Source organism: Podarcis tiliguerta (genome assembly GCF_965153285.1).
Source record: "Podarcis tiliguerta genome assembly, chromosome: 3".
NCBI lineage: Eukaryota > Metazoa > Chordata > Lepidosauria > Squamata > Lacertidae > Podarcis > Podarcis tiliguerta.
This window is the reverse complement of record NC_139536.1, coordinates 32,068,441-32,212,619: the sequence shown is the minus strand read 5'-3', so window position 1 is coordinate 32,212,619 and position 144,179 is coordinate 32,068,441. Positions and strand designations below refer to the sequence as shown.

Genomic DNA, 144,179 nt, shown 5'->3' with positions numbered 1-144,179 from the left:
CTATGGGCAAAACATGTGAACATTTCCTGAGCAACCATTTAGAAATACGATGGACTGATTCAACACCTACAGAACAAGAGGTGTCTTGCTCTGCCCCTTCAACACCCAGAAAAGCCAGCCCGCACCCCCGTACTCAAATTCTATACTAGACCAGTAGCACAAGTCTCTTAATGGGAAAGATGGCACTTTCTACTTCCTCCATTTTAGCCCTCGCTTCTCCCCATATGGTATTGGCTAATGACTCAGATACTGGCAAACCATATGGAAAGCTACCGCATAGTAAAACACAAAAAATGTATATGACCAGAAGACAGATCAGAGTAATCCGTGTACTTCAGAAATTAATTTTTATAATAACATTTATTTTTAAAAATGCTACCTCCAAATAAATAAAAAGAGGGAATGACGCATTGTGCAACCTAGTAACGGCTACCGAAAGCCACTGACATTTCAAATGTGTTCATACTAGGAGTTAAGAGCCCTGAAGGATTTCTCCTATGAAACTTCCCCACGTTGGGGGGGGGGGGGAAGAACCTTCAAAATGCATAGCAGATCCGCATGACCCTCTCTTGGTAATTCCTACAGCCATCTCAACTCAAGAGCCACTTCACTAAATTCAACATCATTTCAGTCCCAAGGGATTAGCTGTGAATATATCTCAGTGTGTGTAGTTATTCAAAGACATTTAGACTGGCTTATATCAAGTTCAACATGGCACTGGTAATTTAAACCATCTTGACGACTCACTGCTTGAAGCCTGTTTTGAGAGACAGTGAAGAGGGCCAACAATATATGGCTGTGGCATTTCAATGCCGTTCTCAGCCTTCAGTTATTCCCCCTCCACTCCATGGTGTTTTCTGAAGCAGGTTGGGGTGTTTTAGTTTAGAGAAGAGGTGAGTGAGAGTGACACGATAGAAGTTTATAAAAATTATGCATGTCAAAGCGAAAGTGGATAGAGAAAACTTTTTGTTCCTGTCTCATATCATTAGAATGAATGAATAAAACTTTATTTGCGTCGGCCATTGGCCATAGCAATAAAACAACAATACGATATGCAAAGAATAGAAATAAAAAGTCAATTATATAAAATACATTTTAGGGTTTTGAATCAATAGTCAAATAGTGGATCTTATTCTGATTGCCCCAGTTAAAAACCTTGCAACCTTAATAACACTGGAGCTCAGGCCCAGGGGGTGTGCAAAAATCATGTCTCTTCACTCTGGCTCTGAGCGGCTAAGAGCCCACCTGCCTGTCCATGTCATCCCCAGGCCACTCCTCTGTGTCAGGGCCTGGACTGAGGGGGACGAGACTGAATCTTCCAGTAAAGAGGAAGGCAGTATTGAATTACAGCAGTGGTTTGAGGAAGGTCACAGCTCAGAGACAGGCAAACAGAAGATGTGGAAGGTGTAGGGAGAAGAGAAGGGAGAGACAGAGACAGAGCAGCCAGCCGAGACGTTATCACTGGAGAGCGTTTCTGACCCTCCCCCTTCTCCCAGAACCCAACGTGCATTGAAAGTGGAAGAGCAGAGGACTCAGAGACAATTAGCCCCTAGCAGCCACCATAAGGGGAAGTGCTTTTGCTAGGAAGGGAGGAGGGAGGAGCTCAGTTGGAGCAACGCCATTAACCTAAGAGGCAGCGTACAGAGGCCTCTTGCTGTGAATATTGAAGACTCGGTAAGAGCTTCCTGTCTACTTCCTTAGCTGTCTGCCGTGAGAGGGGGGAGGATTGGAATTCACTGAAACTAGACACTCTGCTGCTTTGGACACCCAACATCTCCTTGTCAAGGGACGGGGGACACAATGATACAGCTCTTTGCCAGGGAAACAAGGGAGCTTCTGGGTAAGATTTACTATGTTTCTATTTAATTTGTCACAACGATTTCTAACCTTACACCTCTGCATATATACTAGCCCATGCCGTTTCTATGCCAATCTGTGTCCCCTCTTGTCTTTTTTTTTTTTTTTTTTTTTGTGATGTGTATGTGGCCGTCCTACAGAATGAAGGCCCACCTTGACAAAGGTGTCAAACCTTTTGCATTACACAGCAAAGTGACCCCGTTCTAGCCTGGTCCGTGCTGCCCAGCATGTTTATGCAATGGGACACAACTCAGTGCAACAGAATAAAAATAACAAACAAGTGTCATTTATGAATTAATAACAGAAGAAAAACTCTGCTGGAGCTAGTCCAACATCCTGCTTCCCACAGCAGTCAACCCTTTGGAAAGACCGCAGGCAAGGACTGATGCCAACAGCCTGCTTTGCCCCCCACCCACCCAATCTACTGGGATTCTGTGGCATGCGGCCTATAAGCATCAAGTTTCCAGCTCCCCACAGGCTGGTGTCTTCCAGATGTTGTTGGACTTGCACAGCCAAGGGCTAGGGATGATGGGAATTTCAGCCAGCAGCATCGCAAGGACCACATACCCACCCCCACCTCCACCCCGATGTAAGGCCTAATCCATGGACTCAGTAAGAGTCCTTTCATTGATCTCTGACAATGTTGTTGTTGATCATTTATTAAATGATCAACAACAACACGCTCTCCTGTGATAATGTCGCAGCTGGCTGCTCTGTCTCTGTCTCTCCCTTCTCTTCTCCCAACACCTTCCACATTGATCTCTGACAATGTTGTTGTTGTTGTTGATCATTTATTAAATTTGTATACCGCCCTTTGTCCACAGAAGAGTAGCTCAGTCACCCAGGAGGTAAAAGCGGCGGTGTTAAGGGGGAAAGTGGCCCAGATTATTTTAAAAGTGGTTGTGGTGGCAGAGAAAGTGGAGAGGTTAGGTGAGGGTAGTGGGGGGAGGGGAAAATGGCTGGCAAGTGTGGAGGAAGGGAAAGAGAGCTGGGAAAGGAGGGGAGAATGACCAGCAAGTGCGGGGATGGGAGTGCCTCTAAGTGGTTGTGTGAAACAGCAGTTCTGTGAACAGAGCAGTTGTTCATACCTAGATCCATTTTAGCCAATGGGAGCGTGTGACAAGTTTATCACTTGAGCAGCATGGAAGACAAGGCCAGGGAGCATATTGCCTCCACTCCTGACAGATCCATTGATGGCTTGAGGGAACAGTCAGGGCAGCAACCTCTGGTTTCCCTGGAGCTACTGAAGGGCGGACATGCCCTGAGGGGAGGCAGAAGCCAGGAAGCCCAGGCCAGGTCTCTTGTATATAATCAGCCTGAGGGCACTCTGTCACTCTCCATTTTAATATCATTTATTGGTTTTAGCTTTTTAAAATAATAAAATGCCTTGTGTGGGCCTTGGCAGAGCAGCAGTATACGAATGCAGAACACAAGCAAACAAAACAAGCATCTCCTTTATTTTCTCCAGGATATTTTTCTCCAGACAGTTTGAAAAGGAGAGTGGCCTAAGTGCTGGAGAAAATGGCACTGCTAGTTTTGTTCGGCATCCTCAGTGGCATCAGCCGGGCAATAAGGCTAAACAGGGTCCTCTTACCCTGGTTTAATCCTGCACCAAAATGAAGTCTGGGGTGATGTGGCAGAGTAGAAATGGGATGCACCTCACCATGGCAATGAAAGGAAAGCCAAGAGTAAACAATAACAACGTGCCGGACCTCCTGTAGGCTTGTTATTTCTCAGAGAACCTCATTTATTTGGAGCAAAGATCTTTCATTTTCTTTGCAGAGTTCTCTGGGTCCCTTTTTTGCCGCCATTTCTCTCCCTGGAGAAGCGAGCCGTCGCACAGAGCCTGCTTCTCCGTCTCACTCTCCACCCCTTTCCCACTGCCTTCATTCTTTCCCAGCATGAAATTGCAAAGACTGTTTCTTCCCGGCTCTGCCTGATGAAATTGCTTTTTATTTTTGTACACCGAGATACAAAAGATCCCCCTTTATCGCTCGCCTACAGCTCCCCGTCTCCTGATTAAGCGACTCTGCTCATCAAGCGCGCCTGACAGGCGACGAGTCATAGGAAGTAGCCTCCCTATGAATAGGCAGCTGAGCCTCGGGTTTTATTCTCCAGCAGGAGGCGGCGAAGGGGGAAAGGTCTCCTCCATTAGTGGGCATCTGTCTTCCTGAGCAAACAACAGCGCCCCTCCTGTTCCATTTCATTATAAAGAAGTTGGGAGGAGGGAGGCTGCTTTCACCCAAGCCCGGCGACAACTGGAAGAGTTTATCCTAGGATAAAGAAAATTTGAAAAATGCAGCCTCTCTGCTGATTTCACCTGATGTTTACACTCCGAGTCATACAGTGTCAAGTTCTGACCCAAGTTAGCCCTCCAAAAAAGAGAGAGTATGTACAGTTGTGTGTGGCCATCACAATGTCAATGATGTCAATATGTCCTTCAGTGATATGTTCGTCATTGATGATCCACATGATCTTTCAGTATTTTATTTTTGTGTTTTTATATCGTAAACCACACGCTGATCCTCAGCTGAAGGGGAATATAGAAATAACAACCACAACTATGATGATGGAATAGCTCACTACTAAATTCGGTCCAGCTTATCACGTACTTCCTGCCGGTGACTGACTGATTCATAGAATCATGGGACAGAGTTGGAAGGGACCATAAGGGTCATTTGGTCGAAACCCCTGCAAGTGCAGGAACCTTGTGCCAATGTGGGGCCTCAAGGCCACAGCCATGAGATTAACTAAATTGACTGGAAAGCTATTAAATCACTCTTATGCAGTCCTTTCCCCCCTAAAAAAATTGTTTAGGGGTACTCTCATTTCACCTGCTCGCTCTCGCTCTCGCCCTCGCCCCCTTTCTCCCCCCAACTGCCTCCCAACAAGGGAATCGAGGTGGCAGTGGCGCTGAGAGGACGGGAAGGGCGATGGCGGGGTTGGCTTGAGTGAGAAGGGGCGAGTGCTCGCCGGCTGGCTGTAGCCTGGCAAGAGAAGGAGGAGCACTATTGCCTCCACTGAGGCCGCCCTAGACTTCCCTCCCTGGGCACTGGAGGGGAGAATGACAGAGTTCCAGTCTGCGCTGCTACTGCGGAGACAGCTGGCATGTTGGTCCATCTGTTGGTTGGGGCAACACAAAATGTTTAGGGTTACACATACCCCTGCACCCCCTCCCCCAGAAAAAAGCACTGTTCTTATGAATGGAATCATAAGCCACTTAGTGCCCCCCCCGAGTTGGAGAAATGGAACTGGATGTGAGCCAATCTGCAGCAGCACTGGGCAGATGATTGTGTATTGCACCCTAGTCTTGAACAGGAAGCAACTTTATGATTCTATGATTCTATGAAATTTATAAAGTCCAACCCCCTGCAATGGGGGAATCTCAACTAAAGCATCCATGACAGATGGCCATCCAACCTCTGCTTAAAAACCTCTAAGGAAGGAGAGTCCACCACCTTCTGAGGGAGTCCATACCAAAGCAGCTTACTTCCACATAAGAAATATATTTAGGATTGCAGCCTTTTAATTCTTGTGTACCAAACACTTTGGTAACGTAAATAAAACATAATTTCCCTTATGTGTTTCACCTACTGCCCTACTGCATTGTTTCCCAAGGTGATACTTACTACTCCTCACATGAAAATAATACTAGTTTTAATAAAACTATTTTATCTATGAGAAAGCAAAATAAAAGTTACTGGTGTGTGCCCTTTGAAACCCCACTGTATGCATTTGAGACATTTGCATTAGCCAATGACAGCTTCGTGAATAGAAATTCAGGGGTTTGTGTGTGTGTGTTACAGTCATGAGGAACCCAAAAGGGTAATGTGCACTGGGTGAAGGCATCCCTGCCCCATATCTGATGCGCACAACACCATGCAAATGTGGCCTGGGACACAGCAGGGCAGGAGGCTGATCTCACCACATTTTAAGTCACCAGTGTGAACATCCTACGAGCGTTTGCCTCTACATCTTTGTGACTTCTTCTCAGTCAATCAGCAAAAGCACAAAGACTCCTGCACTGTCTCCTTCAGAGGAAACTTTCCATACAAAGGTCACCACGGAACCCTCATTTTTCAGCAAAGGTCAAATGAACATATTCTGCGCAGTGAATATTGTACAAACCTTGGGTGATGCTGGGCAAGGCACAGACAACTTCTCCACCTACATCTGTTCCTGTCCCCTTTTGATAATGCTTTGATGAATGAATATTGAAATTGATAGATCAAAGAAGGGAACGTACTAAAATTCAATTGAAAGAGATGAAAATAACATTATGCATCATTTGAGGCAGCCAGAGATGTCACAACAGAAAATGAATGTAGAAAAATAAGGCTATTTCCCCCCTCCTCCTAAGGAGCCTGCATTAGAGTGTGCCAGGCTTATTATTCAGTAGAAATGTATTGATTTTGCTTGACTAATTGGGCTGCTCATATTAAATATAATCTCAGAAATGCAATCTTTGCCATTCCGTTAAATGTCAACCTCGTTTGGTTGCCTATGCTTGCTAGGATGGCCACTCTGAAAGGAAGATGAAAGAGCCGTTTTCTAGCAGCCGTGTTGGCCCATGAACTCTCAGAAAGCCCAAGGACGCAACCACGTGGCTGTGTAAGGAGGCAGGCAGGCATCCACTTGATCTCTGTGCCTACAGAGCCAGTGTGGTGTAGTGGTTAAGAGCGGTAGTCTCGTAATCCGGGAAACCAGGTTCGAGTCTCTGCTCCTCCACATGCAGCTGCTGGGTGACCTTGGGCCAGTCACACTTCTCTGAAGTCTCTCAGCCCCACTCACCTCACAGAGTGTTTGTTGTGGGGGAGGAAGGGAAAGGAGAATGTTAGCCGCTTTGAGACTCCTTAAAGGGAGTGAAAGGCGGGATATCAAATCCAAACTCTTCTTCTTCTTCTACTGTCATCTTGGGTCTGTTCTGGCTCCCAACATTGTCTACCCTGCAGGTGGCAGTACTTGTGGTACCACCACCACTAGAGAAGCGCAGTGGTGGGATTTGGACTTGGAGCCTGTTAAAATGAAGAAGTGTGTTCTGGAAAGGAAATATCTGCTTCTTCAAGATGCTTCCACTTGAACTGTGGATTTGGAAAACAAGTGCCAAACCCACATACTGCTGACATGTTTTGAACAAAGGGTCACAAATTTAATGGACATATTTGTTTCCATAAATAGTGGCTGCCTCTTCATGAAGGTTATTCCAGGAAGTTGTAAATGGAGAAGAGCAACAAGTTGGGAACCATGTTAGGAATAAAGGAAACTGTCGAGTCAGAGGTCACGTGTCCCTCACATATTGCTGGAAGAACAGTCTAGAAATCAAGGATGGCTTTGCGGCAGAATCAATAACTGTCTTGGCAGACTGAACACTGTGCATCGTAGACAAACAAGGCAAAGATTTGTTCAACAGGTGGTAGAAGGTGTTTGCTGCACACACTGCAACTAACTCTGTTTTGTTCTTTTTCTGCTTTGTTTTGAAAAAACAAACATTAATGAAAATGATTAACATAATTTTCCAGTGAATCAGACAGTGTCCACACATTCACAGAGTGACTGTACTGTTGTGGTCAATTGTACTCCTTGGAAGCAATAAATATAACACATTTTGCAACTATCTGCCAGGGGAGAGTTCTCCCCCCCCCCCTCACTGCCATCTGTATGGATATTTTTCCAAGCCTTCTGAGCTCTAATGGAGCTCCTCCTCCCACAAGTCGCTGGCTTTGTTGCCCTTTGAAGCACTTGCAGCCCCATCCCAGATGTGCTTCTTTGGCAAAGACACAGTCACAAATCTCCTCTTGGGACCCATTGAGCATACTGGGACTTCAATCCTGGTAAATATGTGCCGGAATGCAACCTTGGGAGGTCAGAGGGCTATGACCATCTTGACAACATTTTCTCTTTTCCCCCAAAGTAGAGAAACATTTCTTTTTGCTTCCCTGCTGGGTGGTACCAGTTTGGGTGGTCCATGGTTGTTGTGTTTAGTTTCGGGGCTGATGTAACTGGAATTTTCTGCTGCTGCTTAAGATTAAAAACTTTGGTATTTGGGCAGTGTTCAGACCCATCCCACTCTCTATCCTGCTGTCTTTGGGTTATGGTCCAACTAGTCCAGCATCCTGTTCTGAAACTAGCCAACCAGATGCCCATGGAAAGTTCAAAAGCAGGACCAACACTATCCTCACTTGTGATTCCCAGCAACTGGCATTCAGAGGCATCCTGCCTCCAACTGGCATTCAGAGGCATCCTGCCTCCAGTGGAGGTAGAGTATAGCCATCATGGCTAGGAGCCATCAGAGGCAGATTTAGGCCAGTACAACCAGTTTTGCCACACTGGGCACTGAGCCTAGGGGGCGCTGCAGGGCATCACAACTATTGCATAGTGAATTGAGCAGAACAGAAGGCAAGGGGTTGCTGAATTTTGACCTCTCACAGGTCGCTGCTGAAATTTGAAAGACCAAAGTCCGCCCCTGTATCCATTGATAGGCATATTCTCCATGAAACAAATGCAGTGGTACCTCTGGATGCGAATGGGATCCGTTCCGGAGCCCCGTTTGCATCATGAGCAGAAGGCAACCCATGTCTGTGCGTCTGCGCATGCACAGGACGTGATTCGCCGTGTCTGCACATGCATGTGATGTCATTCTGAGCATCTGCGTGAGCAGTGAAACCCGGAAGTAATCCGTTCCATTACTTCCGGGTCACCATGGGACGCAACCTGAAAACATTCAACCTGAAGCAACTTTAACCCGAGGTATGACTGTGGTTGCAATCTTTCTCCCAGATATACAAAGCAGGTGGTAGAGAAACTAAAGCAGCAACTGTTTTGTAAGCCCAGCCTTTTTTTCGTGGTGGTGGTGGTGGTGGGGAACAGACTGCAAAAGAGAAATAAATATAGATAGAATATGTGCTTGCGAAGCTTTTATGTAATGCCAGCAATTTCCCCTTCCTGTTCTGGAAAAAAAAAGAGGAGGCCAGACTTTGTGATGCAGGCTGGGCTTTGCTCTTTCAATCGACTGAGTCAAATGCCATCAAATTACAAAGAGCCGCACAGAGATCTAAAGGACACATAATGACAGTGTTCTATCCTTCTCTGGTGGTGGGAAAGAGAGGCAAAATTGTACCAGGGTTTAGATGGGACTTTGATAGCAGTTATTAATGGAGATTTAAGGGATATTTTTAAACCACAAAGCACAGGTGCAACACTAAACATGCATCCACTGGCAAGGGCTAGCATGTTTTCACTTCCTCCCCCGCCCCCAGCCCACCGCCACTCTGGCTCCTCTGAGACAATACCTGCTAGGTAGACAAATGGGTTTATGAGCAAAAATAAATAAAAATCAGTGAAGTTTCTTCTTGCAGATAATGTCATGTTAAATAAATATTCCAACAGCATCACTCTTACAAAATGTAAAACTGAAAAAGAGCCGCTTGCTACAAAGGGAGAGAGACAGAAAGACAGACAAAGAAAGAAAGAAAGAAAGAAAGAAAGAAAGAAAGAAAGAAAGAAAGAAAGATGTGAGGGAAGGGTGTCTCTGTTTTGAAGACCCAGAAGACTTGGGGACATCTGCCCTATTGCTTGGTATCAGGAACAGTGGACATAGGCAACTGCTTCCCATTGCTCCACGCAGCAGTGGTCCTTATTGTGCTGTGAAACATGGCTCACCACATGGATCAGTCATTTTTCTATAGCTTCACAAGTGGGCCAGGGCTGGTGGTGTTCAAGGGTAGCTCAGGCAGAAGAATGTGGGCACCCTTTTACACCCAGGTGTCTATTTCCTGGGCCTGGTAAGCTAAGTCGTCGGCTCTGTTCATTGGCAGCAGTGGTGCTGATGAGCACCCACTCCTCCTTTGACAAGCATTCACTGCGCACAGAAAATAAGCCAACTTGGTTCTCCCTTCCAGAGTCCCTGATTTGAGACTCTTGATGCTTTACCAGATGGCTCTAAAAGAAAGTTCTGTGGTGGCATGGAGCTAATCACCCAATCGGCATGGCAAACCATTCCATACAATTGTGTTGTAATACTTCGTGATCTATTTTACTGTTTGTTGCTCTTCTCACTAATGGTGCTCACAGGTTTCTTGGCCACTGTGAGGATGACTCGGCTGGACTAGGTGGACCTTTGGCCTGGTCCAGCAGAGCTTTCCTCGTATCCTTATGTGTGGTGCCCAAGTAGGTAAATAAGATCAGGTTGAAGCTGAAGCCCAGAAAGAAGAAAAAAGGCCTCAAACAACAACCGCCTCACCGGCTTGTATTCAAAGCATTTGCCAGCAGAAACACAAATGAGCAGCAGACTGAGTACCTTCCCATCTTCTGTCATCCAAAACAGCCATGAGGGGGCTAAGGTTCCCTTTGCTCCTTTGGCCTAAACGAGCTTCTGTGACCCAGAGGAACCTGTTGCCATTTGCCTGCCTTTTTCTATCACTTCCTTCTTGTGTGCTTCTCAGGTCTGTGCACTGAATGGTGATGAACTGTCATCGCCATAGCAACAGCTGTTGATTTCCCAGTCCCCTTAACAACCCAATGCAGGGTGATGCAAAGTGTTTGTTTGTTTGCCTGCTTGCTTGCTTGTCGTCTCTGATGTGTCTGTAGAATCAGGGCTGTTGAGAACTCCTTTCCAATCTCCTGACTGTGCCTTGACATCAGAGGTGACTGTTGTTTGTTGGAACTTGTTCAGAGTAGAGGGTTGCACTACAAGAGGGACACATTATGTTCTATTCAACTTACTTTTGAGTTGTTCCACTGTTAAGGAGAACTAACAGGGTCACACTCCCCTGTCTCTCACCTGACAAGAGGTCAACAGTCAGGACAACCAAGGATGCTTCAGTGCCAAAACCAAGTCTGAAACCAGACCAGAATGGATTTAGATAATCTGCTCCTTCTAGGCATACCTGCAGCTGCTTTGCCAGCCCTCTCTGAAACACCTTGCCCAGGATGGGAATATTAGAGACTGGACAGTAGATTTCATAAACCTCTGGATCCAAGGACCTCTTCAAGAGGGGTTGCATCCCCACCTTTTTCAAGGCAGTGGGCATCAGTCGCTCCTGTAGCGAGGCATTGAGCACAGCCTGGCCCCCTCCAGCCATTCATTCCCCTTTGCCCAGATTTTACCAGCCATGATGGATAGGGACCAAGAGGACATGGAGTCAGCCTCACTGCTACACAATCCTGTCCTGTCCACATTCTTGGGCTGCAACAACTGAGACCAATCCCATGACCTGTAATTCGACTGTGCTCCAGGGACATCCAACACTCCTAAACCCATTTTGGAATCAAGTACAGCACAGAACTGAGTAATCCCCCCCCTCCAAAAAAAGGTGATTTGTAAATCTCTCACAGTAGGCTATTGAGTGGTCCATGGTCACTGATGCTACACTGATCAGGATCAGCTGGTTTACCAGCTGGAATGATGGTTATGAAAATGGTTTCCCTAAATAAGTGAAGGAGGTCAAATCCATTGTTTCCACTAAAAGGTGAAGGAGGCTTTGAGGATACAGTGATGCAGACTGGAAGACACTCTTACCTAAAAGTTCCCTTCCACACACACAGTAGAAAAGCATCAACTCCAAGTATGGAGTGAAGACTAGATAGAAGCGAGAATGATGAATATGGTTCTTTCTCAAAAGCTTTGAGTTGTTTTCCTCTGTTCATCCTTCTGTGGAAGGTCTCAGCCAAACCCCATCCAGAGAGAATCTGTGGGTGAAGCCCCTCTTATTGAAAGCAATAAATCCATTCATTTGTAGCTTCAGATCTAGGCCACGCAAAGTTACAATGCATAACTGATCTCTTCCTTGTAGTGAATTGATCCATTGCATTTCAATAGATTGGCTTATCACCAAGACTTCATTTTCTGAGAATTTCCAAGGTATATTAAAGGGAGTACAAAACAGCTAAGAGTTCAACAAGCAGAAGCTTGTGCACGGTGAAACCTTTGTTTAGCAGGCTTAGCTTGGTTGCTTTCTGCTCCATTCCCCAATATAGTAAAAGGCAAATTGCTCTAAAAATAGCAAACAAGTGTTCATGTTTTCCTTCCAAGTTACATGCCCAACAAACATTGAGTCCATCCGGCACCTATTTGGCAGGGGAGCAAAGTTGGCATAGAGGCCAGGCAGGGCTTGGTTCAAGTTAGTGATGTGACTCAACCCTTGGCTGCGATGTTGAGGATGACCATGATACTTAAATTTGTATGGCACTTTCAAATTTCTGACGAGCTATCGTTCTCTCATTACAGTTCCTAACAAAAGCCATGTAAGGTACAGCAAGTATTATTATCCCCCATATTGGAGATGTGGGGTCTGAGGCTTGAGAAAGTGGCCACGTCGTGAGTTTATGGCAGAGCTAAGATTCAAACCAGGGACTTCCTGATTCACAATTTCTAAGTCACAGTACTGTAGCATCCCTCCTAAAGAAAGATCCTCAGGTTGGGAAGCAGGTTTTGCAACACACCCGCAAAAGCTGTCAGCTTTATAAAAGTGTAAAAAATAGTGTCTTGAGTTGTTGGGAAGAGGGAAGGTCTCTGGACTTATTTCTCTGACTAAGAAGTATTAAGCAAGATGCTGGCACAGTGTCTATTGGATGAACTGTTTGCCTCCACAATTGCAGGTTGGCTATTCTACATGGGTGGCGCTGTGGGTAAAACCTCAGTGCCTAGGACTTGCCGATCATATGGTCAGCGGTTCGAATCCCCGCGACGGGGTGAGCTCCTGTCTTTTGGTGTCAGCTCCTGCCCACCTAGCAGTTCGAAAGCACCCCTAAGTGCAAGTAGATAAATAGGTACCGCTTTATAGCGGGAAGGTAAACTGTGTTTCCGTGTGCTGCGCTGGTGCTGGCTGGTGCTGGCTCGCCAGAGCAGCTTCATCACGCTGGCCACGTGACCCGGAAGTGTCTTCGGACAGCACTGGCTCCCAGCCTCTTAAGTGAGATGAGCGCACAACCCTAGAGTCGGACACGACTGGCCCGTACGGGCAGGGGTACCTTTACTTTATTCTACATGTAAGTGTCTGGGGTTGATTTTACACTTCATGGACTGGGCTTCTTGTGGATCCAATCAAGTGGAGCTTCCTAGCTGCCTGAGTGCTATGAAATTCATGGCATTTAGTCTTATTATTATACAGGCACCCAAATCTCAGTGGCTGCTTCCCAAGAGGGTCCCTTTTGTCTCTAATTATACAGGCAGTATTATGTACACATGAATCACTGACTTTGCAATGCTTCTCAAAATAGATAAATGCCTGCAAAAGTCAGGAATGAAACCCAGTTGTTTACAGCAGGCAGGGCAGGTATTTTGGGATGAATGGTTTCATTCTTTCCCGTCTAATTGCTTTCCTCTCCAACTCATTCACAGAATGCCAGGGGTGAGACCATTTTCCCATTGCGAGTGACAATGGATTGGCTGGGGACAGACAGAAACCAAGTACCGGCTCTGATATTTTTAGGAGGGAGCTGGATTTTGCCGCTGTTTTTATAAGGATGGTGGAGTGGGGAACTATTCTGCCTCTGAATTGCCTCCTTTGTTTCTGCCTGATTGATTTCCTGGAATTCTTACATAACTGGGTTGCCACTTAGAAGAAAAAAAAAGAATAAGCAGCACCTGTGTAATTGAAGTCAGCAGTGCCGGCAAAGGAAGATCTGCAAACAGGAGGCTGCTTTCTTAGAAACCCATCAGTTTCCAGTTTATGTGTAGTTAAAGCCATTAAACTTTACCATCTGGCAGCCTGAATTGCTCCCATTATTATTTTTACTTTTTACTCTTTTTTTGGAAAAATGTTTATTGTTTACTTTTTTGCAGTTTCGCTGGGCAACAGAACCTGAGAACCATCCAAGTCCCATGAAATACAGATCCATTACTTGCTGATGTTATAAAAACAATGCTGGGGAGGAGAATGGAAGGCTGCCCTCTGTGGAGTTAGACCATTGGTCAGTTTAGACCTGTATCAACTGCAGTGTCTGGTAGAAGTTCTCCAGGCATTCAGAGAGAGGTTCTTTCCAACCCTACCTGGAAATGCCAGGGATTGAACTGCCTCATACTATATAGATGGGAAGGGCTGTAGCTCAGTTGTACTACCTCTACTTTGAATGCAGATGTTTCCAGGCTCAGTCCCCAGCATATCCTGGTAGGGCTAGGAGAGGACCTTGTCTGAAATCTTGGAGACTTGCTGTTTGTCACTGTAGACAATAGTAAGCTAGATGAACCAATGCTTTGATGTAGTATAAGTCAACTTCCTATGTTCCTGCTTTCAGATTTGGAGGCACTATGCCTTTCTGGCTACCAATTGTCAGGGAACAACACTGAGAGGCGGCCTATTGGTCTGATGTTCTGCTTATGGGTATCCCCTAGGTATCTGATTGGCCAGTGTGGGAAGCAGGCTGCTGAAACAGATGGGCCTTTGGTCTGACCCGACAGGACTCCTCTTATGTCTCTCAAAGGCAGAGAGGTCCACCTTCTGTAATGGTATGATTAACAGAGCTTAGGCTGAGAAAATACATTCTGGATGACTGCAAGGCAGCCTTCTGATTCAGCCACAGTGTGGAGAGTGCACATGGCTGCATCTTTCTTCCTCGCTTAAGATGTTTGCATGCCATTTCCAGCATTGGTGCTGTTGTTTGTTTACCAGTTTTGTACATACATATATAAATATACAAACGAAAGGGTATATTTAAAGTTGAATTTTGCATTGATTGGCTTGATTTCATTGCTTGATGTAACACTGATTGGGCAATTAGAGAGCTGAAAGGATAATCACTTGTTCACTCAAGAATGAGGAAGCAGCTGTTATTCCATTTCTTAAACTTCAGCAGAAGAGATGGGGAAGAATGATGCAGTGCTTTCCTTTCCTGGTCTCATTCACAAATGAGAAATGGAGTGGGTGGTTCTAGTTATTCATCCCAATCCAACACACACAGAGGGAGGGGAGAGAGAGAGAGAGAGAGAGAGAGAGAGAGAGAGAGAAATTGAAATCCTGTGGCCATTTCTGAGCAGGAGAAGGGTGCTGGATTCCCTGGATTCCCACTGAATACTGGCAATAACCTCATTGGATCAGTATGCCTGCTATTACAGTCGTGGTATGGCGCTTTCAGTAGTGGGAAGGGATGGGCCAATCAGACCATTTTTATTTCTCCAGGCTTCTCATTTTTCCAATCTGAAGTTCAGTCCTACACATTTCTACATCCGTTTACACTCATTTTTATTTTTTTAAAAAGAAGTCATTATGAAAATCCATCAGCATTTTAATGCAAATTTATCCTAATATGCCCATTTCTAGGTGCAATTTTGCTTAATGTACACATCTCTGCAAAAATAAAAAGAGTCCTTCTGGATCAGACCAGCAGGCTATCTTCAGTTCTCACAGTGGCCAGTCAGATGCCTATGAGAAGTCTGCCGGCAGGACCAGTGTGCAACAAACCAGTGTTCCAGCTACCAGGAGGAGTGAGCATAGGAAAGTACCATTGCCCATCGAGCACAGTATTGTCAACACAGACTGGCAGCAACTCTCCAAGGTTTCAGATGAGGGCCATTCCCAGCCCTATCCGGAGCGGCTGGAGATTGAACATGGGACCTTCTGCACACAAAGCAGAGGCTCGGCCACTAAACTACAACCCTTCCATGTTTCTCACACCCTCCCCAGAGCTACCTGAAAAGCGAAGGTTTTCCTCACCTACCCCACAAGTCCAGCCTGTCATAATGAAGGGAGCTTCTGTAGGTCATACCTACCAAAAGATGTACTACAGTGGTACCTCGGATTACATACACTTCAGGTTACATATGCTTCAAGTTACAGACTCCGCTAACCCAGGAATAGTACCTCAGGTTAAGAACTTTGCTTCAGGATGAGAACAGAAATCGTGCTCCAGCAGCGTGGTGGCAGCGGGAGGCCCCATTAGCTAAAGTGGTGCTTCAGGTTAAGAACAGTTTCAGGTTGAGAACAGACCTCCGGAACTAATTAAGTACTTAACCCGAGGTACCACTGTATTCTAAGACTGTAGTTGCCTGCTGTATTCCACAGCTTCACCAAGGCTGTGTGTACTGTAAACAACCTTTTAATCTCTCCTCAGACCCAGGAGACCAATCAGAATTTCCAAGATGGTGGAGAAATCCTCCGCCTAGTTGTCGGAGTCACCAGTCCTCAACACAAAAGCACCCACCTTCTTTGGTCCGATTCACTTTCTCATCTGTTCACTCATAAATCTGTCCCAGCCTATTTCTGCATTTAAAAGAGAATTTAAAAAAATCTGTGTGTATCTTAAATGTTCTCCTAAAATACAGGTCTAAATGTATATTATCTCAAAATACACATCTTAAAAATAGATTTGAATGTGTGTGTGTGTATTTGAGATGTGAACTGTGTTGAAATTTGATGTTCTGATCCATACATTCTTCTCGGAGGTGTGGAGCAGATCAGTTCATTTCAGAACCCACAAAGATCAAACATGTAGAAATTTGAATGAGTTCCATGGTTTTAACTGTGCTGCATGAAGAAGTATTTTCTTTTATCCTTCCTGATTCTTTCAACTTGCAACTTCCTGGAACGCCCATGAGTTCTCATGCTAGCAGAGAGGGAGAGAACTTTTTTTCCTGTCTCCTCTCTCTGAGCCATGTATAACTTTATAAACTTCTATTTTGTCACCTCTTACACTCGCCGTTTCTCTAAACAAAGAAGTCCCAGTTGCTGAGAATTACTTCTGAAGTTACCCATTCAACAGGGTTGTTGTTTGCACCCTCCTGTCTCAAGAGACAATGGAGGAGTGTGCCTTTGGAGGTGAAGTCAAATATTATAGCGGCAGAGAGGATATTTTTATACAGAAGACATTCTACTTCCCTCCTTTCAAATGGTAACTCTTTCCTTCAAAAAAATCAATGTTTTTTCTTTCCATCCCTTGCTCTGTGTGCCATATATATATCTATTCCTACCAGTCACTTTTCCCTCAGCAGAAGGACTGGATTGCTCTAATTGGTTTCTGCTTTGTTCCAAGATATACACCTCACTGACCCGGCTTACCCTCGGGAAACATTTCGTTCTAGCTAACCAGGTGTGTATGAAACTCGGCCTTCTCAATCCATAACTCTGATGTATCAAAATAGCCCAGTGCTTGTTTAATACAACACATAGGTGATCACAGAGCCAGCAAGTCCTATTCTCACAGGGTCACCATTTTGTAGTGCCTGTCTTACAGATGAATGCCTCAGTTCTGCCAGCTGCAGTGTTGCTGGTCACTTTCCCCCAAGACTGCTGTAATTGCTCTTTTGTTGTTGTTGTCCGTTTAGTTGTAGTCGTTTAGTTGTGTCCGACTCTTTATGACTCCATGAACCAGAGCACGCCAGGCTCTCATGTCTTCCACTGCCTCCCGCAGTTTGGTCAAACTCATGTTGGTAGCTTCGAGAACACTGTCTAACCATCTCGTCCTCTGTCGTCCCCTTCTCCTTGTGCCCTCCATCTTTCCCAACATCAGGGTCTTTTCCAGGGAGTCTTCTCTTCTCATGAGGTGGCCAAAGTATTGGAGCCTCAGCTTCAGGATCTGTACTTCCAGTGAGCACTCAGGGCTGATTTCCTTAAGAATGGATGCGTTTGATCTTCTTGCAGTCCATGGGACTCTCAAGAGTCTCCTCCAGCACCATAAGTCAAAAGCGTCAGTTCTTTGGTGATCAGCCTTCTTTTGCTCTTTTAGCTCTTTTAATTGTTATACTTTTTAATAGGCTTGTTTTATTGTATATTTTAATCCTGTGTGCTTTTAATGTTGGAATGATGGAATTGCATTATAGTGTGTCTTTTGATTACACATGGATATTTTAGAACTGATTTGATATTTGTAAACAGCTTAGAAGACATTTTGGCACGCAAGCAGTGTATAAAATGTTGGAATATTCTAGAAGAAACTTGAAAATGGTCCTGAAGAAGTTGCTAGGCAACAGAAAATTTCCCCAGCAACAGGTGCCTTTATTAACGCATGTGATCAACTAAGTCTGGGCCAGTGTAAATGAGCATGGGAATGAGTCAGCATTAGGTCTCTGGCTGGATGGCTAAAAGTGAAAAAGATTATGTTGTGTTCTTTGTTTTTGACCAGTGTAAAGTTTTGTAAATAATAAAATACACTGAAAAAGAGAACCAAAGAGTGTTTATTACTGTAATGGGGATTTCACTAAGAGCTGGGGTGCTGCTGCTGTAAAGAAGTAAAAGATGCAGGAAAACTCTGTAAAAGGAACTCTACTGCAGAAAGAAATGAAAACCCAAGAGTAGATGCTCACACACCAACATAAAATAATTAAGTAATATTATTGCTTGTAAAAAAATTGTACCTGTTGCCCCACCAATTGTTCCTATGCTTGGTCGGCATCCTGGGTTCATACATCTTGGTTGGTTTTCTGCTTGTTGTTTTGTGCAGGTAGGTGACCCCTAGGTGTGGCTTTCATTTGGTATGTTGACCCATTTTTCAACACAAGCTTTATCAATACATGTTTGGTCCTTCAAATTGTTCATTTTGTTTTGAAATATATCTGGGATGCCTTTCTGGACCTTACGCATCCTAGATGGCTTGCAGCTACCAACAACACAAAAAGAGGACATGAACAATATAAAAGGTAAAACTTTTTTTACACAAAAATAAGAACCAATAGAAAAGGTAAAACCTTTTTTTTTACACAAAAATAAGAACCAATAAGACATACGCACCCAACCAATAAAGTATTTTTCTCTCACACAGCAATAGTAATCATAACAGTAATCTGGCCAATAAAAATAACAATTATGAAAAATCACAAGAAACCAGCTGGAAAATAAGTGCCTTTAAAACCTCCCTAGATCCCTGAAGAAAGACAGTTTACCACAGGTCCAGTGGTAGAGAGAGCCAAAGCTTTGGGTAATTCCAGGGCAACTGACCAGCCCTTTTCATTTGAAATCAGTTGTTGGAATAGAAACATGGTGCAATCTTCCATTCAGCTCATAAAGCCATGATTTCTCCTTTGTGGTCAGCTGAGCTCAATTCCTTCTGAAGATTCAGTGGGTGGGAGAAGTGCACCAAAAATGGTTTCAGAGAAGGCCAAGCTTCACTTCTTCTTTGGTTGGATTTTTATTTTTGTGCAGATCTCTTTTCCTTATCTGCAGAATCTGCCGATCTGTTTGCTTCACTTCTGCATGAAAATCCTTCTTGAAATAGTATTTCAACAGGCATTTAAAAAAAAAAAAATTCCCACAAAACACACATTTCTAACCTTATTACCAAGTCAAGGTCAAGATGTTTGCTATTAAGCCCTTAACCGCTTGGGAACCAGTTTAAAGGTAAAGGTAAAGGTAAAGGTACCCCTGCCCGTACGGGCCAGTCTTGACAGACTCTAGGGTTGTGCGCCCATCTCACTCAAGAGGCCGGGGGCCAGCGCTGTCCGGAGACACTTCCAGGTCACGTGGCCAGCGTGACATCGCTGCTCTGGCGAGCCAGAGCTGCACACGGAAACGCCGTTTACCTTCCCGAGGGACCGAGCAACGGGAGCACACCCCGCCGCGGGGATTAGAACCGCCAACCTTTCGATTGGCAAGCCCTAGGCACTGAGACTTTTACCAACAGCGCCACCCGTGTCCCTGGGAACCAGTTTACTTGACCCCAAACATTTGCACACTCAATCCTTTACATCTGTGGACCTGAGATTGTTACAGGCGCCACGTATTACTTGCCCTGTACATGTGAGATCTTGACTCTTTAGTGTTGCAGCACCTAAACTTTGGAACTCCCTGCCTACTGACATCCAGCAAGTGCCTTCACTGTACAAAACATTTCTGGTTAGAAAAACCTATCCAGACATGTAGAAGTTACAAGTGTTTTATGTAGCTGCTCCTGATTTTAATAACCCTTTGAATATTTTTAAAAATATTTGTTTTTATCGAGAATCTAAATGTTTTCAGAAATTGCACAGAGGTTGTAAAATTTGTTAAGTAAAATTAAATAAAATATTTGGATATGATTATTGAGCCAAGGGTGTAACATGGAAGCATGAAAGACTATGGATAAATTGGATTCTCATCTGCACTTCCGTCTGGGAAAGAGGAAGTAGATCAGTTCATTAATGGACTTTGTAAATATCAAGTTATTCCTGTATCCCCAGATGGAGCATCCATATATGATGACCAAAAATGTCTGTAACCACCCAGTCGTGTGCGTCTTGTAAAGTGGGTCTATTCAAGGGAAAAGGAGAGCCTGCAGTCGCCAAACAATTCAAGTGAACTACATGTGTCATTCACTCTGAGCACGATAATTTCCTGAACAAGGTACCACATACAAACTAATTCATGGCTTTTCTCTGCTGCTTAGGATCTTCACAAATAGACTCAAATCAGCAGAGATATTTATGTATTTGTTATTAACATTTAACTGTGGATTTTACATAATAATAAATAAACACAGTGATTAAGCAATTCAAAATGCACCCATCAGATCTTTTACATAATAGAAGTGATACAACTCAAGCAGGTGGTCTTATTCAACTAACTGTTGAATGTAGTCGTGTATCTCCATAAGCTCACAATGTCATGATCCCCTGGAGAAAGCAACTGTGATTAGGCAGGTTAATCAGGTTATAATTAGATAATTATATCTGCAGGGGGGAAAATAAGCAGTCTAGATTAGTGTTAATTCAAGCAGCATATAGTGGGGAAAAGGAAGAGGAAGGAATCTAAGGTGAGTTAAGGAAGGTATGTTTTTAACAACCTCAAAGGACTCAATACATTTACGTTTCAATGTACAGGTAGTTATCACTTTGAGATTTAAAGTTTCAGCGACTTGGCATAGCAAAGGTTGAAGCTGCATACCAACTTAAAGTCCAAAGGCTGCCATAATCTAGGTGGTGCTTCCAGACTGCCACTGTTTTCAGGTGGGGGTTCAAATGTTTATCAGGAAGTTCAGGTTGTGCAAAGAAAGTTGATTGGAAGCTCCTGTGCAACAAAACTGCTTCTTCCCAAGACTGGACTTCTTGTGATAAGATAAGTGATGGGAGAATGCACAAGACAGTGTGGGATAACATTTGGTGTGACATCGTCTAACCTCCCTGTAATCAGGGTGAATGCTCAATAGACAGGTTGCCTAGAAACGACCTAAGTTCCATTGAACTTGCAAAAAGTCAAAACTGCTTCCTTCTGAGTAGATATGTATAGGATTGCACCCTAAGTGCCTTCTAAAAATGATAATCCCCATGTTTCACCAGTGTGTACAACTGGACTGGTAACATACTACACAAAAAGTTCTTTATGTATTCATATGTACAATTCCATCAACTTTGTCTTTTCATGGGTGATCAGATCCCATGGGGTGCTAAAGCAATCATTCTGCCAGCACAGAGTGTTATCTGCTGATACAACAGAAACTTCTCTCTCTCTCTCTTTCTCCTCCCCTTGTGCACTTCCCAGATCTGTTCTAGGGGTGCTCCCAACCCCCTAGAGCAGATTTGGGGAGGGCGCAGGAATAGTGCAGGGGAAGGTGAGCAGGGGAAAGTCCTATTGTGCAAGCAGAAAACCTTGCAGTGACAGGACTCACTAGAATATCACCTTATGTGTTTTATCATTGCTCACATGCACAGAATAAATTAGGGCATTTCCAGAAGAAACGCTCGTCCTGATTAATTTGGGGTGAGGTTAGAATAAGTTGTCTCAGGTAAATATTATCCCATGCTAGGAAAAATTTGTCAATTTTGACATTTTAATCTTTATTTTTAATCTTTGTTGGAGGCTGCCCAGAGTGGCTGGGGAGACCCAGCCAGATGGGCAGGGTACAAATAATGAATTATTATTATTATTATTATTATTATTATTATTATTATTTGGTTCTCTTGGTTTCTCATTTTTCCCATCTTAAATTCAGTTCTCCATATTTTGCAGCAATTTACTATTTTTTTCTTTTTAAAAAAAGCTCATGAAAATTCATCAGCATTTTTGTGTGAATTTCTCTGAATAAATACACTTTTATGTGCAGTTTTGACTAATGTGCACATTTTTGCAAGTTGTTTCCCCATATGCGATGCATTTCTGTGTGCTATTTCCACTGATGCGTTCATTTTTATGCACACTTTCCCAAATATACATTGGTTGGAGAACTATGTCACAAAGTTCAGATAAGTGCAAATTTCAAAGGATCGCTGTTTGGTTCACCTATTGTTCCGTAAAGTGCAAATTTGATGGTTTCCATTTTGCATGAACCCTGATTCTAATTTCTCTTCTATCCCTATCCCATACTTTGCCGTGCATCTTCCTGTCACTTTATTTGTTGCATTGAAGGCTGATCTTTTCAGGAAGCAGGTTTGTTGCATAAAGCTTCCATATGTGCAACCTGAATTTGCTGGTATGCGATTGAACCCCACTAGAAAAAGCAACAGTCTAGAAATGCCCTTAGAGGGAAAAGAGATGTAAATGAACCCAAAGGAACTGAAAACTGCAGCAAACTATGCTGAATGTGCAGTGCTCTGTGCAGGACCCAGTACTAAATAATGGAATAATGGAAAATTCCTCTCCAACTCCTAACCAGTGCTCTCTAGAGATTTTGGACTACAACTCCCATAATTCCTAGCTGCTACACACTGACCAGGGCTGATGGAAGTTGTAATCCCAAACTCCAAACCTGCCCCAGGTTGGGGGAGGCTGCCTTAATGTACAAGTTGCACTACATAAACAAGACCAGGTAATTTAATTTCCAAATTCCAGGGAGACATTCCGAGGAGGATGTGATGTGATCTCAGAACCACTGGCAGTCATCTTTGAGAATTCCTGGAGAACAGGCGAGGTCCCGGCAGACTGGAGGAGGGCAAATGTTGTCCCTATTTTCAAAAAGGGGAAAAGAGAGGACCCAAATAATTACCGCCCAGTCAGTCTAACATCAATACCAGGGAAGATTCTGGAGCAGATCATTAAGCAAACAATCTGTGAGCACCTAGAAAGGAATGCTGTGATCACCAATAGTCAGCATGGATTTCTGAAAAATAAGTCATGTCAGACTAACCTGATCTCATTTTTTTGACAGAATTACAAGCCTGGTAGATGAAGGGAACGCAGTGGATGTAGTCTACCTTGATTTCAGCAAGGCATTTGACAAGGTGCCCCATGATATTCTTGTAAAGAAGCTGGTAAAATGCGGTCTTGACTATGCTACCACTCAGTGGATTTGTAACTGGCTGACTGACCGGACCCAAAGGGTGCTCATCAATGGTTCCTCTTCATCCTGGAGAAGAGTGACTAGTGGGGTGCCACAGGGTTCTGTCTTGGGCCCGGTCTTATTCAACATCTTTATCAACGACTTGGATGATGGACTCAAGGGCATCCTGATCAAATTTGCAGATGACACCAAACTGGGAGGGGTGGCTAACACCCCAGAAGACAGGATCACACTTCAAAACGACCTTGACAGATTAGAGAACTGGGCCAAAACAAACAAGATGAATTTTAACAGGGAGAAATGTAAAGTATTGCACTTGGGCAAAAAAAATGAGAGGCACAAATACAAGATGGGTGACACCTGGCTTGAGAGCAGTACATGTGAAAAGGATCTAGGAGTCTTGGTTGACCACAAACTTAACATGAGCCAACAGTGTGACGCGGCAGCTAAAAAAGCCAATGCAATTCTGGGCTGCATCAATAGGAGTATAGCATCTAGATCAAGGGAAGTTATAGTGCCACTGTATTCTGCTCTGGTCAGACCTCACCTGGAGTACTGTGTCCAGTTCTGGGCACCACAGTTCAAGAAGGACACTGACAAACTAGAACGTGTACAGAGGAGGGCAACCAAAATGGTCAAAGGCCTGGAAACAATGCCTTATGAGGATCGGCTAAGGGAGCTGGGCATGTTTAGCCTGGAGAAGAGGAGGTTAAGGGGTGATATGATAGCCATGTTCAAATATATAAAAGGATGTCACATAGAGGAGGGAGAAAGGTTGTTTTCTGCTGCTCCAGAGAAGCGGACACGGAGCAATGGATACAAACTACAAGAAAGAAGATTCCACCTAAACATTAGGAAGAACTTCCTGACAGTAAGAGCTGTTCGACAGTGGAATTTGCTGCCAAGGAGTGTGGTGGAGTCTCCTTCTTTGGAGGTCTTTAAGCAGAGGCTTGACAACCATATGTCAGGAGTGCTCTGATGGTGTTTCCTGCTTGGCAGGGGGTTGGACTCGATGACCCTTGTGGTCTCTTCCAACTCTATGATTCTATGATTCTATGATTCTAGGAGAATCATAGAAGCATTCCCAGACTTGTTTTGAAAGTGATGCTAAATATAGACTTCTATAAATGCCCATTAAACACGGTGTAATCATTCAGATGCTGCTGGATGGCTTTGAAATCTTTTGTCATTTGCCTTTCCTGAAGCATCACCTTCCTGTACATTAATAAGTGTTTGTTGCATGTGGGTTGAATACACAATTTCTGAAATGTGTTTTGGAGCTGAAATGAATGACGAATTGTTCTTAGGGTTGTTCCCCATTTCACGTGACAGCTGGAATCAACACAACCTGTTGCCTAGTTCACTTATTTTTTATTTTAGATATTGAAAAGCTTGCTTAGTTAGTTCACAGTACCATTTATGGCGCACTCACTGCATTTCCAATACCGGATTCTTAATCTGTGTTCACATGACGTTGCCCAAAATGCATATGTATTCTATGCCTTGGTGGTACTGTTCCACAGGTTCTTTCTCAAACCGACTTCACACCAACTGAAGTCCTCCAGCCTTTTCTTATTAGTAGGGGTGCCGTGTTTGGAAGAGCAAAAAAGAGGACACATTTGCTGACTTTTAACTATGGATCTGAATGGGATGCAGGTGGCACTGTGGGTTAAACCACTGAGCCTAGGACTTGCCGATCAGAAAGTTGGCGGTTTGAATCCCCACAACGGGGTGAGCTCCCGTTGCTTGGTCCCTGCTCCTGCCAACCTAGCAGTTAGAAAGCACCTCAAAGTGCAAGTAGATAAATAGGTACTGCTCAGGTGGGAAGGTAAACGGCGTTTCGGTGCGCTGCTCTGGTTCTCCAGAAGCGGCTTAGTCATGCTGGCCACATGACCCGGAAGCTGTACGCCGGCTCCCTCGGCCAATAAAGCGAGATGAGCGTCACAACCCCAGAGTTGGCCACAACTTGACCTAATGGTCAGGGATCCCTTTACCTTTAACTATGGATCACTATGATGACTCTCATTTTACATACGCACAGAAAAGAGGATGCGTGCTGGAAAAGAGGACATAGCCAAAGTTTGAAGACATCTGCATCCCATCAACACCACCTAGGGTGCTCACAAACAGAAAATAATATGGCACTATTAAAACTGCGCTGGTGTGAACGGCTGGAGGGTGGTCAGAACTGTGAAATGAACAAAGAAAGAAAGAAACAAAAACCCAACACTGTGCTCTAAGGCAGTAATGACCAGCCCAGGGGGGCATGGGCATAGCCTAGATTTTTGTTACGGGCCGGGCAGGCTTTTGTTAGGGGGCACAGAACCTATTTTTCGCTCTGTATGATGCCCCCGACCATAAGATGCACCTAGTTTTTAGAGGAGGAAAACAAGAAAAAAAAATATTCTGAATCAAATGTTGTACAGCGGTACCTCGGGTTAAGTACTTACTTCATTCTGGAGGTTCGTTCTTAACCTGAAACTGTTCTTAACCTGAAGCACCCCTTTAGCTAATGGGGCCTCCTGCTGCTGCCGCGCCACCGCCTTGCGATTTCTGTTCTCATCCTGAAGCAAAGTTCTTAACCCGAGGTAATATTTCTGGGTTAGTGGAGTCTGTAACCTGAAGCGCATGTAACCTGAAGCATATGTAACCCAAGGTACCACTATACTAAACTATTTAATAAACAACCGGTATATCAGAATCATATTACAACCATGTAAAGTGAACAGCAGTCAACAGTGGCATTAAGAACCACCATCACTGTCCTTAACAAATGAAGAGAGACTTTAAGGTTTGAGTACTCTTCTAGTCTTCTGTGAACCCCAAGAACTCATGAGTCCCTCCTCCCACCTAGCGGTAAAGCCAGCAAGAGCCGCAGACCCGCTGGGCAGATCCTGTCAGCAGCAACAGCTCTTGCTGGCTTTACAATGAGCCGGAAGGAGGGATAGAGGGCAGCCTGTCAGTCCCTCCTGCATTCACTCCATAAGATGCACACACATTTCCCCTTACTTTTTAGGAGGGGAAAAGGTGCGTCTTATGGAGCGAAAAATACAGTAAGTATTTTTATTGATTTTCATTGATTATTGGGGGGGGGCAGCTGTCCCATGCCCACCCAACTACGCCCATGCTTCCTCCTTATTCTAAGGGTTGCCCTTTGTAGAATTCAGCAAGGAGGAAAATGAGAGCAAAGCTTGAATCATTCGGTGCTTTCTGTCATTTGCTCTCTCCCAATGGGCACCAACCAGTGCTGGAATTTGCAGATACAGGCTACATATACACTACACTTTGAGGCAAATTTGAAGGGGGTTGAACTTGACCCTTGTGGTCCCTTCCAGCTCTACAATTCTATGATTCAAATGCTCGAACCTCAACTTAAAGTATCCATGACATTCTTTTCCTCAAAGAATTCTGGGCCCTGGAATTTAACCCCACAGAGTTACATTTCCCAGCAACCCTTGACAGCTTTCAATACCCAGAATTCTTTGAAGCAAAGAAGGTGCTTTGAACATGCTTTAAAGGTATAGCCATGACTTAATGGAAAAGGAAGCATTGAGCAAGATCAGGTCAGGATAGGGAGCCTTAGCTTTCGTCCTTTGCCTAAAATATAACAAACGGGTTCCTGGCAATCATTCCCCAGCTCTAGGCTGCCATCTGCAGGACATACCTACTTTACAAGGGAATTATACAGTTTACTGTGTTGAGTCTGGCTGCATCTCAAAGGAAATCTCTTTCAGGGCTTTTGAAAAGAACATAAGAGCCTGCTGGATGAGGCCAATTTATTACTTACACCCCACCCATCTGCCCAGGCCTCCCCAGCCACTCCGGGCAGCTCTCAACAGAATATTAAAACATCAAACATTAAAAACTTCCCATAGCAGGGCTGCCTTCAGATGTTTTCTAAAAGTCAGGTAGTTGTTTATTTCCTTGACATCTGATGGGAGGGCCTTCCACAGGGCGGGTGCCACTACCAAGAAGGCCCTCTGCCTGGTTCCCTATAACCTCACTTCTCTCAGTGAGGGAACAACCAGAAGGCCCTTGGAGCTGGACCTCAGTGTCCGGGCTGTACGATTGGGGGGGGGGGGAGATGCTCCCTCAGGGATACTGGGCCGAAGCCTCTCTCCTCTCCTGTGGTTTCCAGCAACTGGATTTCAGAAGCATTGCTGCCTCTGACTGTGGAGACAGAGCCTAGCCATCATGGCTAGGCCCTGTCCATCCAGTTTGGTAGCCATCGCCGCCTCCTGTGGAAGCAGGTTCCATAATTTTATTAATTTCTATCATGTCACCCTTTTCTTGCCTTTTCCCTACAGCTGGCATCTTGACAACAGGATTTAGGAGAGAGCTTGATCCTGGCCATATTGGCTCCACTATTAGAATGACCTTTTAAAAAATCCCTTTCTGTAGTTTGACGAAGAATAAGAATAACAAAACAATTTTGAAAATATATATCAGGCTGCTGAAATACTTGGATACTCATTCTGGATATAGGATACCAAAGCTAGGACACTGATGTTCCAGTTTCTGATTGCTCCAGAAGCTGTAGCTTCGGTGGTAGACCGATGAACCACGATTTATACAGAGAGGGAATCCCCAGGTATGCCCGCCTCCCATCATCTGACTGGACACCTCACTGGTAAACTGATTGCAAGGAGAGTCAAGCTGCTCTCAATATATTTTGATCCACTTTGCCCTGGCACTGAAATTTGTAGATGTCCTGTGTTGGGATACTGCCAGGGAGATGAAGGCATCAGGCAGGCCTCCAGTTGTCTCCGGACGATCACCGGTCTCCCGTGGAACAGCATCAGTCAATTAGCGACACAAGCCTCAGAGACGTTCCAAGACCCATGCACACCCTTTCAGCAGAGTGTGCAAGTCTCCACAATGAAAGATGCAGACAGAGAGAGAGCATATTTACAGCTTTATTCAACGTAGTTCAGAACAAAGGAAAAACATGACTGCTTGCCTCCGTGTCCAGGAAAACAGCCACAATACAAAAGCTATATACAAAAAGGCATGTGACACACAACAGCCTTTTCCCTTTTAAGGTGGTACGGAACTATATCCTAACACCCTGCCCCTTCTTGGGGATTTTTGTGGGTGCTCGGGCACCTAGGGTCCGAGAGAGTTGGCACCTGAAGCTGCTTGTTTACCAATGATTTATTCTGTAGTACTCAAATTTATTTAGTTAATATGTTTATTTGGAGTACTTGTACCCCACTTTTTATCCAAGTAGGCTCCCAGAGGGGCTGACATACAGTCCATTAAATCAAGGCTAAGTCTGTCCCCACCGATGAGGCATGGTGAGGCAACCGACTCCAGAGGCAGGATCCGGCCTCCAAAGATTGCATCACCTACTGCCATGGGGCCAACAGCAGCTGCAGTACACTCCTTGGAGGCCAATCTGCCACCTCCTTGGCAACGTCCCCAAAACGCTACCTCCACAGCAGCAGCATCTGGTTGAATAGATGTCAGGGATTGGACTGAAGAGGAGTGGTCCCCCCCCCCACTTCTCCTGCACCTTCCTCAGAACAGGAGGACAGTATAGATTTAGAACAGTGGTTTGCAGAAGGGTCTGCAGAAGGTAGAAGCTGGGAAATGCTGGAAGGGGAACAGCAGGAAGAGGAGGAGAGACAGCTGACAGTGTCCATGGAAAGCATTCCTGACCCCCCCCCCCCCAAGACCAGGGTATTAGAACAGAGAGCTCAGAGGCAGAAAGCTCAGATTAACCAAGGCAGGAGTGACGTTGAATAAGGGAGACGTAGGGCGGTGCAACTTTACTTGGAGCAATGCCATCAAGGCTGCATTCCTTCGTCATTCTCTGCAAATTATTGAATAAATTGTTTGGTAAGAACTTTTATCCTTTCTCTGATTCTGGGCTGCCACCATGGGAGGGATCTGATTCCCCGAACCTGACAACAGGAGGCACTGCTCGTCTCCTCCCATCCCCTGTTCTAGAAGTTGATATTTATCCCTCCCCCCTTTTTTCTTCCTGGTGTAGATCTTCTTCCCAGGGGTGGATGGGTGGAGACATACCATTTTGTGATTTGCCTCAGGTGCCAGAATGTCTTGGGCTGCCCCTGAGCAAGTGAGTCCTTGCCCGCGGGCTTACAATCTAAGAAAAATATGACACACATGGGAAAGAGGACAGGGAGTGAAATGTCGGGAGGGAATCAAACTCGGGCCTCAATTCTTAAACTGTTGTTCTTACAATGACCAGCTTCCACAGTTCAGAGGTAGGAGGTGCCAGATCGGGCTGGCTTTGGGCAAAGTGGATGTGGTTACATTGCTTTCTTTAGGCATATGCCAGGATGAATTAAAAAGCAGTGTTGTCAAAGTGTGTGCAAACACCTTTCCCGCTTCCCTCTCTTCCCTCTGCATAGCTCAGTCTGTTAGAGAGTGGTGCTGATAATGCCAAGGTTGCAGGTTCGATTCCCGTACGGGACAGCTGTGTATTCCTGCACTGCAGGGGGTTGGACTAGATGACCCTCAAGGTCCTTTCCGACTCTTCTACAATTCTGTGATACCTAATCAGCACCTGCCACATAAAGCTATGGCCTGGGCTTGGTCTCTTATGTGTGCTTGTATTGAGCGTATTTGGGTGGATTAGTTTAAACTGCTTTAGTGACATCTGCTAAGCTACCAGGAGATTCCCACCAACATTTCACAGCTGGGACATTGGGTTACAGTAAGAAGAAGAAGCTCACCGTGAACCGTGAGTAAAACAATTGAGTAGAGTTCAAAGTGGGCTTGATGGATGCCTCAAAGAGAATGCTGGGAATATTCACTTCAAAACACAACTAGAAAGCATAGGGTGCGAATACCTTTACTTGGGTTATACGTTACTTCACTCCCCCCCCACCCTCTTGTTCCAAACTCTTATTGTCATCCCTTCGACAGAGCTGGCAAACCTATGGCCCTGCTTATGTTGTTTGACACCAACACCACAGCTTTCACATCCTTGATTTAAATTCTGTTATGGGAACTTTATCCCTTCCAGGTCTTGAAATCCCAAACAATAGAGAAGCCAGGAAATGCTTCCACAATTTGAATTTGGTGTCGGTTCTGTCCATGGTGGAGCCACTGCAAGGATCTCTGGAAGCGCGGCACTCCCGGAGGTAAGCTTCATCGTGATTCACTAGGTTGTAGCTGGGCATCCTTTGCCTGTGTAGAATGTGACCATGTCACTGTAAAAGGGCACATAGCACCAACACAATGAGACCTACTATGAAAACAGAGCCTTGGAGACACCTGCAAACTGCAAGATTAATGGGAAACCTGGTCCCAGAATTGATGGGTTAATATGGCATTCAGCATAGTTTTAGTTTTCACTGTTTTTAGGCAGGTGCAGCTGACAGGGTGGGGTGAGTCCGGGCGGCTCCACAGTGCCAGTCCACTGTTCCATCCAATCCTGGCATTCCAAAAATAGCAAAGGCTGTTTTTGACAGGAAAATCAGCAAGCAACAACTGTGGTTGGCACAAAATTCACTAGATGTCACTGTCACACCACACAAGCACTGGGTAACTCAGAGACAGACAGAGAGAGAGAGAGAGAGAGAGAGATTTGCCTCACTTCCCCATTTGTGTGTTTTTATTTTTTTTTAAAATGTGTGTAGAGAGGTAGCAAAGAGAGAGTAGTGAGGTGCCCCTTTGGCAAGGTCATAAAATACACATGCAAATATAAGATGCATGAACTCTCGCAAAGGTCCACAGAGCTTTGCAAAACGAGTACAATGGTAATTGCTGCTGACTGTTTGGAAGTACACAAAACCCTGTTTTGCACAGTGTGGAGCCATGAACACAGGGAGAGGAAAATAAGATTTTGCTGGTGTCCTGGCCTCTGACCTCTGTGTACTTAATGATTCTGTGCATGAAGCCTACAAGCTGTGCAGCCCTGTATGTGTAGTCTTGGATCTTGTAAAAACTGGCATCCCTGACCATGTAAAGAGAGCTTATGCATGCACTGTTTGTACATGCGCAGCTTCTGTGTATAAAGTGGTAGTGAATGAATGCAGTTGTGGATTGGGATATTAGGTGCAATACTGTCCACCTTCCAGACATTCATTGAACGGGATTTCAAACCACATGTAAAAGGCAAACAGCACATGAAACCTGCAGTGTTATTGGCTGCTTCTCTAAACCCATTCCAGCAAGACACTCCCATGAAAATATATCCTGACTCTGTTGCTATAGACAGCCAATGTAGTGCAGTGGTTAGAGTGTTGGACTTAAGAGCAGGGAGACCAGGGTTCAAATCCCTGCTCCACCATGAAACTCACTGGGTGACCTTGGGCCAGTCACTGCCTCTCAGCCTAGCCTACCTCACAGGGTTCTCTGAGGATAAAATGGAGCAGAAGAGAGCCATGCAGGCCACATTAAGCTCCATGGAGGAAAGGTATATAAATGTAATAAGCAGGTTGTGTTTCCGTACATATATGGATGCACTAGGGCAGGCTTCCTCAATCTCGGCTCTCCAGATGTTTTGAGACTACAATTCCCAGCATCCCTGACCGCTAGTCCTGCTAGCTAGGGATCATGGGAGTTGTAGGCCAAAAACATATGGAGGGCCAAGGTTGAGGAAGCCTGCATTAGGGGCTGCCGTCCCTGTTCACCAACCCTGCCTACTCACCAACCACCTTCCCTCACACCTGGCCAATCCCTCTTCCCTTTATCCCACTCACCTAGCCTCTCATAGCTCACCCAAACCTCCCCTCCCCTCCCCAGCCCATTCCCCTCCCCCCCCCCAGTTCACCCCAACCCCCTTTAAAAGAGGGGGGACTTCAGATAGTGCTTGCTCACTCACCTGTTGTTCTGTTGCAATACTGCAGTTGGCAGGGCCACCTATTGGCAGCCACACAAACTGCAGTGTGACAACAGCCTTACATTATTTATGCGTATAGGAAGACGTGCTTATGAAAGCATTAAGCTTCTATCCATTGTTTTTTTAAAACACAGACACAATCATTGGTATGTTCTACACTCCCATCTTAGCAGCTTTCATTATTGACCTGGGTTTTCCTCCCCAAGCTACTGAACACCTTTGACTTTGCTTGGGGATGGTTGATCAACAAAGCTGTCACAATGATGGATTCCCCTTGAATTATTGCTTAATTAGCTAAGCTGGAGGTATAAATCAAGTGCACTGCCAATTGTCTTATTCTGCACACAGGCGGCCATGCTCAGCCTGGCTCTAATGAATTATTAGCTCCTGCCACTGAGAAATTGCAATATGCAATCTCAGGTCTGTAATGGGAAAAGAAATCCAAATTCACATGTAGGGGCCAGAACCTGGAATAGCTTTACCACAGATATTAAGCGATATGAATGTGAGCAGTGCCACTGACCTCAACTGGAATATACGACCCCTAACTATGTTACTTTCTAGCTAGCCCACCACAGAAATACAGAAATGAGAAAGGGCAAAAGAGCTGTATCAACGACTGCCTCCTACAACATCTTCATTCTATTGAATTGCAGCGTGGACAGCCCAATTTATTATTAGGTCACAGGGAATGGCTCAAGTAGATAAGAACTTGGTGATATGGTTCTGAGCCTCTGAAACTTTAGGGAGCAGTGGAATTTGTGGAAAGGTTTTTTTCTCTGTGTGTGAACTCTTTGGCAGAAAGTGGTGGTGATTTATTATTTTTCTACACCACTTGGGCACAAAGAAACAAAGTGAGTTTCCCTGAAAACTTCCAAAGAATTTGCACACCCTTGGAAAACTAAGGAGGAGCCCCTTCCCACCTGCACATCCTCTGCCTGTAATGTGGTGTTGAATCAGAGGTGATTTTAGGGTGGCGTGACCAGTGCGGTTCCACTGCTGCCATGCTGTAAAGGTAAAGGTAAAGGGACCCCTGACCATTAGGTCCAGTTGCAGATGACTCTGGGGTTGGGGCGCTCATCTTGCTTTATTGGCCGAGGGAGTCGGCGTACAGCTTCCGGGTCATGTGGCCAGCATGACTAAGCCACTTCTGGCGAACCAGAGCAGCGCACGGAAACACCATTTACCTTCCCGCCGGAGCGGTACCTATTTATCTACTTGCACTACGTGCTTTCGAACTGCTAGGTTGGCAGGAGCAGGGACTAAACAACGGGCGCTCACCCCATCATGGGGATTTGAACCGCCAACCTTCTGATCGGCAAGCCCTAGACTGTGATTTGGACCACAGCGCCACCCGCGTCCCACCATCATGCTGTAGAGAACACCAAAACTATGCTGTAGAATGGAGTGTGAGAAGTGGGACACGTGTCACACAGAGCCCAAAGCCAGCCACTAAATTTGGGTTGGGGATTTCATCTTAGCTTTATACTGTGATGCTGCTGTTGCAATGTCCCAAGTCTTGTGGGGTGGGAGAGAGGCCTTGCTCAGTGTCTTCTAGGAGCACCTCTTCCTTCTCACAACAGCTTGTGGTGCTCAGAAGCTGATTCTGAGCTCTGTTGCCACTTGAGCTTACCTTATAATCAGTTCCGGGTACCATTTAAGGACCCTCAATTTCTGCACTTTGGTGTTGTCACTATTAGAGGCATGTCCACTCTGTTGGGATAAGAACATATGCAGAGCATGTTGGATCAGGCCAAAGGGCCATCTAGCACCCTGTTCTTACAGTGGCCACTCAGGTGTGTATGGGAAGCCTACAAGCAGCACCTGAGTGCCAGAGCACTCGCCCCACCAGCAATTCCCTGGAACTGGATAGGGTTTAAGGCACGAGAGTGCCTTGATCTAACAGGGTTGGAGACAGAGGGATGTACCACATCGTCATGCATGTTTTCAGTCTCCACTTTGTGACCCATAGCAGCCCACCTGTTTCCTTCTGCAGCAAAAGAGGGATGTGCAGCCAAAGCCCCAAAATCACAGACTGAGTTGTTAAATATTGGAACCAGGTGAATCTCCGCGAATGTCTATGCATTGCTGCTTTAATGGAATTTTAATGAAATGCTATAGAATTTTCTGTTTATTTGCTTTCAAAGTAAGCTCGCCATGGATTATTGAGTGCAAATTACACAGGCAGCCTGTGGAACTGCATTCTGCACCGATTAGCTGGTATGCAATGCAGCAGGTTATGAAGTATTAAAAAATCAACCACCTCTTACTGTATGCATGCATGTGCAGGCGCACACAAACACATACACACCTTTAAATGAAAGGGTTCCCAGAGCAGCCTACAGATCAATATAAAAAGGAGAGACAACCTCTGCCCCCAGGCTTACAATCTTAAAGACATGACACACAAGCAACAAGGGAATGGGGAGGGCAGAGAAGAGGAAAACAAGAAAATTGACTCTTGAAGCTATGCAGTTGGAGAATAACTCCTAATGGGATGAAAACGGCTTCAGGGTGTGGGGCAGGGTGGCAGGGAGGCCAAGGCTTCATGGGCACATCCCAAAGAGCACCTGATTGGCTTTGCCAGAGTACCCATAATTCCCTGAGCTTGAAGCCACACTGCCCCATCCCAGTAAAGAGCAGGAAAACTACCAGAGATGGAAGTAAAGAGAAGTGCCAACAAGAGAAGAATGGCAGACAAAACTGATGGGAGTATGCAGAGATGGCGAAACTGACGGGGAACATCAGAAACCAGGAAGATCAAGTATTTTCAAAAGATTGGAGTAAATTCCTAATTTATTGAAAAGACCACTGTAAACAGTTAAAAACATTGGCAGGGATGTAACGACACTTGTAATGTGGAATTAATTATGGTAACTATAGATATATAACAGATGGATTATGGTAAAAGATGCAGAAATTTTCATTTTAAATATGGAACCCATGGAGGGAGGGAAGGAGGTCCGAAGGTTTGAAAGAACCTTTTATTTTAATGTTTGAAATGGTTAAAGTTAAAATGTATAAAACCAATAGAAAAACTTTATTTTAAAAAAGAGCAGGAAAACTACACCCCTTATCAGCTGGACAAATCTAGCAGTTTAACCACTGCACTACATTTGGATGTGCTCCATAGTTTCAGCAGTGGCTACTCCCTCTGCCGCCCTGCCATCGTAGAGAGGCTGCAGTGATGACACAGCCACTTCACTTGTCATTCTTCATTTGTCATTCTTCACACCTCTTCAGCTTGAAAAAAGAAAAAGAACAATATATAAACACCAGAGTCCCTCCTGATTTTCATTCTCAATGAAAGGATCGGGCCGCATTATGGATAGGGTTCATTAATGGTGGGTAGCACAGTCATAGGCATGTTTGTTTGGAAATATATGTATTCCATTTCATTCAGTAGCACTTATTCCTGGGTAAGTGTGCACAGGATGGCAACTTGAATCAAGTAGCACTGCTGAGTAGGGATCTCGGAGGAATCTGTTGAGAATGGCCTATCCAGCAGATTTCCTTCCATCCGCCCATTTGACTCCCATCATAGAGTAGAATCTTGCTATGAATGCTCTGCACCTTAATTGTCTACAACAATGGCAACTTATTTACATGTGCATATTCTACGTGCCTCGCCATTGCTCCAAGTGTATTGGGATGGCACCTTGTCCGGGGAGGGGAAATGGTGGCAACAACCTTGGCCTCTGATCTGGGGCTTCTGTCAAAGTGGTAAGAACATATTAAGTGAGCTTCTTGTTGGTGGAGGATGCGGTGAAGGTGGTGATTTATATTTTCAGCAACTTGTAGCATGCATTTTGAACAGCCAACCAAAGAAAGTGAGCAGGGACCATCAGAAAATGCACTTTCCATGCTAGGACTTCTTATTTAACAGATTGAATTCTGCAAAAAGTGTCCTTCCCCAATACACTGTTTGATATTAAAGCCTTTGAGAAAGAGGTTTTGGAAGAGAAACTTTATATATAACAGCATTTGTTTAAATGCTTACCAGCATTTATAGAGCATTGTCACTTGCTTAGCAGTACATTGTCATCGTCATCCACTAGGAGAAAGGGAAGGACAAAAGAGAGGGGAAAATCAATGCATTTATAAATTCACAGTAAAATGTAGCAAGAAAAATAGGGCTGCATAAAATGTCAACATATTTTTATTCTAAAGCAGAAATTGATTTTTCAAAAGTGGTGGTGGAAACTGTTCCCCTCAGTCCTGTTATTTGTGAGACCATTTCCCTCTTCAGTCTTACTTTTCTGCCATTATCTGATTTTCCCCCTCATAACTGCTGACTTGATTTCCTGTAATAATTCTAGATGACCACATCTCGCACCAACAGAGCTTTAAGCTCTGTTGATTAAAGGCAATATTGTATTTCCCTCTGCTCAAGCAGGTCTATCAAAAACAGGCATTAAGAAATTATAGGTAGCAATACCAAATGGAGACCAATCTCTAGTATTATGCAGCTAGCGAGGGACCTTTTTTTGGACAAGGTTCCTGAAATGTCAATGGTGGCGGCAACATACAATGAGCTGTCACATGTTGCATTTTAACTTTGTGGACAAATTCACATGTATTGTCAAATATCACACAGCAGGGATGGGGAACCTGTGGATCTCGAGGGTTTCCTCTTCTCCCCTTCCCCTCTTCCACCATGTACACCTCACAAATCATCTGTAGGATCAGGGGAACCCCCAGAATGGGGGTGGGGGGAGAGTGTTTTCTTTGGCAAGCAGAAATGCATGTACTGGTGAAACCATCTTCTTAGTGCTACATTACATTTCACCAGTGGTGTGGCTGTGACCTTACTCTTGTTTAAGTCCCATTGAAATGCATCCATTCTCAATGTCTCAGTCTTATGAGTATTGCTATTATATGGCCATGAAACTCAGACTTTGTACACAGTTGCTTTGGATGCTCGATTTATTGCATTAAAAAAAATCAATGAAAATTAAAAGGTGTTTTTTTTTTAAAAAAAAATGACTAGTCTCATGGACTGCAAGAAGATCAAACCTCTCCATTCTTAAGGAGCCCTGAGTGCTCACTGGAAGGACAGACCCTGAAGCTGAGGCTCCAATACTTTGGCCACCTCATGAGATGAGAAGACTCCCTGGAAAAGACCCTGATGTTGGGAAAGATGAAGGGCACAAGGAGAAGGGGATGACAGAGGATGAGATGGTTGAACAGTGTTCTCGAAGCTACCAACAAGAGTCTGACCAAACCACGGTAGGCAGTGGAAGACAGGAGTGCCTGGCGTGCTCTGGTCCATGGGGTCACGAAGAGTCGGACACAACTAAACAACAACAACAATTTTGTGATTGAGGGAACCAAAGTGCTTCTTAACACCCTTGAGGTTAATTGCAGGAAATAAATCTCTGCCAAGGTTAAGAGGGCATTTTGGGGCAACATGAAACTCTGCAGGTATACAGCACGTACCAAAAGTTACATGTGAAGCAGGCAGTTGCACACAGGAACCTGTTTTCCCAAGTAACAGCCCAACTGTAGCTCAGTAAATGGTGCATTTCTTAAGTAATGAAAGTAGATTGAATCAGGTGGCATAGAGACTGCTGAGCCAGCACCCAACGTTAGTTCAATAGCCTGTGACTTTCCTGAGGCTGTCATTGAAACCTTAATGATGCACATTTTCCCCTCCTTGCCACGCTTGAGATGGTTTTCCTCCACACTCAAAATGGTCACGTCTAGCACTGCAATCACATGCGCTTGTGGACTGGACCGGCTGCTACAGGGGAGACTAGAAGTTGCCTGTACCAGGTCAGTGAGCCTAAATATATATTACAGTAATGGCAATGTGATTAGCAATTGCATTGTGAGTTTTTGAAACACAAAATAAATAAAAGGCATGGGTGCTGAGGAGGAGAGCTTTAACGTAAAACAAACAAATGAACAAAATGAAGTTAACAGACTTAAATAAGCTTAATAATCAGACTCTGCATACTCAAAAAATAGTATCTGTGCTGCCCATAAATGTGTTAACACAATCTTATTATATAAAAATGGAGCTGAACCTTATAGTAAAAAAGATGGGAAGAAACAAAAATCCAGAATATAAGAACTCTGTAATGCAATAACTAAAACAGATAAGTCTATAAACAAAACCTATGTCAAAATAATATTTCCACAACATATAAAGAACCATAGAATAATCTGGATCCAAATAAACAGTGTGTGATTTATGATTCTTCAACACTATTCTTCAGACAGCTAAAATGTCAGTAGAGGGTGTTCTAAATGGATTAATACATCTATTTAAGTCTGTTGGACGTGACCTTTTCAGTTTTATTTTGCTGTTTAATGAGCCAGACCTTCTTTCTGATTCTTAAGGTGAAGTTTAAGCCTCCCCTCCCCAGCTGTGAGATCAGGGCAGTGCTGAAGTTGGAGCTGTGTGGATATCCTGGCAGAGCCAATCGAGTGCTTCTGTTGGTGCATCCACAGAACCTCAACTCGTTTCCACTCTGACCCATTCTAGCCCCATCCAGGAAAGTCACAGTGGCTGGCATTGGAAGGTAAACTCTGCCCCACCACACTGGCCACCTCTAGCCAAAGACTTAGGGGCTTTTGTTTGTTTATTGACAGTGAATTGCATTGACATGTCTTTGTAGAACATCTTGGGTGGCTTGTAAGATGTAACATTCGCACTGAAAATGCAATTTTCTTCCTCAATGCTGAATTAACCAGATATGGTGATTTTTAAAATTTATTTTAAATCTTACTTCTACTTTTACTTCTACTTCTTTTATTATTTTATTATTTGTACTCAGCCCATCTGGCTGGGTTTCCCCAGCCACTCTGGGTGGCTTCCGAGATTAAAAATACATTAAATCTCTCTCATTTGTTCCTTAAAGTATAAACGTACAGAGATCTCTAGAGGTATTACTGGAGATACTTTGGAGTGAGAATTCCACTCTTGAGCAACCTCATCAAAGCATCATGTTCTGCATTTGAAAAACCTCAATTCTGAAGTATTAAGTACCGAAGAGAGAATAAAAATCTGTTGCTAAGCCCCCTTTTGCCTTCATTTAATGGACTTGCTGATATGAATAGTTCTTTCTAAATTGGCAAATCCTGAAATGTGAATCCATACCTCCAGACACAATGAAATATGCATTCAAAATCTGCTATGAATGCCTATTCCAGTTTAGGTTTTGTGTTCTCTCCCCCCTCCGTTTTATTTTTTAATAAACCTGTTTCAATCTCATTTGAGAAGGAAAGGCATTTGGTTTCCAAGGATAAAAACAAGCTACTACGAACAATAACGGAAAAGAGGGAAATGGAATTAAGCACCACTTGCCTGATCTTCAGTGAAATAGATTCCTTTCCCATCTGCAGATAAATTGCGAAATGCCTCTAGAGAGAACAAAACAAAGCTTCAACTTGCAAGAAAATAGAATAGTTTGTAAAACTATAGGGGGGGGGAGTGGTGGCTTCTAGCATATATAAAACCATAATAAAACATTTGAAAAACTTCACTATCTAGGGCTGCCTTCAGATGTCTTCTAAAGGTTGTATAATTACTATGTCCTTGGCTATGCGGTTGCATAACTCCATACCCTCCAACATTTCTCCGATGAAAACAGGGATGTCCTCAGGAAAAGCAGGACATTCTGGGATCAAATCAGAAACTGGGACGGCTTCTGTAAAACCGGGACTGTCTCTGGAAAATAGGGGCACTTGGAGAGTCTGTTATTGTGGGAGCTTTTTTTCAGCTGCACCATATGGTTTATGTGCTTATTTTGCTTACTGGTTAATCCAGCCCTGTCTTTCTCAGACATTCTTTCTCTCCTTCTCATTTAGGTGGACCCGCTGTGCTATGAAGGCTCCCATCATGCCTGTCTCCACCATCTGTCTCTTCAGGTACTTGCTTTTTGTGGGAAGAGGGGCAGCGGCTGGCTGTAGGGCCCTGGAGTTGGGCCCTGGACTCCGACCCTAATGGAGCCACAGGTGTGTTCAAGCACCACCGAAATGAACAGAAACCGCCTAAGAGGACAGCTGTTTCTCATTGACTTTGGCCAAGTTCATGCATGATGCTAAATCATAGTTTAGTGGCAAATGAGTCTTGGCAAGCCATGAAAGCATAAGAAGAGCCTACTGAATCGCACATCTAGTCCAGCATTTTGCTCCCTCAGTGGCAGCCAGAAGCCTATGAGAAACCTACTATCAGGACCCAGAGTGCACCAGCACTCTCACTACCCAGAACTGGGATTCATACCAGCATTGGGCTTGTGTGTGTCTCCTTCCCTTTTCTCAAGTTCATCCACGAGGAGGAGAATGGAAACATGTTGTTTTTTTTAAAAGCAGAGTTTGATGTTATGTCCAAACCAGAATGTGTCATTAGTTTAAATTATGGCTTATTGAAGAAAGCTAGGATCCGAAACCATGGCTTGATTTTGATTTCATTTCAATAAATCATCGTTTAAACCGATGTCTGAACCGGGCCACTGTGTCAAAGGAGATGGACAAATGCGCGTGTTGTGCAAAGTACCCAGTATCTCAAAAAAAACAAAACAAAAGACTGCTCTGTATGAATGCCACATGCTCTTTTTGCTAGCGTTTTGTGTAAAGTAATGTCCACTTATGCACGCTGCAGAAATAAATTCTGCTTGCAACATCCTTTGTGAGAAAGGGGGTGGGGAGCGTAGAAAAAGGAGCAGCTGGCCTTGTTTGTGGCTTTCTACTAGTCATAGTGAGCTAGAAGGTGATACGGAAGATGGACTCAAAAAGGGATATTCAGCCGTTGCAGTAATATAGTAAGCATCCTTCTCCTGCCTCTAGCTAAACTGCAGGCTTAGGAGACCTAGTATTCTCAGAGTAAAACGGTACATTAATGTTATGGTCTTAACTGCGATTTAATCTCCACCTCCATTTTACAGCAAGTTATAAAGGGGGAGATGCATTTGATTTAGGTGTTATTACGGTGGATTTCCAGGGACCATGAGTAATGGTCTAACGAGCCTCTTTATTTATTTAACTATCTGTCCTCAATTCGTATTATCGATGTGCTGCCCTTTATTTCCATTTATCAGTAATCATCTCCTGAGTAAATCCCACTGGCAGCGCTTTCAAGTGTTTGAAGAAATGCACAATGTGTTTTTAAACTTTCAGTAAAATAAAAATAGAAAGATTATCGGTGGATTTTCCCCACCCCCAACCCCCCACAGGTTCTTATTCTTAGAATTTTGATTTTTCTTCCAATAACTTTTAAAGAAGTAATTATTATTATTATTATTATTATTATTATTATTATTATTATTATTTATTATTTATACCCCAGCCACTCTGGGTGGCTTCCAATGAAACACTAAAATACAATAACCTATTAAACATTAAAAGCTTCCCTAAACAGGGCTGCCTTTAGATGTCTTCTAAAAGTTTGGTAGTTATTTTTCTCTTTGACATCTGGTGGGAGGGCGTTCCACAGGGTGGGTGCCACTACCCAGAAGGCCCTCTGCCTGGTTCCCTGTAACTTGGCTTCTCGCAGTGAAGGAACCGCCAGAAGGCCCTCGGCACTGAACTTCAGTGTCCAGGCAGAACGATGGAGGTGGAGACGCTCCTTTAGGTATACTGGACCGAGGCCATTTCGGGCTTTAAAGGTCAGCACCAACACTTTGAATTGTTATATTTTATTCCTCCACTGACAATGCAAGATGCTTTTATCAAACGTGTATAATTTAAGTTGGGATTGTATTAAATTTTAGCATCTTCTATCTTGGAAATGTCCTGTGTCCTGGCAGGGAAGGGGAAATCTCCCAGGATGAGAGGCTGAGGGAAGAGGCAAATGTTCCCAGGTGAGTGATTAGAGGGTGCATCTTTCTCTGTATGGGATAAAAGTTAGGCTATATCTGTGAGAGAGGACCCTGTACTCTTCTAGCACTTTTCTTTTTCTTCTTTTCTCTTTTCTACTGCCTTTTGCTAAGATTGGGGGGGGGGGGGTTAATTGCAATGTGAAAAGTTTTAATAAAACTTTTTAAAAGAAAAAAAGAGAAAATGAGCAGTGTCCTGCAGTTTGATTTCTTATTTTTAAATGTTTCTGCCAATAAAGCTTTGAGATTTTTCTCATTGGATTTCCAGAGGTATCTGGTAAGATCCAGTCAAAGGCAAAGATCACTCACACAGCTTGAGCATTTGCTTTGCTCCTGCATGTTCCCTTTCCAGAGAGACAAGCCGCTTTCCAGACAGTGGCTTGTTTCTTTAGCAATATGAAAATTGCCCATGTGAGTTTCCCTAGGCACCTTCCAACCTCACACTTCAGACTAAGAGAACCTTTTAATATAGGTCTTTGTGCAGCTTTCATATGTCTTCATGTCACCATCTCCCCTTATTTTGCCTCTTTATTGGAAGAGTCCACTTTTGAAGGAAGGAAAGGAGAGTTTTGTGTTTGGTAATTGCAAACCAGCTAAGAAGCTCCAGGTGTATAAGAAGGCATACATGATACTTCCTTTGTTTGAAATTGTTGGCATATGCGCTGTTCAGATGTGCATTCAAGTGACAGCCATAAAGCATTTGTGCTGTGTCCCTTTGAACTAGATGTGCAATCAAATGCACATCTCATCAACATCCTTACACAAATGTCACACTTAGCATATTGTTTATGCATGCCTAGAGCTGGGTCAAAGCTAGAAAACAAATGGGTGAAGGTCACTCTCTGCATTGGATGTCTCCATCCTTGGATTTATTCCTACTTTAAAAATAAATAAATAAATAAATAAATAAATAAATAAATAAATAAAATAATAGAAATAGCTGATTTGAAGTCAGACATTCAAGTGCTTTGCCTATCCATTGCAGGCAGGCAAACCAACAAACCATGAGGCTGTTCCTCAAAACACACACACATTCACACAAATAATAAGAGCTTATACTTCACAACATGTTTTAGGGAATGGAGTTGGATTGGATGGAATATTCAATTGCTTGAATTATGCTCTATTTTACAACAGTAATATTTTGCGTCATTGCTCTGTTTAAATCTACATTCCAATTGTTGTTGGACTCCACCTGCCCTCAGCCCCAGGCAGCATGACTGATGGTCAGACTATAGGCCAAAGTGCACTTTCTGATCCTCAGAACATTCAGTCAGTGAGCCACTTCTCCAACAATGGATGCCAAACTACTGCATCAAGTGAAAATCATTAAAACGTATTAGCAACTAAGGAAATGTTTTTACGAACATCCGATGTGTGTAACTTACTTGCCATGGTCTTAAGACGAACCATGCAGCACACAAAATCAGGAAAGTTTATCCTCATCAAGGAGTCACCATATCGCACGGTCATCAGCTGGAGGGTTGTGTCATTGATGAACAGACCTGCAAACAGCAACAGGAGAAGGCAAAGGAAGAGATGATAATATATTGAAAAAGGAAACATTGTCCAGTAATGTTCACCAACTGCAGAGAATGGAGTGTTGTCGACTTCCTCAAACATTCCAATCAGGGCCACTTCCTTTATATATATATAAGAAAAAAGTTTATATAAGAGCCCAGAATCTGGAAAGAGCATTGTGTGGGTGAACAAGAGTCACAGCTTAACAGCACACTTGCAGGAATGTCTTCTCTGCCTCATTGATTTCCAGGTAACCAGGAATAGGATGGAGCCTTAGGCAACTCAAACACTAAACTCATGGCAAGGGGCAGTCAAGTAGCCAATGCAATTCTGGGCTGCATCAATAGGAGTATAGCATCTAGATCAAGGGAAGTAATAGTGCCACTGTATTCTGCTCTGGTCAGACCTCACCTGGAGTACTGTGTCCAGTTCTGGGCACCACAGTTCAAGAAGGACACTGACAAACTGGAACGTGTCCAGAGGAGGGCAACCAAAATGGTCAAAGGCCTGGAAACGATGCCTTATGAGGAACGGCTAAGGGAGCTGGGCATGTTTAGCCTGGAGAAGAGGAGGTTAAGGGGGGATATGATAGCCATGTTCAAATATATAAAAGGATGTCACATAGAGGAGGGAGAAAGGTTGTTTTCTGCTGCTCCAGAGAAGCGGACACGGAGCAATGGATCCAAACTACAAGAAAGAAGATTCCACCTAAACATTAGGAAGAACTTCCTGACAGTAAGAGCTGTTTGACAGTGGAATTTGCTGCCAAGGAGTGTGGTGGAGTCTCCTCCTTTGGAGGTCTTTAAGCAGAGGCTTGACAACCATATGTCAGGAGTGCTCTGATGGTGTTTCCTGCTTGGCAGGGGGTTGGACTCGATGGCCCTTGTGGTCTCTTCCAACTCTATGATTCTATGATAGGTCCCTGGCTGAAGGAACAGGACCTTAGGAGGGCTTACAGTGGCAACAGGAATCCCTGGGGTGCTAAACTGCTGCTTAGTATTTTCTTTCCTGTCTGCTTAGAAGGCAAAGGGGAAGAGAGAGAAATGAATGACATAATCCTGGGCCCGGAAACAAATGTTTGCAATTCATTTGACTTCGGCATATCAGTAATTAGATGCAGGATTTATCGGGTTGAAGGAACCTCTTCAAAGGAACCTAGAATCTACTGACTTGTAAAGTGCAGGAAGAAGCAGCACATCTTAAAGAGGGCTGTGCTTTCCCCCGAATTCTGCTCTTGGGGCAAAAGAAGCTGACTTTGCCATATTTATATTCATACTACTTACAAAGACACACACACCTCCCTTTCTTCTGTTCAGTGCCTGTACTGTTTGCTGTTTGCCTTCAAGGACTGCACAGCATGCAATTTTCCTCCCTGTGTTACACTTTATTGTCTTTATTATCACCATACCTTCCTCGCACCTTCCTTTATGCGGCACATTAGTGATAAATTCCAGATAGCGGCATTGAGAGCATCTGCCCCCACTCCAATTGCACACCAGGAATCATAACAGTCTCTAGAAGCCACCTAACTCCCCCTCTCCTCTCCTCTCCTCTTTCTCCTTCTGAGCAATCTCACTTAAGTTTGCGTCTGTCATTTGATCACACTTTCTTTTTCACTCCCCACCCAGGGGAGGGGGAAAAGAATTAACATGTTAAGGGCATAATGCAGCTTAAGCAGCTATCTAAAAATCTAAATGCTCGTCACTAAGGCAGTGTTATTGGATCGTAGCTTCCTCTGTGCAGTGTGATGGATTGCATATATCAAGGTTACCAGACTTTTTTCAATGAATCTGGGGGCACTTTAATTAATTAATTATCCAACCTGAAGCATATGTAACCCGAGGTACCACTGTAATTAATTAATTACAGTGGTACTTCGGGTTACATATGCTTCAGGTTACATACGCTTCAGGTTACAGACTCCGCTAACCCAGAAATAGTACCTCGGGTTAAGAACTTTGCTTCAGGATGAGAACAGAAATCGTGCTCCAGCGGTGCAGCGGCAGCAGGAGGCCCCATTAGCTAAAGTGGTGCTTCAGGTTAAGGACAGTTTCAGGTTAAGAACGGACCTCCAGAATGAATTAAGCACTTAACAGGTACCACTGTACTATGTTCGGGACGTTGATGCTGCAGTGATGGCGGTGGCAGAGGGGCGGCCGCCGCCTTGACCTCAACCGCCACGTTCCCTCTTCCTCCGAGGCTTCTATCTCCTTTTTCCATGAGCCTGGGCAGCCCCTGACTTGTTGGTTCTTTGGTGGTGGTGGTGAAGCGGTGACCTGTGGGTCAGGCATGGAAGGCGGAGAAGGAGGGCCGAGAGCAGCAGCGGTGGTGAGGCTTGGGCAGCGCGATTCCTCCTTTCTCATTGCAGCAGCCCCAATCCCATTCCTACTTGTGTGCAAGCAGGAGAGGGCCGGGATCCCTCAGCTGGGAAGTGAGGCTTCACACTGCCTTTTGGAGCAGCCCCATCCAAACTGCTACTTGCATGCAAGCAGGAGGGGACGGGGATCTCTTAGGCAGCGCAATGCCTCCCTTCCCATCGGAGCAGCCCCAATCCCATTCCTACTTGCGTGCAAGCAGGAGGGGGCGGGGATCCCTCAGCTGGGAAGGGAGGCTTCCTGTTGCCTAACTGAGAGATCCCTGTCCCCTTCTGCTTGCACGCCAGCTCTGATAGGCAGCGTGAAGCCTCCCTTCACAGCTTAGTTGCTGGGGTCAGGGAAGGTGGAGGCAGCCCGGAAGCTGCATCTTAGAGCCCCTGCACCACCATCATATGGGGACTTCCAAGCAGCTCCTGAAGCCAGCCAGAGCCAACAGCTCTGGGCTGCTGAGACTGCCGCTGCTGCATTTCCTGGGGACATTAGATGAAATCTGGGGACATTCCACGGATGGAATTTGTCCGGGGACTTATTCGCAAATCCGGGGACTGTCCTCAGGAAACGGGGACATCTGGTAACCCTGGCATATATAAATCTACCTACCAAAGGACTCTGCTGCAAAACATCAGGAACTGGGGAAGCTAAGGGTTAAGGTTGGAGGCTTGGTTGCAATTCCAGGATTGTTCAGCAGATGTCATTGCGAACTCAATGGATTCTGACTTCATGAAAGAAACAATCTTCAACATTCTGCATAAGGCGCCAGAATTGGAATTCATGATAGTAAGGTCTCTAGCCTATCTCCCCCATTCTTGTCTCTTCCAGGGCTTGTGACCAGGGTTTGTTTGCTATTTTTTAAAAAATAAATAAATGAACTACACCTGTCACGGCAACCTGACACACACACCCCAATTTAGTAGGTGAAACGTTTTCCATTCCTAATCTCCATATCAGGAGAAAAGCTTCACTTGCTATATTTCTGTTTTGGAAACGTTTCCACAAAGATGTATCAGATTTCAAAACTTAAATTGGCCTTAACTGAAAATACATCCAGAGTTTGTCAGCATACCTTCTTGCTCTGTTACTCTTCTCAAATTGGAAATATATAGGAATCCAGAATTATTTTCATCTTCTCTTTCAAAAATGTCCTGGAAAATATTTAAACCCAAGATAATATTTTAGGACATGGCTAGCATATCGATTCAGTCACTGGCATATGAATTATCATAGCTAGGGATGAAATTTTCTGAAAATCTTGATGTTGAGTTTATACACATAGGGTCCTCCCCCCCCCCCAATTTTCATCTCATTTCTTAATCCTTATCAGATGTGAGTTTCTGCCTGCCCCTCTTCAGTTAAAGCTATGAGAAAGTATCACATATTATATCCATTATTACACAAAATATCTTATGTATAATATTACACATGTATGCATTATACATTTCCCAGTAGTGATGTACAGAAGTGAGAGCTGGACCATAAAGAAGGCTGTTTGCCGAAGAATTGATGCTTTTTAATTATGGTGCTGGAGGAGACTCTTGAGAGTCCCATGGACTGCAAGAAGATCAAACCTCTCCATTCTTAAGGAGCCCTGAGTGCTCACTGGAAGGACAGATCCTGAAGCTAATGCTCCAATACTTTGGCCACCTCATGAGAAGAGAAGACTCCCTGGAAAAGACCCTGATGCTGGGAAAGATGGAGGGTACAAGGAGAAGGGGACGACAGAGGACAATATGGTTGGACAGTGTTCTCGAAGCTACCAGCATGAGTTTGACTAAACTGCAGGAGGCAGTGGAAGACAGAAGTGCCTGGCGTGCTCTGGTCCATGGGGTCACAAAGAGTCTGACACGACTAAACGACTAAGCAACAACAATGCATTATACACAGATTCTATATGCATATACAAAGTTCACAAGAGTAACCAGCACATAAACTGATACATACAAAATGCTCATATATACTAATATAAAACTATGTTGCACAAATATAGTACAACATGGACCTTGGCTCTTTTATAAATATGTGTTGTTGTTTTATAATATAATTTTGTATATTACACATAGTGATTTGGGCATTTAAAAAAATTAAAGAAACCCAACAGAACATAAGCGGTTTGGGCATAAGTGAATCTCAGTACTAGAGGCAACTCAGTTGTATGTAAAGTTTGATAAGGTCAGAACTACAAAAATTGTTTGTAAATCCATTTAGAACAGCGTGGCACAGTGCAGTGAGGGTTTCACGCTATTATAAGGTGAAAATCTCTCTTCTCAGGAAAATGAGATCATTAACTATTTAAAAAGTACGAAAAGGAAGAAAACAGGAAAAGGCCAAAGAAGAACAGGGAAGCAGCTGAGAGTTTGGATTCATACAGTTCAGTCATACCTTATACTTATAGAGATTTCGCCAAAGCTTTTCAAACTCTTGCAACGTGAGTCTTCCATTATTACTGGCCTGTAGATGTGGTCAAGTTTTAAATACATTTTGATTGTGTTGCATATTAACAGATCAACTTGCGCACTGGCTGGTAGCCCAGAGTGGGGAAACAATCAAAACATTAGTATCTATGATTTGCCTCTCTAAGCTTCACGTCTTGCCTGGATTGAGCAGAAATATGGTGCTGTAGTGCACTTTCGGAATTGTCCCAAATCAGATGACAGGTGGGGTGATGGTGGCATATTTGAGAGTTTCCTATATTAAAAAATGAGAAATCCTCCCCGCACACAGACATAGGACACATCAGGAAAAGGCAGTATTAGAACCTGTTTGGCATTCTCAATTTGCATTTGCAGGCTGCTGAGAAATGTCACAAGTACTTCATGACTAAAATCCATTAAATTTCAAAACCTGCAAAGACTAAGAAACTACAGTCCCACTTCATCCGATGTATAAAGTGCTATCCTGAGTTATAGGTATATACCCTAATGTTTTGTTCTTTGCAAGATGTAAAGATTGAGGTTAGAGGGAAAAGGATAGCAGAAAAGTACAATGGTACCTCGGTTTACAAACTTAATCCGTTCCTGAAGTCCATTCTTAAAACAAAACCATTCTTAAACCAAGGCACACTTTCCTTAATGAGACCTCTCGCCACCGGCGCCCTTCCACCTTTCGGATTCTGTTCTTAGACCGAGGGACACTACTTCTGGTTTTGCCAAATTCGTAAAACAACTCATTTGTAAACAGAACTGTTCTTAAACTGAGGTACCACTGTACCTAAATTTTGTGGTAGTTCACAAAACAGTTTTTGATGACACAGGTATCCTGGCATTGGTAAGCCAATTCACATATATGATTCATTGTAATTCACATGATGATTTCATTTGAAGTTTGAGGTTCCTTTGCTTCACAATGGCCACTTTAAAGTCACTTAAAAAATATTGTAGAAGCCTTTGTTCCCCGATTTGCTTTGGAATATTGTCATTTCTGAAGTAAGATGGTGCCAAATCTTCTGTCTATTATTTTGCACAGAGACTATTCTGGATTCACCTTTTGCAATCCCTCAAATCATGCATACTCCCCTATAACTCAGGCTAAAACTTCATGTAACTGATGAGGTGGAATGTGTTTCACAAAAGCTTATACCAGATTACGTTTGTTAGTCTTTAAGGTGCCACAAGATGCTGTATTGTTTTTGCTGACAAAATCTAGAACAAGCATTTTTTTTAAAAAAAAAAAAAGTTGCTACAATAAATTTTGTTTCCTGAATGTGAAAGACCTGCTTTGCTTAGGGAGTAAATGCATTCATTTCCTATGGTTGAATCTCCTTCTAAATTTTAACAATAACGGGAACATATATTTAGCTTGTATCTCCATATATATTTCACACACCATTAAAAAATGTGTAAGATCTTCCACTGCTAATTAAATACATAAACAGACCTTAGCATTCCAAGTCTGGTCTATCAAGGGAGGCAGATTCAAACAAGTTTGTTTAAAGGCAATCTTTAGTTCTCTATGCATCAAGCGTTCAAAATATTAAGGGACCTGGAAATGAATGATGGTGGAATATTAAAAATGATTTACAGAAATAAATAATTGTTGCAATTACTTTGGAACAGAACATCTTTCAAACACTGCAATAATGCCCTTTGGGCCTTGTCATAGCCCAAGAGATAGAAATGGGAAATTGAAAACCACAAATTTAGAAACACAAAAAGGGCACAGTCCCTTGATTATTTGGATTTCTCTCCCCCAAAACCCCTCTCAGGTTCCACAGAAAAGACTTCCATCATTGTCTAGGGATGGAGGAGAAATTTGGTCCCATTTGCATCTTAATGCAAAAGTATCTAATTAGCACTTCTCAAAACAATATATCAATTGAATTTTGCCCTTCCTTTAGAATGCACATCTGTCTGAATTTTGCAATGCAGTTCTCCAACTGAAAAATGTTTACAAAAATGCATATACAAAATTGCAATATATTAGGCAAATATGGGGACCAAAAAATGTGTTTATTAGAAGAAATTTACACCCAAAGTATGACAAATTGCTCACTGCACTCAGAAATCTAGCACATCTGGAAAAGACTGGATTAGATTCTGTCTGGCATGTTTGCTTTCCATTTGCAGGTTGTTGCTTTTTTTTAACACGGGAGAATGTTCAAGCCTGCAAGTTCCCTTCTTCTGATTCATACGTAGAAGTGCAACAGTCTGGAAAGGGCTGTCTTACCCAATATTTGAACTGGTACTTTGGCTGTAAGAGCCCACACTAGATTAACAGTGTGCTTTATTGCATACTCCTCGTCCCAAAAGGAAATAAGCAGCTATGGTGACCAGTTCTAATAGGCAACATATTCAAAGTCAGGCAAATATAAAAGAGAAACACGCTTCACAGTTTTTTGTTTGGTTTTTCAGGGGATGGTTGTGCTGGTATTGACAATCTGGTGAACTATTATTCATCCTGTGTTACCTGCGTCTTCTATTTAGATAGTTCACGCAGTGATTTTACTGTTAACAAGACAACATTGAAAATGTAGAACAAAAGGGATCTTTGGCGTGAGCATAAATTCTATCACATTTGCCTTCCCTTTCTCCTAGACATCGGAACAAGTCTGGGCATGAAATGTAGTCAGATAGTTAGGCTTTTCTACGCAACATAAAGTCTTCTTGGATGGAAGATTGGACTGTATCTAGGTTCTGATAGGAAGTGATTTACAGAAGTAGGCAACATTTCAGGTGTTTCAGGAGAGGGTTGTTTTGATCTTGTCTTTCCTACCTGACATTTAATCAAAAAGGGGACCTTAGAGGGAAGAGTTTGGCCACTTATAGATTCCCTGCATATGCAGTGGGCAGATCTCATGGCAAATATTTACTTGCGGGGCTCCTGCAGTGGGAAGCACAGCCATAACTCAAAGCAGGGAAGGGCAGCGTAAGGAAGGTTTATTGCATTTGTTGAAAAGATACATCCATCAGAGCTAAAAGGCTCCTGCACGAATCGAAGCTGAATCCATCTCCGCTTCCCCGACTGGCCATTAGATCTATAAACGGATAAATCAGAAAGCAACAGGGACAAAGAATAAGGAGGTTAGGGGAGGAGGCAGGCATGAAACGGTCCACTTGTAACCCGTTGAATTTGGAGTCAAAGTGCCACTACTGCATGCTGTTTCACAAGTCACATTTTGCAAAATATACCAGAGGGGCAATTGGAAAAGGACTAGGCCTTGGAGTGTTTAAGGTTGATTTAAACTCTGTTGCAGCATTCGAGGAACTTAGAATCATAGAATCATAGAGTCATACAATTGGAAGAGACCACAAGGGCCATCGAGTCCAACCCCCTGCCAAGCAGGAAACACCATCAGAGCACTCCTGACATATGGTTGTCAAGCCTCTGCTTAAAGACCTCCAAAGAAGAAGAAAGTTCAAGAAGGACACAGACAAACTGGAACGTGTCCAGAGGAGGGCAACCAAAACTTCAGTAATATTAACTTCAGTAATAGTTGCAAGGAATATATAAGAATTAAGAAAAAGTTTAATTAAAGTGTGTATTGGCAATAAGTAATATGAAATTGAAATATGGGATAGATGGGAGATTGGGTCTTTAGTGTTAAGACCAATTTATGTTTTATCATTTGTTAAGAAAATTATGTGTCTATGGTTATTCCTGTATGTAAAAAAAAGGGGGTGGGGAGGTTGATTGAAGAACAGGTGTGTTTGGACTACTGCCTCTCCAATGGCCTCCTTCTCCCTCCAAACAGAGAATGTTTGCAAGTTATCCTATACTATGCACATCCGACACCACAGTTTTTAACCCAATCAACAAACTAATGCCTGAATGCCATAATTTGAACTTAAAGGTTGGAAAAAAAATGAGAAACTACAGGAGACTGAAGTAAACAGATTTCTTCATCCTTACACATTACAGGATAGGACAGACTTTCACACAATAACCATGACTTCTTGTTTAGATCTGTGACTCAGCTCTCATGGCAGAGAGTGGCAGACCTAAAGGTTGCTGCCCTGTGACTTCAAAATATGCACATTCACATTCCCGCGCATTCAAAATATGCCCCTCTTTGTGTGTGTTTTAGCAACTGTTCAGGATACAAGACAGAAGAAAAAAGAACTTGAAGAAATTAGTTGGCTACCAGCAATAAACTTTACCTTTCTGGACTATTTCATTCAGAATTCCTTGCAGCTGTGAGGCATCCAAGTAGGAGGCCTAATAAAGAACATAAGAGAAAGGCTTACAAATGCTACAAAAGTTGTATATTTTTTTTAAAACAACAACAACAAACTGTTTCTTCATAGATTTAGAACTGAGAGGTTTTTCTGGGCAACCTGACCTTTCCTTGGTAGTGATTCTTCATTCCCGAGGCTGCTGAGCACTTATATTACTTCTACCAAAATTGGCTTGATTCTGCTTTAATTTTTATTCTTAGATAATTCCCAGCAGCTTCTGAGATTTGGGGAGTGGGGTGGAGGTGGGAAGTATTATTATTTATTTCATTTATGAATAACTTCCCAGGAGACATTCCATGAAAGCAAGTTAGAACAACCTATTTAAAGCAGTTGCATTTATAAAAAAACAATTTTAAACAACAGCACACACACAAACTGGATTCAAATCCAAGACAGATACCAAATATTTTCAATGTTTTAGATTTGTTGAAAGATAAATGGCAAGAGATAAGGCACTTGCTTGTCTGATATACAACAGGAAGGAGTTCCAATGGGTTGGGTTGCCAGCACACCAAGCGCCTGATTCCACTATTGTATAGGATGGTCTCTGCAGGATTTACTCCCTTGCAGAATGTAGGGAATGAAGCAATCTTTTAGGTGTCCTAACCCTAAGCTGTATAGGGCTTTGTACACCAATACCAGCAACCTGAACCTAGTCTAGTAACTAATGGGATGCCAGTGAAATTCTTTTCAGAAGTACTGTAATACGATGGCAATATACCAGCCCAAAGCAAACAATTAAGCTGTCACATTTTGCACTAGCTGCAGGCAGCTTCTGGGATTGTGGAGATCAAGATGTTCATTGGACTACAACGCCCATTTGCGTATTGCCTATTTATCTTGTGGACTGCCCTGAGATCTTTCGACAAAGGACGGTATAGAAATCTAATAAATAATACAAAGTAAATAATATTGGCCATACTGGGACACTGAGAGATCAATACAAGCTATGAGAGGCTGCAGGTTCTCCATCCCTGTTCTAAGAAAATATAATGCTTTGCACTGTTCTTTTGGTATCCGTAGACGAGATTGTGCCTTTGCAACGCTGCCATAACACCATGGCGTAAAAAGAGCTGAGAATCTGGCCTATTGCCCCTGCAGCTTGGAGTTGCTTGACTCACGAACCATGGAGAAACTTCCTTCATTGCCCTCGCTGCTCCCCGGAGACAAACCTTGCGCATTATTCGCAGCAGGCAGTGTCATTTTCACCTTTTATGCATTGATATAACTATTAGCTGTGAGAGGTCTATTGTGCAGAGGCTTTTGGCAGCAAATTTTTCTCTTGACTAAGTCAAGGAGTCCTTTATAACAGTTTATTAAGCCATTAAGAGCATCTCCTGTGAACACATGCAGCTCAGCTCAGAAAGAATGGGAATCAATTACCCCAACATTGACTGATGTCTGCTTTCCAAACGCAGCAAGTGCAAACTGGAAGTAATTCTGATCACAGTAAAATATGATATACATACCCACATATATTTGTAGCCAAGGGTTACTGCTAATTGCTTGTTTAAGGAACACCTTTCTCCCCTCAAGCAATCAGCCCTCAGCCATCTATTATGTTTTAGCTGGGTTCCTTGCCCTATTTGTTACAGCAGCTGGCAAATCAATAGAGTTTTGAGAAACCCACCTGAGATCTGCATTTGCTAAAGCTGAATAAAGAGCAAGACGGGAGACTTTTATTTCCCAATTCTACATGCCATGTTGATGCAGACAATTTTTTTCCTTCCCCATTCAACGTACCTGATTAGCATATCTTAGGAAGATGTTTTCATAGGAGTTGTCTTGATTCCGCTTGGGCACAACCTGGATCAAAGGGAAGTATGTGCGTACAAAATCAGTCACAAAAATCAGTCGGCATGAGACAGCATCTTATTTTTATTCAAACGACCCACAGATGTTTCAGGCAATTTAGAGTTAGCAACATTTGCACAAAAGGACATTCAGTCACCTCCTGAAAAGTACGAAAGCGGGAAGAAATGTGATACAACAGAACTCTGTTCTCGGATTGTCAATTATCCCTCCTTAATTATCTGAATTCACTAAATTCCCCCCCTGCGACCCCATGTTAATTCTGGCAAATGTAAACTACTTCCCTCTTATATCTAAACTCAGATTAACCACAAATAATTTGGATGTGCAAGCTCTGGGGTGGGCAGAGGACAGAGAAGGTTGCTCTGTAGTATTAATCAGGCAGGGAGTAGAGAAAGAGAAATCGGTGTTATTTTATTAAGGTTTTGCGCAACAGCAAGGATTCAGAAACGAAAGCCCCAAGGATGACTACAATTGGCAGTCTTTCACTGGCAGAATGTGCCAGGTTTATGGAGCAAAACAAAAGGCGAAATGAGACAAAAAGGATAAGATTGGGAACTAGCAAAGCTGGGAGACTTAGGGCAGAATGCTTTCCACTGGCTGAGGGGATGTAGGGTTTGATGGAAGCCCTGCAGTGCCTGTGAAACACGAGACAAATGCTGTTATCACACACACAAAAAATACACCGTTTCAACACCTCACTGGCATATTGACTCAGCACAGTTTTGGGCGTTTTATGGGTGGTACAGGGGAGGGGCCTACTTATGCTATATCCTGTGCCCCTTCAAGGCCATGCCCCCATTGACAGTGGAACACTCTTGCTTCCCAGCCTGTGCCAGCCTTCACCAATCTAGTATCTTTCAGACATTTTGGACCACAACTCCCTTTGGCCATGCTGGATAAGGCTGATGGGAATTGTACTCCAAAGCATCTGCAGGGCACCACAATGGCAAAGTCAGCAAGCCACTGGAGGCTGCTGCTGCCAATGTGTTTTTTGACTTCCCTTGCTGCGTGCCCTGGGCTGCTGGGCAGAAGAGTCTTTCCCCTTCCTCGGGTTGTCCTGAACCCTCATCCTAGAAGGACTGTGTGTTCTCCGCAGCCATCCTGCCAAACAGTTGTGTGGGTGCCATGTTGTGTAAGTTCCCTTTCCTCCCCATTGTGCTCATAAAAAGGGAGTGTAAGGGGCTTTGAAGCCAGGCCATGGGGATGGCTGAGGACTTCCAGTGGTGGGTCATTACAATTTGAGGGCTTGGTGGAGTGGGACATTTTGGTGCCATCTCCCTGCACAAAGATGCCCAGATGGAGCCAGTTGCTTGATTCAGTATACGGTAGTTTCCTTTGCTTCACCTAAATTAGATTAATCATCCAGCTTACCCAATGTAAATAAGTTAATTGGCATGTTGAGAACATGAGTTGAGTGGACTCACTGAGAGTTCAGCATATTGTGAACCAGACATGTGATTGCTTAGTAGCCATGTTTGTGACTGTCTCTCCACATGCCCAGTTCACAACATGTGGACTGTATTTGTTGTGCCACATTTCTTCCCCTCTTTAGATGCTTTAGATTACAATCTTATACCCACTGACCTGGCTGTAAGTTCCAGCTTCCTTATTGGGACCTACTTCTGAGTACATAGGACTGTGCTGCAAAAGGAATTTAAATATTTTTATCTTAAACAGCCTGTCATAGAGATCTGCAGAACAGCACATTCAACTAAGAATTAGTACGCCGAGAACCTGAAAACAGTTTAAGTGATCATCCTTTGAGGGTCATTTTGCTTTGCTTCAAGACAGATAAGGGAGCTGTAAGGCAATGAGAACAATTTTGGTGGTATGGTTCCCCGAGGTGCCCTCAATAGCTAAATTATAGGCATGATGTACCCAAAGTTAAGCACACGAGACCCTGTGATTTCAACTGAAGGAATCTGAGCATGTTTCTCCCACTGAAATCAAAGGGACTTAAAGGCCATCCATGTTCAGAGGATCATGTATTGACTTATTAAATAATTCCGAGTTTAAAGAACTGTGGCCTTGACTTAATATTCCGGCGTGTTCCAAAGCTGTTAACCATTGTTCTATGGTTCCATGGTTTGGATGAAATGGGACACTACATTTAACTGAAGACTTCTTGGTTTGCATGAAGGAAAGAGGTGAAGGGGCTGCATGCACACCCAAAAGGCTCACTTATACCCCAGCTCTCTAAGCCAAGATACTATTGTCCAAACACAGACATCATATCCTTGTCTTTCGCTACATTCTGCTCTTTGGAAGAGTCTTGCTCCACTTCTAGTGCGAATCCTCCCTGTAAAGCAGTTTAAACAGGTACCAAATCACAGTTTGAACTTTCTTCTGTTGATCTTAAATCAGCTCTTTAACCAATTTCTCTCTCAGGGGGGGGGGGGGTGTAAATGCTTCCAAAGATGGGAGGGAGGAGATTTGGATATACTTGACACAAATTTGGAGCACGTCCCTTGACATTAGCAAGATCCAGACACTGTGTTTTTCAGGGCAGGTTGATCTAGGGCTCTCTTGAACTGAACTATCCAAACTGGGCCAGATTGAGTCAATTCAGTTCTGGATCCAGGCATCCAATAAGTAGAAGGCACACGGCGTATGTCACTGCTTCACATTTAAAGGCAACACCACTTTCTACACCTACATACCTCTGTTACCACTGGACTCAGCTCAGTATTTGGTGCCCTAATAAACAAAAGGAAGAAGAAAAAGAGAGGACTGCATTAGGATAGAACAAGATGTCTGTGTTGCTAGTTAAACACTGAATACTGAATTCAGGTTCCCTGGCAGGCCTGCAGCAGAGATACTTTTTTCTATGGGAAAAGAAGGCTGGAGTAGTCTGGAAATTGTGTTGTATGGTGCATAGTTAACTTACCATGCCAGAATGCAGCACAGGTAGACCTACAAATTAAACCCATGGTTACTGTATATACCTGAGTATAAGCCGACTTTTTCAGCACATTTTTTATGCTGAAAAAGCCCCTCTCGGCTTATACTCAAGTGAGGGTTCTTTCGGGCTGCTCCTTCCTCCTCCGCCGCCTTTGCCGCTGTCGGCGGCGGAGGAATGAGCAGCCCGAAAGCAGCCCTTTTGGGCTGCTTGTTCTTCCTCCGCTGCTGCTGCCACCACCAGGTTTGTGATGTGGTGAACCGGCTTATACTCAATAAGTTTCCCCAGTTTTTTGTGGTAAAATTAGATGCCTCGGCTTATATTCGGGTCGGCTTATACTCGAGTATATACGGTATTTCATCAAGGGCATTCTTTTTCAGATAAAGCACATGCAGAGGACCAGTGAGGGGGGTAGATCTAAGAGAGGGTCCTCCTTCCTTCCCAGCCATTTGGTGGCTCAAAATCACACACACACACACACACACACAGAGAGAGAGAGAGAGAGAGAGAGCTGCTTTTCTCCCCAGGAGCATAAAGATTCAGGGTGAGTGTATATTTTCTCTTGGAAATAAAGCAGTTGGGATGGATGGGTTTGGGGCAGACAAATGGCTGGGATGGAAAGTGTTAAAACAACCAGCTCTCTTCCAACAGTCTTCTGCTCAGTTTGAAGTTACTGTCACATTCTTGGGTCACAATCCACAACCTAGCGAGAGGATTCAGAGAAAGAGAGCTAGGGAGCTATCATCTCCCACTCCTGGGGGAGATCTGGTCTGGCCTACTCCTATGGCTCAGAGCACCCTTCACCACCCCCATAAAAAATAAGACAAGAGTCCTTTAAACATTAGATACTGTTAATGAGCTCAGTTTCGGGGACATATCTGCATGCATGGTGAAAGTGATCACCCATAAACTGAGGAATGGAATATAAGAAAACATTGGTAAAGAGATGCTGGCTTATGACAAGGACAGGCCTGAATGCCTGTCTACATACCTGTAGTTGTTTTGGTTCTTTAGAAAGATTCGTAGAATGAACTCTGACTCTTGCTCTCCTTGTGATATTTCTGGAATAATGATGTAGGTCCCAGGTCTCAACTGAAATATCATAGTGACATCTCGTTGTTTTATGAATCCCTTGTTGTAAACGGTGGTTCTGTCCTGAGAAGCAATATAACGTGAGAAGAAATGAGCAGGAATTCTGGAGAAACTATCACAGAATGTCATCCTCTAATTTTTAAAATACATTATGCAGGTCAATCAAGGGTAGAAATGAGTTGGAGAAGGGATAACAACTTGCTGATGATAGTACAAACTGTTAGACAGAAGAACAAACTGCCTCAGAAAGGGGAGGATTTTAAATGGAGTTTGGATGGCCTCTTATCAAAGATATTGAAACAGAGAGGATTTCCTGCGTTGGCACAGAACTACACTAGATGACCTTCAAGGTACATTTCAACTCTGTTTTTCTAATCTTCTGCAAGATCAGAGGCACCTAACTTAGTTGTTCTTCCTCCAAAAGTAAACAGCAGGAGTGCTGGTGAACTGAATTCATGGTCCCATAGGGAAAACACTCAACTAGGGATAGAATCATAGAATCATAGAGTTGGAAAAGACCACAAGGGCCATCGAGTCCAACCCCCTGCCAAGCAGGAACCACCATCAGACCACTCCTGACATATGGTTGTCAAGCCTCTGCTTAAAGACCTCCAAAGAAGGAGACTTCACCACACTCCTTGGCAGCAAATTCCACTGTCGAACAGCTCTTACTGTCAGGATGGATGATTCAGTCTTGATTTCTCTCAGTTTCTCATTTTTCCGGTTTAAATTCAGTTGGCCACATTTCAATATCCCTTTGTGTACTTGGTTGTTGTTTTTTAAGTCCTCAGAAATGTACCATAATTTTGATGGGCATTCCTCCAGAAATTCACAATTCCGCAAGCCATTTTTTCTAATTTGGGTTTGTTATTTCACAATGCATACTTTTCCCTAATATGTGTATTTTTGTACTTGTTGGGGAGGTGAATTTCACTGCAAAATTCAGACAAGCGTGGATTTCAAAGGGTGGCTACGTTTTTAGGTGTGCATTGCTTTCGGAAGTGTGAATTAGGCAGATTTGCATTAACATGAGAAGCAACCTGAATTCTTCTTCCATTGCTGAACTCAGGAAATCTTTGGTGAACCTCCATATATAGAACCCACACAAACACAGATTCCATGACCATATGCTTGCTACAGCTCTGGCACAGACTATGAACCTGATATCCATTCTCATAAGAAAATGTCGTATCCTGTCACATTTGTTGCTGTTCCAATATTTTCATCAAGCTGGAGCAATAAATAAAATGCAACAGCTATTATTGTGATGACACATAAAGACAGCATAATAAAAACCCTTACTAAACATATTCTTACAAATACACTGGAGTGTATAAATCCCATTTAGAGTGGTTTCACAGTGTGGCACAATAATTTATGAGCCATGCCTTTGGAAAGGGTGGGGGAGAATATAAACTGCTGTCTTGCAAAGAGAAAGCGGGGGGAGCCTTTTTTTTTTTAGGGGAGCATGGCAGGCATTTGGACTTCGAGGCACGATGGATTAAAACTTCAGCAAACCTAAATGAAGACACTTCTTTTGGACCTAATGGAGTCATTTATATTTAAGAATTTCTTTTGTCATTGAGACATTCAGAGTGCCTTTATAATGATGTTTATAACAATGTTTTCAACCAATCGTCCCATGTCTTTGTAACACAGGCTGAGGAATCATTGCTACAAGCAGAAAATCTTTTCTCCAAGTCCCCTGCACTGAGCAACTGACAGTACATGCATCACCACACCTTTGTACTTCCCCCACTAACCAAATCTGCCATGTCTTAGATCTTTTAGACAATTGGAAAGATCAAGATCTTTGTCTAGGATGACATGTGAAATAATTATTCATTGGACACAGTGTCCAATGTCATCCATTGTGTTATTGTCATCCATAACATTGTGGAGAAAGGCGATCTTTACAGCAACCACATCATGCCATTAGTTAGGGACTAATCCAGAATGCAGCAGCTAGACTGGTGACTAGGAGTGGCCTCCAGGACCATATAACACTGGTCCTGACAGATCTGCATTGGATCCCAGTACGTTTCCGAGCACAATTCAAAGTGTTGGTGCTGACCTTTAAATTCCTAAATGGTCTCAGTCCTGTACACCTGAAGGAGCATCTCCACCCCCATCGTTCAGCCCTGATGCTGAGATCCAGTGCTGAGCGCCTTCTGGCGGTTCCCTCCTTACAAGAAGTTTCAGGGAACCAGACAGAGGGCCTTCTCGGTAGTGGCACCCGCCCTGTGGAACGCCCTCCCATCAGATGTCAAGGAAATAAGCAGCTACCCTATTTTTAAAAGACATCTGAAGGCAGCCCTATTTGGGGAAGGTTTTAATATTTAATGCTGTAATGTTTTTAACACTCAATTGGGAGCTGCCCATAGTGGCTAGGTATGGGCGGGGTATAAATAATAAATTATTATTATTATTATTATTATTATTATTATTATTATTATTATTATTACCACTCCTTCCAGCCCAGTTCTTAAAGGAGTCTTATTCTCACATATACTGGCCATTGTGCTACCAAAAGCATTGTATGCATTATGTACAAGAAGGGGTGGAGAAAGCTTTTCAGCACAAGGGATGCAACCTCTTGCGGGAGCCACAAACAAGGGCTAGGCCAGATGATAAGAGGGCAGAGCAATGGATGCAAGTCTCACCTTCTTGCAGGGAGTTATATTCCAGCCATGCAAGAAGGTCAGAGGTTTCTACTCACAGACATGCCACACGCCTCTCCATTCTCCTTCCAGGCAAGCAAGAGGCATCAGACAGGGACACAAAAGTGCTTAAAGAGGGCAGGTGGCCTGAGGAGAATCCCAGTGGACAGAAAGGGCTGGTGAAGGACCATCTGAAGGACAGCCTCTCCCCATATAAACCGTCCCAGACTCTGCACTCATCATTTGAGGCCCTTCTATGTGCGCCTCCTCCATGAGAGGTCCGGAGGGTGGCAACATGAGAACGGGCCTTCTCTATAGTGGCTTCCTTTTAAATGTGTATGTGGGAAGGGAGGGGTATTGTTTTGCTGCTTCCCCCTGTCCACCCACATTGATTCTAGCCAGATTGGGCACATCAACCGGGTCATGTGTTCTCATAACATAGCACTGAGACCCAGTGTGGTGTAGTGGTTAAGAGCGGTAGTCTCGTTATCTGGGGAACCGGGTTCGCGTCTCCGCTCCTCCACATGCAGCTGCTGGGTGACCTTGGGCCAGTCACATTTCTTTGAAGTCTCTCAGCCCCACTCACCTCACAGAGTGTTTGTTGTGGGGGAGGAAGGGAAAGGAGAATGTTAGCCGCTTTGAGACTCCTTAAAGGGAGTGAAAGGCGGGATATCAAATCCAAACTCTTCTTCTTCTTCACTTGCCTCTTTGGTAAGAGTGAACTCTAAGGCAGCAGGGGTCTTACTATGGTTCGGGAGGGGGAGAAACTAAATCTACGGTAAAATGCTCCTGAGACCCCCAGACATGGAACATTTACAAGAATGCTATTAGCACTAAATATCCTTCTCGGGGATAGTCCAGTTAAAATCTAATTAAAACCCCACATTTTTAATCTGTGCTTAATGAATAAGTTAACGAAATTGATTACTCAATTAATTATTTTAGTGCTAATTATACCTCTCTTGGATCAGATAACATTTCCTGTTTACTCTGTGCCGGGTCTTGCTGTTTCCTCCCCATGACTAGCATCAAGCAGACATGTTTAATATACAAACCTAAAAAAATTATAGGCAGCTTAAGGATTATAGAATTGTAGAGTTGGAAGGAACCCTGAGGGTCATCTAGTCCAACCCCCGGCAATGCAGGAATTCTCAACTAAAGCCTCCAAGACAGATGGACAAGGACTTTTGCGCAGAGATCTTAAGCTACCTCTTGGGTTCTTGAACTCATTTTGGCATGCTGGAGACTCTCCTCAACCTTTCTTGTCCAAGCCCCTCTTCTTATGGCAGAGGATACTTCCAAGGTCCCCTCACATTTTGGAAGCACCTTATCAGACACTGCAAGGGGCTACTTTCAAAGCAGGCCATAAGTAGGAATGAAACTGAGTTGTTCACAAACAAAGAACCTGTATTGATCCTTGACATACCAACCCTCATGGGCTATGTCTGGAGGGTAGACTGCCCACTGGAGCAGGAACAATGGCAAGCTGCTCCCTCTCATCTCCATGTGTGCCCCACATTTCCTCCCCAAATCTGCTACTTAGGGTTAAGGGAACTTCCAGAACAGATCTGGGGGGGAGTACAGGGAGAAGAAGGAGGAGAACTTCCATGGTGCAGCCATGGTTCTTTCACTAACAGTCCTTTCACTAACAGAATTGCCTCATGGGGTACCACCCCTGGAAACTACTTGCATAGATTAGGCCTCAGTAAATCCAGTTGAGAGTGCAACTGCCTGAAGGCAAGATTAACATTTTCTAAGTGAAAATAAATACTGACAATGAAAAGTAGGAGATGTTGGAGATGCACAACAGGAGAGACATAATTATTCTGAAAAAGATACCCCAAGAGCACTGTCAGAGGCTGATATCTAATATGATCTCAAAGAAAAGCTACAAACAGGCTATTTTAGTGTAATCCCAATGAGACGTGTGAGGAAAACATGCCTTTAACGGCCTTTTGAAGTCCAGCTTTGTGGAAATGTGTAGTTCAATGTCTCATGCTTGTAACCCACCATTATAGGCATGTTTTAGATTGGTTGCATATTCTATCCCCCCCCCCCCAACATCCTGAGTCTAGGGATGCTTACTTGGAAGCAAGCCCCACCAGTGGCCAATGAGGCCTAGTATTACAGACAAAATAAATTAGAACATCCCTATTGATTATGCTTACTGGCTCTTTAAAATATTGGAAACAGGGAGTGTCAAAAAAAGCCTTTCTTCTGCTTCTGCCTTGACCAAAGTTTGATTTCTGCAGGCCTCCAGGCAGCAGAGAAAATTGGTTTCTGGCTCTTAGTAATGAGAATGAGAACATGGATTGAGTGCAACTGTGTTATCTGGCAGTGACTAGTAGCTCAAGGTCAATATGGCGGCCTGCTTAATTAACAGCAACTGTGCAACTCTGAGAATGCAAATATTCAACTACTGGAAAGTTCCAGCCAGTTGAGCTTCTGACTGGTTGGGAAATTCTGGCCTGGTTGCTCGGCCATTCCCTACAAGATTGGGTTATTACTTTCCTCTATGCTTCACACATTCTTCCTAATGCCTGAGCACACAAATGTGCTGTTCGTTCTTGTGCTGTGGGGTCAAGTACCTTGTAGATTAGACTAGGTCAATCTACTTAATTCCAATGTGTTGCCCTTTTGGTCAATTCAAGAAAGGTGGACACATTTTACTCCTATTAGCAAACTCAGGTGGTGAGTTCAGGCACCATTTTCGTCAAAACCAGGACACTGGGAAGCAAGAGCCCTATGGTTTTCAGGACTTCAAACGTTCATAAACCAGGCTGTTGATTGTCTACATGCTGGCTATATCCTGTATTTATAACAGTTTTGAATGCTTTAAAACAGGGGTCAGCAATTTTTTTCAGCAGGGGGCCGGTCCACTGTCCCTCAGACCTTGTGGGGGTGCCAGACTATATTTTGGGGGGGAAATGAATGCATTCCTATGCTCCACAAATAACTCAGAGATGCATTTTAAATAAAAGGACACATTCTACTCATGTAAAAACACACTGATTCCCTGTCTGCCCGCAGGCCGGATTTAGAAGGTGATTGGGCCGGATCCAGGCCCCTGGGCCTTAGTTTGCCTACCCATGCTTTAAAATGTTTTAAATTTTGTTTTGTGGTGCTTTTAGGGGCTGTTCAATGTTACGCTTTGTGTGTCACTTTCTGAAGTCTTTTATTCTATAATGTGCCACAGGTTCCACTTGCAACTTCACTTTACAATTTTCAACTTTTTTCAAACCAACAGAAATCAGAACCTCCAGCCAAATGGCTAAGGAAAGATTCTGCTCTTGCCTTGCAGCTGCACTCAAGAGCAGTATATTCCTGAATTAACATTCTTAAGTGTGGAATGAAGTGCCCACCTGAGGCTGTGTAAGCATCTTTATTTGTAGGGAGAGAAATTACCTAACCTGAAGCTTCATCCACACTAAATATTTAAAGCACTCTTGAACTATTTCAGCAGCCATAGCTGAGAGAGCCAGTGTGGTGTAGTGGTTAAGAGCGGTAGATTCGTAATCTGGGGAACCGGGTTCGCGTCTCCGCTCCTCCACATGCAGCTGCTGGGTGACCTTGGGCTAGTCACACTTCTCTGAAGTCTCTCAGCCCCACTCACCTCACAGAGTGTTTGTTGTGGGGGAGGAAGGGAAAGGAGATTGTTAGCCGCTTTGAGACTCCTTAGGGTAGTGATAAAGCGGGATATCAAATCCAAACTCTTCTTCTTCTTCCCCCAAAGAATCCTTGGAACTGTAGTTTGTCAGGAGTGCTGGGAATTGTAGTTCTATGAGGAGTAACTTCATTTCCCAGGATTCTAAGGGGCAAACCATGACTGCTAAAGTGGTATAAATGTGCTTTAAATGTGTAGTGTGAGCACCACTACTTCAAGAAAACTCCTCTCCCGAGGCAATGGTATACATTATTACTTCTGAATTCTTTAAAACTCAAGTATATATTGAACCTTCTCATGGCTGCAGAAGGGAACGGAAAGAGATAGGATGTTTGTAGCTAAGGGAAAAGGGGACTAGATCAATGGCACCATAATTTTTCAGCGGTGGGGTGAGATGTGTTATATTTCACACTAAAACTACCATCCTAAATATTTTCCCTCCTGAAACAAGTCCTATATTGATTAATTTAGGTAATTTCTTTTCTATAGCATGTTTGAACCATATCCAAACTACGTAAGTAAGTCACTACACATTGTGCGGTGGCTTGAATCCATGCAAGTTATTCTGAGGATGGAAGCTGGGGGTGTGGTGGTGGTGGTGGTTATTCTAGATTAATTAATGCAGAGTAAATGACGCTAATCTTATCTACATCTCCTGCCAAAATATCCAGGAGTTCTGCAGTGGGTGTTGAATGGGAGAGACAGAGCCAACAAAACAGTTCTCGTTCCAGCCTCTGAAGGACCCGGAAATGCAAAAATAGGTTTCGTTACATTTCAGAGACAGTGCTTAAACTATCACTTGAAAATAATTGGGAAAAGGCAAAGCTATTCTCAAGGGGGGAAAGCAAAGAGATGTGGGCAGAGCTGGGCGTGTGGCACATAGCTGTCAACTTTTCCCTTTTCTTGTGATAAATCCTATTCGGAATAAGGGAATTTCCCTTAAAAAAAAGAAAAGTTGACAGCTATGGTGTGGTGCTCGTCATTTGGGAGGAAGGATGGTTTAGGGCACTGGGTAGGAGGCAGCAATGTTCATCTCTTTCCCTGCCATTGCAACCTGGAATTTCCCAGCCATCTTGAGACAAAACATGGCTGGTTTTCAGCTGAATCCAGCACATGAGGGTAGAACAATTTATACAGATGGCCAGGCTCAAGCATGAGCAGAACACCAGTTCTTGTCTAGTGTTATTTACCTTGAGTATTACGAAACGAATGCCTGGAGGTTCTGGAGGTTGTGGACCCCTTGTATCATTTACAAGTTTCTGTGTCAGTGATACCACAACATTGGAATTTTTCATGTCTGGCTCCTGCACCTGGATTAAATAACGAGGATTTCTGGAAAAGGCACCTGTTGCGAAAAACAATGATTTCTGTTATCAGACACATGCAGCAGAGTAGTGTGGATCAAGTGAGACCTCCCTCCTTTATCTCTTCCTTTTACATCTGCCTGCTGCATGAATGCCTTCATAGGCTCGTGGTCCTGTGGGAAAGGCAATTCCTTTAGCCTGTCAATGCCTCTAGCAGGCACTTTTCCTGCCCTGTTGCAGGAAGCCAGACATTCAATTTAAAAAGGTAAAGGATGCCTGACAGTTAAGTCTAGTCGCAGACAACTCTGAGGTTGCGGTGCTCATCTTGCTTTACTGGCCAAGGGAGCTGGCGTTTGTCCGCAGTTTTTCCGGGTCATGTGGCCAGCATGACTAAACCACTTCTGGCGCAATGGAACACTGAAACCAGAGCAGTGCACAGAAACGCCGTTTACCTTCCCGCTGGAGTGGTACCTATTTATCTACTTGCACTTTGACGTGCTTTCGAACTGCTAGGTTAGCAGGAGCAGGAACCGAGCGACGGGAGCTCACCCCGTTGCAGGGATTCTAACCGCCGACCTTCTGATCGGCAAGCCCAAGAGGCCCAATGGTTTAGACCACAGCGCCACCCGCATCCCTTAGACATTCAATTAGTGGTTACTTTATAAGAAGCCCTGATCCTCAGGTCTACCAAATACAGGAAGGCAATACATTTTCTGCATGCAGCCAGAGATCCCTGCTAAACAGAGATTCCTGAAGCAGTAGCATTGTTGCAGGCTGCAATCCTTATCTATCAGGTGGAGGCAATCTGCATCTCTTGGCCTAATTCATGCAGGTGACAAAGGGGAAGAATGGGTAGGATAAGACAACGGACTGGCAGAAAGGTGTGAGAGAAACCAGAACATGGACCCTAGCAGATTACGCCACAAGCTTGCACAGCATTATCTTCCACTCCTCCCCACCCTGCCGCCACCAAGTGCTTGCAAGATCTCCTCTGAAGGACCTCCAACTACCTCACAGCATATTTTGAAGCAGTAGGGGGCTCTGTGGGGCAGGGAGAGAAGCAAAGTCTTATTGTGCAATTGAATGTCTAGTCCACTTGCACAAAGACAACTTAGAATATAATTCTAAACAATTACTATATAAAAATAACAAGTTGCTGGATTCTTGCAAATCCGGTGGTGGTATAAAACAATGCTAAATTTCTGGATAGAGGAGGAACTGCAAGTAAGAAAAGTGGAAACATCTTATGCTTTACACCACAAGTAGTAGAACTTTATTTTTTAATTTTAAAGAAGCACAACAGTACAAAATAAAACACGTTATGGATAAAATATAAGCCCCAATGTATTTCTTACAAGACTGAAAATAGTACATAAAGGTTGTAAAGCATGAACATAAATATATATATATACTTGGTGAGAAAACAGGAATTTGTTAGCAAGCCATAAAATTATGTTAGCAAAGAACTGAGGAAATTCTAAAGCAACACTGATTGAAGAGAAGTGTAAAGTTTCCATGGTTATGATTATGTGCAAATTAGCTGTACTGATTAAAGTGTGGTCTTTCTGAAGAACAGCGAAAATGGTTCAGATTCCACAACAGAATGCATACACCAATTTTAGAAATGGCTGTTATGTTATATAAATTGTGAAGACATTTGCTGTTTGTATGTTTTCACATGCTGTATTTTAATTTTTGTTTTCATATGGTGAATAATAACAAGTTTAACAAATCTAGACTTCAGATAGAAACCCTTTCGCACAATGCATAGACAACATGCCCAGGCTGCAATCCTAAATTCACTTTCATGGAAATAAGCCACATAGAGTTATTCCCAAATATCCTAAAGCAAAACTTGAAGAGAATCCATGGGCTCTCATCAAATACAATTCAAAATGCGGTCAGTCTCCAGACTTGCCATGTACAGCAGCAGAGCAAACCAATTGGGCGCCTGGGGCGGCGCATGTGCCCTACACCCGGGGGCGGGGCCAGCTGCCCACAGGGACATCGCTGGGTCTCCAAGGAGTCTGCCTGCCTCCTCCCACTCAGCCGCCCTACAACTGAGGGGGAGACAACAGGCAGACTGTTTGGGGCAGGCGCGGAGCCTGTGGACGCTCAAGGCACCGCGTCACTCCCAGGGGAGATGCGTAGCTCAGGTGCGCTACAGGCCCTGCAGTGAGTGCCACCCACCATTTTGTCACCTCCCTCACTGGTGACACCAGGGGCGGGCTGCACCCACTGCACTCCCCCTTGCTACACCCCTGGCCATATAACCAGGACATCCATAAATAAACAGTTGACACTGCTTACAGAAAGTGGCTGGAGATACTAGATCCCCACCAAATTAAGTACTGGGACAACTAAGCAGAAAAAGGATAGGAATATGTAAATAATAGCATAGGAGGTTGATTTCAGTGGGCTTAAGCATGCCTAATTCTGTGCATAATTCTTATGTGATGTGTATATTTCAGATTTGAGATCTCGCAAAGAAAACAAGGTCTGGGATTGAAGCTGTAGGTTCTGTTGCTGAACAGCAACTGCCCTGCAACACTGGACATTATTTGGGAATCCAATGCGAAAGAGGAAATTGTAGCAGAACCTTGGGAATTGCAGTTAGTTAATTTCACAAACATGGATCAAAAACTCAATTAAACAAACTGGGTTTATTGCCAGATCAAGGGTTCTGCTGAGGCTTGATGGACCTCATGATTATAGCAAGACAGAGGTCATAGGCAATTGCCATCTACAGATGTCTGTCTCCAGTGTGTAAAATTCAAGATTTATATGTTACCACCCACTATGAGCATGTAATATTGTGCTACGTCTTTATAATCAAGCCTGTGTTAATTAAATATTGGTGCAATATGGAAATATAAAACATTACTATGTTTAAAATTTTGCTTTTTCAGTTCAGGTCCAGATAAGAAATTACTATTTTGAAACGTACTGTTTGAAAAAAAGAATAGGGAAATAATTAAGGAAGGATACTTATTTTTACCTTCTGGGGAGAGCCCTTGAACCCATCTGTCGACATGCGTTTGCACAGACCACATGTTGCTCCTCTGCACTCCAAAGTCTAGGAAGGTTGGCACATTATTGCAAACATGCAAAAATAAAAAATGTTCTTGGAAATCTTCATATGACATCCTGACGGAAGAGAAAATGAATTTTCAGGCAGGCTTTGCATACTTCTACAACTACAAATACATTTTCAATCCTGGTTTTGCAGCCCTGAGGACTTGAAATATTTTTGAAATGGAGAAGTGGAATTTGCATGGTGCTAGAAAACGAATGGCAAAAACAGTTGGCAGTTGCTTGTGGTGAACAGCCTATAGATTGACGGTCCTTTTCTTAGAAAAAAACTTTACCGATTGTAGTCTGGGGTTGCATTCATCAACCTATCGCTAAATAGAACTTTGCAAGAGCGGAACAACTTCTGCATGTGCAGTTGTACTTTCCTTCCTCTCCTCCCCAATCTGCAATCTGTTCTAAGGTTTCCCCCGGCTCTCTGGAGCATTTTTGGGGATGGCATGGGTCATGTGCCGTGGAAGGAAGGGCAAAGTCCCCTTGCACAAGTTGAAATTGTTCCACACAGATATTTATTGAGTTGAATACAGCCTCTCATCTTAAAATAAGTGTAGCAGGACCCTGAAAATAAGAGTGGCTCACTGCAAGAAGATTATTTATTATTAATTCAATTTTTATCCTACACTTTCTCCCGAAGAAGCCCAGATGGCAACATATGGAGATTATTATAGCTTGGGGGCCTTAAATCTAGAGCACAGAGAATCACAGAAAGACAAATTGTGAAAATACCAGAACTCGCCGTTATCCTTGTCTTCATACAGAGATTTCTTGTATTGCTTCGGGACTCGATCCCATTCCATGGAACTACAAAAGAGGACAAGGCCGTATGAAATTAAAAATTAGGTTCCTAATTTGCCCAAATGAGTGACATGGGTGTGACCAAGCAGGGCCTGACAAGCTGGAATCCCTTTGGAAAGGTTCATTGTAAATACACCAGCAGAAGAGCAGTGAACACATTTCGGTTTATGAAACACAGAATCATAGAACCAAAGAGTTGGAAGGGGCCCTGAGGTTCATTTAGTCCAACCCCCTGCAATGCAGGAATATGCAGCTGTCCCATACAGGGATCGAACCTGCAGCCTTGGTGTTATCAGCACATTCTAACCAACTGAGCTCTCCACACCCTTATACGAGCATAATAGAAATCAAGAGCACATAGACAAATAAGGGTTACATGGAAAACAAAATAGAATATGAATATGCAGCTTAACTTTTAAACATTGCTCTAAACAATAAACAGCTAAAGAATAAACAGCTTAACCATTAAGTCCTACATCGGCTCACCTAAATCCCACAAGGCCTCTAGTTAAAGCTTACTACATTTCCCCAGCTGTCTTAACTACAGGTTGACTCAGTTTAAGAGAAAACGTTACTACAGTCCTGCTTTAAAATTCCAAGAAGCAGGCTCCTGTAGTCTAAAACACATCTTACTAAAGAACAGTTCACAATCTTTCAGTTTGCGATTGAATCAGTTCATTTTTTTATTTTTATTTTTTTAAAAGAAAACTTCACAAGAACTTGCCATCCTTTTAAGGCATTTTTCTCCTAATATACACATTTTTTGTGTATTCAATTCTCCCTAATGCAATGCATCCTTTTTGCTATTTTCACCAAGATGTGCCTTTTTATGCACACGTTTTCCTAACAGGCACATATTATTATTTTTTTGGCACATTGCTTGATTGGAGAACTGTAGCGCAAAATTTAGAGAAGTGCAAATTGCAAAAAGATCGTTGTGTTTTGGTTCACACGTTGCTTCAAAAAGTGTGACTGGCAAAAGCCAACAAGCTGTATGTAAATTATAAATGTCTGGATCTGTATTACTGAAGCCTAATCTTCTATAGCAGTAAACCATTTTGGACCTTAAGCTGCCTCCGTGCGGTGACTGAAACTGGGGTCAACTTCCACTGCGTGGGTGTGTCACCCAGCGCTGTCTTTAGCATATGCACCGCTGGGGTGCAAAGATCTGCCCAGCGCACCCAAATTTAGTTTAGCCCCCAAATTAACACCACCACACTTAAACTTCTAAGTATTGTTTAGGCACCTACTTAGAAGAAACATCAGTTGTGTCAAAGGTGCTGCTGACCCCACTGCCACATAGCAGCTCAATACAATAAGTAGCATAATAATTTGATGTAAGAGTTAATTTCGCGTGCACGGCGCTGTTGAGAATGACAAACGCCGTCGTTGAGTCTGACAGGCGCCGCCATTGTGAATGACAAGCGCCAGCACCAGCGTGGCACGTCTTTGGTAAATGAGCCCACAAAGTCGGAAGTCCTTTAGTGAAACAGTAGGTATACATTTTGGTAATACTTAGGTACAGTGGTACTTCGGGTTACATATGCTTCAGGTTACATACGCTTCAGGTTACAGACTCCCCTAACCCAGAAATAGAACCTCGGGTTAAGAACTTTGCTTCAGGATGAGAACAGAAATCGTGAAGCGGTGGGAGTCCCCATTAGCTAAAGTGGTACCTCAGGTTAAGAACAGTTTCAGCTTAAGAACAGACCTCCGGAACAAATTAAGTATGTAACCAGAGGTATCACCGTATATATGTACAGTATTTTGTTTTTCTAGCTTGATCAAAATTATTTATTATTTCATAACAGGAGATAGTTAAGAGCCAGTGTGGTGTAGTGGTTAAGAGCGGTAGTCTCGTAATCTGGGGAACCGGGTTCGCGTCTCCGCTCCTCCACATGCAGCTGCTGGGTGACCTTGGGCCAGTCACACTTCTCTGAAGTCTCTCAGCCCCACTCACCTCACAGAGTGTTTGTTGTGGGGGAGGAAGGGAAAGGAGAATGTTAGCCGCTTTGAGACTCCTGAAGGGGAGTGAAAGGCGGGATATCAAATCCAAACTCTTCTCTTCTTCTTCTTCTTTAGCAGCGGGCGCCGGGCACCCCCCAGAATTCAGCACCCGGGTGTCCTGCACCCCTTGCACCCCCAGGTAAAGACGGTCCTGGTCTCACCTCACATCCCCAACATGCTTCTCTCTGCCACTCCATTTTATCCTCACAAACAGGTAAGTCAGGTTAAGACCTTAATAGAAGAGTGAAGATTTGAACTCTGGTCTCCCAGGTCCAAGCAAATTAGATTGACAGACTTGCATTGGTTTGCTATGTGTCATGCATTTGCTGTTCTTTTCGAATGTGTGATTCTATTTTGGATTAAAACTTGGCACAGATCACTTTGAATGTTCTGAATGTGCCAAAGCTGCTTGATGGCAGGTTGCTAAAATACAGTAAACAAATCTGAATCTGATGCACTGATAAAATGCTACCAAAAAAAGAGAAGCTTGATAGAAATGCTCAATCACATGAAGACTGCAATATGTACATTACCATATGTATGATATTGTGATTGCTTTGGGGCAGCATTTTATCAATGTGCATATGTGTATCAGTACTGGGGGCAGGGAAAATCTAATGGGGGAGGGGGGAATAAATTCATTAGCTTGTCTCCCACCCCTGGTTCCGCTATGCATGAACGGATTGATAAAACACTGCCCAAAAAACAGTCATGTAGCTGAAAGCTGCAGTGTATGAACAGAGCTCATTATAAAATTCAGAAATTAAAAAAAGAAAGAGAGAGTGATGGATGAGTACATATGCATCACTTCTACTTTGGAAAGAAGACCAGAAATACAAATTCCAAGGAGAAATTCAGATGGGGTGAATTTCAGAAGCATCACTCGTTTCTTTCAATGCTTAGTTCTTCCCCCAAAGCTTAGCATTCAGCCACGAGTGGGCACTGAACAAATTGCCAGGAGTAAGAAGCTACACACTTCATTCTTATGTCCTGATCATGCAACTTTGTTGTTCTGGTGCTTAGAATGCCATACAATGAAGAGAATGAAACAGTTTCTGTTGGTTTCAATAGTCCTGGGTGGCACTTTGCTGCGAAAGTCAAAGCAGCACACACCACGTGCACACACACTCAGGTGCAAGTGCTCTCTCTCTCTCTCGCTCTCTCTCTTACACACACACACACACACACACACACACACACACACACACTGCCCCTACGTTAAGGTGCACAGTAGCCAAGACCTGCCAAACCATTTTGGTGCCTGAGGCAGAAACTCCTACAAGCACCTCTCTCCCTCTGCGAGAATAAAAATGCAACAATAATAAATAACTCAAAATGTACTGACTTTTCAGGATACCCGAAACCAGCTGCCTGAGGTGACCATCTGACTATGCCTAATGGTACGGCTGACCCTGGACGTACTTTAATAAAGAAATAATTCTTTGCATCCTTAGCTGCTGATATTACCTCTCAGCAATACCACCACACAGACATTGCAATAGCTATCCAGCTGTGTTAATTCTCAAGCTTCAGTTTTATAATTAAGTGATAATTGTGTTGTGTGCATAGCATTAACCAAGCAGAACTCAAGAATTGTATTGATCCATGCAGTTTAAGCCTGCTCCACCCAAATTTCAACTGTATTGAGATTAGAATTAAACTTTGCAAAACCTGGGAAATTACTTTACTATACTATACTATACTATACTATACTATACTATACTATACTATACTTCTTAGCTCAGCTTCAGTCACACCAGCATGTAGATACTAAAGAACACTTTTCAGGAAAGATTATTTTAGAAGCCCAGAGGAAAAGAAGATGGCTATATAAAATCGTAAAGCAACAAGTATACTGTTGCACGTATACTGCTCTTGTTTTTCAGTTTTCATTTGCAAATTCAACAAAGAGAAAAAAATGAAAAATAAAGGATTATGAATACTGTACAGGAGCATATTTTCCAAATTTTTAGCTCTGTGGTAGTGGGTGAGGGCAAAATCATGGGACACCGCCCAACCACTGGTAATTTCCTTTAAGTCTTATTGATCTCAACCATTTCATGCTTAAATCACTCGTAGTGGAATCAATGAGACATAAAAGTGCTTAATTTTGATAGACTGCACCTAGGGTAATTCTAGGGAATTGTTCTTAGGTGTGAGGAAAGAAGAAAAAGGAAATAGCATACCCAAAACGAGAGCCAGTTGGGAAGGGCCATGGCTCAGTTGAACAGCGATTGATTTTGCATACAGAAGGTTACAAGTTCCCTGGCATCTCCAGGTAGATCTGAGAGAGAACCCTGTCTGAAATTTTTGAGAGCTTTGGCTAGGGTAGGCAATACTGAGAGAGACAGTCGGATGGCTTAATTCAGGATAAGGCAGCTTCTTATGTTCCTATGACCAGGACATATGATTCCTATGTTCCTATGATTCAGGACAGATAAATGAAAGAATTTATTGGCACAGTGCATAGCGAGCCTGTGTGGTGTCGTGGTTAAGAGCGGTAGTCTCGTAATCTGGTGAACCGGGTTCGCATCTCCGCTCCTCCACATGCAGCTGCTGGGTGACCTTGGGCCAGTCACACTTCTCTGAAGTCTCTCAGCCCCGCTCACCTCACAGAGTGTTTGTTGTGGGGGAGGAAGGGAAAGGAGAATGTTAGCTGCTTTGAGACTCCTTAAAGGGAGTGAAAGGCGGGATATCAAATCCAAACTCTTCTGCTTCTGCTTCTTCTTCTTCTTCTTCTTCTTCTTCTTCTTCTTCTTCTTCTTCTTCTTCTTCCTCTTCTTCAGAACATAACGTGCAGAAGATGAACTTTGGAAGTGTTGACCAGGGCCAATGGGGGTCCCCCAAAATGGAAAGGAAATTTGGTGGCAGGGAGCTGAAATGGTTTTGGGCAGTAGAGGCACAATAATATTACTTTGATGGCAGCCAGCAGAGGCAGCTTTACTCCCGCTCCCTTGTTCATCTTAAAAAATAATAGCTTGGCCACTGCCTGTGGTGGTAGCAACAGCAGCAATGAAGTCTTTCTTGATGGCAAGCGAGCAGGTAGAGTACAACTCAGGTGAGATCCAGCAACCATCTTGCTCTGCTGCTACTGCCTACCTCACATGGATGCCGCCATTTTGGCCAAGGAAGGAAGCTGCAGCAGAGCAGAAGAGTCGCTGGGGAGCTGCCCTAGTCTGTCCTGCCTGTTCCTCCGAGGCTTGTCTGGGTCACAATCTGGGCAATCAGCAAAGAAAGAGGGTGCACAGTTTGGATGCGCTTTAAGGCGAACGGGGAGGGGTTGGCGAGCAAAAGCAGCAGGGGCAGCAGCCCCTAATGAAATAAAACTTTTGAAACCATACCGATCGCTCCATGCTCCAATCCACTCCTTATGGCCATAAGGATTCCAAAGTCTAATTAAACGTTCCTTCATACCCATATAGGGAACCTATTAAGAAGAAAGAAAAAGTCAACAGTGGCATCTTGTATATTGGGTGTTTTGTGGGGGAAAGAGACGTGTAAAAGCTTCTTCTATTGTATTTTAGGAGGCTCACTTTAGTTTCTAACTTTGTCTGCATCTAAGGAACAAAGGATGTGAACGGCCACACAGTGAAGTTGCTTAAATCCCATTGCCTTCAATAATAAGCCTTACTATGCACAAGATGGTAGGCAATGCAGCTTGTTTTTTTAATTATGTGGAAAATGCATTATTTTTGCAATACACAAAACAAAAACTGCCTAGTAAAACATGGGAGCGAAATAAAAATAAGTCCTGGAGCACTTATTAAGCACTAAGTAAGTCCTGTACACTGCTGTAGCATGATTGAAACTACCTTATTCACACTTATGGAAACAATATGTGAAATGAAACACAACTATCCTTAGAAATCTGCACTTCTCAAAATTTTGTGATGCAGTATTTGAACCAAATGTGTGTATATTAGGAGAAATGTGTGTACAATAATGTGTATATTAAGAGAATTTATTGGTGAAAACAGCATATAAAAATGTGTATATTAGGTAAAATGTGCACCAAAATAATGGTAAATTCTGTTTGTTTGTTTGTTTTTGTTTGTTTGTTTGTTTTAAATTGCAAACTGATACAGAAATCAGGAGAACTGACACTAAGAGAGAAACTAAAATTGACAGATTCATTCATCTTTAACTGCAATTTACCTCCTTGTTAACATGGAGCATAAAGCTATTAATGACTACTTGCCATGATGGATATGTTCTGCCTCCAGAGGCAATAGGCCTCTGAATGCCAGTTACTAGGACTCAAATGTGTGGCAAGTGCTGTTGCACTCTGGTGCCGCTTGCAGTCTTCCCATGGCATCTGGCTGGCCACTGTGAGAACACACTGCTGGACCAGATGGGCCATTGGCCTGAATCAGCAGGCTCTTCTTATGTTCTGATGATGCCCTGGATGGGAGCACTACTTTAATACACGTGGAACAGGAGTCAGCGAGTTTGGCCAGGTTCACAAAAGCATTTACAGTGGTACCTCTGGTTACATCCGCTTCATGTTACGTTCTTTCAGGTTGCGTCCTGCGGCGACCCGGAAGTACTGGAAAGAGTTACTTCTGGGTTTCGCCGCTCACGCATGCGCAGGCACACAAAAATGACATCACACGCATGCGCAGAAGCAGCGAATCGCAACTTGTGTATGCGCCAGGTCCAAGAGCTTTCAGATTAATGGTCTTCAAGTTTCCCCCTATAGGGCATTAAAGGTAAAGGGACCCCTGACCGTTAGGTCCAGTCACGGATGACTCTGGGGTTGTGGCGCTCATCTTGCTTTATTGGCCGAGGGAGCCAGCGTACAGCTTCCGGGTCATGTGGCCAGCATAACCAAGCCACTTCTGGTGACCCAGAGCAGCACACGGAAACATCGTTTACCTTTCCGCCGGAGCGGTTCCTATTTATCTACTTGCACTTTGACGTGCTTTCGAACTGCTAGGTTGGCAAGAGCAGGGACCGAGCAATGGGAGCTCACCCCGTGGTGGAGATTGACCCAGCCATCTGGTCATGGTGTGCCAGCTGCTACCACCATTCCCTTCCTCCCTGCAGTTAAGCCCACAAGTGTAGGAAGGGGCCTGGCACAGATCATTTAGTTGAGCGCCCTGCAAAGAGAGGTATCTATATAGTAATGCAGATGCTTAACAACGCACAAAGGTCTCTTGTTCAAAATAATGATCTCCAGTTTAGCTCTGCATAGGTATTCCATCACACAGCCCTTCTCTGTTTTGCAGAATGTTGTCATTCTCGGAAGAACTACACGCCATGTTAGTGAGCATTTTTACTGCTGCAGAAGGAAGGCAAGCCAGAGGATTAGTCAAGGTCATTGTCCGCTTTGGCCACTTCCTTTGTCCTTGTTGATATGAGCATCGTAAGTGATGATTCTGGGGGATGAGCACTGCACTCACCTTGAAGGGAGACCCACTTACTGCAGTAAATCCTTTGCTTTCTTTTGCCATTGCTGGATTATTACTTTCTGCCAAATTGATCTCCTTCCCCAGAAGATGATATTAAAATTTGGGGCAAGGGAAGGGTGTACGCTCGGGAAAGATAAACCTCACAGGTGAAGAAAATGACTTCTTCATCCAGCTGTGAACTCTTGACCCTGCACTTTAGCATATTCTGAGCAATGTCTCTTTCACAGGGCACTTTCCCAAAGAAAGTGTTTTGTGGACTTGAGGTTGCTCATGCATTTAAGTTTTGCACAACGCCACATTACACTTTCCGTATTAAAACACTGCCCCATATTTCCTTCCTTATTTAACCTGGATTTTCCATTTCCTTTTTAAAAACTATGTGTTTTTTAAACATATTGGATTATCTGCAGAAATGGCAAACTGTGTTTAATGCTATCGGGTGGTGCTCTTGCATCAATACTTTATACCTCAGAATTAAATTAACTCCATGGATTCAGCCAAGTGTCCGTTCATTTAATTTGTTTCGGCCTCTTAAAACTTGCCTGAGGCCCTTTTTCTGGTAAGTGGGTTATCTTCTGCCACATCACTGGCTGAACCAATGAGTGTTAATTATGGGCTCAGTGTTTCATCATTCTTGATAGTTCCCTTAAAAACGACTAACTGGCTGTGTCACCTTGCTAACTTTATCATTTCTTTACTTCTACATAAAGCCACCGGGTTTCAGACATTTCAGGAAGGCAGGAATGAAATTATGTGATCTCAGTGACGCATGGAGGTCTAGATTAGATCAACGGAATGTTACCTTCTGGTCCTAAAAGCAATGAATTATGAACATGGGGATAGAGAACAGCGGGCCAGCTGCCAATTAGGAGAGAGGGCTGTGGGAAGAAGACAATTAAGAAGGACAGAAAGAAATGTTTTCTCTCTCACCTTTGCAGTCTCCACAACAGTGTAGGCATGACCTTGAACAATTCCATTCTTCTCGTATATGTTATTTTCCTGAATGGAGAAAGGACAGCTATAACCTCTCTAAAAGCATTAGCAAACATATTTTCATTTGATCCAATCGATGTGGTTTGTTTGATGACGGGAGAACCAGGGCCAGGGCCAGCCAAAGACATTTTGCTGCCTGATGGCAAAGGACACGATGGTGCCCCTCACCCATTCCCATGTACAAAAGTTGACGGGGGTGACGGTTGACTTTTCTTTTATTTCTTTCAACACTATGTCCTCCTCTGCACTTGAGGGCATCAGGCTAGTTTAGGCAGGCTGTGTGGTACATATAGCTTTGTCCTCCAATCAAAGGAAACATTTGGGGGGGGGGGAGGCTCAGGAGAAACAGTAATGTTCCAAACCACAGCCCTCCCAACATCTGCCACCTGAAGCATTTGCCTCACTCTGCCAAATGGTAGGACCGCCCCTGACGGAATCTCCTTTAATGGAAGGAGCTCAGTCACTACTGTTTTAGAGATGCTGCTGCTACATAACAGCCTGCACAACTTGTGACTGACAGTTACTCAGCTAAATGCAGACCAGTGGTCTTTTGTTGCCAGATGCTTGACAGCCTCCTGGCTTTGTTGTCAAAGGCAGCAAAAACAAGAGGTGTACTGAGTTCTTATTTTGCAGGGTCCAAGCATGGGCAGGGGTTAATGGGCATACTTTACTGAGGCCAAAGGGGTCCTGCAGATCCAGGGGGAAAATGTGGCTGGACTGTAGCTCACACTTGAGGATGCCTATTTCTCTGTATCTTAATGGTGCGTCTAGATCCCAAACAACTCAGGCCCCAATTACCTGAAAGAACGCCTGCTTCCCTTGGGCGCTCAGATCGGCAGAAAGGGACCCTCTAGCTTGTTCAACCTCCCTCAGAAGTTGGTGGGTTGGGGTGGAACAGGAAAGGGCATTCTCTGTGGCACTCCTAGGTTGTGGAACTGCTGGGTACTTTCATTATATAGCTTTCGGCAAATGTTGAAGACACACCTCTTTTGACACTTGAGAGATGTTTATTTTTAGGACCTACCTTATTTCTTCAATTTAAAGTTGTTCTAAGCTGTTTTTAGTACAGTGGTACCTCAGGTTAAGTACTTAATTCGTTCCGGAGGTCCGTACTTAACCTGAAACTGTTCTCAACCTGAGGCACCACTTTAGCTAATGGGGCCTCCTGCTGCCGCCGTGCTGCCGGAGCACGATTTCTGTTTCCTGAAGCACTATTTCTGGGTTAGCGGAGTCTGTAACCTGAAGCCTAAGTAACCTGAAGCGTATGTAACCTGAGGTACCACTGTATTGTGTTTTAATTGCTGTAACTTGCCCTGGGACCTTGGGGATAAAGCGTGGGTAATAAATTGTAATAATAATAAGAGCACCGTGTCTTGTAAGAACTGTTGCAGCCCATGACACTGAGCATTGAAACAGAGAAGGCCCGTGAGTCTGTGTCCCTGGCCCTCCTCCAGAACCATAGAAATGGGGGTGAAAATTGAGTGGCACACACTACCTGGCTGCCAGGTTTACTTAGTATGGCTGTATGACACTTTGCTTGAGGGGAAAGCATTACAAGTCTGGCCATAAACCAACAAAGCAAAGGGATTCTGCATGCAATTTTGAGGGGAACAGGGGAACGAGTCCGATTCTCGCTGCATCTTCTTATATTCCAGTTCCTAGAGGGGGGTAAAACAACTTCTAGCTTACCACTGGAGGAGTGACGCATCCCATGAGGCAACCTGACTTGGCAGCGGCCTTCACTACCTCATACAGGTAAGAGGAAGGGCGAGGAAGGTTCAAAGATATCTGGACCCCGCCTGTGAAGTCCACTAAAGCCTCAGAAATGTAGCCCATGTGCAACTTCTGATAGGAACCGTGCAATCTGGAAGAAGAGAGAAGACTTTGAGGTTAGGCCAGTACCAGGTTTAAGAAGGTCCTGTGAAAGGTGTCCTCTAAGACCAACATGCCCCCCTTTTAAGCTTGCCAATGTTTTTTAACATTGAGTGCACAGTGAGGTGAGGAAATGGTCAAGACTGGTCAGAATGCCCATGTATCCCAGAGTCATTCTGATGGGGGAAAGAAGGTGAGCGGTTGCATACCCTCCAACATTTTGCCAATGAAAATAGGGACGTCCCATTCCATAATGATAATTTTACTATTTATACCCCACGCATCATACTGGGTTGCCCCAGCCACTCTGGGCAGCTTTCAACATATATAAAAACATAATAAAAAATTAAACATGAAAAAAGACCTTTCCTATACAGGATTGCCTTCAGACGACTATGGGATCGGATAACTGCATACCCTCCAACATTTCCCCAATGAAAATAGGGGCATCCTACCATACCCTCCAACATTTCTCTAATGAAAATAGGGATGACCTAAGGAAAAGTGGGACATTCTGAGATCAAATCAGAAACTGGGACGGCTTCTCTAAATCAGGAATGTCCCTGGAAGATAAGGGCACTTGGAGGATCTGATGTTGCAGTCTCAGGTTCACTGCACTTGTTCTTTGTTTTTTTAAGTTTTTAAGTGAAAAGAAAATTGGCAGTACTACCCCCCCCCCCGGGACCCATTCTTTTCAATCATGCTGGGTGCTGGTGCCACGCCTGGACAGCTGGGAAGGAACGAAGGTTATTTCATTTTATTTATTTGTAAGGTCATAAAAGAAAGATTAGGTTTGATGGATAGAGAAGATGAGGCAAGGAGAAGACACATTTTTTATAGGGACATTTCACAGCATGTGATTTAAAGGCACAAAGGCATGAGGGAAGGGAGTATACGGCGATGGCTCCCCCCCAAAAAAACCATTTTTTGTAGCATGTGAATGAGTACATCAGCAAGGTTAGTGAGTGGGGCTGTTTGAAACCGGCTGGAAAAAATATTCCCCATCAGGAAATGAGTTGTAATCTAAAAACTGCAAATGGGAGAAGGACAATTTTGACATTTTCAATTTTTTTATAGGAAAACAGAAATGACAGATAACTGTTTTGTGACGAAGATTTCTGGTTCAAAGCAATATTTATCCTTAAATTGCCAATTTAATGCAGGCGTATTAGAAAATCTGGTTGGCAAAGGGAATATGAAGCTGCCAAAGGGAGCAGGTTGCCTGCAGCTGGTGGAAAGGAAGAAGGGGCAGATTGGGAGAGGGTTTCCCTCACACAGCGCCACATCCCACAGCTGCAGAAACACTTCAGCTACCAGATCACCATGGCTGTGTCAGTTTGCATTTCTTAGTACATAAAGCATTGATCTGATGTGTAGAGATCTTTCCTATTGTACTAAATTCAAGAGGGTTCTGGAAGCTTCTGTGTGTGAAAGAAACAAGCAGAAGGTTCATGATGTTTGGGTTATACCTTCAGAGAAGCTGAGTACAGCTGGCTTGAACTGGTTCTCTTATCTCTTTCTGTCAAGGTCATACTGACTATCAGAATAAGGCCAGAAGGAGCCTGGGTTTCACTTTCACTTTCTATCTCTCTTCCTTCTGGTGTGGTGTTCTGTACATAGTATGCTTAGTGTTAAGGTTTAGACTTATTATAAGTTTAAGTTAAGTCTGCTGCAACTGGATTTCTTATGGACAGTGCCAATCCTGAATGTAATGGATTTCTGACCGTTATGCTCCTTTGCCTTCAGTTGCAGTAAAGCTCTGCTGTATGAAATATAATCGCCTCTGGTCTGTTTTTGGGGAATCCTGCAACGTGTTTAAGTTTTTACTCTGCTAAAAATACATTTGAGTTCTGCTCTGGATCAATATTGAGTAGAATTCCATGACAGACTGTATATCTGTGGCCACACCAGGACATATATTACATTCTCAATGGGATCATGGGTATGTGAGCAGTTAAGAATGGCTCAAACTATGCTGTACAGAGGTAATATTGGCCTTATGAGCTGGCTCCCATGGAAATCTCGAATTTAGAACCAGTGCTTGAATTTGACATTTGTTTTTGCATTATCAGAGTTCTAGTCTTGATTTCGGCCTGGCAAAAACACTCAGATGAGGGGTGTGGCCTGGGGAAAGTCCTGAGGGCCAAACAGAGAGAGACCTGGAGAGCTGCATTTGGCCTCCAGGCGTGAGGTTCCCTATTCCTGTATTGGACTACGTGTAAATCAGGATAGGACCTGACACATCAGTCCATTACTGGTCCCTGTCAATTTCCTATTTGTTCATTTATAAATCCCTTCCATTCTCATTCCATATTAGTTTGTGATTATAGCATTTAAACATGCATGGAAATCCATATTTAAATGGTATTGAAACAGTTTAAGATGAAATCCATTACAAATTGTACTGTTTCTTTTTTGAGCCAAGAACTGCAAGACTGAGTGGAATTCAAAGGGAAATTATATTCTAATCTGTGATTTTGTCTAGATTTGCAAATTTGGTTGGTTCTCTTATTAAAAATGCAAACTAAACAAAATTATCCTTTCTTTGTGGATTAGGATACTAGTTGGCCTGATGTATACCGCCCAGACAAATGTACAAATCAGAACATAGATGTCCTTCAGATCTCACACTTAATTGAATTTTGCGGTGCTTTAGCATCAAAATGCATATTTTGAGCTAAAATATGCATAAGAGAATATACATTTACAGATGTATATTTTGTGAGAAAGTACGTTAAAACGTGCATTTAAATGAGAATTTTTAAAAAGCAGATAAATGTAGAAACTGGGAAGGGACGGATTTATGAATGGTCACATAGAAAAGTGACACAGATAATCTGTGATAACTATAAAAAAACCTGATCTCTTTATTTCTAACTGTTATAAAATAACAATTCTGAAAAATGGGTACCTGGTCCTATGGTTATATAACACTATTTCATGAAGCATGAAGAAAGATAAAGAAAGCATCATAAAAATGGTCCTAAGATACACTGTGTTTGGGGAGACTTTCGTGTTTTGTTCTGCAGTTTAATCTTGAAGTCATCCCTAGGCAGGCTTTGTAGTGTGCTGAAATTTTGCACACAAACTCCCCATTGCATGCCGCATTCTGAAGCAACCACCCTGGTGGCATATTTGCAATCTTCTAACTTCGAAAACAATTTGCCACTGTTGCAAGGAGATCTGATAGAGATGAGAAAGCATACAAGCAACGTTTGGAATTAAGCACGGCAGATATATATGTACAACATGAGCACTAATCTCAGATTCCTTTTTGCTGTTGTTGTTGTTCAGGTCATTGAGCGTTCATCAGATAGTAACAATTCTGGCTACCAGAAGGCATCTTTCAAGCCTTGTTGCCTTATCTTGGCTTTTGATTGCGAACACAAAAAAGAAGAAAAGAACAAAAGAAAGGAAAAGGAAAGGAAAAAGACAAATCAGAAGCGACTGTAGATAACAGGAGTACATGGCATTAAAACTCACTGTAAGCACACTATCTGAGTAACACAGAGATTCGGAAAATATAATCCACGGCTAATTGTATTTTAAAATAATGTTCTCAACCTAGACTGACAAGAAAGGAATTTACAGTATACACAGGGGAAAACCTTGTTGCTGAAAATCTCATAAACAGCATCTCTTGCCATCTTAATGAAATAGCGATCTGGAATGAAAACGCTGCTCAGCAAAGTGGTACCTGAGTCAACTCTTTCTAAAGAATGCTTCGGTCTCTCAAAATCAGCACTTTAAGATCAGCTCATTACCTGACCTTTTGTGCTGCTGCCACACTCCCTTGCTTTGTTGTTTTGCAGGGATGGGCTAATTGGAGTTGTAGTCCAAAACCTCTGGAGAGCACCAGAGTTGGGAAAGATAGGAGATGGAGAAGGAATACAGGCATAGATTTCAAGAAAGGGATTAGGTGGTAATATAACCAGCAAGGTTTCCCATCCCCATTCCAGTAACTAAGGCTACAGCCCTACGCTCACATAACCTGAGATTAAACCCCATTGAACTCAATATACATGTAAACCACTAGACTACACCAACAACATGTAGAGCTAACATTTGACTACAGCTTCTGCCACTGCAGATATACTTTGCGAGTGTTTGTTACTTATATGAACCACAGAACAGTTGTCTGTGATCCTCCTCAAGCATGGCACCTTGGCACAGGTTCCTTTTACCTAAAGCATCCATTGCTGGGAGGTCACAATCATTAAACAGAGCATGAAAGAGAGAAAGGTTCTATGCGTATTTACTTGGCATAGGCTTTTTCAAGCAGTGGCGGCCAGAATTCATTTCTGCTCCGGGGATGAACGGATAAGTATTCTCCATTGAGAAAAGGCAGTCGGTCATCTATCACCACATCCAGCCAGTCTCCAAGGCACCAGAACTTGGGAAACAAAAACAAAAATAGAAGAAGGATAAGCTTCTTTTATGAAGATGAATTCCTTCTAGGCCAGGTGTGGGGAACCTTTGGTCCCCCAGATGTTTCTGGACTACAACTCTCATCATCCCTGGCCATTCACATTGCTTGCTGAGGCTGATGGGAGTTGTAGTTCAGCAACATTTGGAGGGCCAATGGTTCCCCATATGTTTAATGTTTGATTTTGTTTGTTTGATTTGTATTTTTGTTGGAAACCTCCCAGAGTGGCTGGGGCAGCCCGTCAGGTGGGCAGGGTATAATTAATAGATTTATTATTTAATTTTATTATCCTAGAAAAGAGGAAGTGCCGCACAGTTAAGCTACCCTTATAGCATGCGTGGGGTGTCCACAGCTAGCACTTTCCCAGCACAGGAAAGCTTTCTGACTGAGAACTCTACATGCCAATCCAATAAGTACACAAAAACTGTGTTCTACTAGACCACTGGTCCTTCCCACTCAATATTGTCTACCTCAGAGGTAGTCAACCTGGTATTCTCCTGATCCTGTGGACTAGCACCTCCATCATCCCTGGTGTTATCTGTTGAGTGGTCTGTGTTTGCCTGAGCTTGAGTCTGGACTACGGATTCTGAGCCCCTGTGTTCTTATTCGATACATGATATCCAATCACAGAACATTTCAGGATTTAGGCCTCTGCCATTGGCTCTTAAACTCATGAGTCATGATTCGCAGCTTGGAAGTTTAGACAGCCAATCACATTGGGAGTGGGAGTGGCCCAGGCCTTCAGAAATGTATATAAGCAGTTGTTTTGCCCCTGCTGTCCAGTTCTCTTAGTTCAGTAAAGGTTCTTGCTGTTATCACTGTGTCTTGCCTTGTGGGAACCCACCTACACTTCACCTACCATTGGCTATAGTGGCTCGGGAGTTGTAATCCATATTTAGAGGCCACATTGTTGGCTACTCCTGGTCTATGGGTGGGAAACATTTGGTGCTCGAGATGTTATTGAACTCTAGCACCCATCAAACACAGGCAGCATGGCCAACATCTGGAGAGTCACAGGTTCTCCATCCCTTGACAATGACTCTTCATTCTCAGACAGGGCTCTTTCTCAGCCCCACCTAAAGATTGCAGGACTTGAACATGGGACATTTCCTATGCAAAGCATCTGTTCTGCCACTGAATTGCAACCTTCTTCCATGGGGCCCTTTATGCCCCATGTGCCATTTGCCTCTAATGGTGTGTTATAGCTGCCTCTTTGGATCCAGTTCAGCCTCCACACGAACCACAACCAGCTCAGAAAGTCTGTTTCTCAGCCTCCTATGGACAGAGAAGCAGTTGACAAATTGTGGTGTTATTTTCAATACTGGAATGCTTGTTTGAGCTTGTGAAGCCTTGGAAGTGCCATACCATTTTCATTCTTTAAACTGGGTTTTTTCCCCACCTGTCAATAAGCTCTTCTAATTGCAATTAAAATTACTATTTTTGTGGAGCGTTTCATTGATTTGTAAGAAGCAATGAAAATTAAAAGGAAAAATGAGCTTAAAGGGACTGTCCCTCTGCCAACTAGGTGGCAGGAGGCAAGGTATTTGAAATTGCCAGATCTCTTTACTCAAATAGATTCAAAATTATGACATCTGTTTGGAAGAATAAAACACTAATAGAAAGAAAACAAAATGGAAGTATCCCATTTTTTACTGGTTCTGCAAAACCATGCTTCCTTAGAGACAGAAAGGAGTAAGGTTGCCCCATCTGCTCTGCTGCAAGACCTCTTCCATCAGGTTCCACTTTCCCTCAACTGTCTCATAACAGGAGTAATTCCTATAGGCTGCGGGAGAAAGGGGAAGCAGCCTCTCGTAGTCTAAGCCACCTCGTATGTCAGGCTTCGGGAAATCGGCTTCCTCCCCCATGTCGTGTCAGTAAGTAAGCAGATCAAATGAAAGTCTTACCAGTTAGTTTCTTTAATAAACACAGCGAGAGACAAAAGAAAGTGACTCCCTAGAATGGCGGTGCTCCCAATTAAGGCTCACACACCCCTCCATCCCTATTAATCTATGTCACTCCTACGTCTTGTATCCTGAGCTTGTACCCTCTGCACTTTCTGTTCCAACACTTTCTGAGCTCTTTGGGGGTGGGGGTGGGGAATGCTGTCCAGAGACTGTGTATCTGTTAACTCTCTCTCTTCCAGTGTTTCTTCTGCTAGCTGTTCCCCACCTAGTATTTCCTAGCTGATGCCTTCTGAACTATGCCCCTCTGCAAACCACTGTTCTAAATCTATATTGTCCTCCTGCTCCTGGGAAGATTCAGGGTCAGGGGGAGGGAGCGGCTCCTACCATTCATCTTCAGTGCACTCCTCCTCAGCACAGTCCCTGACATCATAGGGATGTTGTGCATCTGAACCCACAGGTATAATTTACTTAGCTGTAATGTTCCAATAATACACAAGTTCTCAGAGAAGGCTAGAGACAAACTATTTTCACACAATAAGGTCAATTGTCACCCAGTTCTCTGTTGATCTTCTATTGCAATTAACTACTGATTACATATAATTTGCTTTCCGATTTCCTTTGCTTTTTTTGAAATTATTGGGGGGGGGGGTTAAACAATATTCCTGTTCAGTTTTTTTTAATAAGAAAAAAGAGAACAAAAGCCCATCAAATATTGATATCTACTGTAAAATAAGATTGCCGTAGTAAGCTATCCTCTGTCTGTTGAACGGTTGGAAAGGAGTCTGCTGGCCACTTAAGCAGCTGGATAGTACAGGTGCTCTTCTAGCAAATTCATGTGAATGAATTTGCTGAAGTGTTTCAAGAAAGAAAGCAAAGATAGAGTTCGCTGGGGACAAACCAAAAGATTCATTTTTGCAATCATTAGCAGGTTAATGTAGTGTGTCATGCCTTTGCTAACAGCATGGGACAAAATCTCCATAGTTGCAGTATCAAGATATAAATTGATGTGTCTGGGATAAATTTGTCACAGTTGTGGCTATAACTTCCAAGGCTGGGCCCTAGGAAAGGAACAAGGATGAACAGAACATGGCCATGTTTCAACATGAAAGGGAAATGAGGAATACTGGGACAATCCTGTCAGATGCTTCATTCCTTCTTTGCTTAACAGCATGTTCCTAAGCAGAGATCATCTGAATAAAATGCAGTTTTGTGAAAATTTGCCACAATATCCAAGCCATCCTAAAAATCATGGCTCTAGTACCGGGCTGTTTCCGAAGTACAAACAAAAATGGGATTGTAAGCTTCCCAGGGTAGATCATTGGAGTTGCTTTGGTTTTGAATCCACATCTGTGATTAATGTTGATGCTGAGTAATAATTTCCACCCCTTATACTCAGTGTTTTGTAGCATTATCTTCTTTTCCCTTTCCTCTACTCCCTGTTAAAATGTAATTTTGGAGAAAGTGGCAATAGCTCAGTGGTAGTACACGTAGGTAGTACAAGAAGGCAAACGGTCCCGGGTTCAGTGTCCAGTTTCTCCAGGTAGATCTGGATAGGTAAAGGTAAAGGACCCCTGGATGGTTAGGTCCAGTCAAAGGCAACTATAGGGTGGCGACACTCATCTCGCTTTCAGGTCGAGGGAGCAGGTGTTTGTCCGCAGACAGCTTTCCGGGTGATGTGGCCAGCATGACTAAACCACCTCTGGCACAATGGAACAGCACGATGGAAGCCAGAGCACATAGAAATGCCGTTTATCTGCTTGCACTGGTGTGCTTTCAAACTGCTAGGTTGGCAGGAGCTGGAACAGAGCAACAGGAGCTCACTCCACCATGGGAATTTGAACCACTGACCTTCTGATCAGCAAGCCCAAAAAACTCAGTGGTTTAGACCACAGCGCCACCTGTGTCCCAGAGATCTGGATAAGACCCATCTGAAACCATGGAGAGCTTCTAGACAATTTGAAAAACATCAAGCTAGATACTTCAAAGATTGGACTCAGCAGAAGGAAGCTCCCTTTGAATTCCTGGTGTCCTGGAGCCAGCAAGGGTTACAATCTAATGGAGATTCTATTGATGAACCAGCCAGGCAAGCTTCTTGGTGAGTTAAGGGCAATAGTTGCCTCCTAAGTATGGTCTTTAGTATAACAAAGGAAGTTGCTCCATGCCAGAGGTCAAATGGGCAGGCTTCCTCCCTTACTGGGTGGGTAGTGAGAAATACAATAGCCAGTGTGTGAGAGAGGCTAGAGGCTGCAGGCAGGAACTGAGAGAGAGCTATGCTTGATTTCCATTTGAATTCAAGGCTGTGACTATGGGAGAAGCAAGAACTTTTGGGGGCATTTATGCTGTGAGCCCCTCCATCTTAGGCTGAGGTTGTATATACGTGTAAATAAAGCATATATCATAAAGGCACCACAGTCTTGGTTGTGTTCCTCATTCAAAGGAAGCCGGATTCTGGGCACATGCCTGGAACTCCTGGAATCTCACACCATTGGTGATTGGGGTGGCTTGCAAGAATATAGTTATGGCTGGTGCCACTGGCCAAGGGCCCCTGATCTAAGGGGTGCCCACTGCCCAAGCCTGACATACTGCCATCACCAACCTAGGGTATCTGATTTAAATGCAGAGTGGGAAACCCTATTGAATAGTAAGAATTCTATTCTTGCCTGTATGCTCTTTTGATTTAATATGCTCAAGAATCATCTACCAAAAAAGGGTGGCTGAAGTTTGAAACAAAAGGCAGCATTTGATGTCTCTCCAACCTTCTATACCTCCCAAATTATTTTTTAGCTTGAAACGGTGATCAAGGTAGCCAAGTTTAAATTTTGCATAACAAGAGCGAGAAAGGTTTTGGATGCAACTTGCATTTATCTGAACCATCAAAGTGAAAGCACAGCTTCAAGCCAGGAAAAACAATCCAATTTGTTTTACCTTTAATCATTGTTGCTGATTGGCAGAGAACAAATGCATGGAGACACTCAGAGTACCATCTTTCCAAGCTCTTTGATGCTGGATGGCTTTTTTTTTCTTTCCTCAGTCAAAAGCTCATGCCAAACAGCTAGTAGCACGAGGCTGCTGGCCTATTGACTATGAAGGTTTAAGGTTGAAACTGCAATGCACCTTTGTTCAAACACCGCAGAAAGCAGAGGGGCTAAAGTGCAAACAAGAAGGCGTCTTTCAAGAGATTGCAGCCATTTTATCTGGATATTGGAAGATTTCCAAGGATCAAGAGTAAAGTTCACAATAAAACAGAAATCCCCCTTTTATTTGGTGATTAATTCAAGCTCTCCTGTTTCGCACAAAGGAAAGGGAAACCATGCTGTGGAGCTGTTAGGATCCCTTGAGCTACACAATTTTGTTTAATTTGTTAATTGCAAAACTTGTCACTACCCTTCTTTGTTGTTTTTTCAAAAGCACGCCATGTGATCTAGAAAAAAGGGTGAACCAATAAAATTGCTACAATTCCACAAAACCCCAGAGGAAGAGGGGTTGAGAATTTGATAGGCTAGGCTTCTTTCAGCTCCTGGCCGGGCATAATGAACTACAAGCAAGAACAATGAAACCAAGCTAAGCAATGGCTTTGCCCCTAAGGCAGGGCTGGGGGAATTCTTCGGTCTGGTGGGCCAGATCTCTCCCCCGCCCCCCCTCATCCCCAGGTGAGAAGAGCTAGCACAGCAGGAGCGTTTTGTTGACTTTGCTGCCATGTCTCCCCCACGTTGAGTTCCCTGCACCTTACCTCTTTCCCTCTCAGTAACTTGCATCTACACTTGGGGTTGGGAAGCCAGGTGAGCAATGCGACCCCGTCTGCACCTCACCGCCACCCGCCGAACATACACATGAAAATACATCAGGTGCTTTATGACTAATCTCTGTGGATGGGGATGTTAAATCAGTGCTTTCCAATTTCTCAAAGTCCTTTGAAGTAATATAGAAATGGCAGGCACTATGACTGAAATAGAAAATAGGCTTTTTTATCTCTTTGTGGGAGGAAATGGTGCATTCTTTACCAAGTTGCATAAAAACTAATTATCAAGCTGTGCTGCGCTAGCAGCAACTTTGAAGAGATAATTTAAGAACATTATGGACAAAGATGTTTGATTCAGGGGTAGGAGTGTTTGGGTTGGTCTTTGTTTGGTTTAGCTTGATCTTCTTGTCAGAAGAAAAGTAGATGCAGGTGTACTGAGTTCCTGATAAGAGGGTAGTGGGAAATATTTTCAAATACCATAATAAATTCTGCTTCTTAATAAGAAGACTGGAATGCTCTTAAATAATGCGTACAAGCTTTTCATGAAGTAATTCCAGAGTCTATTTTAAACCTTTATTGGAGAGAGTAATTCAAAGTCGTGTTGTGCTGAAACCTCTGGTTTCTCAAAAGTTTTTACTTCCTCCCAAGAGAGGCTACTTACTATATGTTGGAAGCTGCCCAGAGTGGCTGGGGCAACCCAGTCAGATGGACAGGGTACAAATAAAAAAGTTGTTGGGGTTCTGCCTCATTCACAGGGTGTTTTAGAATTTAATAATTATTTTGGTGAGTTCAAGGTGGAATACACCTTATCATTGTGAGGTAGTCAAAAATGGTTCATGTGTGTGCTTTTCAATTTACATTAAACCAGGTGTGAGGAACTTTGGCCCTCCAAAGGATGCTGAATTACAACTCACACCATCCCTGGCTATTGGTCATGCTGACTGTGGCTGATGGGAGCTGTAGTTCAGCAACATATGGAGGGCTAAAGGTTCCCATACCTGCATCAGACATTTCTCAACTGCTCTGCAGCCTCCCTGGCTGCTCGGTCTTCCTGAACTGAAAAGACCACCATTACATCATGATGTCTTGCTTTACCTAGCACAGGGTGCCAGATACCAAATGCCTGAGATTGCCACACTCACTGATTTTGTTTTTGAAGGAACTCTTTTTGCACCTAAAAAAAACACCTTTCTACACTGATTGTAATAAAAGTAACAAGATTTCACATTAAAGAAATGCAGGAATAACAAATAGCTGTCAGGCACAAGGCAGGCAGACTCCCTGTTTTCCTGTGCTTACTGGAAAGCCCACCAGAAGATTACACGCAGTTCATCTGGGAAGGCTGTTGAATGCTGACCACTGGAGAGGACTTATTGCATGAAAGAAAAGGGCATTCACTAAAATGCTCAGCCATCTTGAAAGTGGAGAAGGCTCAGTTAAAATTCTTCAGCAAGCCTATCAGAAGTTCATTGTTGTTGCTCTTTCTCTGATAATTTTCTACTGCAACTTTTTCCTCATTAATTGATGGAGAGTGGGAGTGGTAAAAAAACAAAAACAAAAATCAGTATATGGCAAAGCCATATATTAAGGTAAAATGTATACAATAGTTAGGGTAGGTTATCCAGATGAATCAATCGTAAATAGCTCTGCCCTATCCAGAGTGACACTATTACTTACAGTAGCTAGATCTAGTCCATAGTTGTGTTGACTGTAAAGAGGGCCAAATGACTTAAAATTGTTAGAATTTTCATTTCCCTGGAGGGATCTTTTAATTAATTATTTTATGTATATTTAACTTTCACATAATTTAATTAAGATGTTCTGTGTTCCCTCTATATGCTATGTTTTTGCTCTTAAACCTACATTTTGATTACTGACTGTGGCAAGCATGAAATAAAACACTACTTTTACCCACGAGCAGCTCTGGGTTCTGGAGTTTCATCTGAAAACATAATACAAAATGACACTATGCCAACATACTCTTTTACATACCCGAAAATGAAAAATCCCTGCATAATTGTGTCGGAATCCTTGGTCTCTTGGAATCACGTTTTCCAGGAAGCGTGGTTGTAAGGTCAAAGAGCCAAGAGCTGCTAGAACCCAACAATCACCTTGGAAAAGATAAGACAGAGGTTGTAATTAATTCCACAATCAATCTACTGCACCCTCTCCTAGCAGGCATTGATTTTTCCAAAGTTCATAATTACTTGGTTCAGAACATAAATTGTACAACTTGCAATGGTTGTCTATATTTGTTAACGGAGAAACATTTCCCTCAAATGTTATTCACAGGAGTTCTATTCAGGTCTAATTGGGCCCACAAGGTATCCTAATTTAGCCCATGAGGCTGTTTTCCCCAAGCCATGTCCTCCTGCCCTATGCCTGTTGTCATAGATGAAGTCCACCATGGGGCAAGTAAGGACACGGGACTTTTGCCAAAAAGAAGGGTTTGATCAACCAATTGGCAGTGCCTAAAAACTCCTGTGTCCAGGGGCATAGCTAACTGGTCCGGCACTGGGAGTGGTGGGGGTGGGGCAAGCTGCCCATGGGGGTGGGGCGATCCGTGCATGGGGGTGGTGTGGCCGCCCAGGGGGGTACCACACCGAGCTGCCTGTGCAGTCCGCCTGGAGGACACAAGCCCCACACTGCCATCTCAGGCAGCGCAGGACCCTGAGCCACCACATCACTCCCAGGAGGGACGCGTGGCTCGGGCGCACTGCAGGCCAGGCCCAGCGGTAAGTGCCGCCCCTCCCCCCACAGTGTGCCATTTGGTTACCCCCTCAAGGATGACACCTGGGGCGGACCACACACCCCGCACCCCCCTTCCTAAGCCCCTGCCTGTGTCTTTCCCTGCGTGGCTTGATTTCAAACCACCCAGGTTTGCAGCCTGCATCCTGCATGTTTAAATAGGATTTAAAACTGATTAAACATATAGTGAAGGGGAAAGAAGCACATCCCCATCTCTTCCTATGCACAAAAGGGCCAGACATCACTCTCCCATACATGTAAAATAAGGGAACCAGCACAGACAGGCTGCAGATCACCACCTGATGATTCACAGGTTTATTTTTCATTCCCTTCTGGACAATCTTTTTTAATCACTAGCTCCCTCGCTGACATTTCCGCCTGAGCATCTCAGCAATGTGTCAAACTGAACTCTCTGTCTTCTTATCCAGACCTTCCCTCTCTGCCACACTTTTCTGTCACTGTTGAAAAATCCTATTATCTCCCCTACCTTCACCGAGCACAACTGTGGGGCCATCTTTGGCTACTCTTTTTCATTTTCTTCCCACATCCAGGCTGCTGTTAAATCATTCCACTCACTCCTTCATTTGCAGCCTGTACAAAATTTGCCTTTTCTTTTCGGAATCGGCTGCTAAAAACCTTTTGCATATCCAGGTCATCTCTCATGTAGACTTTCTCCATTTTCTGCTCACTAGCTTCTCTCCTCCATCTGTTGCAATAATTTTCTCTTCCATCACGGTGACCAAATGACCCCTTACTTTCGGTCTCTGCACTGACTCAGTCAGCATCACTTTGCAGGGCACTGGATCACCTGTTTTCTCTTAAGGCAACTGCATTAACTTTATCTGTTCCCTCATCCCAACTTACTTCTCTCCTCTCAACCTCTGCTCTTCACAAGCCTGTTATAATTAGAGCTGAGCTGAAATTTCTCAGCAGGCTTTTTATTTCTCCGAGACCATTTCAGATATTTTTCTTTTTCTCTTCCCTGTCCCTGGAAAAATGTCACTTTACAGTATTTTCTCCGAATAGTCTCTACCATTGTTTTGGTGGTGGTGTTGGCTGCCATTTTTCTCCCACAATGCCCCACAGCTATACAATGTCTGTGTCATGCGCAGGATGCGAAACAAACAAAACAGCCTCACAGACAACAAACAAACAAATGAAAACAGGTGAGCAGAGGGGCTTATGCTTCAGCCACTGCTCATAGTGAGCTCCACCCCGCAATGAACTGTTGGAGAATGTCTCATTTCCATGAAAAAAATAAGAGAAATGGCTCTCCCCACAGATTAGGTAGACACAGGCTATCTCAAGACACAGATAGCCCCTTAAACAATTAATGCAGAAAACAATTAATGCTTTCTATAGCATTGCAATAAAATAAGTAGATGTTGTTAGGCTATAGTAACAGGTGCACTCTTGGTTTGCAGGCCTGCAAACTCCCAAGTGCCAACATAGAATTTGGATCTTACCTATAGGCCCTTGAAGAATATCAAATCTGCTCACAGAATCCACAATCAAAAGCGGGCTCTGGTATGAGAGGATCTCCTTTAAAAGAGAATAACACACATTTCTGTTACTTAATAGAATGCTGATGAATAGCTGCTAATTACGTTCATTTCTTTATACCGTTTGATGAACTTTACTTGACACCTCCGTCCTTGTACTCATGTTACTCTGTATGTCTGCTCCCCTATAACTCCAGCTGAATGCAATTGAACTGGCACCCATGTAAATGGAATTAGAATTGCAGCCTTAGTTTCTAGTAGGTGCATTTAGATCTGCAGCCTTCAGTAGGAATGTGGCAGCTCCTATGCATGGCCTGAACTTGCTTTGCTCAAATGAAAAATACTAAACATTTTCACCCTGTCTGCAGATATCTGTTCCCAGGTGGCTAACTTAGGATCGAAGCCAATATACATGTGGACAAATGCTTCCACTTTTCACCATAATGAGCTAAAGGGGAGCATGTGCGCTTCCCTTCTATAAAAATATACCATCACCCATTGTTCCTATGGAAAGTGAGTACAGAGATGAATGAATCTGTCCATTTCAGTTCCCCTTGGTTTCTCATTTTCCCAGTTCTCCACATTTCTGAAGAATTTTGCATTTTTAAAAATAACGGCATCAAATTTTCTTGAATATTATATTAAAGAAAATTTGATAGCGTTTTACTGCAGATTTTTCTGATATACACTTTGGATTCAGTTTTGACCAATATACATGTTTTTACTAATGACTTTCCCTAATGATGCTTTTTTGTAGGTTATACACTGCTTTTTTCCATCAAGAACTCGCTCAAATTCAGTTCCTTCACCTCTCAGGTGCCATTTTAAGAGAATGAGGGAGGTGTTCATGGTGAGTTCCAGCACCTCCTTTTCTAGAAAGATAGAGCTGGTTATACGCATTTTATGCACACTTTCTTGCAGATTTTTCTACACTCAGCTGAATAATTGTGTAATAAAATGCAGAAAAGTGTGGATTTCAAAGGATAATTTTGCACTGGCCTGAGAAGTGCAAGTCAGGTAGTTTCATCACTAAAATGCAGACAAAGTCTCATCCTCCCCCATCCCTAAGTTCACATAAAAAAGTGAAAATGCAAGTCCACCTGTGGTTTTGGGCCTCTATTTTTTGCCATGAACAGTAACATGGGAAGCTTAGAAAACAAAGGAATTACTACAGTTGCTAGATATAGCAAATTTCAGCCAGAAAGAGGGCTGCACAGAATAACAAGAAGGCAAGACCAATGAGCAGCAGGTAAATTTTATTAAAATACAGCTTCCAAATTTCCCAACCCACTTTGAATGAAACTCTGGAGAGCAGTAGTTCCTTTGTGGCCAGTAAACTCAAGAGAGGAATGTATTGTTGTTGTTTTTCCAAAGTTCTCTTCCTCTGATGTAACCTGTAGGAGATTGAATTTAATCAGAATCTTGTTCTTTTTCCTTTTAATTTAGATGTGTCATTTTCTCTGAGGAAGGTTCAAAACACATCAGGAAATTTGGGAACCAACTCCTTAATGCATTTTTCTTGCACACATTGATTTTGCTGTCTCCTTCACAGGTTTGACTGATAACTTGTCACTCTTTTCATTTTCATACTGTATACACAAGCTGATGTTGAAATATGGCTTTAAAGCTTCGAAGACATCTAGATGCATGCATGGTCTGATTGTCTGCAAAGACTGATTTGAGACCAAACACCCTACAGAGATGTCGGTGAGCTGCATATTCCAGGGAAATTCTGTAGCCCAGGTGTTTTGTGACTGGCTTGCTTTTGGGCATAATATTTTCTCCAACGACATGTACAGTCCAATTTAGGAAGAGGAGGATGCAACTGAGAATCAGAAAAGCCCAAGTTCTGTTTTAAGGTCATTTCACTATATCAGAAAATGGAGTGCTTTGCATGCCTCTTAACAACTCAGTTTATTAGAACTGAAAGAGACTTCTGGGATTATCCAGCTCTGTTCTCTAAGGCAGGAAATTCTTTATGTACAGCAGCCATGGCAAATGTCAATCTCCTTTTTTAAAAAAGCAAACAAACTTCATCCCCATCCCCTCACCCTCAGAAAAAATATTTTAATGCCTTACCACTGTGCTATGGTCCTTCCTAGAAGGGGAATAATTGCCACAGGTAGAACAGCCATATGCACCAGCCTAAACTCTTCTATTTATGCACTAGTGTCATAAATAGCACAGGGCAGAAAACTCCATTTGGGCAAAATCTATTCTGTTCTTTAGATTAAAAAAATAATAATAATAGAATTGTAGAGTTGGAAGGGAACCAAAGAGTCATCTCATCCAACGCTCTGCAATGCAAGACTCACAGCTTAAGAATCTCTGGCAGAAGGCTGTCCAACTTCTGCTTAAAAACCTCCAATGAAGGACCTGCCAACCACCATCTGAGGTTCTTCCACTGTTGAACACCTCTTACTATCAGAAGAGGTTCTTCCTAATGGTTAGTTGGAATCTCCTTTCTTGTAACTTGAATCCATTGGTTTGGGTCCTACCTTCCAGAGCAGCAGAAAACAGCTGTGCTCCATCTTCCATGTGACAGCCTTGGTTTCCAGAACCTTGATCATCTTGGTTACCCTCCTCTGCGCCCATTCCAGCTTGTCAATATCCTTCTTCTTTTACTGTTATTACATTTCTATGTTGCCTTTCTTCCATCCAATGTGACAAACCTCCCAGGGGATCACCCCATCCAAGCCTTGGACATAACTTTTAAGCAAGGCGGTGGCCTCCTATGCCTTCAGGCCATACCCTGGGATCTCAGTGCTTACACTTGAGAACATTGTGCAAGGAATCTGAAGACTGGGCTAATAATAACTACTCTGCGTGATTCACAGCTCTTTGGCACCCCAAGTTGCTATTTCTCAACACCACAGGAAGCTGCTTTTCCTCTTGTCAGTGTTGGCAAGTAGACTGGATGTGTTTTTATGGAGGTCGCTGTGGATTTGAACCCTAAGGTCCTCCCTCGCTTAGTATTACTGAAAAAAAAGTCCATTTGTTTGCTTGTATTCAATCAGCTTAATGAAATGGAAACAGCATTTCCTGCCTGTGACTGCTTAATAAGAGAAGTGTCACTGCCTAGTCAACTGATTGAATTAGATGTAGATTTCGGCAGTAACTGACGTGTGCCGAGGAGAAGCAACATTAGTTACCATTTGCACGAGTTCCGCATCTGTAGCGCAAGACCTTTAGGAAAGGGCATGACTCATTGCACTGGAGCCGGTTTTCCTTTCCTAAGGCATAATCCAGAGAAAGAAGAAACTTCTCCCTTAGGTTTGATTGTCAGAAAATCTCTTGTGATTTTGTTAACCTTTTCCTACAATATGCAGCACAGCAAACTTGACTGAACCAACTGGAGCATGATTGTTAAATCTCTTTGTTTTGTCTGGTATGGTGCATGTTCCTGTTCTTTTGTTTTTTTTAGACATCTGGGTGGTCTCTGCTACATTGTTAAGGATGGTGCATCAGGGACAGCGAAGGTGTCGTCGTTTGTTTATTGCTGCATCAACCCTGGCTTGTTGGATATAGGTCCAACAACATCTGGGGAGCCACAGGTTCACCCCCCCAATGTATATGGTGCGTGCTTATGTGCAAGATCTTAGACTCCAGATCCATAGAGACCTACAGACTATGCTCTTGCTTCCTTTTATTTGAGAACCTAACTAAAAGGCATTACCAAAATATTGCTTGAGTGCGCCCTGCTTGCGAGCTGTTCTGGCACAAATGGGAGACAAATGGACTGGATGAGCTTCAGGCAGAGTTTCTGGTTGATCAGAATGAAAGCTGCTCCTGTACCTTTAACTGTGATTTAATCTAGAGAAATATAGGCAAAACTTTCCATGGCATAAATTTCAGTATTATCATCTGCTAACATCAGCAGATCAAGCTGTTATTTAACAGTGAAGGAGTAGGAGCCAGTAGAAAGCTGGCGACACCTATCTCTCCTAGCCCTATATTCCCAAACCATACTGCAGAAGAGGCTAACCTGTAGTCCTGTACATGTTGTCAGACTCCAGTTCCCATTATCCAGAGTCAGCATGGCCAATGGTTAGGGTGGGATCAGGGGAGTTGTGGTCCAACAACATCTGGAGGACCACAGGTTCCACACCCCTGCCATGAAGACTGACCAGAAGCTCAAGGAGTGCCATGGAAGCTAAATAGGCGTGGAACTGCTCATCATCACCTGGCTAGGATTGCTCTGAGAGCCTCAGAAAAGCCATTCTAAAAAGGAAAGAGTGGGATTTCAGTAAATTCAGCAACAATGCATTCAGTAATTTGCATCAAGTGGTAAAGGGCATGGATGTCAGGTTCAAGAAGGGCGTCAAAGATGACAGTTTTGTGCTCCAACCCTGTTCCCCTTCAGGGACTCCCGTTATCAAATTGGCTCACTTTACAAGTCAAAACAAGTTGTTTCTAGCTGTCAGCACTGCCTGGCATCTGCAAATCAAGCTGTGTTCTCTCTGCTTTATGCATTACCACCAGCTATAAAGATCCCAGACTCTGAACGTAATTGGCAATTCTCTTGTTGATGCCTGAGATAAAATTGAAGCCCGCTTCACTCCTCAGCTGCTATATTGGAACTGGAATGGTGACAGCGGGGGGGGGGGGGGAGTTATCTGTCACTTAAATAACCAGATACTGCATGACTCAGAAGATGCAAAACAAGCAGAGACATCTTGGATTGAGATGCAGTTTTTCTTTACTGTCAGTTTGCTAAACCAACCATTAATGACTGGCAAAATTGGGGGGGGGGGAGCCGAGAAAAGATATAGCCATAGGGCAAAAGTGTTAGTCTCACAAAAGTGGGCTCATTAAATTGCTTATTGGGGCTTGCAATTAAAATTAATTTCAAGATATTGCTAATTTGTATAGATTTACATGCATAGCCTTTGAAATGTGACATAGTCCCTTGACTGTTTCTAAACTTCAAAAAACAAGCATACCCCACACTCATAGTTACACTATAAAACAAAGGGGAAATGACTCCTACACCCCCTTTTTTAAAAAAAAGAAAAAAGAAAAATCCCCATCTACCCCCACCCTGCCCTCAGTAGTACACATTTCAGTGATGTCAACAACTTGGATAAAGGAGAGGAAGGAGAAGGTATTCCATGTCTTAGCAGTGTTGTGTAGTGGTTAGAGCAGTGGCTTAGGACTCTTGAGTCTAGGGCTCAAATCCCCACTCATCCATGAAGCTCAATAGTAACCTACCTCGCATTGTTGTCTGAAGATAAAGCCTTTACATGCATACAAAGGAAGGACCATAGCTCAGCAGTACAGCGGTATCTCTGTTTACAAACTTAATTCGTTCCAGAGGTCAGTTCCTAACCCGAAACCGTTCTTAACCTGAGGCACACTTTCGCTAATGGGGCCTCCCACTGTCGCCGCACTGCCAGCGGACGACTTCCGCTTGCATCCCGGGGCAAAGTTTGCTACCCAGAACACCTACTTCCGGGTTAGAGGAGCTCGTTACTCGAAGCATTCGTAAGGAGAACGGTACGTAATCCAAGGTGCCACTGTATTTATTATTTTCCCTTCCCCCCTCCTCATCTTCTGTGACCGGTGCAGAGACATGGTGGCAAGGGGTCTTCCTCTCTTACCCTCTTCCCTCTCCTCCTTCTTATTTTCTCCTCTGAGGAACACTGGGCAACCTGAGGAGGAGCAAATGCCCCTTTCTGATTCAGAATTAATGAAAGCCCCTTTCTGTTAGGATATTTCCGTTCCACCTTAAAAGGGAGCAGGCTTTGTGAGTCACAGAGTCTGCGTATTTCCTGTTCACAGGAAGTTTATGTTTTGTCTGTTACTTTCGTTTCTCTCTCTGTGTCTGAGACACTGAAGCAGGCAGTCATGTTTTTCTTTGTTCTGATCAACTCTGAATAAACTTGTAAATATGCTCTCCTGAGTGCATCTTTCGTTGTGCGAACTCCGCTGATAAGAGCGTGCACCAGCTCTGGAATGTGGCAAGCTATTTCTGGAAGCTCGTGTCGCTAATTGAATGATACTGCGTGTCTACGGGAGGTCGATGGATCGCAACGGAGACAACGTGGGGTCATGATGGACTCTGTCTCCCTGGCAGTATCCCAACACTTTCAATGTATGATTCTTTCAATGTATGATGATATGACCTCAAATTTCCATTTGAAAATTGGAACAGGGTATATCATGTCCACAAATATAGATCTGTCTGCATGATCAGAACTCTATGATAGCCACCAACGTAGAGGATTAGACAAATTCATGGAAGGTAAGGCTACTAAAGGGATGTGGGTGGTGCTGTGAGTTAAACCACAGAGCCTAAGTCTTGCCGATCAGAAGGTCGGCGGTTCGAATCCCCGCGATGGGGTGAGCTCCCGTTGCTTGATCCCTGCTCCTGCCAACCTAGCAGTTCGAAAACATGTCAAAGTGCAAGTGGATAAATAGGTACCACTCTGGCGGGAAGGTAAACGGCGTTTCCGTGCACTGCTCTGGTTCGCCAGAAGCGGCTTAGTCATGCTGGCCACATGACCCAGAAGCTGTACGCCGGCTCCCTCGGCCTATAGAGCGAGATGAGCGCACAACCCCAGAGTTGGTCACGACTGGACCTAATGGTCAGGGGTCCCTTTACCTTTACCTTTAAGGCTACTATTAGCCCTTATGGCTAGGTTCTACTTCTACTGCTGGAAGCAGTGTTCTTCTGAATATCATCTACTGGAAACCACAGGAGAGATCGCTGTTGCTTTCAGAGCCTGCTTATGGACCTCCCATAGGCATCTGATTGGCTTTTGTGAGAACAGGATGATGGACTAGACTGACCACTGGCCTGATACGGTCGGCTCTTACATTCTAATGTGCATACTGTTGTATGCACATAGGTACTGTTCTAACTTTCAAATGAATTTGTCAAAGCTGGAAGTACAGACAACATACACAATCTTCTTTTTCCACTCCACTTTTAAAAGAATGCTTGACAAGGGCTAATCACACCAGAGCTTGCAGTTAAATGTTGAGTTAAACTACTTTACTAGGAACATGAAGCCAATAGTCTACTGTAAAACATGGTGTTGGTGAAAAGCAAATATATTTCCTTCTCTTGAGTTCATAAGTGAGGCATGCATTACTTTGAACTACCAGAGGACACTGTTTGTGTAGCTAGCTAGCCAGCACTTGTTTGCAGCTCTCTGTCTAAGGTAATGTCACCTCTAAAAACTGAGCAAAAATTTGTTTACTGTTTATTGTTGAGACAAGATGTCTGCTATTTCTCTCTCTTCATCTCTGCTCATCCTGGAAATAGTTCCTGCACGAATAAAGCCTTTGAACTCCAGAAACTATAGATGGTTATTCCACTCTAATTTACGAAAGCTGCAAGGTCTGCTAACACTTGGTAGCTACTCACAGTTGGTCTCCGCCACTCTATTACCGGCATATATGGCTTCTTTAGAAAGGGCAAGGGTCCGATGGAACTGAGGTTTACGGGGAATGTCTCATCTTCAAAAAGAACACCATGATTCAGGCAGTGGTCTCTCAACTGAACAAAGTCCTGGTTCTTAAATTTCACAGTGGAAGTCACATTTCCTGCTCTCTCTGACTTTGGCACATCTGGCTCAGGTTTCCTCGAGTACATCTCAGGAGCTGGGTTCCTATTCCTTTCCTGAAATGAAGAAATGATAATGGTGAGGAATATCATTAACCACCATGTCTGAGGACTGGAGCCCAAGAAGGTAGAACTCCCAAACCACAGGGCAGTGAGTGAAACCTCATTATCTGGAAAGTTATGTGGAGATGTCTGAAATTCCACAAGTGCTACCAATGTATTTGTGCCCCCAAATTTAAACCTTCCTGGAGCAGAGAATTAACAAAGGCTCACTGAGCTGCTGAGCTGCTGAGCTGCTCCTCACTCTTGCTGTCTCAAGGCATATTAAAATCTCTCATGGCTCTGATCCTCATTATTTCCACTGATAATCTCCCAAGTTTCCAGACAAAGCCCTCTTGACACTGCTGATTTCAGTAACTTCACAGAACATTGTTTTGATCTATGAGATAGCCAAGGCCCAAAATTCAATATAGGAGGCTATTATTAAAAGTGTGCCTGAGATTTATGAGAACATTTGCTTTCCAGTCCCTTCCTCACATTTTATAAGCACACTGGTCACCTCTTGCCAACTGCAGTCACACAGCAATCCTGTAATTCTGATTGTCAACATCAAAAGGGACTGATTAAACACAAAGCGGTGGAGCCTTTGTATATTCCAGGTTCCTTCCATGAAGCTTAACTCCCATTGAAAAGAATTAGACAAAGGAGAGTGTGATGCCACTTGGTGTGATTGTGGACTGCCATATGGCTCAGAGGAGCCCTCCTGCTCCTCCTTTGAACTAGAATAATTTCCCAACTGGAGAAGGGCTTGATGGTAGTGTGCCATTGGAGGAAAGGCTGGCATGCAAGCCCAGAAGGAGGAAGAGAGGAAAGTTTGATGGTTTCTATGGTTGCAGATATTTCAGCTGTAGAGACAGTAAGAGGAAACTTGTGCTAGGTATCCTGTTCAATTGCTCCATAAGGCTCAAGCCAGCTCCACCTTTTTAATGTTCTGGCCAATAAGGGGAAAGGCATTGGGGTGCGTGACAAGCATGGAGCACACAGTTCTAAATTTTATTTCACAGTTCTAAATTTTATTTTATTGGGAGTTTATTTCTTATGCTTCGAACTTAGATGCCCATCTACGCCATCTTGAGAATTATGGATGCCTTGATTTAGATTAGGGTGTTACCATTTATTTCTCTTATTATTTATTGTTTGTTTGCTTTGTATATGGAACGATGTAATACCCTGCTCCTGCACCTTTGGGTTGTAAAATGATAATTACAAAAGGATATAAAAACATAAAAATATAACTGACTGTGAAACATGTTTGCATTTTCACATTGACGTGTGATACTTTCTCACAGTCTTAAATCCTCCCATCATATTTCTAGCCACAGCTGTGGAACTCTCTGCCCACAGAGATGCATAATGCTTAACCGCCCCAATTTTAGAGGGCTACTTATTTCCATTCTTCCTAGTTTCTCTTTTTTCCCATTCAAAAGGTGTGTTAGTCATGCATTTCAGCATCAGTTTATGATTTTTCAAAGGCTCCTCACAAAGGAATTGTCAGTGCTTTGGTGTACATTTCTACTGGTGTTCACATTTCTGTATGCAATTTTTCCTAAAAAGATGCATTTTTCTGGTCTTTTCATCAAAATATGTGCATTTTTATGCACACATTCCCTGAATACATACATTTTCGTACACTTTTCTTTTTTGTTTGCAAAGTTCAGAGCTGTGCGTATTTTCGAAGAAAGGCTACATTTTCGGTTTGCATATTCTGTGGACCGGACTGAATTTATCCCTTTTCCTAGCTCCTGGCCTTGCTTCTCGTTTTAATAATAAACCCTATAAACCAAGAGCATTTCTACACATGCTGTTTAATTAAGAGAGACTGTTTCTTTTTAAAGAGGGAATCAGATGAAATTCAGAAATAACCTTCCACTGACACGAAGAGCAAGCGTTCCTTTTTGGCTTCCATTTCTCCACACAAAGGAAATAAATCTTACGTAATGTAGCATAACATGACAAGGGAATGGTTTCCCCTTAACAAATACTCATTTGCAACAGTGCTCAAGCCCGCCACATGCAAGGATCTATTTCCTGCAACAGTGTTCCAGCAAAACTGATTACTAATTCCACAACTCAAATTAAAACTAGCAGAGCTTGAAGGCTGGGACTGACACATGCGTTCGTTCTTCTCTCTCCCTCCCTCTCCCTCTCACCCCCTGCGCTGACGGGGAACAGCAAAGAGTTTTTATCATGTGAGCGTGTGTGTTTAATTACATTGTTTAACACATTGGGAATAATTTAGCAAGTGGAGTGAAGAAAATAAGGCACTTAGCTCTCCTCCCTTCCGCAGAACAGCTTCGTCAGCTTCATCAGAATGGTGTCTGGGTATGTACACGGACAAATGTAAAAGCACTTGTTATGCATGATTAAAATTCACTGCTGGGGGAGAGATATGCTCCGCAAAGTGTCTGCTCAAACATCAGAGCAATGCGTTCTCTTGTCCTACTTGCTCTTAGGTCATAGCTGTCAACTTTCCCCTTTTATTGCGAGGAATCCTATTCGGAATACAGTGGTTCCTCAGGTTACATACGCTTCAGGTTACAGACTCCGTTAACCCAGAAATAGTGCTTCAGGTTAAGAACTTTGCTTCAGGATAAGAACGGAAATCATGCTCCGGCAGCGCGGCAGCAGCAGGAGGCCCCATTAGCTCAAGTGGTGCTTCAGGTTAAGAACAGTTTCAGGTTAAGAACGGACCTCTGGAACGAATTAAGTACTTAACCCGAGGTACCACTGGAAGGGAATTTCCCTTTAAAAAAGGGAAACGTTGACAGCTATGACTTAGGTTCATAGGAAGCTGACTTAGATTTGTCTGCCTAGCCCAGAATTGCCACCACTTCCCTCAGGTCCCAGGCAGAGGTTCTTTCCCATTGTCTACTGCACTGCCCCTTTCTGAATTATATATTTTATATGTATAATTGAGTGTCTTGTTTTAAGGTGGACACCTGTCAACAGAAACCGAGAATGCAACAAATGTAAGAAGGGCCCCACTGGATCAGACCAAAGGCAACATCTAGTCCAGCATCCTGTTCTTGCAGTGGCTAACCAGATGAACGATGAGATTTAGCTCAATGGGATTTTGTTACTAGCACACAGTGCCGTTGCTGTGCCTTTCCTTACCACTCAGGCTCCCACCTGAGGTCTGGTGAGCTCCAGCTGAAAAAAAATCCCTGTGTTGAAGAATAAGTAGAAGTAGATTGTCTGAAGAGACCCAAGGAGCAATAAGGCCTACATCAAAATTTCAGCAGAGCTCATAATACTGGAACTGATGAAAGGGTTTTCACCATTGAAGTAACAGCATATTAAAACCAGCACTTGGTATGTGCCAGGGAACTGGTTGTCAGCGTCCACACACACACACACACACACACACACACACACAAAATCGTGTCTGAGATCAGAACAATTGCTATAACATATGCAAAATTAATCTTGTATGGTATTACTTGAATAAAGGAGTTGGTTAAGAAAGCCCACCATCTATGCTGCCAGATAAGGAATATTTGAACACTGCACAGGTCAACATATTGCTCAGATGGGTGTGTGTCAGATTAGATAATGAACTAATCGTTTTAAGATGCCAAAGTATATTTGGAGAACACAAACAGGAAAGATTACATTGTGTTATGTACAGATCAGCTGCTTAAGCTGGGAGGAAAAGCAACCGGTTCCCAGAGATATCGGTAACATAGGGAGACTTTGCACATTTCAACACGCTCAGTGCTTCTGCTGTCTGTTACCACACAGGGAATCCCATAATGTCGTATGAAAGTTGAAGCCTGAGTGCCCAGGCATCGTCTGAGGGCACAGGAGGCCACCAGCTTGCTAAAACTAAGGAGGCCTGGTCAGTGATTAGATAAGAGACAGCTTGGGGACCACATGTGCACAGCCTTGGGTGCCACAATGGAAAAAAGGTAAGATATCCAGAGATAGAAAGAAGACAAAGTCCTTACCAGAGAAGAATGGCAAACTAAGCTGTTGGACTATGCCGAAATGGCAAAACTGACCGGAAAGCTCAGGAACCAAGAAGACCAAAACTTTAATAAAGAATGGGGGAAATTTACAATTTACTTGAGAGACCACTGTAAGCATATGAAAAGATTAGCAGGATTGCAGTAATACTTGTAATGTAAAAATTACTATGAACGAAATGGAGAGATGTAAAATTTGGATGATGAAATAATATGCAGTTGAAAAGGTGGATAATAGGATCCGTGGAGAGGAAGGTGGGAAGTCTAGAGATTTGGAGAAATCTCTAAATAGGGGTATGTATTTGGTAATGTTATAATTCTACATTTGTAAAATCAAATAAAAATTTGATGGGGGGGGGAAAGGTAATATATAAAAAAGAAAATGAATATATATCTAAATACACCATCACACCCTTAGCCTCAATATGCAATAAGCACAGTCAATCATCGGTTGCAACCTGCAGGAAGGCTTGATAAGATCATAGGCACCTGTCTTAGACTGAGTCATAGGATCCTAGAATTGTACAGTTGGAAGGGACCATAAGGATCATCGAGTCCAGCCTCTGGCAACAGAAGGAATATGCAGCTGCCCAGTGTGGAGATCAAACTTGCAACCTTGCTGTTATCAGCACCACTCTCTAACCAACTGAGCTATCCAGGTCGAGTCTTCGTGTACCTAACTCAGTATTGTCTACACTGAGTGGCAGTGGCTCTCCAGGATTTCAGGCAGGGGCCTCCCCCACCCTTATCTGAGGATGCCAGGGATTGAACCTGGGACCGTCTGCATACAAAGCAGATGCTCTTCCACGGAGCTATGGCCTCCTGGAGCATCCCACTTTGAGATCTGCAGCTGAATTGGCAGAGGAGGAAATTCCCATCTGTTTCCTCAGCCCTAGTCCTGTCATATACTCCTTTCCCCGTGACTCGAAACACAACAGGGGAATAAGGTAGAATCCCCAAGTTGCAAACTAGGCAAGAATCCTATTTGTAGGTGATTGCTTTTAACATCCATCTTTTGTACTGAATAGCGTGAGTGTGAACCAGCGCACCTTACGTGTATACGTATGCGTAGACACGCACAACTGAGCCCATCATCACCCATATGCCATCCCTCCCTCCCCCAGCCTTTTCATTCTGCTATGGCAGTTTTTGCAGGTGCCGGGGAACCATCTGCTATATATCCAATGGATTGTTCAGTTCGTTTTCGACATGGCAGTGGAAATGTACAGCAAACAAAGACTGAGAACTTGTTTCTATAATTATAGTTATACAGCTCAATCCCCTTTCCATCACTTTGACAAAATTCTTCTGATGGTTCTTCAGATTGTATATTTGAAGTGGTCTTCCCCTCCCCCGTTCCCGTTCCTAGCTGCTCACCCTGGCCTCGTCTATATTACTCTAACAAAACTGTAGCCAATCTTAAAAAAAAGCTGTTATAGCCGAAATAAATGAAAAGAGATGCCCAGTTGTAAAAATGTTTGTTTGTTTATTGCAACCCAAAGTGCAAGTCAGCAGATCTGTATGGCTGGGAAATCCTGTGGAGAGCAGCAGATAAATTTCAGAAGACATCTGGAAATCGCAATTATAAACTGGAGAGTTTGATGCAAAAACTCTGCTGGGCAGAAATCAAACGAGGCTGAAGGACAACGATGGAGCAGACACTTAAGTTCTGGAACAATCATCAGAGCTAAAAGCGGTAAAAGAATCTTTGGAGACAGCTCCATTAGGGGTTGATATTAAAATTGTGACTGAAAAACAAGTGTCTTGCAATAACTGCAAACAACTAACAAACACACTGAATTGTGTTTAGTTTGACATAACATTATATGGGCAGGAGCAGATTGATGCCACAGTAACTGTACAATCCTACCCAAGTTCACTCAGTAGTAGGTCCCAATGAATTTCATTACTTAATGACCCTGGTAAGCATGTGTAAGTTTGCACCCTAAACTGATTAGTCTTAAAGGTGCCACACGGAACTGTTAACAAGGGAACTCATAGGCTTCCCCCCTGTGCACAGAGGGTGGGAATATAATATTCCCACAAACAGCCTGTTGTAGAATAAGCTGAAATGGTATTAAGTGGACTATGACCTAGCAAACAAGGGTTGAAATTCATGGGTGACTTTGTACCAGTGACGGTCTATCTGCCTAACCTTCCACAATGGAGTGTTATGAAGGAAGTATGGGGAAGAGGAGAACCATGAATGCCTTTATACATTCCTTGCAGGAAAAGTGGCATACAAGAAGTTTATCTCCAGCCTGTCAATGAGCTAGGCTTTGGTTTCAAAAGGCAGAAGGGGTGAAAAGTCGATGAGAAGGCAGAGACAGAGAGAGAGAAAATACAATGCTTTGCAAAATAATTTCACTGAGGTGGAAAATAAAAGCTGCCTAGAGGAGGGAAGAAGACCTTATAATACCACTATTATAGTGGCTTATAGACACACCAGATTTAAGGAGGGCCAAAGCAGGCAGGAATTTTTAAATTTTAATTCTAGATTTATTTATTTTTTAAAAATACACCTCTGATTCCTCCCTTGAACAGTTCCTATTGATCCACTGACAAGGAACCGAATTCTCTCCCCTGCCACAACACCTGCACTTAGTGCGTAGTAATATTTGCAGAAAATAACTTGTAGGGAGTACCTGATCTCAGACAAACCTACCAAAGGAAAGATGCACCCTGGTACATAGGGTAAAAAAGGGCAAACTATGGAGATGCCAAGGACTACTAGAAAACAAGACACAAGAAGGAAAAGTGCACCAAACAAGAGAAGAAAACAGCACCTATTTAGTACCTGGGGGATTCCTATTGCCTGGTGTCCAAAGAACTCACTTTTCAATCACATATCTGACTTCACTGACAGGCTGAAGTAGCCAGGCTGACTCATTTCACAGAAATGGCTCAGAAGGATACCTGCACATTTTGCCTCATAACTTTCTTTCTAGGGCAGCTAGAGGCTTACTTAAAATAAAAAGAGAAGAAAGAAACTCAAACTCTGACTGGGGGCACCAATGGAGGCCATTGTGGGCACTGGGTTGGCAGCCCCCAAGATACAGGATTACAGCCTTAGCCCATTGACTTAAAAAACAAACTTAAGGAGAAAACAGTTCTGCTTCAATTTAAGTTATAATTCCTAAGCATAATTACTTGAATTAATGCCCATTCAAATTAACTGAACATCACCAATAAGCATGGTTATGATTGGACTGTTCAGGTGTTTGTTTAGCACAGTTAGTAAGGAAGTTCATATAAGGTGTATGTTCTAAATAATTCTGGAGAGATGTTTATTAAAGCTTGATGCAACATTTTTGTACTTTGGTTCTGTCACACCCTGTTTTAAAAACAATCTTAGTTCTAATTTGCAGTTTTAATGTCTATTTTGTTTGTTAAAGCTATGCTATTTCACCTAATTATCTATTATTTGGTGAAAGCTGTAAATAACCCACTGCTCCTACAATTACCACTTCATTAATGCCTCAGGAGATCAAGATCAAGCAAAAGATGTGGCTGCGTTGCTGCCATGCATCCCACTTCAGCAGTTCATGGTTTTAATCCTATTAATTTAGAAGGGATTTTCTCCTGATTTTTATTCATGAGATGTTGCTTGCTCCATTTCATATGCAAAACAGTTACCTTTCCTCACAGCATTTAACTGAAAAATTCAATAATTGTCTTAGAATGTTATTTCATTTGGGCCTCTAGTGCTTTTTATTTTGTTTATAATAGAGGTGTCCAACACAGTATCAGCCGACATCATGTAACTTCCAGTATCTTCTATGGCACACTATAAAAGGCAAAGGTAAATACCCCCTCAAAAATCCACAGTGCACAGGAGAATGTTTGCTCTGCCACAGCCTATCCTACATTGAAATCCACCCCCACCCTGACAAAAAATGCCCACTTTTTGTTGGTTGGCAGGACTGGCCACCCGCCCTCCTATTCTGAACAAAGAGGTGCAAAGAGCTTCTATGGAAACGAGTCCTGCAGTGTTTTTTGCCTTCCTTTTTCACTGATGAGAAGATTAATAGGGCAAGCACAAATCACCATTTTATGGTCCTGTCCAGTACTTTTTTTCTATATTAAAAAAAATGTTTAGAGGTACTCTCATTTTGATTCAAGAAAACCACCACTTTATAGTTCAAACCAGGAAAAATAAATACAGTAAATGGACAAAAGCACAAAGAACATGCATTACACCGGGAAAGGAAATAAAGCCGCCATTGGAGGTGGTAACAAAAAAACTGATCAATCGCCGTGCTAGATTCCAAGTCCTACTTCACACATTAAACGCTCGCTTCCATCTGAGACTCAGGAAACACCGTGACAGGAAATGAGGCCGCCATCAGGGGTAGCAACAGAACTGACAATTCACTGTGCTAGAGAAGAAACTATTTTTTTTAAAAAAGATTAGTTTCTTTTCCCGTTTCTACCCCCAGAAAAAAGCACTGGTCCTGTCTCTTTTCCTACTTTTTTAGATGCTTTACACACCCCGTCACACATTGTGTGTTATATTATATAGCCGTTGTGTGTTATATTATGCCCCCCTAGCAGCCATTTTGTGGGTGGCAAACACAGGACTTTCTCAGATATCCCCTTAAACCCACTAGGGAAGAAGGAATTTATCAATTTCTCATTTTTAAAATCTTAAATTCAGTTGTACACATTTCTGTAGCAATTTGCAATTTTTAAAAAAATCCGAGCATCTTCATGAAAACCTTTCAGCATTGTTGTACAAATTTCCCCAAACACATTTTTTTTGTATACAGTATTGACTAATGTTCATATTTTTGCAAGCAAATGCCAAGAAAATTCAATACTGTCCCGTTTGGTTTCAAAAGAGGAAACTTCCTCAAAATGAGGTAAGAAGGATGTTGAAATTCTTAGAAATTGTTTAAAACCACAATCTCTCCAGCCCCTTTCTTTTTTCTTTTTTTTCTTCTCCCCCTAATGCCTCAACAAATGAAACGGATTTGTAAAAATGTTACATGGGGGGGGGGGGGGAATACGAGGCATTACACTTACTTCTGTAAAACAAGAAAATCCTTAATAAAATATTTAAAAGGAGTGTATAACACAGATCAGAAAAGGGACCATGAGGACCAAGAGAATGCCAGAGTTGAGAGTTGATTATGATCAGAGCCAAAGAAGCTATTAGAGGCAAGAAGGCTTCCTTCAAAAAACTGAAGAGAACAAAAAACAGCAACACAAAGTTCGGCAAAAAAAGAAGTGCAAGCAGACAATAAGTGATGCTGAAAAAAAGATTTTGAGAAGCACATTGTTCAAAACATTAAAACTAACAACAAAAAGTTATTTAAGTATATTAGTAGCAGGAGACCATCAAGGGGGATGGCTGAACCCTCGGATGACAACGAAATCAAAAGAATACTAAAGAAGGATAAGGAGATTGCGGAGAAATTGAATTCATTCTTTGCATCCATTTTCACAATAGAAGATGCGGGGCAGATCTCAGTGCCTGAACTAACCTCTGCAGGTGGTGGGTCTGAGGAACTGAAGCAGATAGTGGTGACGAGAGACGAAGTTCTAGGCCTAATAAACAAAGTAAAAACTGACAAAATGCCGGGTCAAGATGGCATCCGCACAAGAGCTTTCAAATAGCTCGAAAGTAGGTAACTTCCATACCTGAAGACTGGAAAGTAGCAAATGCAACACCAATTTTATTTTATTTTTAAGGGATCCAATGGGCACCCTGGAAATTACAGGCCAGTTAGCCTAACACCTGTCCTGGAAAAACTGGTGATTGGTCACTGTGAGAACAGGATCCTGGACTAGATGGGCCACTGGCTTAATCCAGCAGGCTCCTCTACTCCTCTTATGCTGTTTGAAACAGAAAGAGAAGCTAGATAGGTGGAAGTAGCAGACCGTCCAACATTCCCTATTGCTTTCCCTCCTCTACATGCACACACAGAGGGTTGTATCCCTTCCCATTTCTTCAGCAATGCCCAGTAACTTCTGAAAACTTACCATTACATGGGAAGGTTCTTTACAGCAGGCTAGCCCCATCTAGATCCCAACAAGTCATTGCTTCTTCTCCTTTTCTGTACTCAAAGTCTCTCCAGGCAGCACAGTTCCCAACGGCCTGTCCTTTTTCAAAGCCAAACACTTCCAGTGCTTCTGTGAAGGTGATCTTCCAGTATCCGTGCTTCCGATTATTTATGCTGTTATCTCTTCAGAGGCAGAAGGGCAAACTGGTTTTTCCCCCATATAAAACCCTGTCAAATGAATATTTGCTAGCTAAATCCAACGAGATGACTTCAGCTTTGTTATATTGATTTGTATTTCAGCAGGCATGCTGCACCCCCTTAAGTAAACACCTGCTGGAGTGAACATGAAGTCAGAGCCAAGCCTGGGATCAACAGTATACAACTTCCTGATTCTCTCAGGTGTTATCTTACCTGATTTCCACAGGTAGCTCACCCCTCCTATCCTGCGGTGGTTAATGTTTCACCACTCACAATATTTTGTGAGTTTAAGATGTTGTTAGCAAACACCAGGCTTTGTTTCATATTCGTTTTCATGGTTCTCTCAAAGCTCTACCAGGAAATGAAGAAATATTTATGGATCTGTACACTAAACAATGGATTTATCATGTCATTGGACAAAAGAACCCACAAGAAACACACACCCCCATTCCACCAAATACACTTCATAAATAGACATGTTCTTCTTAGAATTCCTGATCTATGATTGCAGTCATAGGATTGTTGTCTTTCACATGACGGTATATGTTTCGACTCCACAGAGTGGGAAGTGATGGAGACAGGATGTTTGTGTTACTGTGTTAAGTTGGACTATTGTCCTTTGGTTTTTTTTCTCTTTGCTGTCTGATGCAAGAGAGAGAGGGAGCCATGTTGTGTGGCAAGTTCCCGCCTCCCCCAGTAGAAATAAAGACACATGACACCATTGATTAAGGTTAATGGGCTATATTGGCCACAACTTTATTGGTTACAGGTAAGAGCGGTATTGGCTTCAGCATTGGTCCTATCTGACTATCCGGCTTCAGCCTGTTTGCTTGAAGACCGAGAAGGGTTAACACCAGCAGGGGGAGCCCTGCTGATGCACATCAACTAGGTACTCCCCCAGGGTCACCGCTCAGGGGGGCGCTTTAGGCCCTGACCTCCATAGGCTTCGGATGAGGCCACGCCCCCCGGAATCCTTTAACGGTCTACCCTTCAATATTTGGGGGAGGTGACTGTGTTTATATATAAATAAAGTAGATTAGCCAAAATGCTGAGTTGCTGAGGTCTGTCACGCACAAGTTGCGCAAACTCTGCGGATCCCTAAGTGTGCCGGTGTCGGTTGGCCAGGGCCCTACTCGAGTGTAGGATGAACTCCTGACAGTTCTGACAAAGAAACAAAAAGACTAGGACCTAGGAGACCAGTGCTCACTGCGGCACCTTGGGCCAGTCATAGTCTTCCAGCCTAACCTACCTCAAAAAATGATGTGAGGATAAGATGTATGCCACATTGAGCTCCTGGGAGGAAATCAGAGATAACAATACAAATGTAAGTTAATAAATAAACAGCATGCATATGTCTTGCACGTAGAAGATCCCTGGTTCAATTTCTGTCATGACCTTATATTAGGAAGGAAGGAATTGGACAGCTGGTGATACCCACCAATTATTATTATTATTATTATTATTATTTACTTACCACCCTTCATCATACGATCCCCGGGCGGTTCACAATAACCAATCAGAGTAGAAAGTGCTTGGCTTGAACTAATATAAGCAACTTCCTTAGTCTTCCAAGTTGACTCAGCATGCGGTTTACCAGAAACCATCCTGTTAAGGCTTCCAGGTCCATCAAAGGACAGAACACCTGTGCCTTAAGAGAGAAGCAGCATTTTGGCAGTGCATCTCCCCGCATTGCTGCAGTGCTCTGCTTAGAGTAGTTGCTTCTATTTAATCCCTCCCTTCCATGAAAGGCATAGGAGTGTCAACTGGAAATAAATATGCCAACCTTTCCCCAAGCTCAAATTTATTACATGTGAATTACCTTTGGTGAGCTGGATTCTTCCTCAACACTGTAGCGTCTATTAAACGTTTGCTTGGTTCTAGTGGGGCCTATATCTCAAAAGCAGATTTGGGCCCCCAGGGTTAAACCAGGTGTTTCTCCCCCACACTCCTGCAAAGAGCTGTTTCACGCGAATGCAACATAAATAAAAGCTGATTGCACCAGGAGCGTGAAAGCCAGGCCTCCTTCATTCCAAGCAAGGAGCTCTGAGGTGATAAACACCAGAGCTGCTGCCAGCTCATCTTGACAGCATGTGCGCTCTGTTAATCACTGGCTCTCTGGGGAAATGGCAGGTATATTCCCCTCCAGGTGCTGTGATTCATTGTCTGGAACCGATATCTCTGCTTAAACGGTGGATTAACATGATTTAAGAAATATTCATTGCAAAGTTGATTAGAAAGCCCCATCAGCAGCCTGGCAGGGGATTCACTTAGTACAGCATGACTCCATTTTGTGATTGTCAGCATCTCCATAGATGGTCCATACAGACGTGTCCATTTACATGGTGGTTTAAAAGTACTAGGGCTGCCACTCACAGTTTGAGTTTGGGGGTGAAGGGGGAACTTTTGGAGGGCCAAAATATGTCCTGAAGCCCACCCCTTCCTCAAATGTTGCAATATGCTCTTTGCTTGCATCTGTGCACTGCCATCCAACACACAGTTCCTTCTCTGCTTCACTCATTCATTCATTCATTCATTCATTCTTACTCTCACTTATGCACTGCCTTTCTTCCATCATGAAACCAAGGCAGTATGCATGTGGCTTCCAGGTGGTCACCTGACTAGACACTGACCAAATCCAGAGTTGCTTAGCTGAAGCAAGCTGGTCCTCATGGGCCTTCAGGCAATAAGAAATCTTCTGCCTATGATATGATCCCAACCAAACTAGAGAACAGGTGGTCATGATGATACTAACCTGACTTTATTTAGCAGTGTATGTGCATGTGCGAAAACATCTCCCCACCCCCAATTTTTTTTCATTGGACCAGGGTGAAGGGCTTCAAACAACTTTCATGGGTATTCCACAGGGAGGGATTGAATGTTGCACTCACTATGTCAATCATTCCCTCCAGGCAAGCATTTCAGCTTGCAAGTCAGAACGGTCCCTATCTCCTCCCCCTGCATGTTGTTCTGGGGGCTCTCCTATCTAAGTCAATTTCAGGGGACAGGAGGGTGGGGTGGGGGGAGCCCCATTGCTCAAGGAGAAATCCTTGCATGGGCTTCTGCTGATGGGACTTGTTGGTTGAATCCTGCCCTTAGTTCTTACTTTAATAAATGGCAATCAAGGTTGGGTATTTTTCATTTAAAATGTTAAAGTAAACTCTGCTTGAAGTGGCAGCTTAGCTACTCACAGCAGACAGGGGGCCCGTAATGTAACAAAATCCCCTGGATTTTACATCATGATGTTGCATCATTGCAAAAGGAATTTTTGGAATGAAAGATGGCTTCTCCCAAGTGTACTGCATGCTGATCTTAGTAAGAAAATATCCACTGGAGGCTCTGGAACCAAAACAGCTTTTGGGGTTTCAGAATCTTTGAACAGCATCTCTGAGTTCATATGCCCACTACTGCAACCCAGATTTCCTTCCTTACACGAGAGGCTCAGGTGTGGGCTACTACATATTATGTGTTTAATGCCCATTGTATGTTGAGTGCTGAATAGGTTTGAAGATATAGATGCTCAGGAGAGACTTTCAAGAAAATGTATGAGGCTTGTGTGCCTTCCAAACAGGGTGAGAGTTTGGGATGAGGGAGGAATGGAATGGCAGAAGAAGCCTGGGAGGAACTAAAGGGAGCAGGAGTCTGGCCAAACTGCAGGAAGCAGTGGAAGACAGGGGTGCCTGGCATGCTCTGGTCCATGGGCTCACGAAGAGTTGGACACGACTAAACGAAGAGTTGGACACAACTAAACGACTAAACAAGCAAGCAAAGGGAGCAGGAGGCCACTGAGCTAGCATAAGGCAGAGACCAAAAGACGTGCAAGAGTGCTTCTAGACAGGGGCTTGATTTGCAAATGTGTGATTGAGAAAGACATCTTTGTATCGCAGAGTTGGTCTGCCAATGGGCCTGATGCCTGAAGATAGCTCCCTGTAGAGCACATCTTTGGGGATTCTACCATCTTCTATTCTGTCGACCTGGCCAAGTTCATGTAGACATCACTGAGACAACAGTGCAAACATACAAATATGGACTTGGCAGACCACACCTTTGTTTGGAACTCTGTCTTGCCATGCGATACCCAAAATCGCCCAAACATAGTGCATGTGGAAGGCATTGAGGCATTTCTTCTGGTGATTGTAATTTGCCCATAACTCACTTCCATAAAGCAGTGTCTTCAAGACGCAAACCTGGTAGACCTTGGTATTGGACATCGGAATCACATTCTCCCATAGCTGCCTTGCCAATATGCTTGTCCAATTTTGCGTTGACAGACAGGTTGCTGGTTATGGTGGAACTCAGGTAGACAAAATCCTCTACCACCTCAAGCATGGGATCACCAATGCTGATGCGTGAAGTGCTGGCAATGTCCTGACCCAGAATGTTGGTCTTCATCAGGCTGATAGTATGGCCAAACTCCCTGCAGGAGAAATGGTTGATGAGTCTCTGTAAACTCCCTGAATTTGGAAGCATATAGAAAAGAAATGAAAGGAGTTGAGAGTTGGTGCAGGCACACTCCTGCTACCTTGTTTATTCCAAGTGCAGACTGACTTTTTAAAAATATAATTTACACTCACAATTAACTTTCGCAACCTCTAGGTTGCAATGTGACAGCTGTTTAACTATGCATAAGGAAGGCGCACAACACATTTGAGCAGCCAGTAATGGATGCCTTTGAAACTGCAGTGACAATCTGGTGTGTGAAACAGAGCCCTTTGAGGATTCCTCATGTCATCTGTTTTCATATCCCAGCTGACTGTCAACCTCATCAAACTATTAATGGCAACTAAATGGTGGTGGATGCATTCATGTCACCGAGTTTGACTTTTCTCTCACTGTATACTAATATTACACCAGCAAAACTTTGGGGTGAGAAGACAAGAAAACAGTCTTTTATACTTTCAACTTTCACAAAAACTTTCAGACTATAGTTGTTGACACAAAGGCCTGTAACTTAACTCAGCTCTGTTAACACCAAGGTTTGTGTTGTGATAGCTGGCAATAGATAATTTATTCTACAAATACTCTTTCGGTGGCTTAAATACAGATTGCAACATTATCAAACTCCCCCTGCCCCCGCAGAAAAAATCCCTCTTTCCTCAAATTAATTACTGAATAAAAAATACTGAATAACACAGTTAATTGTGAACATTAGAATAAAGATTTCTAAATCCATGTTTGTGTTTGCTTAGGGTTGCCATATTTCAAAAGGTGAAAATCTTGTTGAGCTTTTTTTCTAGTTTTACCTAAAGTTGTTCAGCTTTTTCTCTTTTTTTGCAAAATCTCAAAAAATAATTAATTTTTGAGCTATTTTTACTATTTTTAAGGAAATTAGGCAAAATCTACATTTCCAACATGGATTGCCATACATCCGGATTTTCCTGGACATCCCAGCGATTTCCGCCCTGTCACTGCTTCCAACTGCCTTATTCCAGCTATGTCCAGGAAATTCCAGACATATGGCAACCCTATGTTTGCTAGATGAATTAGCAACTGCATTTTCTGCATTTCGCTTTAAAGTCTTATTATCCAAATAGACTGGGTGAAGGGAGGTTCCACGCTAATGATCATATATTCAGATAATCAAAAGCATAGTTTAAATGGTCTTAAAACTGATATGTAGGCTGTGCAGAATGCACACTATAAATTCAGACAGCTTGCAGTGTGGGATGACTGATGTTAGGGTAGCTGGAGGTTTTACTGTATATATAGCACAGAGAGTGCAAATTTGCATTCCATACTAGATGCTATCTGGACATCATCCGTTTCAACTCAATTGCTCAAAAATCTATTTTTCCAAAAGGCAAAGAGCCTACTCCTGAACCATCCACACTACTTTTTTTCAGAAAGGGAATGTCTGGATCTTCTAGCTGTAACGTGGAATTCAACCAGTCTTGCCCACCCACAGCTGCTAAAATAGTGGGAGTATATCTAGCCATTAGTTCTTGCAAGTGATCACTTGCTAGTGCAAGTACATCCAAAGATGCAATTTACACAACTGACCTGCCAGCACAATTTCCTTACCTTGCAATCAAGTATGTGGCTAAACCTCTGCTTTTTTGCAAACACACAATTTGCATTCCATTAGCATCTGTGAAGGTTCAGCTCAAATAGTCAGGCATCATCAGAAAGCAGAAGCAACCCATCAAAAATCTGCAAGAAATGTGTTCTATTATTCTCCCAGATTTGTTTACTGTCTACTCGCTTAGTGGAAGCTGCCATAAGGTCCTTAATGCATGAATGCTTTTAGGAAGAGCATTTAATTCAAAAGATGACACCTGGGGAACAAGTATGTTTGACAGCATGCTGAAATACCAGCAACTTTTCCCTTGATGATGGGATGAAGGGACTCTGTCAGGGTGCAAAGAGTCTGGTGGCAGATTGGAGATATGCACAGCACTTTGCAATCAGCTCATACTTGGCCCTTGCATAGTGTTGTGCATCAAAGCCCCAGTGATTGCCAAGGCTTCCATGTTGGGACTCTCAGGTGGGATACAAGCACAGTGGAAGTTTCTGCCAGTACTAGACACCACATGGAAGCAGCTAATAGTTTACTGTTGCAGAAGATAAGGCTCAGTAAAACACTTCTGTATGTATACACATTTTGTAGTCTTTTCCAGATACAGATACATACAAGATATATACAGATACCTGCATTGCTCCAAACAAACTCAAGCAATTCAAGACATAATGCTGGACAAGTAACAGACTCAGACTCATACCAATTCACACTGGGCACTGGGTTCTTATCATAGCAACTGTTTTGGCAGACTTTGCACCTGCAATTAGCTCATCTGTAGGGTGATTTATGCTCATGAAGGATGAGTATATGAAGGATACTCTTGAACTCTTGTCCAGTTACTCCAGCATTCCATGCACAGTGCTATACAAAAACAGAGTTGCCTGATGTCATTCTGATGTCAAGTGGTTGACAGGTAGGTAGGCACAGCCAACAGGAGTAGAAGAGATAATGATCTGGCTTGTCAGCTGGATCTAGTTCTACACCTGCCTGGGTGCAGACAATACCGAGTTGGATGGACCAATGGTTTCACTTAATATAAGGCAGCTTCTTATATTCCTATGTCAATAGGATCACACGTCACTATCCTGATTTTCTGTATCTAGGAGAATGGAAATGACAACACACCCTCCCCATAGGAGCAAACAAGCACCCCATTCAGGGCTTCAGCCTGAATCCATGAGGGCAAAAAGTGTGTATTTATTTACTTACTTACTTCCTTCCTTACTTACTTACTAAATTTTATTTATACCCCGCCTTCCCTGGTCAAGACCAGGCTCAGGGCAGCTAACATCAGGTATAAAAACAATTGATTAAAACACAGCTTAAAAACAAGATTAAAATACTACTTAAAATGCAGCCTCATTTCAGTGGAAACCCAGATCAAAAACTGTGAAATCTTCACCAAGGCCAACTATCCAGACTGGTCCTATGTGGGCCAGAAAAGCCAGGGAAGTCCCCAAATAGGGGTTCCATCACAGAAGGAAAAGGAAATAGGGGGAGGGGATCAGGCTGGTTCCAAGCCAAAGGCCAGGTGAAACAACTCTGTCTTACAGGCCCTGCGGAAAGAAATCAGATACTGCAGGGCCATGGTCTCATGAGACAGAGCGTTCCACCAGGCAGGAGCCAGTGTTGAAAAGGCCCAGGCCCTGGTTGAGGCTAATCTGACTTCCTTAGGGCCCGGGACCTCTAGAGTGTTGCTATTTATGGACCTTAAGGTCCTCTGCTGGGCATACCAGAAGAGGCGGTCCCATAGGTACGAGGGTGTAGAAGAGTAGTAGGACATGGCCAGGTCCCAACCTCTCCCCTCCCAGGCTTCATAACTTATCTGGGTTTCTGATCACGAGGACATGTCTAAGCACGTTCAGCCAAACACAATCAAAAACCCATTCCTACTCATTGTGGGCAGGTCATGGGTGAAGCAGATGTGTCTGTTGCACATGAGGACATGGATATGGGACCAGTGGGTTTGTCCCCTGCTCAGTTCACCCTGGTCTTTGACACCCTAGAGGCATATTTTCAGTATCCACCCTGTTTTTTGTGATCATATTTTTATTGTAATTTTTAAACTGTTCTGAACTGTATTTTAAATTGCCATGTGCTGTAACCTGTCCTGGGACCTTAGCGTAAAGGGTAAGAGAGTAACAGCAACAGCAACAATAGAAAACAGCTAAGGGAGCCAAGTTTTGAAAGGGGAAGCAGGGGCTGATAATTGACCAAGAAGAATGCGCCTGACTAAATGATGCTGTGCCATCATCCAGGTAAATAGGGTTAACAAGGACCTTCTTACGAAAACAATATGAAGGAAACAGGAAGCCTCTGTAGCTAAATGGTTTTGTGGTTCCCCTGAGACAGTGTGTAACATTTTTATTAGTTTGAGGAAGGATGATAAATGTTTAATATAATCCATTGAAAAACAGGTTCAGAAGGGAGTGGTCTAGAGCAGAAAAGTGGGTCAGGGGGGAGAGGAAATGGCCTCTGCCTGATAAGTAGGAATACTTCCAAAGTTCTTGTCATCTGAATTTATTCTGTGGGTTTATAGCTTGAGTCTATCAGGTCTTACTTCTGAAGTGGAATTGAGATGTTAGGAACTGGTACTGAACCAAAGTAGCTGCCCTGACATTCATCATTGGCCAGGCAGTTGGAGACAGCAATTTTGGGGTGCACAAAAATGGATGAACTTCCCAACAGTGTTAATTATGTTCCCATTGCTGCTGGCTGCAATTATCCTTTAATGTAAATGCAACTTCCAACCCAGAAAATGTCAGAGTGTTCTTCCTTCTCCTACCCTCACTCCAAAGTGGCTAGTCTCATTTTCTTTTTGTGTCATACTTTATAAAAGAGCATGTCTTGCAGTGTACCTTGAGAAACAGGCATCCTGATTTTAATATTAAGCTTGTCATTTTTAGAGGAAGAAACAGGATTTGCACCTTTGTACTGCAGGGACTTCCCCTCCAGTGATACGAGGAGACTATTCCTCCCCTTTCCATTCCACGTGTGGCAATCGAAAAGACACTTAAAACCTTATTTGCTTCCCTTCCTGAATGTAATTTACTACATTTGTTACATTGCGCTGAACCTGAGCTCCTGGAGCCATTAACCAGAGAGTCAAGCTGTAATGTGTTTTCCCCAATGCATGTTTTAATGAGTGACGGGAAAAGGTATTGAAGAAGAAACACAGCAGCCTGAGATGGATCAGATTCTTCCAGGAACAAAGAATGACCTTCCTCCTCCCCGGCAGAGCTTTCTGCTTTCCTTACAGCCCGCTAGCAAAGCACAAAGACTCTTCTTATTAACTCTGAGCTATGAAGACAACAATGAATTTACCTGAGACAGGCAGCCCTGAATGGCTTCCATACTGAGTGGATTTTTCTTTACCATTGCAGAAACAGAAGAGTATCCATACTCCATCCAAAAAATAACCTGTTTCTGGGAGTGACCATATTCAGGATGCTTTAACAGAACAGGAGACTATCAAAGTAGTTTATTCCATGCCATCCTTTCCTGGTCTTCCACAGTTTGAGATATGCAGGTTGTTCAGACCTAAGCATGAAAGAAGATGCATTGAAAATGCCACCTAAATAGCTATTGGTTTTCCTTTCTGTTTTGTTTATTGGACCAATAGCCTGTTCCAGACAAAACTAATCTAGGTATTTGGAACTTGGTTCCTTATAAATGGGACATTAAAATTGAAGCCAAAGAGCATATTCAATTGTTTCAGCCCCACAAATTATGTATTTTGGACCTAATAATCAATTCTGTACATAGGAGCCAACTCCTAGGGCAGTGGTTTTCAACCAGTGTACTGTGGCACCCTGGGGTGCCTTCAGTGGTGGGCAGGGGTGCCACGGGAAACACTAGACTCAGTCACTCTTTCCTCTCCCCACCCCCTTCTGATGCCTTCATGCATCTCTGCCTCCCCAAGACCTGCATGTTTGTTGCAGCAGTCCTGGCTACAAGCTCCCCAGGCGAATGGTGCCTCTGGACTGGCCAGGGGGTGCTGGCTGCCAGGAGCTGAAATGGCCTCAGAGTAAGCATGCAAGCAAGCAAGCGACGGAGCCCAGCCAGCCAGTCCTCCAGCCTTTGATGTTGGGAATGGACAGACAAGTCCCAGGCCCCTGTGGGACAGTGTGAGGAGGCATCTCTCTTTGGGGTGGGGGTGGGGGAGCTCAGAAACCAGGAGCAGCAGCAACAACTGCCCAGAGGACTCCCAAGGAGAAGGGAGAGGAGACTGAGGGAACACTCCGCAAGGGAGAGTGTTCAAAAAAGGGTGAGAGGCTGCCAGCTCTGCAGGCAAGGGGTGATGTAACGGGGCTCCTGAGCGCCACAGTGATGCCACAGAAAAAAATGTGGTTGGTCAAAGGAGCTGTAGATTCAGAAAGGTTGAAAACCTCTATGCTAGGGGTTGAGGGGTCTTTGCCCCACCCCAATAAATGGGGTTGATATTTGTTCCATTCTAAGCTAGCCTGTTTTTACAGGATAAGAACATACGGAGAAGCCTGCTGGATCAGGCCAAAGACCCATCTAGTCCACCAGCCAATGTGGTGTAGTGGTTAAGAGCAGTAGACTCATAATCTGGTGAACCGGGTTCGCGTCTCCGCTCCTCCACATGCAGCTGCTGGGCGACCTTGGGCCAGTCACACTTCTCTGAAGTCTCTCACACTTCTCTGACAGCTCACAGAGTGTTTGTTGTGGGGGAGGAGGGGAAAGGAGAATGTTAGCCGCTTTGAGACTCCTTCGGGTAGTGATAAAGCGGGATATCAAATCCAAAACTCTTCTTCTTCTCTTCTCATCATGGCCCACGAAATGCCATGGGAAGCCCACAAGCAAGACCTGAGTGCGACAGCACTCTCCTCCCTTACAAATCCCAGCATATTGCCTCTGACAGCGTAGCTAGAACATCACGACTAGCAGCCATCAATGGCCATATCTTCTCCTGAAATATTGGCTTTGTTACTGACTTTTCCTTATCAGCACTCCCTCTGGTTCTTGGCCGTGCCTAACACCAAGAGCTTTTCATGGTATGCGATCCTCAACGAGGTTACAGTGTCATTTTAAAACACACATACAACATCCTGATGAATGCAGATAGCAGAACAAGTCAAATGCACATAAAGACTGACATGCTTGAACGAGAAGAGGGTCAACATGCCAACATGCCTGAAGGAAGGGTGAATTCCCTCAGAAAAGCTTCTTGTTATAAATTATTCACCTGGCACTATTACCACAGGAGAAGCAAAAAGGTGTTCCATCCTATTACTTCTCTCCTGCTACATCCAGGTATGACGCAACCGGACCTTGTTTTAGAGGTCATTGAGAAATGGCTGTCCTAGAAACTAACCATGTATTCTGTGCATTGGCAAGTGGTAAAGTTCCTATCTAGTTTCCCTCCCTATAAGTAAAAGCAGCTTGGGGAAGGGCAGGGCTTTTCTTCAGCCGGAACTCGCCGGAACTCAGTACCTCTCAAGTGGGCACCATTGCCATTCTAAGAGATCAAGGGAGGTGTTCATAGTGAGTACCAGAACTTCTTTTTCTAGAAAAATAGCACTGGGGAGGAATATGATTTTGTACCAAGCTTATGGGGAGGAGTGCTTCCCACCACAACTTTTTTGCCCCAAATCATTCCCCACCACCTAGAAACACTGCTTCCCTCCTGTAGGTTTCTGAAGGTAAACATACATTTGGAGCCTCATTGTGTGTGAGAGACAGCTTTGGTGGGTTCAGAGCACTGCGTCATTAGGGAAAGGGTTTAGCAACCACTGTTGCTTCTCTGCTCAAAATTGTCCTCTTTTGATGTTGCTAGGGTTGTGTACCTTAGTTAAGGTACTTTTAGGTGTAATGTGTAGTTTTCCTCTCCTTTTCTCCACACAATGGAGAGGCCTCTCCAGTGTGTGTGTGTGTGTGTGTGTGTGTGTTTGTGTGTGTGTGTGTGTGTGTGTTCAGGATGACAGGTGCTCATGGTGATGTCAAGGTGCTTATATGAGATGCCTCTTTTGACACTGTTTGCACCTGCAAAAAAATAGAGATGTTCATATCACTTTGTTTCCAAACAGTGTATAACCCACAGCAGCCTTTCTCAACCTGTGGGTCCCCAGATGTTGTTGGACTACAACTCCCATCACCCCTAGTCAGCAAGGCCAGAGCTCAGGGATGATGGGAGTTGTAGTCCAACAACATCTGGGGACCCACAGGTTGAGAAAGGCTGCCCTATAGCTTTATGCTGAAATAGCTTTGTTCCATGTTGTTGTTTTCTGTCCTGTTTTTGTTGTGTTGTAGCACAAGAATGCCCCTCCTGATGGCAACAATGCGGTAAAACTGGGGAAGCATTACAGAACAATTAATAAAGCAGGATGATGTAAGAGTGGTCAAATATAAATCCACCACTGACATGCATCAATGACATGTTGCAGAATACACCCACTCCCACAAAACAGACCGACCAACCACCAGTCTGGAGGGGCTCATAGTTTCCTTCCTGGTGAAGTCATCGCCTCCTTGTCAACCTGTGGTTTTAGAGCAAAGCTAAGAAGCAAGTGGATCTGCTACGTGTGTCATGCGGAAGTTGGCTGAATGTTTCCGCATGCTCACAATACTCCTCAGATTCTTATCTTTCTGCCTCTATTAGCTGGAGGCAAAAAGCCAAACCACCAACTGGCCTCAACATGTGATATAAAACAGAGGGAAAGGAGCGAGATAGGGCAAAGAATTTGACTGAAGCCAGGGCCTTCCTTGTTGCCTTAATGTTCTCTTTCAAGGGAAATTGTTGGCAAAAGCACTTTTTCTAATGTGCTCCTGCTGATTGCCCTGAGTTATGGTCTTTAAGCTCAATTTGTCAGTTGTTTGTGCATTAGGCAGGCAGCTGATATAATGCCTTTGTAGCTAAGAATAGGGCCTTTCTTATTCTCAGCTGGGCTATCAGCCATCTCTCAGCATCTGCTCCCTTCCTTCATTAGTACATTAGGAAAGGAGTTCTATGCACCATATTCCTGAGTAATGTGGTCGACAAGAAACTATCTTATCAGGCACAAGGCACCTCCCCACCTAGCAAACTGTGGCGAGGAATTTTATTGTTAACATATTGAGTTTGGGATCTTACGTTGGTCAAAGATGCAAGGCTGGACCCTCGGCCCTTTCTTCTAACTCTCAATCTTAGCCACCTGGCTTTATCCCTGGCGTGGGGCTCGTTCACACAACCATATGTGTCAGTTGAATGAGGGTCAGACAGAACAATGTAGAGTTCAGCATAGGCTAATATGGTTATCGTAGTGTTTATTTATTTATAAAAATATTTATATACTGCTGGGCCATAAAGAATATCAAAACAATTTACAGCAATGAAACGTAAAAACGGTACAATAAAAAAAATATCATGTTTTTATCATGACTCCCTCAAAAGTACAGGCTGCTTCTCTTTTCACAAACACAGCTGTGTGATGTCATCTTCAAGAGACTGGAGCAGATGGAGAAAGAAATGCCGTCTTTCTAGAAGGAGTTTCGACCTGTTTCCTTAAATGTTTTGAAAGCTAATCGCCTTTACAAAGGAAGGTCGTTGGCTACAGCCTTTAAGATAATCCCCAGCAGTTTCCCCCCAGTAATATATATGCTCACTTTACACATCACTCGGCTGGAGAACTGTACTGCAAAGTTTGGAGAGGTGTGCATTTTGAAGGATGTTGTGTTTCAGTTCTCATGTTGTTTCAGAAAGTGATAACAAGTTTGATTCACCTTTGAATGCAAACAGAATCAATCTTTTCCTCCACCCCTAAGTCATGTATGGCTGAATCTCACACGCGGTTCCATTACAGGGATGTGCCTAACCAAAAATGGAACCTAGTTGCTTGTGTGAAGAAGCGAGTTGTAACTGTGTGAATCACTCCCAAGACAGGCTCAGTAATGTCATTGCCCAGTCCTTCACGGCTGAATGGCCTATTGTTTCAGAGTCTAAGAAAAAAGGAAATATGCTTACGAGCTCAATGTTCTAACCTCATTTGACAGGTGTTCCTCTCAGGTATACTTCTGATCCACTTCCCATTCAGGGTTAATTAAAAAGAAAAGACTCTTCGGCTTGCGCCAGTGGGATGACGAGTCCAGAGAAGCAACAGTGTTTGACCCCAACAATGAAATTTAGAGCCATCAACCATTTCATCAGCAGAGCATCTGGGTTGTTTGTTCCTTTTCTTCTCTGCCTTGGCAGAGCTCTGCAGGTCTCCTGGGCGTATAACTCATGTTGTAGTCAGTGCAAGTCACAGATGGAGTGTTTTCACCGGGGTTCAATGTAATTGCTAGCATCTATCACTTTAATAGCCTAATGAAGGTGAGATGTAATTAGAAAGGGTGTCAACCGGAATATGGAGTTTGTTCTGCAATTATCTGTACAGCGGGTAACCACTGTCACAGAACAATGGCGGTTATAAAGCTGGTAATGTGTGGCATAAATGTTCATCACTGGGTGACTTAACGCGACAACTTAAGTTCTGTAATTGCTGCTTTTCTTAGGAGCCGCTTTCAAAGCAGAGGGGCAAGTCCTTCCCCTGCAGTGCACGACAATGCTCTGAAATGCCGTCTGTCGAACCGCAGTGACATCATCAGGGCAAACGGTTGATTGGCAGCGATGTTGACTGAATGTGTGTTTATGGAAGCACGCTTCTAATGAATTCGACAATTGTAATAAGAAGAATTCTCAGCGGGACAATTGCCAGCAGAAAGCAACCTCCAGCCTAAATGTTTGTAGCGCCATAATCTGCAAACCGCAATTAAAAAAATGTTTGCAAATGAGAGGAAGAGTCCTTGACTTTAAATCAACGACGCTACTTTCTAGGCAGACAGAGAGCATCTCCAGGCAGCTGGATGATTGACCCTTATTTAAGAGATAATGGCAATGGTATAAAGAAGATTGCCACCAGATAATGATCTCCCGCAGCTAGATAAATGCTGTGGTTTTATGCCTGATGGATGCAGTAGAGAGAAATGACAATAGGGGTTCCGAATGGGATGCAGGAAAGGCTCAAACTGCACTTTAAACAGTTAGCAAAACAGATATAGATATATATAGATATAGATAGGTAGATTAGATAGATAGATAGATAGATGATAGATGATAGATGATAGATAGATAGATAGATAGATGATAGATAGATAGATAGATAGATAGATAGATAGATAGATGATAGATAGATAGATGATAGATAGATAGATGATAGATAGATATAGATTATATATATATATACACACACACACACAAAATTTGCACTATTGTATTGTATTGTAGTATTTCCAACTTTTTTTGTGTTCCCTGTTGCTGTGCTTTTAACAGCAACAAGCTCTCCAGGCATTATTTGGTGTCAATGCATGACCAGTTAATGTTCCTCCTGGCTAGATCCAGTGACTGTGATCTCCTTTGCACAAACTTTTCCTATGCACCTATCCTTTCCCCACCACTTACAGAGTTCATAGACAAATAAATATCAGAAAGATAACTCCTTCTTGTAGTTTAAGCTGGGAGGTGATCAGATAAAATGTGAATGCATAAACATTCTGTGGAACTTGTAAAGTCCCAGTCCTGCAGATCTAAGTGGTCAAGTGGTCATATATGTTTACTTGAAGCTTAAGGCTACTTTTAAGAAAAATCACTAAAATAATTTCCCTTCATAGCATTGTGCAAACAGCACCCCTCCAATGTGTTTCTATGCATGTTTATTTTAGAATCTGTACCTTGAATGATCAGTTTTAACTCTTCAGTTGTGCCAACTAAAGTCCACCTAACATTTCCTAAATTAACATTCTAATTCCCCTGATTATTTAAAATTTGAAATATTTATCACCTGCTCTTCATTGCAATAGCAATCCCATAGCAGGATACATGGAAAGTTAAAACACAATGCATATAATGACACAAGAAAAACAGACAACAGTCCACTCTTAACACCCAGAACAAATGCAACAATAATCAGACCAGCTCAGGCTCTAATGGTCAGCAATATCTGGGTGAGAGAGATATGTCTTTATGTGGCATCAGAATCTCACCCAAAGCAGCACCAACTGTGTTCCAGAAGGAAATGAGTCCCATAGCTTGGGTGCCACTACTGAGAAGACCTTTTTGAGACAATGGCATTGCTTAGAATTGATCTACTTGACCCCAGTTACCCTTCAGGTGCCAAGGTCAAAAAGCCCTAAGCATGGCTGTCAAGATTGCATGTGACACTTGCAGGCTTGTAAAGTGCGGCACAATTTTGGAAGAGCTGGGCGGAATATTGGGAGCTGGGGGGGCACTATGGGCAATATAAGCAGGCTAGTTTATAAGTCCAAATTAGGTACATTTCTGATGATGAACTGCTAATAGGGTCACACAAATGATGGCTCTCCTTGCATTGTCCTTCAAGGCTGTAACTCATCGGACACGAATTAATTTCTCCCCTAGTTAATGATTACTATATGGTACTTTTATCATATTGTACACCATTTTGATAGCTTTGACTGGGGTACAGTTTATAAAATGAATCAAAAGGAAGCCTGGCTTAGTTCCATGGGATTTACATCCTAGTACACAGAATGCGGGTGGCGCTGTGGTCTAAACCACTGAGCCTCTTGGGCTTGCCGATTAGAAGGTTGTCGGTTCGAATCCCCGTGATGGGATGAGCTCCCATTGTTCGGTCCCAGCTCCTGCCCACCTAGCAGTTCGAAAGCATGCCCCAAAGTGCAAGTAGATAAATAGGTACCACACCAGCGGGAAGGTAAACAGCATTTCCGTGCACTGCTCTGGTTCGCCAGAAGCGGCTTAGTCATGCTGGCCACATGACCTGGAAAAACTGTCTGCGGACAAACGCCGGCTCCCTCGGCCTGTAAAGCGAAATGAGCGCTGCAACCCCAGAGTCATCTGAAACTGGACTTAACTGTCAGGGGTCCTTTACCTTAACCTTTTAAAGATCCCATAAGGACATTGGGGGGGTGGGCTGCCTTATACTGCATCAGACCATTGCTCCATCTAGCTCTGTAATGACAACATTGGCCAGCAGCACCTCTTCAGGGTTCCAGAGAAGGGATGTGTGCAGCCATACCTGGAGATGCAATGGATTGAACCCGGGGGCCTGTTGCATGCAAGGCAGATGCTGTACCACTGAGCAATCCCTTCCCTTAGAATTGAAGCCTTAGACCAATAACTGCTGTATGAAAAGCCCACCCATGAATAGCTGGCTGCATGGCAATGGCCAAGGTGGCAGCCTGTTGTTCGGAGCATCAGTGTTCATTCTGCAGGGCAGAATCTGTTTCCAGGGACTGGGAATGCCTTGCCAATGCTGAGTGGTGGGTTTCCAACATGAATGATCGTGTTTACTTAAACAGGAAGCCTATGTAATGACAGTGATGGCTTCTGAGAAAGCGAAGCGCATGGTAATTGCTACAATTAAACTGTAATGACATAATTAATGCAAAGATTATGCATGGCTCGACTCCAAGCTGTCACAGTGCAAGAGGTGTCGATCATGCCTGGACCACAGTTCCTTCTGTTGAGATAGCCTCTGATCAGCCTTGGGAAGCCAGGGAACATTGTGGAAGCAATTGCTCATGGGTGGTAGTGAAACAGGCTACTAGAGATAAGAAGGAAACACATGGAGAAGAGCAGGCAAGGGCCGTAGCTCAGGGACAGAGCATCTGCCTTGCAAGAGGAGGTCACAGGTTCAATTCCTGGCATCTCAAGGTAGGGCTGGGAAAGAGTCACTGTCTAAGTCACTGACAGTCAGTGCAAGCTGCACTAAAGAGGTGGAGACCTCCGTACAGTGGTATCTCGGGTTACAGACGCTTCAGGTTACAGACTCCACTAACCCAGAAATAGTACCTCAGGTTAAGAACTTTACCTCAGGATGAGAACAGAAATCGTGCGGTGGCAGCGGGAGGCCCCATTAGCTAAAGTGGTGTTTCAGGTTAAGAACAGTTTCAGGTTAAGAACGGACCTCCAGAATGAATTAAGTTCTTAACCCGAGGTACCATTGTATGAAGCAGTTTTCTATGTTCCCTGTGATTTAGTGAAAAAATGAGGGCTGCTTTACACTTTATGCAATTTCTGCTCAGAAATGCAGCTACTTGAAATGCATGCCTAGATTAAATCACTTATTCCTGCATTTCAGGGAGTTAGACCAGATGATCCTCAGGGTACCTTCCAACTTTTTGTTTGTTTCTGTGATGTTCCTCCATGAAGGATCCACCTCCCCACTGGTGCATATGTACTGGAAGATATGGATGCTTCTGACGTCTTTACACTGCATGTGTGTAGAGCCAACAAAATGAAGAGCATTATAGGATCGCGAGACACAGAATGCTCCACAGCAGCCTCCCTCCCTCCCTGCCTGCCTGTTTTTCTCCCTTCTCCAAGCTGGTGCCCTCCAGATGTTTTGGATTACAGCTCCTGTCATTTCCAGCCATTGGCCACGCTGGCTGGAGATGATGTGAGTCGCAGTCCACAGCAAGAGGAGAACATCTTTCAGGGAAGCCTGTTCAAGCTGGTGTCCTACTGTTCACTTCAAGTGGGTTGGGGGGGACTATGGGCAATAATTTTATGAAGCATCCCTGAGAATAAGCAAAGGGTGCAGGTTGGGAAAGAGCAGCATGAGCAAAGTATCTGGCTGCAGTTCTCCTGGCGTTCCAAGTCCTACATATCTGGCCCTCTTGCGTAGCTTCGAAGCCATGCTGAGCATTGTCATTTGTACGTTGCTTCAGAAAGCAGGACTCCAATTAAATGGAAAAGTGCAGCGAAGTAGATTTTGTTTTGTTTAAACGTTTGGGCAGACTTTCTAAATGGTAAGAGCTGTTCACCCCTAAGGAGGTGGAGGGTTCCCTTTTGCTGGAAGGGTTTAAGCAGATCCTGGATGGCCAGGTGTGATTGCATCCTGCATCGTCCAAGGGGTTGGGCTACTTCAGGGGTCACTTTCAACTCTATGATTCTACGATCCCTGAAACTCTGAGAAACAAGACCCAATGTGGGCCAGCGCCTAGAAGACCTGGCATTGGATATACCTGGTCCCACCTCTGCAGCGGAATTTTTATTATTGCCTGATTTTGATTTTTGGTATGTACTTAGGCAAATCACTGTCTTTCTGTCTTGATTTCGGAAATGTACAGTGGGGATCTACCTTACAGGGTTGTTGTGTGAACAAAAGGGTATCAAGAGTGGGGGCTTGTCGTGCTTGTGTTGGTTGATTTCAAAATACCCAAAGGAAGTGGAAGAAATGGCCAGGCTATCGAAGAATGGAAATGACAGCTCTGAGCTAAATGTTGGGGGAAACTTCCTGGTGGCAAAAGCTGTTCAGCAGTAGAACAGACTGCCTTGAGAGGCAGAGGCAGAGAGCTAACATTCCCTCTGGTGTCCTGCAGTGGTGTAATGGGCTAATAAACTGGAGGCAAAGAGTTGTTGTTGTTGTTTAGTCGTTTAGTCGTGTCCGACTCTTCGTGACCCCATGGACCAGAGCACGCCAGGCACTCCTGTCTTCCACTGCCTCCTGCAGTTTGGTCAAACTCATGCTGGTAGCTTTGAGAACACTGTCCAACCATCTTGTCCTCTGTCATCCCCTTCTCCTTGTGCCCTCCATCTTTCCCAACATCAGGGTCTTTTCCAGGGAGACTTCTCTTCTCATGTGGTGGCCAAAGTATTGGAGCCTCAGCTTCACAAGGGGTGGGGTGAACCTGTGCCCATAGGGGTGGGGCACACCATGCCGCGCAACACCCATAAGGGCTAGAGTGGGGTGTGCCGTGCCATGCCCTGCTACACCCATAGGGACAGGATGTGCTGTGTGGCACCCATAGGGCTGGGCAGAGGTGGAGATAGTGGCGGCACAAGTCCCAGGGGGTGCACCAGCGGGGGGGAGGACCCCGGGAGGGGGCAGCCTGTGCTGATGTCACATCCCCCCTCAGGGATGACACCCAGGGCGGGCCACCCCCACTGCACCCACCTTGCTCCGCCTCTGGCTGCTGGGATATAGTGTGTGTACCTGTGTGACTGCACAAACAGAGAGATGGGGAAACCTGTGGCCCTCCAGATGTTGTTGGACTGCAGGTCTGATCATTGCTGATCAGCCACCACACCAGCTGTGCCTCCTATCCATGTGCGTTGGCTCTTTCTGCAAGGTTGCATTAAAAAAACTATTCTCTTTCGTTGTTCCGGCTGTGCCAAATGCCCTTAGCTCTCCGTGTTACCTTCAGATACTGCTTGAAAACCAGCCAGCCATAATTCAAAACATCCCCTGGCATCTTGCTCGTAAAGGTAGGTAGGAGTGATGGCACGACCAAGCTCCATAGATCATCCGGGGAAGGGAAATGTAAGAGTCAAAAGCCAGCGCTGACTGCCCATTTCATCAGAGCGTTCATGAATCTTGTCAGCCAGAGGTCATTCAGCCATTCTAACTGGTGAGCTTGCACTTGCTAGCACCATCTCTGCTCTGTGGAATGAAGACTGATGGTGGTGGCATGTTTTGTTGGTTCAGTGGTGATTTCCGTTCTTGTTCGCTCTCTTTCCTGAGCTAGTGTGTCACTTAATGGCACATCGGGCTCCTCCAGAAGTCCTTTTGATTGCGCATTCATGATTTGTGCTCATGTTGATGTTATCGGGGTGGTTATACTTCAGCCTGCTTTCAATACACTTTGCATCTGCTATGGTTTTGGAGTAGAAAAACTGCCTCCTTTCCAGTCAGTGCCTGCCCTGCAGCTCCTAGCTGATATCTTATAACTTTTCACATATGCACATATATGCCCAAAGGGTCTGAACTGGTGGCAACTGACCAGTGATAAGACCTCAGGGTCACAGTGGACAACTCAATGAAGACGTTCATACAGTGTGCAGCAGCTGTGAAAAAAGCTGGCTGAGGCTGATGGGAGTTGGAGTCCAACAATATCTGCTTTAAAGCTCATGACACTTGATTATAAACATTCCCAGTTAGGTCAATCATTCACAGACACACAGAATGGACTTCATACACCTTGCTTTCAGGTCATCCTTTGGGACATTGATGGCCTCTCTTGCCCCCAGCAGGAGCTGAGGCTCTCTGTCTTTTCTGTTATTACTTAAAAATGGAAAGTGCAATGCTGGTGGTCAACAAAAGAGGTTTAAAGACTCTCTCAAGGCAAATCTAAAAATATATAGTATAAACACTGACAACTGGGAAGCATTGGCCTGCGAGTGCTCCAATTGGAGAACAGCCTTTACCAAAGGTGTCATGGGTTTTGAAGACGCTCGAACTCAGGACAAAAGGGAGAAACATGCTAAGAGGAAGGCACGTTTGGCAAACCCTCATTGTGATAAACTCCCACCCAGAAACCTATGTCCCCACTGTGGAAGGACATGTGGATCCAGAACTGGTCTCCACAGTCACTTACAGACTCACTGTTAAAACCGTGTTCATGGAAGACAATCTTACTCGGCGATGAGTGATCGCCAAAGAAGACGACTTCATTTTCCTTCAGAAAACAATGGGGATCAAAATTTGCAATGTGAGAGGCTTGTATTTATTTTGATCGCTATATTTGTTTCCTCTATGTGTGTGTATTTAAAAATTAGGAATTCTACTCTACAGATTCCTGGTGTATTTTAAACCCAAAATAATTAGAAAACAAAGTACAACTTTGCTCACTGTTGTGCATATGGTTATGTTTTAAAATAATGTAGCGCCGAATTTTTATTTGCCTCTGACAGAGCCTAGCATAAGAGCCCAGCACTCTAGCAAAGGAGAGGCCCAGGATTTGTGTTCTTGCGGCACCATCTTGGCCGCTTGACTGCATAAACACACAGCGTTGTTCAACATCTGAGGAGAAGTAATGACTTTCCATTTAGACTGTGGAGCATTCTGCTTAATAATAAATACGCTCCTGACATTGTTAAATGATAGCTTGGTTCTAATAAACCCCATGTTGATCGGTGTGTTGGTTAGAGTGGGTAATTCATCTTCTAGCGCTGCTGAAACTATAGCTAGGATTATAAAGACAACATGAATTAGGCATCCAAAGCCAGCTTCCCTCCTGCTGGTGTGTTTATTTCCAAAACCATCAAAAATATTGGCCACTTTATTTATTTAGTTATGGCTCTCCTTATTAGTTAACTGGTGGCTCACATGGGAAGGAATGTGGTGCTATATTATTGGGAGGACCACACAACTGTTTTCAGAGGCAAATGGGCACAGAGGAAGCTTCTTCATACTGGGTCAAACCATTGGGTCCATCTAACTCAGTAGTGCCTACACTGGCTGGCAGGAGATCTCCAGGATTTCAGGTACAGAGACCCTCCCAGCCAGCCCTGGAAATGCTGAGGATTGAACCTGCAAAGCAGACCATCTGCGACTGAGCTACGCCCCTTCCCACAAAGGGACCCAGTAGGAAGATCCAAGTAAACCTTTTGCTTCCAGCCAACACAGCCCACACTCTCCTTCCTCAACTGGGTCATGTCAACCTGTGTTATGGTGGCCACGTATGCATCACCCAAAAAGAGGAAGTGGGTCATCCCGAAAGGATGCACATTTGCATAAAACATCCACATGCTAATTTATAGATAAAGATGCAAATTTAGGCAAAACACTATGATCTTAATAAAAATGTCATGCATCTCACTACAGCAGGCTGAGTGGGGATTTGAAAGTGGTTTACCATGTTTTAGTCCAATACACTAACCACTACACCAAACTGTCTGCCTTGCTCCAGTCATGGATCTTGGTGCTGGTGGGGCATTCTTCAGAGTAAGGTCCCCGTTAGCCATGGAACTTCTCACCTCTCAAAGTGACTGATATTTACCAGCTATGTCAGAAATTGTCCTTATCCAAAGCACTAAAACTATAGTCCTCTAATTCCCTGCATTCTTTGTTACTGACTGTTGGGAGTGGGGCGAAAAATCTAATTATCTTAAAATCTAATTATAGCTCTAGCTGCTTGCAAGAGATTGGTTATCAGGTTTAAACGCACCCCCCCCCCCAGTTCAAGTTGGCTATAAAAGTCATGTTCTACATGCTGCTCATTAAAATCCATTGTCTGGTACACCCAATACACCAGAAATAACATTCTTTCTGGGAACAGAGTATTTTTCTCCAGCCTTTTCATGATTCGAGGTGTACAATCTTTCAAGGAAACCTCTGGGTATGTTACAAGCCCAAACCTGAGAACTCGGAGTCATCTGGTGAAGTGAATGGCAGTGAATCCAGCACTTTGAAGACAGATGTCCATCACAAAACACTTATGCAGCCCATGGAATTTATGGCTGCAGGATTTCATCGTGGCCATTAATATGAGACCGTCAGAAGGATCCGGGCTAATTCATAAAGGAGAAGTTTACCAATGGATATTAGTTATGAGACTGATTTTAAACACAGCCTGAGAATGAGATTCTTCACTCAGCACAACCCTGGGTTACACCACTTGGCTATATAACAAGACTATGAAATACGACACCCAAGTCTTGAACTGGAGCAAATAAGCTCATCGAGTTTCAGTGTTATCTCATGGATGGGTAGAGATCAGATCGGCTGTAAGAATTTCCCCCTTATTGTGCCACTTGTTATTCATGGTAGGGCAAAAAAACAGCTTCAAAGGTGATACCAGGTATATCTCCTCGCGCTGAATGCACTTTATACAAGCCAAATTGGTTTTTGCTTCGGACGACTCTTGTAGAGGAAAATCAATTTTGGGTTACAATGGCTTTGATCTTTCAAGCTAAAGATCCATTGCAAATGTGGTAAGTGGTTGGGATGTGCGGCCTCTGCATAGAAGAAATGCATAAAGCAGGCGTTAGGATCAAGGTTTCGCTTTGAGTGTATATAATAAACAGCCACAAATCATGCTGGCCATTCTTAGTGCAGGCTCCCAAATGGATATTATCCTGACTAAGTAGCTTGTTTTTCTCTGGCGATGGCCACCACAGGGATGTTTAAAGGAAATGTAAGTTTCTGTTTAGAAGCTATTCATGTTTCAACGTATAATATGTCACATAATGCTTCCATACCTCAATATTTCCTTTCCACCCAGAGTTTGTCAATATCCTCTTGAATTTGTGTGAAACAAAGGCTGTTCTAAAGAAATACGGTTCTCTCCCTTCCCCGCATCTCTGCTATATATGTGCTGGCTGGGATAGAAGGGACCTGGAGGCTGACATACCTGGAGGGAGATTCGCATCAGGGAGTCAAATTATCTTCAACCTTTCCCAAGCACTCATCCCCTGCCCCGAATCTCACTGAGAGACCTTCAGCTGGTCTCTTTCAGCTTACCTGACCACCCAGGCGTGTTGTAAGGCAGGGGTGGGAAACCTCAAGGCCAGGGGCCAATTGTGGACTTCAAGGCCTCTCTACCTATCTGTCTGGACTCTCCCCAGCCCACCTCCCCTGAGTACTTTTGCCCAACTGGAATGTGCCCTTGAACTATGGTACTTCTTGATTGTCTAGATGGAGGAAATTGTGCTGGTCCCCTGGGTTACCCGAGAGGCAAGGTCCAAGTCCAGTCCGTAGTCAACGGTGCAATTAGGAGGTAGTCCGTAGTAGCTGAAGCTGGGTGCAGGGCAGGGAGCCGGGTGAAGTCAGGAACAGGCTTGCAAGCAGGGAGTCAGGGCGGGTCAGAAGCGCAGGCAGGAAAGCAGGACAAGGTTCAGGCAAGAACTAGCAACCAACAATGTTGCTCCCACAACTTAGGACTGGGGCTGGCCGACTTTTATCTGCCCCAAGGCATGGGGCATCCCCGATCCTCTGGTGACTCGCCTCTCCTGGCCTGGAGGCGAGCAGTCCTCCTGCAGGAACTTAGTTCCCTCTGCCTTTCTGCCCTGAGCCTCTGCAGCTCAGGAGAGACTGGGGGGTTACTGGACCCAGAGGCTGTTGGGATATTTCTGTTCCACCTTAAAAGGGAGCAGGATGTTTGTGTCACAGCCTGCGTATTTCCTGTCTCACAGGATGTTTCTGTTGTGTCTTTTGCTTTCGTTTCTCTCTCACTGCCAGACATGAGGCAGGCAGTCATGGCTTTTCTCTGTTCTGATCAACACTGAATAAACTTCTAAATAATGCTCTCCTGTGTGCATCTTCCGTTGTGCATATCTGCTGATAGAGTGTGCAAGAGCTCTGGATCTTTGGGAAGCTATTTCTGGAGCTCCTGTCGCTAATTGCTGATACTGCGTGTCTACGGGAGATTGATGGATGTCCGGAGACGACGTGGAGTCAAGATGGACTTTATTTCCCTGGCAGTATCTCAACAACAAGGTTTCGGGCCCAGATAAACAGCACTTACAGGAGAGTAAGACTGCGACATACTGCTGAGGTATGTGGGGAAAGCGAAAGTAAGGCTTTTCGTTGCCGCGGCAAGTGCCTTTGATGTCCGGCTGGCTTAATTGGCCTGGGAGTCGAGCCAAAGGCTTCGTGATTTATGGGCAGCCAAGATAAGAAGCCCCTGAAGTTGAAAAGGGCTCGGCTAGAGTGAAAAGCTGGGATGGAGTTTTTCCAGGCTTCTCAAACAGCTTCTGAAGCTGCTGAGTGCCCAAAGCTAAATCGGCAAAATTATGATGCCTGGGCTGTGTGGTGTGAGAGTTTGCTGCGTCAGTTTGGAGTGTGGCATACTGTGAGTGAGGCCCCTCCAGTTCCTCTGACAGAGAGATGGAAGACCCAAGATTCAAGGGCCATTGACATAATAGTCTTGTCCGTCTCTCTAGAGGAAATTGCCACACTAGCTGGCAACACCACTGCTCGTGGGATGTGGAATGCTTTGAAGCTGGCCCATCTGCCAGTCAACTCAGCCCAGAGTTTGACTGCATCGGAGGTCCTGGCTGTTTCCCGGAATGCAAGTGGATGCAGGGATGCCGTGGGCACCGGTTGCATGCTGCAGGGGGAGCTGACTGTGATGTCATCCCAGACAGCATTCCAGCCTCCAGGGAGAGCCAAGGAGTCGGCAGCTGAGAGCTCGGTTTCTCATGGGAACCAAGGTCACCGCCTTTGCAGAGGCCGGAAGGCCAAAGGTAAACAGCGACAGATGCCTGCAGATGGCCAGAAGCAGAAGGGGGGTGAAGAGCCCACACCAGTGGAAAACAAGGCTTTGTTTGCTGGCACTGCTTCACCAAAGGCTAAAGGAAAGTCTGGTGGCCAGGAGCGGGGGGGCAAGCAGTTTAAGCCCACGCCGGTGGAAAACAAGGTTTTGCTTGCCAGGAAAGCTGCTCCAAAGGCCAGGTCCAGATTTGTTATAGATTCTGGATGCACCCGCCATCTAGCAAAAGATAAGCATCTCTTTATCTCCTTCAAACCTCAAGATGGTGAGGTCCACCTGGCTGACGGAAGGACGTTGCGGATCGCAGGAGAAGGGACTGTGAAACTCACAGGTTTGCACACTACCATCAAAAATGTACTTTATGTTCCAGGTGCTGTGAACAATTTGCTCAGTGTCCCACAGCTGATTGGGCGTGGTTTTCAGGTTTCCTTCAAGAGGAGCGTCTGTGTCATCAGGAAAGGCAAAGAGGACATTTTGCATGCAAAGTTTATGGATGGCTTGTTCTGTATAACTTATGATGACAATGATGTTGCTGTGTCAAATGTTGATTCTTGTTGTGTTGCACAAACTAACAAGGTTCTTCATGCAGGATGTGTTCATGAAGCACACAGAAGATTTTGTCACATGTCTTGGCAGGCGCTGGCGAAGATGCCGGAATTGGTTGAGGGTTTGAACATCAAACCCTGTAAGTTTCACATGAAATGTGTATCTTGTGCAAAGAACAAGGTGAAGGTTGCTCCAAAAGGCAAGGAGTCTAGCAGGCAGGCTTCCAAACCCTACCAGCTCGTTCACGCAGACCTGGTTGGTCCACTTGCGCCCTCTTTGGGTGGAGCAAGGTACTTCATGGTTCTAATTGATTCTTTTTCCAGGTACATTCATGTGTTTATGCTTGAGCAGAAATCGCAAGCGTTTCCTAGGTTCAAGGCATTCTGTGCTTGGTTGGAGAATGTTCACAGTAAACGTATCGGTTGTTTGTTTACTGATCGAGGCGAGCAATTCACTTCTCAGCAGTTTGAAGCTTTCCTGACTGAGAAGGGAATTCAGCATAGCCTCTCAAGTCCTGGATCCCCATGGGAGGTTTGTGAGCAAGCAAAGCAAACATTGCTTCAAGGCATAAAAACCTTGTTGCATGATGCCAATCTCCCTGAGAAGTTTTGGGGGGAGTCTCTGTCGACGTATGTTTACACGTTTAATCGCAGATTGTCATCACCTATTGGTTGTACTCCCTACGAGAAGATGTTTGGTAAGAAACCAAATGTCAAGCACATGAGAATCTTTGGTTCTGACATGTGGGTACACACCCCACAAAGCAACAAGCTTGGGAAGCGTGGGGCACATGGTTTGTTCATGGGGTACGACAAAGGAGCATACAGGGTATGGATGACTGACTCTAAGTCCATTAAGTTCACAAGGAGTGTTGAGTACAATCCTAAGTGGGGGGAAAATGTGGGAATTTTCCAGAGTTACCCAGAGAAGGCTGAAGGTGATGTGAAAAAAGCAGGTGATGCTAAAGAAGCTGAGGAAGCTGAGGATGATGAAGATGATGATGATGATCAGAGTTCAGATTCCAGTTCAGTGGGCGGCGCTGCTGCTGGTGTCAGTGACAGTGATGACACAGCAGACTACAAGAGCGCAAAGGCCTCAGTCAGACCATCTGATGCATCTGACAATGAACTGGAAGAACCACTGTTCACCATTGGTCGTTTTTCTCCCAAGAAGGAGGAGATGAGTCCAGAAGACTTGCGTCTAGTACGCAGATCTGAAAGGGCGACCAAGGGCAGACCTCCAAAGAGATTTGCTGATGAGTTTGCTAAGACAGCAACTGCTGTTCTTAGTAGCTCAGAGAAGGTGTGGGAACCTTCAAGCTTCAAAGAGGTTCAGGAGTTAACCTCTAAAGATGCTGAGCCTTGGCTTAATGCCATGAAGGCTGAAGTTGATTCCTTGAACAGGAACCAAACTTGGGAATTGGTACCGGTAGTCCCAGGAATGAGACTGGTTGGCAGCAAATGGGTCTTCAAGGCCAAGACAGACCAGAATGGCAAGGTTGTCAGACACAAAGCCAGATTGGTTGCCAGAGGTTTTTCACAGGTACCAGGACAGGATTACCACGAGACCTACTCACCCACCGTCAAATATGAGAGCATTCGACTGATGCTCAAGATTGCTGCGGAGGAGAAACTGCATGTTTCCCATCATGACATTAATACAGCTTTTTTGTACGGGATTTTGGGGGAGGAGCTGTATATGCTTCCACCTGATGGAATGCAGATACAGAAGGGAATGGTCTGTAAACTGCGGAAATCCATATATGGTCTCAAGCAGAGTGCCAGGTGTTGGAACACAAAACTCACTGAGACATTGCTTTCTCTAGGTTTTCACCAGGGCAAGGCTGATCCGTGTGTGTTTGTCAAGGAGGTGGGGCAAAACAAACTGTATTGTTTATGTTTTGTTGATGATCTTCTGATGTTCTGGAAGAATCAGGCTTTGTACCAAAGCACCCTAGCTCAGCTGAAGGAGCACTTTGACATGAAGGATCTTGGTGAAGTATCCAACTATCTTTCTCTGCAGGTGGAGAGGGACCAAGCAGGTAATTTTCTGGTTCACCAAACACAGAAAATTGCTGATGTATTAACCAGGTTGAATTTGGTTGATGCAAACCCAGCAGACACACCGATGGTGACAGGTTACCAGGTAGATAGTACTGCTGAAGCGTTTTCTGACACAACGCTGTACAGATGCATTCTAGGCAAGTTGAATTTCATTGCTAGATGCTCAAGACCTGACATAGCTGTAAGCACTAACCTGCTTAGCAGACATGCTAACAATCCTACTGTTCAGGATTGGAAAGCTCTGAAGCGCATAGCCCGCTATTTGAAAGGGACTATGCACTACAGGCTGAGGTTCACCAGTCAGAAGACTGGAGGTCTTGAAATCTTTGCTGATGCAAGTTTTGGAAGTGACACCACGGATGGTACAAGCACTTCTGGAGTGTGCTACATGTACAACCACTGTCTGTTTGACTGGTTGTGCAAGAAGCAGACGACAGTGAGCCTAAGTTCCTGTGAAGCAGAACTCAATGCTCTGTCATTTTCACTCATGGATTGTGAATGGTTGATGCAACTGTTTAAGGACATCAGAGTTTCTGTGAAATGTCCCATACAAGTGTATCAAGACAATAGATCCTGTTTGGCTTTGCTGAACTCAGAGAGTTGCAAGCAAAGAACCAAGTACTTGCAGATTAAGTTACATCGTGCAAGAGAGTGTATTCAGAAAGGACTTATTCGGGTGTCCTACATGGCAGGAAATGAAATTCCTGCTGATCTGTTGTCGAAGGTTGTTAACAGAGAACAACTTAAGGTTTATGTACAGAGGTTGCAATTGGGTTGAACCACAGGTACTACAGGTTACACGGAAAGGGGGAGGATGTTGGGATATTTCCGTTCCACCTTAAAAGGGAGCAGGATGTTTGTGTCACAGCCTGCGTATTTCCTGTCTCACAGGATGTTTCTGTTGTGTCTTTTGCTTTCGTTTCTCTCTCACTGCCAGACATGAGGCAGGCAGTCATGGCTTTTCTCTGTTCTGATCAACACTGAATAAACTTCTAAATAATGCTCTCCTGTGTGCATCTTCCGTTGTGCATATCTGCTGATAGAGCGTGCAAGAGCTCTGGATCTTTGGGAAGCTATTTCTGGAGCTCCTGTCGCTAATTGCTGATACTGCGTGTCTACGGGAGATTGATGGATGTCCGGAGACGACGTGGAGTCAAGATGGACTTTATTTCCCTGGCAGTATCTCAACAGAGGCAACCTCAGCTTCCCCTGACAGGGCTGAGAGTGGAGCACCTGCAGGCAATGGGTCCTCCATCACCTCAGGAGCCAGAGCAGACTCAGCTGGAGCCTGTACCTGAGGATCCAGCACAGGTGAGGACCCTTCAGGCTCATGCCCCAGCCCTGGCTCAACTGGTTCTGGAGGCGGGAAAACCTGTGCAGGCTGGGATCCCTCAGGTTCAGCATCCGAGTCCGAATCCCAGCCCATCACAGAAAGATAGGGATGTGTGGGTGTGCATTGTAGAATCTACACTTGTTGTTCCACCCAGTTTTGCCTCTGGCCATGCCCACCACAGGCCTGTGGTCCCTGAGTGTCTATAACAGAATGTGGCCCTTGGCAGTGAAAGGATCCCCACCCGTGGGGTAAGGAGAAAGATGGACGGATGGATGAATAAGCCCATTGCCATTTCCTTGAGGATTTCCTTAGAGGATGGGCAGAAGATTCAGATGATAAATACAATGTTATTTAATTTAAACGGATTGATTTTTTGAAAATGTAATTGTAATTCACCTTGAGCCTAAGAAATAGTGAAGAATGTCAGCATAAATAATTCTGTAAAGTCTATTTCAGTTCTGAAGTATATATATATAGTGAGACACTGCAACATATGAGTTGTGTTGTGTTTTTCCCCCTTCTACTATCCCCCTCATTTGTTCACATATGCTTTGGGTCCATAATTCCAAGCGCATTTCCCTTCGGCAAAACTGCATTCCGTCTGAAGCCTATATCATTAAAGTAATTTATCTACCCAAGCTCTCTTTAAAGGTAGCATTAGCCTTTACCCTTCCGTTAAAGTTTGTGGATGGCTTGTTTCAGGAGCCTGAACTGTACTAAGGATCCTGTCAGAAATATATTTGAAGCCAGAAGGCCAGCGCTAACATGAATATTTAGATGTGTGTGATTTACATAATATGCATGTCGTAAACATAACACCTGCTGGTCATGTTTAACTAGCTGTTTTTGTGCGAAAAATTGCTACTCTTAAATAAAATAAAAACAGCCAGCATCTAAAGCATCTTCATGGTGTTCCAAACCAAAAAGCTGTTTCACACCACCATTTCTGATATATATATAATTTTTTTTTGGGGGGGGGGGGGGAGTTGCCACGAGGTAGCTTTTGCTCTCAAACATCATGTGAAAGGCATGTAGCTTCCATATACAAAGTTTGTATATTTTCTAGAAAAATTCATAGTAATTCCTCCCAACACCCCCACAAAACCCAATCTTCTCTTTACAAGGAGCCATGACACACATAACAATTGTTTTCATCCCCTTGTTTACATTACATACTATGCTTGACATTACATTACATACTATGCTTGACATTACATACTATGCTTGACAAAGTTATCTCTGCATCATGAGAATCAGAAACATGGTTGTTGCTTTTTTGAAAAAGAAATAAATTCATAATTCTAAGGGAGGTTTGAAAGCTGTAAACCATGATCAGAAGGGACCATATTTCACAGGAAAAATGGCACCCTACTTTTTATGTCACCCAAAGGGTCTGAGAAGAAGAAGAAGAAGAGTTTGGATTTGATATCCCGCCTTTCACTCCCCTTCAGGAGTCTCAAAGCGGCTAACATTCTCCTTTCCCTTCCTCCCCCACAACAAACACTCTGTGAGGTGAGTGGGGCTGAGAGACTTCAATGAAGTGTGACTGGCCCAAGGTCACCCAGCAGCTGCATGTGGAGGAGCGGGGAATCGAACCCGGTTCCCCAGATTACAAGACTACCGCTCTTAACCACTACACCACAATGAGAACATAATTAGGTGGCCAAGGAAAGTGAAGAGGTCCTGAGGAAGATGTTCCACCAGAGCCGTCTTTCCCATTGGGCTTAGTGGCTCATTGTGCCAGAGCGCTGGCCTCTCAGGGGCGCCCCAGCGAATGGGGGAGCTGCGCACTTGGTGTGTGTTTTTGTGTGTGTCTATAACAGTTATTCTTGTGTGGGAGCCCTCATACCCTCCACAACCTTTCCTGTCCCGTCAGGAGCAGCAGCGTGAGCCCCATCAACCTGCCCTACGCGCCGACTCCAGGAGCTGATTGGGCGGGCGGCCTTCTCCTCCTGCCCTGATGGTGCATGTCTCTTTCCTTCTTCCTACCCTCCTTAGCCTGCTCCCCTCTGCAGGTGGGCAGGCGAGTGGGGGTGCTGCTGCTTGTGCTGCTCCTTCTGGGCGGGCTGCAAGCCGACTGCTTTTGTCTCCTCTCGGGCACAGGGAGCCCTGAGGTGGTGGTGGTGACCAGCTCTCCCCACCGAATGGCATGGAGAATTCCACCTCGAGCCCCCACGTGGGAACCGGCATCCAGCCGGGCTACTCCCACAAGCACTCTGCAGCGGCAGCACGGGCTGTGATGGACGAGGAGCTGCTCCTCAACTCTGAGGCGGCGGTCAAGGACAAAGATGGGCCTCCTCCTCCTCCTCCTCAGCTAGGAATCCCCTCAGCCGCCGCCCGCCAAGCCACTGTCATCGTCT

At 43.8% G+C, this 144,179-nt stretch overlaps 1 protein-coding gene and 1 long non-coding RNA gene across 5 annotated transcripts; both read right to left on the bottom strand.

The window, feature by feature from the left end:
- Positions 1-6,984: 6,984 nt before the first annotated feature.
- LOC310674431 lies at positions 6,985-11,789 on the bottom strand. The gene is made up of 2 exons (XR_014509592.1): positions 10,154-11,789; positions 6,985-7,321 (listed from the first exon to the last, which is right to left on the bottom strand). It is a non-coding gene; the product is annotated as an uncharacterized lncRNA (long non-coding RNA).
- A 22,899-nt stretch (positions 11,790-34,688) lies between these two features.
- Positions 34,689-112,081, bottom strand: CAPN13 (calpain 13). 4 transcript variants are annotated; one of them, XM_083434473.1, is made up of 23 exons: positions 111,673-112,081; positions 101,465-101,719; positions 94,057-94,132; positions 91,835-91,953; positions 84,033-84,166; positions 79,591-79,765; positions 77,839-77,907; positions 74,839-74,924; positions 69,422-69,496; positions 68,604-68,752; positions 65,492-65,646; positions 57,877-58,040; positions 56,647-56,683; positions 55,571-55,627; positions 53,915-53,977; positions 52,094-52,151; positions 50,897-50,970; positions 47,880-47,948; positions 46,567-46,645; positions 42,996-43,112; positions 39,099-39,154; positions 35,787-35,840; positions 34,689-35,029 (listed from the first exon to the last, which is right to left on the bottom strand). In XM_083434473.1, the coding sequence occupies exons 1-22, from the start codon at positions 111,709-111,711 to the stop codon at positions 35,814-35,816; spliced, it is 2,133 nt and encodes a 710-aa protein (XP_083290599.1). In that variant the 5' UTR covers positions 111,712-112,081; the 3' UTR covers positions 34,689-35,029; positions 35,787-35,813. The 4 variants fall into 4 exon arrangements, 2 of the variants coding, with proteins under 2 accessions (XP_083290599.1, XP_083290600.1); XM_083434474.1 differs by lacking the exon at positions 101,465-101,719 and having other exon boundaries at positions 111,673-112,049; XR_014509762.1 differs by lacking the exons at positions 34,689-35,029; positions 35,787-35,840; positions 39,099-39,154; ... (1 more) ...; positions 46,567-46,645; positions 47,880-47,948 and adding an exon at positions 48,561-49,478 and having other exon boundaries at positions 50,709-50,970; positions 111,673-112,070.
- Positions 112,082-144,179: the final 32,098 nt, after the last annotated feature.

Bases quoted from the DNA above. Each gene is read 5' to 3' on its own strand.
- CAPN13 (XM_083434473.1), bottom strand. From the start codon at position 111,711: ATGGGGCTAGCCTGCTGTAAAGAACCTTCCCATGTAATG. The intron at 56,684-57,876 runs GTATGTAGACAG...TTTGTTTATTAG, and splicing joins AAGAACCAAAACAACTACAG to GGCACCAAATACTGAGCTGA. The intron at 39,155-42,995 runs GTAAGTTACACA...TGTTCTCTCTAG, and splicing joins TCGTCTTAAGACCATGGCAA to AGGCATTTCGCAATTTATCT.